This window comes from Nothobranchius furzeri, chromosome 12 (genome assembly GCF_043380555.1).
Source record: "Nothobranchius furzeri strain GRZ-AD chromosome 12, NfurGRZ-RIMD1, whole genome shotgun sequence".
NCBI lineage: Eukaryota > Metazoa > Chordata > Actinopteri > Cyprinodontiformes > Nothobranchiidae > Nothobranchius > Nothobranchius furzeri.
Window position 1 is genome coordinate 30,596,696 of NC_091752.1, and position 144,179 is coordinate 30,740,874.

A 144,179-nucleotide genomic window follows, 5' to 3' on the forward strand; every position below is an offset into this window, starting at 1 on the left:
AGTAGAGAGGGGGACGGGTGCAGGGAGGGTGCTAGTTCAGAAGATGCTCTCTGAAGAGCAGGGTCTTCAGGAGTTTCTTGAAAAAAACGAAGCCCCTCTTCTGGTAGTGCTTGGAAGGTCATTCCACATTTGTGGAACGATGCATGAGAAGAGTCTGGATTGTCCTGAGCATGGTGTAGGCACTGCTAGCCGACAATCCTATGATGACCGGAGCGGCCGGGCCGAGACGTAACCCTTTGCAAGAGGATTCAGGTAGATGGGAGCCATACCATCTTGGACTTTGTATGCTAGTGTTAGCAATTTGAATTTGATGCGTGCTGCTAGCGGTAGCCAGTGGAGCTCAATGAACAGAGGGGTGACGTGTGCTCTTTTTGGCTGATTGAAGACCAGACATGCCGCTGCATTCTGGACCATTTGAAGAGGTCTCACAGTACAGGCTGGAAGATCAGTTAGAAGGGCTTTGCAGTAATTGAGGCGGGAGATGACAGTAGATTGCACCAGGAGCTGGGTGGCATGTTGTGTCAGGTATGGTCTGATCTTTCGTATGTTATACAGCGCAAAGCGGCATGACGAGCAACAGAGGCAACATGATCTTTAAAGGTCAGGTGTTCATCAATCACAACACCCAGATTTCGAACTGCCTTAAGAGCCAGAGATAGGAAGTCATTTTGGATTGAGATATTGTGCTGTATGGATGGTTTTGCTGGGATGACAAGTAGTTCAGTTTTACTCAATTCAATAAAATTTAATAGAAACTCAGCTGTAATAAAATTTCTGCTTTAAAATAAAAAATCTTTAGCTGAAGGGTTATGAGTCCTGACTCTGATTGAGTTCCTCCTCCTGAGAAATGCAGGAGGCATGGTGATTGTGAAGAAAAAGGAAAAAGACCTCCAGCACAACCAGACCCAGAAAAGTCGGCCATCTGCCTCGAGTGGCTGGGGGTGTGTGGTGGTGGTGGTGGGGTGGGGGTGGGGGGTGGGGGGTGGGGGGGGGGGGTTGCAGGAAGAGACAAAAGTGACACAAACTCAAGCAGTTTTGCACCAGCACACAGTGAAATTCAAGGTTTGTTCAGTCTATAATTCTACAGATATATGAAGATATTGATGCAGTTTATTAAAATTAAAAGATAATATTTTTTTTCTTTATCACATTTAAAAACCTCAATTAGGCAAGAATGAATTCACCCTATAGACAGCAGATAATTAACAGAGGGAATCAGAGCTGAAATCAGCAAAGTTAAACTAACCAAAATGAAACGAGTCATCAGGTGTTGAGGTAGACTCCTCCCTCAGACTAACAGTACACTTTCTTCCTCTTCTTCTCTTCTTCTTCTGCAGTTCTCTGATCTCAGGATCATCAGCTGGTCCATCCGGTCGGATGTGGATCTTTGGTTAAAATGGTGAAAATCACTGGAGAGGGTGATGATGAAGACCAGTTCTTACGAACGGTGAGTCGTGTTTCTCAAAAAGTCAGTCTGACTGTTTTGATTGTTCTCAAGGCGGGACACAAATTTCTGCTGCTGCTTGAAGCTAAATTAAGGAATTCATTTACTTTTTGGAGATGGGAGCTGCTTTAGCTGTTTTATTTAGAAATTATTGCTGATACAATGTCTTCCACAATTTATCCATATTTATATTTTTCATGCTTTCTTTACATATATAAAAGCCAAGTCAATTTTTTATGTAAAACTTCCAGACTTAAATGAAGTATGATGAGTTCAATCTAATAACAAAGTATTTGTATTCAATTTCACGAAAGAACAAAACCCCAAGGTATTTCTTATCCTGTTATTTTGGACATCTTTGATTACATTTTTATATATTTTTTTCACCCAAAACAGACCATTTTCTGCCAGCCTGTAATCTTTACTTCCTGATAAGGGTGTGTCCAAACTGGAAAAGAGACACAAAAACAGATAGGTAGAATAATGTAGTTAATTAAATAAAATTACTAAGTTGTAGTTGGAATTTTGGTTAATAATCATTTTAGTTGGTTGATGATTAATTAAACAGAATTTATTGCCCCAAATATTTAAAATTTTGCCTTTAATGAGATTGAAAAATAATTCCAATTAAAAAGGATATATTTAATAAAGTATGCAAATTATTCTGTATTTAATGCAAGGTGGCTAATTTCATTTATTTAAAAAATTAGTGACGCAGGCAACTTAGATATTTAGCAGGATAAGTGTTTTAGAGACAAAATTCCTTATTTTTGAAAGACTTCCTCCTTTTTATCATAATAAAGTTTCACATGCCAGATAAACTGTTGACGTGCTGATTCCTGGAGCCATCGGCCTCATATCTCAGCATCAGGCCTCGTGTTTGAGTGATTGCAGAGTCCTGCTGATATGCAGAGTGGAAAGTATGGAGAATCAGGGGTCAGATAATGTAGCTCCTTCCCAAAATGGAGGTTCGGATCGTGGGGACAGAGAGGTGTTGGTATTCCTGGTCATCTGTTGTCTTTTCTGCAGTTCTTTAAATAGATAGAGATGTGTAATTGGTTTGACGTGGTGCATGTGGCATTTGAGTGGAGATAAGATTAACTTTAAGTGGTGGAGATCTTCTTACAGTACACACAGTTTTAATGAGACACCGTTTCTGTGTAAATCACAGATGCATTCCCCAAATGGTTCTACTAAAATTAGATGATGATAGAATAATAACGTGTTGCTGTCTGACATACTTTTTGTGCCTTTTTCTCAGGGAGATGAGGTGGTTTTGCAGAGCACCTTCACCTCCCAAGAGGAAAATCTGAAGCTGTGTCTTGCTGCTGAAGGATTTGGCAGCAGGCTTTGCAGGCTTGAGCCCACTTCAAACTGCCAGGTAAAGAGCTGCACCTCCGTGACTGTTCCTCATCACTGCTCCATTGTCAGCTTTTCTAACATAAAGATGGCTGAAATTTAAAAAAATAAAGCTATAGAAATGCCATGAGATTATGTAACAGTATAAATTCATATTATAACTTAGATTTTGAAATATGTTTTAGAAAATATTCAAATTTACATGATTGTTTGGTGTAGTTTATATGTTTTTATTTCCTATTCAAGAACTTGTTTGAAATATTTTTAGAGTGAATATTAATTGTATACCAGACTGAATTTTATTGTCTAATTCTGTTGCTGCACCACTGGTCTGCAAGGAAGCAAACAGATAACAAACCAAGTTTTTTTTATTGTCTGCCAGAATGTTCCACCAGACTTGTCTGTATGCAGCTTCGTCTTGGCCCAGTGCCTCTCGGTTCGAGCCCTGCAGGAAATGCTGGCTCACAGCGAACAACTGGCATCAGAGGTGATGGTCTGGTCCATTCATGTCTATGTTTGTTCTATAATACATTGGGACTTTTTAATAACAAGTCCTACATTTTAAGGTGTGATACAATGGATGAGCATTACATAAAAATGCTGTTAATGTCTACATTACAAAGGAGGCTTTTTAACTGAATAATTTGTGCTAATTCACCCTAAATCAGGGGCAGATCTAGGATTTTTCCAAGTATGGGGCCATTAAGAGGCCCACAATATTTATAGAGGGGGCAAGTATTAGTCTAACATCCTTTCACAAAGTTTCACACTGGAAAACCTTTGACTCATTAGCATCACTAGTGTCCTTACTTAAAATTGCATCCACCTATAATCTGATCATGGAGCAAAGAATAGACAAGAGACAGAAAAGTGGCCTTTCAGGGGGCCAATCAGATTTCAGCAAGGGCCAATGCCCTTCTGGGCCCCCCCATAGAACCACCAATGCTCAACACAAACGGGCCGTTTCTCAATACCCAAGTACGCTAGTGTGTTCTTGTGTGCTTGACAAGTACATTCTTGGCAAGGACAGCAGGAAGTCCGTTCTACTGAATATGGGAGGACGAGAACGGCATTTGGAACAGAATCTTCCTCTGTTGCGTCATGGAAATAAGCGCTGCTTTATGCGACAGTTAAAAAAATGACCTGTCATAAAAATACAAGTCCAATTTGACCCTTGAATAACAAAATAACAATGAATTAATATTATTTGTATAATATTTGGTCCAATTTTGATTGATAAAATTTTAGCGTTTTCCACTGTTAAATGAATGTTACTTTTTCATCCAAACAGAGCTACTTAAGGCAATACTGCTTTTATTTTGGTAGTGGATTAGCTAATTAGCATTTTGAGAGATGTGAAAAGTCTGAAAAAATCATAGAAATACACACAGCACATTTTACAGGTTACACATAGTTATTTACAATAACAAACAACTTTATATTTATTTATGTGTGTGTGTGTTTATATATATATATCAGGGTATCTGCAGGTTCAAGGGAGCCACATTTAAGACTTTTTAAGACCTTTTTTAAGGCCACTTTGACCAAATTTAAGCTATTTTTAAAAATAAATTTAAGCTATAATTTCCAGCTATTGCCTGGAACCGGTGCTAACCATGTCGCGAACGTGGGATTAGCCATCCAGTTACCATTAAACTTGCCCTTCCCCCATGGCGCAAGCTCCCACTAGCTTAAACAGCTAATGTGCTCATCTAAAAATAGCCGTCGTCATCGTCTTCCTCCGCTTATACGGGTCCAGGTTGCAGGGGCAGCATCCCAACTAAGGCGCTCCAGACCGTCCTCTCCCCAGCCACCTCCACCAGCTCCTCCGGCAGGACCCCAAGGTGTTCCCGGACCAGATTGGAGATGTAACCTCTCCAACGTGTCCTGGATCGACCCGGGGGCCTCCTGCCGGCAGGACATGCCTGAAACACCTCCCCAGGGAGGCGTCCAGGAGGCATCCTGACCAGATGTTTATGTTTATGTATTTAGCAGACGCTTTTGTCCAAAGCGACTTACAAGTGATAATCGGCATATTGCCCTTGAGGCTAACAACAACAATAACAACAACTTGACATCAATCATGGAGAGGAGGGAACAAAGGAGTGGACAGTAGAGAGGGGGGATGGGTGCAGGGAGGATGGTAGTTAAGAAGATGCTCTCTGAAGAGCAGGGTCTTCAGGAGTTTCTTGAAAATTGAAAAGGAAGCCGCTGTTCTAGTAGTGCTTGGAAGGTCATTCCACATTTGTGGAACGATGCATGAGAAAAGTCTGGATTGTCCTGAGCGTGGTGTAGGCACTGCTAGCCGATGATCCTGTGATGACCGGAGCGGCCGGGCCGAGACGTAAGCCTTTGCAAGAGGATTCAGGTAGATGGGAGCCGTACCATCTCGGACTTTGTATGCTAGTGTTAGCAATTTGAATTTGATGCGTGCTGCTAGCGGTAGTGGAGCTCATTGAACAGAGGGGCGACGTGTGCTCTTTTTGGCTGATTGAAGACCAGACGCCCAAATGCCAGATGCCAGATACCAGATGCCCAACCCACCTCAACGGACTCCTTTCGATCCGGAGGAGCAGTGGTTCTACTCCGAGTCCCTCCCGAATGTCCGAGCTCCTCATCCCATGTCTAAGGCTGAGCCCGGCCACCCTACAGAGGAAACTCATTTTGGCCGCTTGTATCCGCGATCTCGTTCTTTCGGTCATTACCCAAAGCTCATGACCATAGGTGAGGATTGGGATGTAGATCGACCGGTAAATCGAGAGCCTGGCTTTCTGGCTCAGCTCCCTCTTCACCATGACAGATCGGCTCAACGTCTGCATCACTGCAGACGCCGAACCAATCCGCCTGTCGATCTCCCGATCCCTCCTACCCTCACTCGTGAATAAGACCCTGAGATACTTAAACTCCTCCACTTGAGGTAGGACCTCTCTCCCGACCCGGAGTTGGCAAGCCACCCTTTTCTGGTCGAGAATCATGGTCTCAGATTTAGAGGTGCTGATCCTCATCCCAGCCGCTTCACACCCACACTAAAAATAGCCTCCTTTTACAACCAACTGCATGTGTACGGTTCCGCTTTTGCCAATATCATACACAAAAAACGCTGAACACTAACTAGAAATTTACAAAAATTTTATAGAAATAAAAGAATCTGGTTTATTGGGTCTTTGGTCATTTAAGACATTTGGAAGCTGTATTTAAGGGTTATTTGTCATTTTTAAGGATTCTTAAGGCCTTAAATTTGGAAAAGCCAATTTAAGACTTTTAAGACTTTTTAAGGACCTGTGTGTGTGTGTGTGTGTGTGTGTGTGTGTGTATATATATATATATATATATATATATATATATATAATTTTTTTTCTATTTTCTTCTTATTTTGAACTGAAACAATTCTGTATTAGAAATACATGTAATTTCCTAATATATTTATAACATTTATACATTTCTTATATAAAATACTAGTTTCTTCTTTTCTGATATTAAAAAAATAAATAAGTGATAATAACAAACTTTAGGACATGAAATGGTCAAATTTTACAAGAATATTTATTCAAATGTTCCTGCTTAAGCAGGTTTTGTGGCTCTTAGTGTGTTGTAATTAGTGAGAGAGAGAGAGATAAAACACTTCTATCACAGTTGTAAAGGTTTTAGGCCTTTCAGCTAGAACCACCTTAAAGGATCAGTGGTGGTAAAACCAGTTCAGCTGTAAAAATGTTGCTTTTTCTTAAAGAAAGTTCTTCTTTGATTAGATTTCTAGGGTTTTATGTCACATTCTTCTCCAAATATGGTGACTTCCTGCTCCATAAATGACTAAAATAGCCATGGATTTAAACACTTCTGACCTTTGTCAGGTTTAATATACAAGACAGTTGAGCGATCTTTGATAAAAATGTGTTTAAATAAGATTTTCGGGGGGAAATGAAGGGATTTAGTTGTTTTTATAATTTAAAAGAGTTTAATGAAATGCTTTTCAGTTTATTCACGCTGATCTCTTGAGCTCTACAGGTGGGAGCTGGTGTAAGTCATCGTACTCTCCTCTACGGCCAGGCGGTGTTGTTCTTACACTCATACAGCAGCATGGTGAATTCTTATTAATACTCTTGTAAACAAATCAGTGCATTATCATCCAAAATCAAAACAATATATACAGCATTTGAAAAACAAAATATTTGTCCTTCAGTATCTCAGCTGCTTGTCTTCTTCTGAGTCTTCACCGGACAAACTGTCTTTTGATGTTGGTCTCCAAGAAGACAGAGAAGGTTTGTATATTTTTACCTCAGTTTCCTCTTTCCAGATTAAATCTACCTTTCATTAATAATTGTGTGTGCTCTTCAGAGTGTGAGTGGGTTTTGGGCTTAGATGTTTCTCTTCATTGAAATTCTGCTTGTGACTCAGGAGAGGCATGTTGGTGGACAGTCCATCCAGCATCCAGGCAAAGGTCAGAGGGTGAGAAGGTGCGTGTGGGGGATGACCTCATCCTGGTTAGCGTGTCCTCCGAGAGATACCTGGTGAGTCTCTGAAAACAGATTCATAAAAATTATTTAACCAGTATTAATATAAAATATACAAATATTTAATAATAAAAGTAATTCACTTATCTCCACTGACATTCTTTCTCCATCAGAAAGCTCTAGCTGCTTAACTTTCCACTCATTTCATGCAGAACTGTCAGTATTCTCGCTCCCCCAGATCAGTTGTTTTGCATAATTGTTTGTGATAACAGTTATTGTGGTGGAAAAATCAGAAGCCGTGTTTCTTTCTTCTTTTTTTCTTTTTTGTTTTTTTGCTCCTGATGAGCCCATTTCTCTTACTCTCATTCTCTTTCTTCCCAGCATCTGTCCTTTGGCTGCGTTTCTGACAACAAACACTTGAGCGACAGTCTGACTGTCGATGCAGCCTTCCAGCAGACTCTGTGGAGTGTTGCTCCCATCTGCTCTGGAAGTGCCGTTGCTCAAGGCAAGTCACTTTTTCTGTTTTTGCTTTTTTAAACGTGGCGATAAGCAGATTATTTTTAAAGTGATGTAACTTATATGACATGTTGGAATAAAAAATATAAATATAACTATTTCAAACATCTGTTTTTACCACAGCTTAACAGATGTTTTTGAACTTTGACCTGTCAGAGACAGGCTTGGATTTATGCGTTAAGCTACTGTTGTTGTGTTGAAAGCTGAACTGTGACTTCGCTTTCTGTTTTCATCCTTCCCCATGAGCTCGAACTGGGATTTATCTTTTTCTTTATTTTTTTAGCCCCTTTACCCCCTATTCAGAAACCAGGGACAACATAAAAAACAATGTATATGTTATATATACTTTATAGGGTTGTTGAAAATTGAAGTGAAATCAAAAGGTGCTATAGCGAATCTACAGATCAAGCTAGCTTTTGAATGCAAACACGATTACGCAACAATCACCCCTCCCCTCAGGTATCTTCCCTGAGATGCTTCTGTGAGAACCTGGAAACCCACATTACCAGAGGAAAGGAGATAGTGCTTAACACCAGTCGCTGTTTTCTAGATCCAAGCTTCTTTTGTTGCTCATGACTTTAATTGGTGTTTTTCTTTTTGGGACTTTGGTAGTTTTTTCTAAAGTTGAAGTGGTAGCAACCAGGTGTTTATTCTTCTCTGATATTATTGAGTGGAGAACCTTTCACACCAGTGGTGTTCTGTTGCTCACTACACGAGCGTGTAATTAATGGAGGACGGTTCGGTGAGAATGACAACCGGATGGTCCAATAGTTGCTTTTAGTGTTGGCAAATTTTAGACAAACGCAAGAGAACCACGATCTACAATTTTTTAATTTTTTTAATGTCCACAATATATTTATAGTGGTACTATGTTAGAACGTTGGTAAAAGGTATGCAAGAATGTTTTAAGCTAATTTGTTTTCCAAATTTTGCCATTTTGAAGTTTTTACTGAACAACAACTTGCTTCCATCAAATATGAAAACAGAGTTATTTTAGGCACTTGAAATCCTTGAAAATGCTTGATTAATTCTGGTGGCTGCCTGGTGTCCCCCCCTGGGTCCCGGGTCGCTGGGTTCCGGGCTCAGCTGACTTGGGGGTGGGAGGCTGCGGGCGAGCCTGTGAGCTTGCTGCTGATATCCCCAGGGACTCTGCCGGCTGCTGGTTGTGGCCCCCCAGGGCGATCCTCTGCGCCGCTCGAGGGGGGCAGGGGCCTTTCTGATTGCAGTCTCCCTGGGGTCCCTGCGCTCTGGGGCAGCTCCTGGATCTCTGAGACTTGGAGCTCCCTCCATCTCCTACACATCTTTGGGGGGCAGATCTGTGACCTCTCACACTCTCTATTGGACACTCCTATAGAGAAACCTTACATAAACAAGCGCGTGTACGCACACAGGTGCTCACATGGTGCTCTCATAAGTATGGACTCGGGCACGTTCAACACATGTCTTAAGGCTGTGGTTGGCACTTAATGCACTGTGATTTATTATCGTGATTGTTCAGTTAAACAATGTTGATTTTGTATTTCCTCATCTGGTTGACGCAGTGATAGTTTGCACCTGTTGTGTTGTTGTGTGTCCCTTTTCTTTTTTTCTCCTTCTGCAGGTCTAGAAGCAGACTCTTGTTCATCATTGATTGTTTATTTTTGTGGACCCCCCCCCCTTCCTTTTGTCTCTTCCTTTCTCTTACACCTCTGTCTCCGTGTCTGGTCGGAATTACAAGCATTCAAAAACAATAACAATAGTTTTAAGTATCAGGCGTGACATTAATAGCAGATGCTTTGATGCTCCACCTGAGAGTAAATCTGTGAGGCTTGTCACCAGCATTCAGACATTAATTTTGTTTGCTTCAACGCCAGACAGGACACACACAAAAAAAAAGAAAATGCTTTATTAAAAAACAAAACAAACGTAAAGTAGCTTTCCGGAGTTTTCCCCTTTTAGAAATTATGTATGATTTTTCAGAAATCCATAAAAGTGATCTTATCATGTACTGTGATATAATGTAAGCAATACATCATTTAATTTTTTAGCTAAGCATGCCCCCTGCCCCGCAAAGCTCCGTGAAATAGGAAACTGAGCACTGACCAGAACTAACCAATAGCGTTAAACTACTGCTTAAATTCTTCAAATTTAAGGAATACCTTGGTTGATGAACTTTTCACAAACAAGTAAGTCTCTAAAATATAAATATATGAGAACACATGATATGAGAATAGTACTTGTAAAACAACATGTTTTAGCTCTGCTTGTCAGCTACAAACGGACATAAATAAACTAGAAACATGAAGTTACCATCTTAAAAAAGCTGAATAAGAAAGTATTTGTGTGATATGCTTGTCAGCCACTAGATGGTGGTATCAGATAAGAAAAATACTCCGGAAAGAGACTTTGAGTCAAATTTTGGACTTTTATACCTCACTGGAGTAATTTTCTATTAGCTGACCTTTAACTTCTGATCCTGACATTTTTTTGGCTAGTCATTGTTCTAAATAGCACAAAGGAAAAAACTTATCTGGATAAATTGCACCATCCAGATAGTGTATTTGACTGCAGTTTGATGATAATTTTAATCATTTACCATGCTGACTTTGTTTGTACCATCTAATGTGGTTCTTTAATGTATTTGCATTGCACTAAATTACGTTCATTTTCTTTAAGCATATATGAGAATAGAACAGGTTGCCTATTGTTTTCCAAATTTTAATGTTTTTTTGTTATGGTCCCTGCCATTTAAAGAAATAAAGCACCCAGCAGAAAAACAAATGTTGCTGTGCCAGTCTGACTGACTGGATGCTTGTACGTCCCGGCCTATGCCCCTGTGCCTTTACATTGGCCTGGCTGTGTGCAGCTTTTAATTGTGTTAAGTGGCAGCGCCTGTGGGTGCAGCATAAAAACCTGCTTGGTGCAACTTTAGGGGTAGTACAGTGGTGCAGCTTAAACATTTGGCTGTAATGTTACATGACTTGAACAAATGTAAAAGTACTTTATTACTTTATTTGGGTAAATTCACTTAAGTATAACTTCAACCTCAACAGAAATCTTTTAAAATCCTGGTATCATTACTTTTATGTGAGTGCTGAATGTGAATACTGGTTTTCATGTACTTGACAGTTGAAACATTGACTGAAACTAGTTAGGTAACATTATCTAAAAACTTTGACCAGGGTAGAAAGTAACATATGTCATGTAAAACATCACAAATGTCAAAACATTTCCTGGAAAGTGCATAATTTAAATTTGGAACAAGTATAAGATGCCTAAACATGCTCAGGATGTTTGTTGAATGAGGTTTGCATTAGAGCAGCTTTAAATTTGACTACATTTTAATCTTGAACAAAATAAGGGAATTTTAAACAATTTAATTCAGTTGAGGTTTTCACTGTCGGTAAGAATAAAAAAAGCTTAAAATAAAACAATCTTCCAGTCTGCATAAGCTGATAGCTACTGAAGAAAATCTGCTTTCCAGATGCAAATTGCAGATTTTCTCATAAAATTTGATATTTAGAAAAAGCTAAAGCTACTTTGGTTTTAGCGAATTTTTGCTTAACCGGTTAAGTAAGAATTTATTTGAATACAACGTTTGTGTTTATTGTTTTTGTTCCAGGATATCTGAAGGGAGGTGAAACCTTAAGGCTGCTCCACCAGCACAGTGCTGCATGTCTGACTGTTCTTTCTGCAGATCATGAAGTGGAGCTCCACAGGTCAGTAAAAAACTAGAGGTGGGACTCAAGTAAAAAATTAATCTAATTAATCAGAGGCTTTGTAATTAGTCTTGATTAATCACATTTTAATCGTTCAAGACAAATTTTACAAATTACAAAGTAATTTATTTAATTAAAAATCATTTTAGTGTGGCACGAATGACTAATGAGTATATTTTTGTAACCGCACATTACTTTTTTCTTATTAATTAATTGTAACTAATGTGTTAAATTCCCACCCCTACAAAAACACAAACCTCTCTAAAGTCTGCAATGTAAAATTTTATTTACAAGCCCAACTATTGTTGTTTTCTTGACCTAGAGTCGTGCATTATGAGGCTGGATCAGTCTCAAGCTATGCCCGCTCCCTCTGGAGGCTGGAAATCCATCGTGTTGTGTGAGTGCTCCAAAAATCAGATGATCCACTCATTTTTGGGTTAAACAATACTATTAAACAGAAAAAGGATCTTTCTGTGACTGTTATAAGATTCTAAACAACCTTCTTGATGCTTTATAGCTGGAGTGGTAGACACACAAGCTGGGGCGAGCCCTTTAGACTGTGCCATGTAACCACTGGGAGGTTTCTGGGTCTTACAGAAGAAAAAGGCCTCCATCTGGTTGATCGGGAAAAGGCGGACATCAACACAACCTCTTTTTGCTTCAGATCTTCAAAAGTCAGGAACATCCTGAGTTTTTAATTAGCCATGAGACTTGTGTGCCATTTGGACATAATGTAGTATATTTAACTTCACACTTTCCCCGCAGGAGAGGCTTGACACCGATAAGAGGACCAACACTGATGGAATGGGAACCCCAGAGATCAAGTATGGAGACTCGGTTTGCTACATTCAGCATGTGAACTCTGGGCTGTGGCTAACCTACCAAGCAGCTGATGCCAAGTGTCGTCTGGGAGGAGTTCAGCGGAAGGCAAATCATGCAAATTTAAATCACTTTGATTTTGCTATTTTCATATAAAATCAACAAATGATCAGAAAAAACGTGTTTTCAGGCCATTTTGCACAGCGAGGGCCACATGGACGATGGACTGACCCTGTCTCGATCACAAAGAGAAGAGTCGCACACCGCTAGACTCATCTGGAGCGCCGTCTCTTTGTTCACTTGCTTTCTCAGGTACTCACTACAGTTTCACTGTGTCACTGGTTTGAAGCTGAGTGCTTGTTATAAAAGCACACGACTCAAAAAGAAGTTGTTTCTCATGACATGATCAACTGACTAATTATTAAAAAATAAAAATATCAGACTTGTATAATTTCTATATTAGATAATGGATTTAAAACAGAAATATCACAGAGCAATTCTTATTGGGAAGTGAACTCTGACTTCAAATTAAGCAATGAAATTCAAAGACTAAATTAACAACCATCTCTCTGTTTTCCTCCTAGGAATCTGGACAGTTTGACTCATGAAGCCAACTTGCCCATGGAGATCATTACTCACAGTCTTCAGGATCTAATCAACTATTTCCAACCTCCGATGGAGGAGATCGGACATGAAGCCAAACAGAAAAAGATGACAGCATTAAAGAAACGACAGAACATGTTTCAAGAAGAGGTAAACACACCCAAATTCAAAATGTTACTGCACATTTTTAGTGTTTATTATCCTGGCTTTCCACTGGATGTGGAACCATTGCATAAGGTTTGGAAAGCATATAGTAAACAGCTAGCCGTGGTTGGCGTCTATGTTTTTTTTTTTTCCCAATGGTCACAATGTGGCACATTTTGGACAAGTCCAAAAAGCGTAGTGTTGCATTGCATTAATTTGCTCCCCTAAATTTACGCTTTGGCCTATGCACGACGCTTCCAGAGAACATACAGCTCAGCAAATCAGAAAGAGCCAGACAGGAAATCAAAACGGAAGCAAGACTCGTGCAACAGCACTAAAGAGTTTTAAACCTTTTCAGCTGCTGCTTTCAAACTGGATTCAGTGGTTCTTGAGCCATGAACTTGACCAGTTTCTCATTGGATAATGCTCTGCAGCCCTCTGCTGACCAGAAACTGCACTTAATAGTTTTTTGGTTCAGGTAAGAACTTTAGTGGGAGGTCTTTACCTGTTTTACAGGAAATGCAGCCATGTGTAAGCAGTGTTTTATAGTTTGGAAAATTAGTTTGCGTAAGAATTTCTTTTCTGTGCTTCAGTAGGGTTTTAGTAATGATTCTTCGCAGCTTTTTAAATGAGGCCCCAGAACAGCAGATAGATAAGTAGATACTGCCGATTTTCTGGCAGAACGACAAATGATCTTGCAATACTCCGGTTATTTTGACCACATAGAACCAAGTGTGTGGAACACTTTCCCTGCTTAATTGCGTCTGAAATGCCCCCGTTGGAAAGAGATGCACTATTGAGCTCATGATTGCATTATGTGCCATTTGCGCATCTGGTGGAGAGCTGTGATTTGACGTACTAAACATCCTTTTGTTCCCAGGGTGTGATAGATTTGGTTTTAGAGTGCATCGATCATCTACATCAACATAGAAGCGCCTCTCATTTTGGTGAAGCTGCTCAGAGTAACACAGGAGAAGAGTGGGAAGTCCTTCTCAGCTGCTTCTATGAACTTCTGGGTAAGAAAAATTAAAACATTATCGTTCTTTTTAAACGGGGATCACAATTTTCCATATTTCTTTCTTTCTTTCTTTAAAAAAATCTCCCTCAGCTGCTCTGATTCGAGGAAATCGCATCAACTGTGCATATTTCTCTAGTTCTGTGGACTGGCTAATCAGCAGGCTAGACCGACTGGAAGCGTCCTCTGGTTGGTTGCATTTGCGAGCATTTCCTTTTCAGTTTTGCTAACCAAGTTATTCTGACTGATTAAACAACAAGAATTAAATGGATAAATACTCCATGCGCAGGTTTTTTTCTGTGCTTCTGCCATAAAACATCTTTGCATTTACAGGAGTCTTGGAAGTTCTTCACTGTGCCCTGGTAGAAAGCCCAGAAGCACTGAATGTAGTCAAAGACGGACATATTCAGTCTATTATCTCATTTTTGCAGAAGCATGGACATGGAAACCACAAGGTAAAAAAAATAAATATGTCTCTGAGAGTTAGCCCCTGAGCTGGCTCCTGGTAACATGCAGTCGCTGCAACGCCTTCGGTAGCCATCGGCCATCTGTGGCCTGAAATGAATCACTTCCACTTATTGAGCTCTTGCTGCGTGAAGTACTGACAGCTTTTGTTCCAGGTGCTGGAGGTGCTGCGCTCCCTGTGTGTGTGCCACGGTGTAGCGGTGCGCTCCAATCAGAACCTCATCTGTAACAGCCTGCTACCAGACAGAGATCTGCTACTTCAGACACGTCTGACTAATCAGGTCACCAGGTACTTCCAGGTGTTTTCTCCCAAATCAGACACGATGATTTATTTATGTGTGTCACCCACCCAGCCTCATATGCTGTCATTCTTATGAAGTTATTTTGTAAATTCATCTCTGCTTTGTGTCATTTTGTGTCAACATGCAACAAAAAGACACAAGTAGGAGTTGACCTATATTACTATTGTTGTTGTCACAAATGGTGTCTTTTTGCGGGACCTCCTCAGATTTCTTTACATCTTTTGTCCTTTTCCACCTGAACTCGTGAGTTATGTTCCCATTTAGAAATACTTTGTGGGTCTTCTTTTTGTTTGAAGACATCTCATCCACAAATTTGATGTCAGAGCAAAAAAAAGTGTTCAATTCAGCCATTTTTCCAGTGAATAAAGGTACCTCCTAACCTGAGGTAGAATGAATCAACCGAGTCAATCTATGAACGGTTTTTAATCAGTTTCATCACTCCTCACATCTTTCTTCTCAGTATTTTTGCACGCTATAGCGCTCTGATCTAGAAGGCACTTTCCACTTCTCTTCTGAGCTTGGGTGGTATTTCATTTATCTTTTTTGATTTGCCCTTTCTCTATAAGCAGCTGGGTCCTTTTATCATGCTGTTCTCTGTCTGCAGGCCTTTTAGTCTCTCCGAGCTTCTGTCTGACTTGGTTTATTAATGTTCGCACCTGATCAATCTACTCCCCAGCTTTATTCCTCCTGCAGACATTTCTCGCTTTATCGCTTTCACTTCCTCATCAACTCATTTATTATAAAATCTGCTTTCAGTCATGTTATTAATCTCATTAGCTTTTGTTTATTCCCTCCATTCTTATGAACTTGCTGATAACACTTTGACCGTTCAGTCTTTTATTATTTTACGTAATTGTGTTCTAGTTGATCTTGTGAGATGTTTTGTTGTGTTCAATTGAAGTTTTATTATATTCAGCATTTATTAACAAAGTGTTGTGCTGTGGATTAGGAAAAACAAAAACAAAAACAGGAAAGTCAACTTGCAGACTCACAGAGAAATAGAGAAGACTCGTCAGTTTGAGGTTTTGAAACAAAAAAAAAAGGCTTCTTCCACTCTGACAGTGAAGTGGTGTTAAAAAATAGACTTTGTTCCTTCCTAAGAGATCTCGGGATGAAAGCAGTTGTACTCCTGTTTGAACCCCCTACAGCATTCTGGGCACATCAACTTGTCAGTAACAAAGTTTTCCTTTCAGCTTTTATTGAAGATCCATTTTATGCTATTTTATATCAAAATATAGCAACGTTTTCTTTCAAAATGACATGTTTTGTGATCCGATCCATTTGTTGTTTCTTTAATTACCTTCGCCTAAACTTTTTCGAGATGTTGCCTTTTCTGTGCACGATTTTCTCCTTTGCAGGTCTTTGTTTTTAATCAGAAAGACTCACAAAATTATGGCTTACATCAGAGTTCATGTTGCCATTTCCCCAAACATTTTGAGATTTATGAGGAGTTTTCATGACTCACATAAGTTGTCAAAGGATTCAATTCTGATTGAATGTGTAGTTGCATTAATTAAAGCAGAAATCTGGATTCTTCTCTCAGATGGCACCACCTAAAGGTGAAAAATGTATTGCACCTCTTAGGCTCCTTTCCCTGCTTTTTTGGTACTGCCAGAAGCACTGCCTCTCATTCTTGAGCTCTAATCTCCACAATTACAATTATTACTCTCATGTAATATTTACATAATTATTACACTCACGTCAAGGAATTCAAGAATAAGTGGTGATGCTTCTGGCAGTATCACAAAAGCAGGGAGAGGAGCGTAGACGTGTAATAAAGTTTTCCACCTTTAGATCGTGTCCTCTGAGAAAATACTCCAGATTTTTGCTTTAATTACTGCAACTCTTGGAGTGTTTCTCAATGTCAAGGCGCCTGACCTCGCAAGGCGATGTCTTGCAAGGCCAGACGCCTTGCTGATGAGGACACTGTCCTTCATTGGTCAAAGAAAACGGTTAAATGGAACAGACTTGCGCCACATGACACGGGAGATAGCCTTTTACTTTTAAAATTGTGTATATATTGGTTAAATTACATATATGAGCGAGTTACTAACCACTAGCCACCGAAACAGCAACTAACCAACCATGGATAACTGCTTGGGTATAAAAAATCTTTTAGATATTAGCTTGATAGATACAATTAGCTGACTTACATTTAAACTTGAAATTTGCCCCCAAAGTAGCTGCCGGCTCCTGATCCACCATCCTTTTGAAAATACTGCAGTGTATTCTGGGAAATTTTTGACCAAGGCCAGACTACAAGGCACCTCCCATGTATCCTTGCTCAGCTAGCTAAACAGCTAACAAACAGAGAACAGATGCCTCGGTAGAACATGAACATTGGAACACACCTTGGCGGCTCCCAATGACGTATCATAGGCAACCGGGGCGGGTCCAAGACATCAAGGCAAGGTTCCTTGGCATTGAGAAACACCCTTGATGCCACTTTTGTGCTGTTTTATCAGCGGTCATTGACAAAGAGGGTGTGGGCATAGACATGTATAGAAAACTAGATGCCTCGTCCCCGCTGTTCGCCAATGGGATGCAACGTAGGAACGTGGCAGCCATCTTACCTCAGACAGCTGCCCCCTTTCTTGACATTGGGGTGTATGGTGCATGTACTATTTAAATAACTCTTAACTTGCTCAATTTTCAACCGATTTTCAAAATGTTTGATTTGTTATAAATGCCACAGATGTGTCTGTGAAATAGGATGGGTTTGGCCCAGAAATTCCTAGTATTTAACTCCACAAAGCATTTAATCTTTCATAGATATCACATTTACTGTAAGCTACAGTAACTTAAAGTATACATAGTGTAACGTTGTACATATAATAAGTAGGGGGTGAATAATGTGTTTTAAGCTGAATATATTACCGTTACTTATGACCAGGAAGATGTGATATTCCGTGAAAATATAGAATATCAACATACATGTAAACTCCTGTCTCCATGTAGACCAGATACTGAAGGGGTCAAACTCTGCGTGAAAACGGACCATTTGTGGACATTACAATAGCCTATTATATTGAATAGATCTATCTATATCTATATTCCTGGTTTGTGAAATAAGATTTGTGTAGAGATGAGATTTCAAGGTTCTTTTGAGGTAAAGCCCACATTAACAGAACACAAATACAAAATGTGCACCCCAACAAATAAGACAACCAACACCCAAATCACATTTGTCAGCCAGAACCGGCCCGCCAGCAGTAAAATTTAATCCAGCAAATTATTTTGTATTTTCACTATTTCTTAATTTTTTTTTCTTATTTATTGACTTTAATTTAATTATAAGCTCTTTGGAAATGCTTTCTGAAAAAGTTAGAAAATAATCAAAAAATAGATTAGGTTAGTATAACAGATGGATAATGGATTGATCTTGTGAAGGAGATTTTCAACATTCATAAAACCAGATAGAAAATGTATAGAAGAAGGTGGCAGCAGCAATGGAACAACAGTTTCAAATAATTTTATTGACATAAAAACAATTAACAGACTAAATGTACAAGTCTATGTTTTCTTTGCAACAGTTGCAGATAAAAGGTGATCCCACGTTGTCTCAGTTTATGACAGAGGCAATTCGAGCATCTGTAGGCTGCACGACAGTCAGGCATGTTGACCCTCAAGCTTCACAATTAATAAAGGTGTATTTCTGCGAACAAAATGCGAGAAATGTCCTGTTTTAATATATCTCAATATAAGTTTTGTGTAACAAACCAAGACGCTTAAAAATCACGGGCAATTTAGCATTCATTTATTTAAAATAAAACGAGCGACATCCACTGAGGTATAGTCAACTTTGTTTTGCTAAGCAGTGCACTCACCGTAGCCTCGTCATCTCTAAGCCAAGTTAGACAGCTAATAAACACAAAAACATCCACAAACACAGTCATTTAGACAACAATTGGGCTGTCGTAAAAGCTTTGTTGGTTTTGTAGAACCAGATAAAATATCGATTATGGTCTCAACCTGAATAACATGCAGATAGCCTAGGCGGGACACATGGTTCACAATTAAGTCACTTTCAAAAGCAAAAGCGTTACTTTCAACATGTGCAAGTATGTTGTCTCAAGCCCATGTGTTCTAAGGGTTGTAATAAGGCAAACCGCTTGTAAATCCGTTAATATTTCATTGAGTTAAGAGTGTTTTTGTTCAAGCTGATCACTCACCTTTCAGCTGCTACCATTGAGAGCGGAGGGGTCTGTTGTCTGAGGTAAGATGGCCGCCTTTTAGCTACGCCCTCGACTCCCGCTTTCGCCATCTAGTGTTTATATACATATATATATAATAGTGGGCAGTAGAGGGCGACATCATCGTCCTCTACTGCCCGCTGATAAAACAGCAAAGAAGTTACATCACCACCACTCTGAGGAAGGCACCAGTGAGAGATGAAACTGTCAGTGAAAGACGTAAACCAACAAATTTTGCTAATCTGTATATTATTAAGAACTCAAAAACAATGGCTATAAAGCAGCACAGAAAGAATGAAACAAAGATAAATAACAATAATTAAACAATATAGTGTATTTTTATAAAAACAGATTACTGTAAAATATTTTAGAAAAGTTATTGAAAAAACAGATATAATTTCTAATTAAATATAGATTATTACATTATTTAAGAATTTATTATATGTGAGGATCTGCCTCTGTGTCTTCTTCCTCCTCTTCATCATCATCACCGATGGTGAGATTGGCTGACACAATAACTGTCTTGCTGTTTTTCATAGAAATCTTAGTTTAAAACAGCAAAATATATTCAATAATGGAATTATTGTTACTGTTACCACGATTATGATAGTCGAGCCTTAAAAGAACAATAGAATTTTTTCTAATAATATACATAATTTGTTTTACATGTTCAAGGCGTATGTTCAGACATGGCTGCTTTGGTTGTCACGCTATGATTTCACCATCTTCATTGTGTTTAACCCTAACCCTAACTAGTCAACCGTGTGACCTAGCATCGTTAGTTTTAGAGATCTGACTGTAAACACGAGAAGAGACCGAGTTTTTTTCTGGCTCTGTAGACACACCAATATTTGGCGTCTTATAGCCCTGCGCTGATTGGTCGAACGGCGCCATGGCGTGAACTGTGTGTAGCTTGATCTCTGTTGATAGCTTCGGTGAAAAGACACACCAACATAATTTATAATGTGAGTGACTAAATATAGACGTTGGCCCTATCTCTCTGCATCCTGAAGGCACCGGTCTTGTGAGTAAGGCAACATTCGCTGAACTTGGACTTTATCGAATCTAAAAACAATAAATACTCTGAATTGTTCTAATCATACCAAGTGAATAAAGAAATGATCCTCTGTTCTCTCTGTTCTTTTGTTGCCCCTGATCCTCCTAAAACCATTCCACCCTAGCGTGAGACCAAACATCTTTCTGGATGTGGGGGACGCCTCAGCCCAGCATCGGAGATGGTACTACGAGCTGGTAGTGGATCATGTTGACCCCTTCCTGACACCAGAACCGACTCACCTGCGTGTTGGCTGGGCCTTCACTAAAGGCTACAGACCAAGGCCTACAGGAGGGGAGGGCTGGGGGGGGTACGGAGTGGGAGATGACCTCTGTTCTTATGGCTTTGATGGACTTAGCCTCTGGTCAGGTCAGTGCAACGTTTTTATAAAGTACATATTCTGCTTATTTATTTGTCATTGGCTTGCAAAAAACAGTCAGCGTTTTCACTTGTGATCAGACTTCAAATGAATTCTGTATCCGATTACATCCAAAAGAAACAGCAAAAACAGTCACAGCAAAAAAATCCATTAGCGTGTTATTTTCTTTTAATGAAGGCATCCGCAGAGAGAAAATACATGAGACTATCATGAATTATAATTCTGAGTGCAGCCCTCTCACTGAGGGATTTAGCGGAAATGAGATGTATTTATTACAATTAGGAACCGTGGTGTGGTGGCACTGATTGTAAATTCCAATGAATGTAAATGCTGCAATTAAATTTAGCCAGAATAACATGTTGGCATTTGGCACAGAGGTATGTTTCTGAAATGTAAACCCTAGTCTTTATTACACGTTTTATGCTTTTTTATTGTTCAGAGGAAATGCAAAACCTGGAAAAAAATCCATAAAAACAAAAGAAAAGAAAAAAAAAACACTGATTTTGATCTTCTGAATTTCAGGCTGTGTGGGCCGTAGAGTCAGCTCTCCCTTCCCACACCTGCTGAAAGATAATGATGTGGTTAGTTGCTGTCTTGACCTGGCCGTTCCCTGCATCTCTTTCCGAGTCAACGGTCTGCCGGTGCAAGGCATGATGGAGAACTTCAGCTCTAATGGACTTCTGTATCCCGTGGTCAGCTTCTCTGCTGGAGTCAGGTCAGTAACTCTTCTCCATACCAGTGCTTTGGTTCTTATTCTTTCTAAAATGTTCTGATTGTGCTTTAATTTTACTATCATGTCTTTTTATTTTTAGAAATAAAAAAATCCAATATCCCTAAATTTGAGAACGCAGAAACAGTGACTGCATTTCCTGTTCTCTTGCAAATCAGGGTTCATTTTCTGTTTGGTGGACGACATGGAGAGTTTCGCTTTCTGCCCCCGCCTGGCTATGCTTCATGTTCTGAAGCTCTGCTTCCAAAAACCAACCTGAAGGTGGAGCCCTGTCAGAACTACAGCCTGGACTGTGGAGAAGGGAAAAAGCAGCTGATTGGCCCCTTCGTGCCAGTCGCTTCAGTTGTCTTCACTCCCACACCAATAGACATTAGCAAGGTATAATCAGTTCCCTAGGAGAACAAAAAAATAAAAAGAATATTTTGGGCATATTTTTCCAGGGAAAAATACATTTGCATCCAGTTTGAAGCAGCAATTCTGTGCTATGAATCATACTTTTGTAAAAACTGTACTTTTAGGTCGCATTGCCTCCACAGCTTGAGGACATCAGCATGAAAATGGCAGAAAATATCCATGAGCTCTGGGTGAAGGACAAGATTGACCATGGATGGACAACTGGATCAGTGAGAAAAGTCTTTATAAATGATTTGTTTTATTTTTTCCCACATCAATTGTAAAAAACTAGTTTTATTCGTAAGTGCTTCAGATCCACTTGTATCATAAAAATACAAACATTATTTTCAAACAGGTTAAAGATGAAATTAAACTACACGATCCTTGTCTGGTGGAGTTCTTCAAGCTGCCAGAGCAGGAGAGGAACCAGAACTTTCAAACGGCTCAGGACACCCTCAAGTGAGCCCCACCGCACTCATCTTAACTTAAATATTTAAACAAACTTGCTTTATTGTGAGAAAACTGTCATTCTGGTCTTGTACTGAAAATTCCTGTTTCTGTCGAAGGACGGTCCTTGCTCTCGGCTTCAGCGTTGGTCTGGGAGATGACCGAGCTGAGGAACATGTCAAATACCTAAGACTTCCTGCAAAGTAACTTTTATTTCTTGTTGTCTAAATGGAAAAGGTTACTAGTAATTTATTTGCATGTGTCTATTTGTGTGTTTGCTGATCTGTAACAACATGCCTCATGAACCACTGGCAGGATTTTAATTAAACTCTTTAATTAAACTAATCAATAGATGCGCATCTACAAGTGATTAAAAAGGCTATTGGAGCAAGTCATTGTTTAAGGGCACATATTATGTAGAACTGACCTTTTTGCCGCCATGTGGGTCTCTACTGCCTCTATAAACGCTCCAAACATGAATAAAAAACATCCATCCACTTTCTGTCAGTGTTTGGTTTCAGGAATTACGTGCCTAACACAAGTTGTTTCACAAAATCCCTGTTTGTGACATCACAAATGGGAACGTTTGCATAAACCCACCTCTCTCCTGGATGAGAGCAGCTACTGCTAAAGAAGCAGTGGCTCAACTCCAAGCCCCTCCTGCATATCAGAGCTTCTCAGCTTATAACAACCTGAGTGGGGGATGGGTGAGGGTGGCCAGCTTCAGCTTGTTTGCTTAGTGACAGAACCCTGAAACGGTTCATTCGGGAAGGAAATGAATGTCAAGAGTAAAAGTGTTGAAATATCTTTAGGTGAGAGGGATTTTTTTGCCGTGTTTTACATGGACCATAGAACTTTTTTAACTTAAAGGTGTGATTGAAAAACCTTCTTTTAATGATTTTTTCTGATTATAATCAGTCACTCTAAGTTTTTCATGCAGGCTGACATTAAAATAGTCCTCCACACCTATCTCCTGCATTAGCATCTGATAGAAGATGGTGAAATTCTAGGATTTGAAAAGCCTCACACTGTGATGTCATACTGGGAATTCGCATTCATGACCTCGCCCATCTAGGCTCTCGCGTGCCCACAGGATGGCTATTTTTTTTTTATTTTGTTGCAGCGAGGAGATGGAGAGTGGAAAGTGGAGAGTGTGTTGGTGATGGTGACTTTGCAATATGGCCGAATGCGTTCAGCCAATCATAAGAGAGGTGTGTGCATATAATAATGAGCAATCCTGCTGTTTTCAGCCAACCTCTGCACCAGCAAACTTCAGCATCTCAGAACAGGAGCATCATAGATATTTTAATGACTCATAGGTCATTGGTTTACACTGGAGAACACTGCGAATGTAGTGAATAAATGAGTAAACCCCACCTTTAAGAAAGTCAAAATATGTCTCCTTTAACCAAAGCAAAATGGGCTACAACACTGTCTGTTTTGCAGATACTAAGTACAACTTTCTTGTGATGGTAACTAAAAGTCGTTCAGGACACAAACTCTGGGTGCAATGAGTGAAATCTTGCAAGACTGTGTAGGATTGTGCAAAAACAAAAGCTAACTGCAAGTTATATATCTTTAGCTGTTGTCTAACTTTTTCTGATTAGGTTTCTGGTTTTCACCGTCTGTCTCAGGTATGAGCTACCCTGTGGACATAGGCCTGCACCTATAGACCTAAGTCAAGTTCGTCTCAGTTTAGCGGATGAGGAGGTGGTGGAGATGCTGGCAGAGAATGAACACAATGAATGGGCTAGAAAGCAAATCAAACAGGGATGGACTTATGGAGCCCAGCAGGTATCTGTTTTAAGTCATCGATCCACATCACTGAGGGGGTTAATTCTCTATGCTGAGGGTTTGTTTACAAATGCAGCTAATTATTTAGTTCTGTGCATCTGTGTTTTTAGGATGTGAAATCAAAGAGGTGTCCTCACCTCGTGCCTTACTATCTACTTGATGAAAAGATGAGGAAAGCAGGGATGGAGAGTGCAAGAGAGGCCGTCTGCACCCTGCGGGTGTTCGGCTACACTTTGGAGCCCCTCAGCCAAGAACAGAGTATACAACAAAGCCTGTTAATTCCCCTTACTTATCACAAGTGTTTGAAGTTTATTTAAAGCATCTATTTTTATCGCTTATCAAACTAAATCAATCCTAACAATTAGTGCTACCATTTAAATGAACAGTGTGACCTTTGTCAGCGATGCTAATGCCATTTAAGAAGACCTGAGTGCAGGTAGATTTGAATTTTACTGCATATTTGTTCTGTTTTTGACTGACAGCCACATTATCAAAGACATCCCCATTCCCAGCAGAGAAGAGCAGAGTGTTCAGACCAGATAAATCCTACGCTGTGACCAGGGGGAAGTGGTATTTTGAATTTGAACTACTGACAGGGGGGGATATGAGAGTGGGCTGGGCCCGACCGGGCTGTACTCCTGATAAAGAGCTCGGCTCAGACGACCAGGCATATGTCTTTGATGGATTTGAGGTGAGGCACTCATATCTACATTTCTGATGTTTCTATTAGTCTGTTGTTGGAACTACATTCCCAGCTCTAACCACAGCTTGAATTAGGAAAACCTAGCAGAGGACACTGCTGAGCTCTTTTTAGTTTGGCTTGTTATGTTTAAAGAAGGTGTAAAAGGTGATTCTGAATCATTTAACAGGATTGGACTTGTTTTAAACTTATATCATCCTGGATGCTGTATCAGTACCTTCAGGTCTTCGCCAGACATAATCAGTTAAATGTAAGGGTTGTTCCAGACGCATAAACAGTGTTAAGTTTTATTTTTCCATGCTAAGACATTACTAATCTACACTAAAGGAGAGCTGTGATTATGATGATTGGTGGTAATGTCTCTGCTGGTCCTGCACTTAAAAAGGTCCTTAATCGGCCTCCTCAGTAAGTCATAATTGCTCTTGAAATCAGTTTCAGCCCCCTTGAACTTTTATTTTCTGTTGCACTGTTTTAGCATCACATGCTATACCTCCTCAGTGGCCTAGCGGTATGAGTATCTGCGCTGGGACTGGGAGGTTTAGGTTAAAATCCACAGCTGGGTCATACCAAAGACTTTAAAACTGGGACCCAATGCCTCCCTGCATGACACTCAGCTAAAACTGGGGGGCGAAACCACCAAGTAGTTCCTGAGCGCAGCCACTGCTGCAGCTACCCCCCCCCCCCCACACACACACACACACAGCGATGGGTCAAATGCAGAGATGAAATTTCTCTAGTGTGTGATGATGACCAATGGGACTTTAACTTTAATGAATTAAGGCAAATGGAACAGTACAGGGACACGTATCTCTTCGGTTTTGTTTCACATAATTGACCTGAACAGATAATAGAAAATAAACTTGCATAGGCTAATAAATAAACCATATGACCCATTAAAGGTTTCTTTCAGTTATTTATGGGTTTATAAAAATTTCCTTTTGGTTTAATGTAAGTCATCAGTTACTTAAGTTAATTTACTTGTAGCAATTAATAATAAACACACATTCCATGTTTGAGAACATTTAGAGGAAAAAGTTATATTTCCTTTGTTACAACATGTTGGTGAAAACTTGAAGGATGTCGTAACATAACAGAGACGTGTGCTTAAGGTGGTAAAAGTGAAACGTTATTTATTGAACAAGGGCAAAAACCAAAAGGAGGGAGCACCTATAAGGGTGGATACCAATCTAAAGAAAGGTTCTAAACTGGAATATACATAAACAAGGCTTAATGTCACTAAGTAACTACAGGACTGGAACAAAACTATGTTGAGCACACCAAGTAATCACACTCTGAGTCCTTCAAAATACAGCACAAAGCTCCTGAGAGCATAATATTAAACGCTAAATGCTAAGAACATCAATGCACCTCTGAGCATCCGAAGTGATTACGTAAGTTCCAGAGAACACACGGAAACAGAGCTCCTGTGAGCGAACGTAAAACAGGGTTCATAAGACAAACTAAAAGCAAAGCTTCTGTTGAGCACATGAAGTAACCACAACAAGTTCTTAATGAACAATCTCTAACCCTAACCCTAAATCCCAAGCTGCTCTGATCACTCTAAGTAGTTACACACCAGATTCCTAAGAATAATCACTAAACAAGTCTACTTAGATCTTTCTAAACATATCTAGAACACAAAGCTCTAGCACAAGTCATGTTAAGGGAGAGAAGAGACCAACAGCACTGATCTGTGATTATCCTAACTCTCCTTGAGCAGCCAATCGCTCCTGGTTTATCGGCTCTCCTGGTGTTGACTGGAATAGAGAGCAGCTGGGAGGGAGGAGGGGCAGGGCTGCTGCTGGGAGCTGGATCAGGTTGAAAAAATACAGAAAGCTCTCGTCCTCTGGATCAAATCAGGCGGTGGCCAAAAAACCTGAGTGATCGTTTTAACTATTTAAGAGCTTCAGTCATTTCTTACCTTATAAGTTGAAGATTTTATAATCTTAAATTAGAGCTGCTAATAAAACTTTTTTCCCTCATTTTGTTTAAAAAAATGTTTAGTCAGGGTTTAGTTTATGGGTTTGTCTTTCAGACTTGGCATCATTTCAGTATAATCCAATGTGTCAGAGAAAAAAAAACGAAATTGAGAATTTATTTCATTTCACAACTTTTCTGTTCTTAGAGAAATCATCAAACATCTCTTAAAAAAGGATTAACGATTTATTTATTAGAATAAAAAATCAACAAAGATGTATCAGGTGCAACATCATGCTTGTTGTTTACTTATTATTAATGGTCTCAAAAAAGCATAATGTATCACACAGAAGCCAGTTTGTACTTTTTTAAACTACTACACCTATTTCATTTCACACAAGAAGGATTTTTCATGCATTGCCATTTTAAACATTACTTGAATAAAAAAAATGTCAAAATTTCCTCCATCGCTGCTTCATTCAGGCCCAGTGGTACCATCAGGGAGGTGAACCTCTGGGACGTCCATGGCTCAGGGGAGATGTGGTGGGCTGCTTGGTGGACATGGTTGAAAGCACCATAATGGTCACGCTCAATGGGGAGCTGCTGTTTAATGACAGAGGATCAGAGCTGGCTGCCAAGGACTTTGATATAAGAGATGGTATGGAGAACATTTTACCACATTTTCTGTACATTAACACCAGTACGTCCATTGAGCTGAAGCATTGTTCATGCTTCAACATGGCCTGGGTTTCTAAATGTTCTCTCTTCCTGACGTTTCGAGGCTTGTTGCCTGTGGTCAGTGTTGGGATAAACCAGGTGGGGAGGCTGAACCTGGGCCACCAGGTGGACACTCTACGGTACTTTGATGTTTGTGGTCTTCAAGAGGGCTATACACCTTTTGCCTTCAACATGATGAGACACCCCGCACTGTGGATGAGTTGGAAACAGTCCCAGTTTACCACAATCCTACGTGATGATCAGAATTTGCAGGTTAGTCTGGCAAAAGCCTGTCCTTTGATTTTAGAAAGATTATGAAACCGTCCTTGGAACTTGACTGGAATAAAGCCCCTTTGATGCTCAACTATGATCTGGAAAACGATGTGCATATATTCTCCAAGGTTACCAGAGTCAGGAGCTCAGCCGATTCCTTATCCAGCCTGAGGGTGTCTCAGCGGTGGTTTGCTCGCCACTCTGGAGGGAGTGAGATGGGCTTTTACCGGCTCAGCATGCCCATTGAATGTGCTGCGATTCTTAGAAGTCCTGCAGAGGCAGTACATTCAGTTGCCCCCAACTCTTTACCTCAAGGTTTGAGTTAAGAGTTATTTTTTACATTATATAATTCATCATAAGTTAATTTAGTTTTGGATCTAATGCAACACATAAAAATGAATGAGCCATTGGGTAAAATCTCTAGAAGTGGTCTAGTTGCAATTATTCAGATTTATTCCCTGTCTAGATTGCTGATATCTGCCATTGTGACCTTGGTGAATTGTCCTGGTTAAGCTCCCCGGGGGGCATGCTGTAATTAATGCCTGTTGTGTTTTAGTGAGGAAAGAGCCCGAGGACACGGACTCTGACTTTGAAGTTCTGATGAAGTCAGCACACAGTTTTGCTGGCTCAAAAGACGAGCTTAACCACAAGGACCACGGTCACGAAAAAACATCCAAACTGAAACAACGGTAGGTTGTGAAGAGAATAAAACTAAAAGAACATGTTATGTATGTATGTAGACATTCAGAGTCAGTATTTTACTTTTCTTATTCACCAGATTTCATTCATTCAACTCAACGTCTTTTCCTGATGGAAGCAGAAAATAAAATAAAACCTGTATTCCAATTGCATTTTTGTGTGTGGTAGAAGTATCTGTATCGGTATCACTATCAGCTAGTACTCAGATCCAAGTATCGGTATCACATCGGTTTGGAAAAAAGTGGTATCGGTGCATCCCAACTCACAAGGTATCCATTCATACTAGTCAGCACTGCAGATGTGTTAAAAATGAGAGAAGTTGGTTTTTAAACTTTTTATATTTGTCAAAATAAATTGTGAAACAAAGAGCACCAAGAAAGTTCACAACGTTTGCAGAACTAAATATCAAACAACAGTATAATTCTTTGACATGTCAATCCCTATGGAGAAATAGACCTGCCAAACCTTTTGTGGCTTAACAGAATAAATGAAGGACTTAAAATAAAAGGCGTACTAAGTCCAGTGTGCGCTCTGAAATGTCGGTGTCATCTTAATAAATGCTTTATAGGGATGATGGCGGCAGAGAGTTAAATGCCTGTCTCCTAACTGGAAGGTTGAGGGATCGAGTCTTGCTCTGTCTGTTGCGGTTGTTGTGTCTTTGGCAAGACACGTAACCCGCATTGTTTGCTGGTGGTGGTCGGAGGGACCGGTGGCACCAGTGTTTGGCAGCCTCGCTTCTGTCAGTGCGCCCCAGGACAGCTAGCTCACCAGCATGTGAATGTGTGGGTGGGTGAGTGAATGACTGACTGTGTTTTTAAGCACCTTGAGGGATTGTAGAACCCTAAAAAGTGCTATACAAACACACGCTATTTATCATTTTTGGAATTATGCAACTTGGGATTTCCGAGATGATAGCTGCTACATCTTTTTTGAAGGGTATTCTAGAAAGACAGGTCCACAGATCAGAGCACAGCAGCTTTCCACAATCCCGCTGGAAAAACAGCCAAGCCCGTCTGTTTAGACTTTAATTTGAGAGAAATTACCAAAACAAATCGTGTTTTCTCGACAAAAATCTCTTCAGCTCTGACAGTTGTTGGAGCTTATAAGCATTCACTGTCAGTAATTTAAACACAAAACAAGACAATTACTGTTCCATGAGCTGTAAGCACATTCAGACATCTTCTAACTATCCCCGTACCTGTCTGCTGTCTGGTTGCAGTGACAGCTGTGTGGTCATTTTGTAAGTTTGCAGCTAGAATGAGGCAGAAAAATTGAAGAAGTAAATTCAATAAATTCAAAGGTTTGACTTTGCTGTTAATGTGAAAAGTAATTGCTTTGTTAGAGCTGACGGACGCTTCTATTTGTAAGGTTCTTGATGAAGAAGACTAAACCCGGCTTAGTCAGCAGCAACTCATCTGCACGGCTTCTAGAAGACGTCATTGTTGAAAAAGACAACTACGACCACCTCATCCGGAGCTCCAGAGTAAGAGTCTGATTTATTTGTTCTCCCATAACGTCACATGACCTCAATAATTGTAGAAGGTTAATAGAATTTTCTGTACAGTAATCCATTTCATCATTTTGTTTTCTCAAAATTAAGCAGTTTAAAAATACGTCCTAATGCAACGCTTATGTGCCTGCAGTATGTGACCAATTACCTGAAATGGAATGATGTAAATGCCAAACGGTGACACTAAGTGACATCTTTGTTTTAGTATTACTATTCAGTGAGGGTTCTTCCAGGCCAGGAGCCATTCAGCGTGTGGGTAGGCTGGGTGACCTCTGACTTCCAACGGTGCGACGTGACATTTGACACCAACAGTGTCGACACCGTGACTGTCACCCTCGGAGATGATGGTGGCAAAGTTCAGGAGAGGTTAGTGTGCACCGAGGCCATTCCATTTTCCTCATACATAAAATATACAACCTGAGTGGTCGTCGATTACTGTCATCAAAACGTCTCCTTCACCAGAGCCACTCTCCTATGGTAAGTCTATTTATTGTGTTGCTGAATAGCTTCAGTTTGACATAAATGAGTATTTTTGCACAGTGTGAAGCGGTGCAGCTGTTACATGGTGTGTGCTGGAGAAGGAACAGGTCTGTCTCAGAGTCGAAGGAGTGCAGGGCTGGAAATTGGCTGTTTGATTGACACAACAACTGGATTGCTTACCTTCACTTCAAACGGTGTGGAGATGTTGACTTTCCACCAAGTGAGCATAAGAAATTTCTATGATTTAGATGCAATGTCTGATATATTTCAATAAATCCTGTAATGATATAATTTAGAGTGAGTAGCTTGGAAAATCAATTTAACGAGGTAATCTGAATCAGGGTTCCACTTTAAAGGGCAAGTCACCCCCACCAGAGTCTTTCTCCACTCCCACTTCCTGTTTGAAAAATGCATCAAATGCTGTTGCCTGGCAGACAGAGAGGGCCGAGCCACTAACACACACACACACACACACACACACACACACACACACACACACACACACACACACACACACACACACACTCACACACACACACACACACGAACACACACACTCACGAACACACAGGCCCACAACAACATTGTGACATCATAATGTACCAGCTAACATCATAGAGTACCTCTTAGCCAATAGCGACGGCAGATTTAAATTAAAAAGTAGTGCAGAGTTTTTACCTGAAGATGGCACAACACTGACCGTTTTAAGCAGAATATTTAAATTTTAACGAAGGTGCACTAAAGTGCGAAAGTATTGACTACATGTGTCTACAGCACGATTGGACACTCATTTAAATAGTTTAACAGTAAAAAAAAGTTGTTTTTGTTTTGGGGTGACTTGCACTTTAAACGATTTGGAAGGGGGGGGGGGGGGGGGGGAGTTGGAACACTAAGGAGACACTATACAAATCCAGGCCATTTACAAGGAATCCTTTATCCACACCCTAGGTTGAAGCCGGTACCAAGTTATTTCCTGCAGTTTTTGTCAAACCCAGCACCAGCGACATGTTTCAGTTTGAGTTTGAACCTATCAAGGTAAAATGCTTAAAGCAATTTTTGACTTCTATGACTCTCATTTGAGAATTAGTTATTTTTTCTTCTAACAATTAATTTGCACTTATTTTATGAATTAAAAAAATGTGGAACTATTTGATTAATAGCTGAAAAAAACATTAAACTTGAACATGAAATTTGCAATCCTACCATAGACATTTTTTTCTTGTTAACTATTATTTATATAAAAATGGACTAATATTAGTAAATTATTTTTGGTAGGTGATACATTAATCGATTTTTGTTCCTTCCAGAATGTGATGCCTCTATCATCAGGATTAATTCGCAGTCAAAGAAGAGATCCCAGTCCCCAGTGTCCTCCGAGGGTCAAGGTCCAGCATCTTAGACCCGTCTCATGGACCAGAGTACCAGACACTCAATTACAGGTGTTGATAGACCACCCAGATGAACACCATGGCTGGAGAGTCCAATGCTACGAACCTCATCAGATTTTGACCCTTCAGATTCCTGATGAAAGCAGGTGAAGAAAAAAAGACTAATAAACATGCCTGATTCCTGTTAGACTGGGAACTGTTCTTCCATTAACAAAATTCAGAAAATGTTGCAAATTCATTTCAGTTTTCCTTTACTTTATTCCAATTTGAGTAAACAGTGACACTGAAACTGTCTTTCTGATGATGTCCACGTAGGAGCGTTGACATTTTGGAGCTGTCAGAGCTTGATGACCTTCGTACCTTTCATCACAATACCCTTCTTCTCTACTGCTCTTTGTGTGCCCTTGGCAACACCAGTGTTTGCCATGCCCTCTGCAGTCACGTGGACCAATCGCAGGTCCTTTATGCCATTCAGAATCCTCACCTCCCTGGCCCAATCCGCTCAGCGTATTACCAGCTGCTTATTCAGGTATCTGCTAGTCAAAGTTTATGAAACCTGGCAATTCACAGGCAGCAAGATAAAGAATTAACAATCATTGTTTGTTTTAGGTGTATCTAAGTAGTCATACCACAGCATGTCTCATGATGAATCAGGAATACATCGTTCCGATGATGGACCAGACCAGAGAAATCTCCCTTCATCCCTGTCCTGTTGGGGGTCTTGATGGAGAGCATGGTTTTCTTCCAGAAGGCTTCCCCAGCACTGGCAGTAGCACATCTCTTAAACCAAAAATGCATTTTTCATCTCCTTGTTTTGTCAGGAGTAATGGGATGGGAGTGGATGGTGTAGCTGAAGTGGCTTGCACTGACAGCCCTGAAATCCCTCTGGACATTTTAAAGAACCTGACAGTGGAGATGTTGGACGCTGGAGTAACAGCCGTGGCTAAACTTGTGAGGGATCCTGCAGGAGGCAGCGCTGAACATTTGCTTGTTCCTCTTTTAAAACTGTTGAACTGTCTTCTAGTCATGGGGGTGCTTGGGGATGAAGATCTCGGGAAGGTTCTAAGGCTGATTGAGCCAAATGTATTCTCCTTAATCAAGGAGGACAGAGAAGAAATTAAGGATGATGAGGAAGTGGGAAAAGGGAAGGATGCAAGTAAACAAGGACTTCTTCAAATGAAACTTCCAGAATCTGTCAAACTTGAGGTGAATGAATCACTAGATCTTGTTTTCATGTGTTCTTGGTAACTTTTAGCCTAGCAACAATAACAACAATCCAACATTTCCACATTTATGTTTGTAGCTCTGCCACTTGCTGTCCTACCTGTGTGACTGCCAGGTGCGCCACAGGGTTGAAGCTACAGTCGCATTCTCTGATAACTTTGTGCATCAGCTGCAGGAGAACCAACGTTCCCGTTACACTCAGGTCATGCAGGCACTCAACATGTCTGCAGCACTCACGGCTCGCAGGACCAAGGAGTTCCGCCTACCACCGCAGGAGCAGGTGGAACCCACTTGAACAACATATTGGATGTTAGATAATTGGATTAAAGTGTATAAATTCTAGGTTTTTGTATGTGCACCAAACAAGTCCATCTCAGTCACTATGGTGTGCATAATGTTTTTCATACTATTATCAATTCTTTTGTAATTTCTAACATGTCAAGATCAACATGCTGCTGAGCTTCAAAGATGAGGAGGAGAAGGAGAAATGTCCTTGTTCCATCAACATCCAACAGCTCTTGCAGGACTTCCATTGCCTCCTCAGGACACACTGTGGTGGGAGAAGTGCTGATCATTTACTGTTGCATTACTGATTTTTGTTAAGTTAAGAAACTATAATAAACCCTGACAGAAGTGATGTGACTTCTGATTAAGTGTGTTTTATTTTGCGGCTGCTGCTCAGGCATTGAACAAGACTTGGACCTAGTGGATGAAGAGACGGCTAAGATCTCCCTGAAAGATCAACTTTCAAGACTTCTAATGGGACTCATTGGTCTTAAAAAAACACCAAATTTACTGGAGGAGAGTAAATCTCGCAGTCCTAGTAAGAATGTGCTGCAGTGTCTCACTTTGAAGAAAGTGGCACTCTGAAACTTCAATCATGTCTCTTCTGTTACCTGCTCCTAATCATAGAAAATGCTAATCATGGGTTTCTCTAGCAAAAAAAGCAATTATCTCACAAAGTATTTAATCATATTGTAAAGTGAGTACCCTTGGATTCCACTTCTTTACTTTAATCACCTCTTCTCCTTTCAGAATCCCTCAAAAGGCTGATTTCTGAGACGATGGTGTGCTGGGCTCAAGAGAGTGAGATTGAAGACCCAAAGCTGGTTCGGGTTATCTTCTCATTGCTTTACCGTCAGTACCAAGGCCTCAGGGAGCAAATGGAAGGGCCGCTCTCAAAGGCATACACTATCAGCCAGTTTTCTGTGGAGGACACGGTGGCACTCCTGTCCTCCCTGGGTCAAATCCGTTCTCTCCTGAGTGTCCGCATGGGGAAAGAAGAAGAGAAGCTGATGATCCGAAGGCTAGGGTAGAAAGAGGCTGTTTGCATCACTGTGTGTTCTGTAGACCATCTCTAATGTTTTTGTGTATACAGGGACATCATGAACAATAAAGTTTTCTACCAACACCCAAACTTAATGAGGGCATTGGGGATGCATGAGACAGTGATGGAGGTGATGGTCAATGTCCTGGGAGAAGGAGAGTCAAAGGTGTGTGAAGCACATCATTCTTGCACATCATTCATGCCATGTTTCTTAAATGTGCACAGTATCACAGATGTCCTTTGATGTTTGATGATTTATTTTTGCATACGTGACTGACTGGATGTTAGGAGATCACCTTTCCCAGGATGGTGGCCAGCTGCTGTCGATTTCTGTGTTACTTTTGCCGCATCAGTTGCCACAATCAGGGAGCTCTTTTTGACCACCTAAGCTACTTATTAGAAAACAGCAGTGTGGGATTAGGTAAACACTTCCACTTTGCATTGCAGATCTTTGCTGTGTGACATCATACAGAGTAATTAGATATTTGTATTGTTTTATGCCCATCTCTTAGCTTCACCATCCATGCGTGGCTCAACTCCGCTTGATGTGGCTGCAGCTTCTGTTATGGATAATAATGAACTGGCCTTAGCTCTGAGAGAACCTGATCTTGAGAAGGTCTGAAACTCCATGTTAACTGTCATCTTTGAGAAACGATATATTGCATTTTCTTACATGAGTCAGGATGCAATATTAAATGATGGAACAAACTAGCTCACTAAAATAGACGAGCTTGTCTAATGTCATAAGATGTCTCATCCAGGTGGTTCAGTACCTTGCCAGATGTGGTCTCAGAAGCTGTTCCATGCTGGTGGCCAAAGGCTACACCGACATAGGATGGAACCCTGTGGAGGGAGAGCGTTACCTGAATTTCCTACGCTTCGCTGTTTTCTGCAACGGTACATTTAGCATCACTATTTGAAACATGAGAACAAAAGGCTGTTTCAAACTCTGATTGCATAACTTAGTTTGTCTCAATTTAAATTACTGTATTTCCCTAACCATCATAACTAATTCAAATTAATTAGTAAAGTATTTATTTACTAGGCGTATATTTGTTTGACCTACATTTCATTTATAATTTTATCATAAAATGGTACATAGTAAATGGCCTGTATTTGAAATAGCCCCTCCTAGAGTCCTAGAACCCCCCAAGGCACTTTACAACACAGTCATTCACCCATTCACACACACATTCACACACTGGTGGGGATGAGCTACAATGTAGCCGTAGCTGCCGAGCACTGGCGCCGGCAGACACTTCGACCACCAGCAGCAGGCAAAGTGGGTTAAGTGTCTTGCCCAAGAACACAACAGCAGCATTCTCTGGTCGAGCCTGGGATTGAACCTGCAACCTTCCGATTACTGGACAACCTGCTCTACATCCTGAGCTACCACTGACCCATTGTAAAAGACAGTCATTACCCGCAGGACCTCAAGAGTAACTGTCACAGAGTAGGTAGTAAAATCTACAAAGGCACAGGCTGCTGTACCATGTCATGTTCTTCGATATTTTAGCTATTTTAACAGAGAAGATTCACTCAGCTTGTCCATCGGTTTCCATTCTGAAAGGAGCATCTAAAAGTCATCAGTACAAATAGCTCTTGAGGCAGTTCAGATAAATACATTAGACAAATGTATGCATCTCAAAAGTTAAAAGCTGCATTTCTTTAAATTATGTTTTGTAAATCGAGTTTATACAGTGGCCCACAAGGGTCAACAAACTGCAAAAGCCAAAATAGAACTACAAAATATGCAACACAATGACATAACCTACAATGAAAGTTTTAATGAAACGGAAGTTAAAAAAGTTAACATATATATATATTTGCATGAAATGGAAATTGAGGTTGTTACTCTCCAGGCTGTCCAGGGGGCCTAGGGTAACAAGGAGGACACATGCTCGGGTGTTTAAAAGTTAACTTAAACAAATTTGTTTCCACCAAGGAAAATTAATAAACACAACTGTACTAATCGGTGGCAACTAAAATGGTAAAACAAAAATAAACCCTACTTAGCCAATATAACTACAACCACGCCGAGGAGCCAACAGGACAGAGACCACATGTCCAGCCTGGTGCTCCCTGATGATTGCAACACACTTCATATATTGTATTGCTCCTTAGTTCTCCCTTATTTTACTTATGGCGCTGTGGTATGGGGGAATAATTATCAATGCTCCTTGCAGCCTCTTTATATATTGCAAAAAGGAGCGGTCCATATCATAAATAAGGTTGGATTCTTAGAACACACAAATCAACTTTTTTGACAATCAAAATGATTAAAATTACAGGATATAATTAAATATCAAACAGTTCAAATTCTTTTCAAAGCATTTAATACATTTCTACCAAATTATTTACAAAAGCTATTTATAATTAAAGAGCTGTCACATAGCCTAAGGAGAGATAAAATATTTAAATTACTACTGGTGCGAACAACACGTAAAAGCTTTTGTGTGTCTGTGTGTGGGATAAAAATATGGAATAACTTAAAGACTGATCACAAACAATGTCAAAATATAAAAATTTTTTAAAGCACATTACAGAAGAACAGTTTGATTAAAATACATTACAAATGAGAATGGGCAATGATGTGAGTAAAGGTGTAAAGGAATATAATTAATGATATTGACAAGAATTGTTAAATTGTCTAGACTACCATTATTATTAATGTTATGATTTTCTTTGGTCGTAAGGTTATTGAATTTGAGTTTTTTCTACATATTGAAAGTTAAACTATTAGTGAAAAATAGGGGTGGGCTTGAATAAGCTTGGCTTACGCCCACTCCCTTTCGAACATGCCTACAACAATGTCAACTTGTCTTGTGATGTTTATTATTTATTTATATCCTTTTGTTAACTGTGATGTTACTGGCATGTTGGAAATACATAAATGATGATGATGAGGGCTGGGTGGCTTTTATGCAGTGAGTCCTCATTCAGCTGCTAATTGTCATTGCCACCAGCTGGAACTTTATTATGGAGCTTGACAGGTGTGGGAGAAGCCAGGTGCTGCAAAAGAGCTTCTCACACACAAGAGGGATAAAAACAATGGAGTAAGAAATGAAATAAAACATAAATGGCACCAGCTATCACAGAGGTCCACCAAATAATAGGCTAAAATGGAAGTTTTGCTAGTTACTCGAAATAACTAAAAATGTAAGTAAGTGAGAGACAAAAGCATTTGGGACCTGAGGCCTCATTTATAAAACTTGAGTGGAGTCCTTACCGAAAATAACAAATTTTCCAATGAATAAAACACAGCTTACGAACAGCTGCACATAATTCCAGTTTTATAAATCACACCTAGAAATATGCTCAGGTTTTTGTGGATCATATTCCACTTCCTACACACCTACTTTCTCTCACAAATGGTCACTACAAAGAACTTTAAGAAGACTCTGCATCCAAATAGTCCGGTTGATTGGTGGAATTTTGCGGGTAACTATGGGAAGTGACACTGAGTGATGTAGAGGCACAGAATAATGTTTGCTTGCCTTCCAGTGGCAACATGTTTTTAAAGCAGGGGGCTGTGTTGTGGAGCTGCAGAGTGATCACGGCGGACATAAAAAAAAAAGAAAATTGGTCAGATGGAGGCAAAGAGGAAGATGGCAATAATCACTCATACCATCCAGAACGGCTACAACATGGTGCTCAAAGATTATTAAGATATGCCAGATTTAAAGGGAACAGGGAGCTTTAGGCAGGAAATGTCATTTAGTGTTCATCAAATCAAACAAATATCAGCCCACCAGTTGGTAATTCCTGCTGGAACAAACTGGTTTAAGGCCTAAGACCTACACACACACACACACACACACACACACACACACTATAAAGGCTTAAGGTGCAGCCTTTTTAAATGACACAGTTTACATGGAAAATTATTTACACAATTTTCAGAACCACTTTTGTGCATAAGCAAGCTTTAAAAAATGAGGGTCCTGGTCGTTAGACTCAAAATACCGCTGTTAACCCCACAGTTATAGCCCCTTTCTTATTCGTGAACAACACTTCACTCACATACAATTCATTTTTTTTATCCCTTCAATTCAATATTACTTAAGCTGTAGGCTTGCAAGAGATTAGTAGTTTACTCTGTCATCAGTGAGTTGCTGGTTCAAACCCAGGCTCTACCCATATTTAGTCATTGTGTCCTTGGAACAGACACTTCACCCTCCATGCCTGCTGGTGATGGTCGGAGGGACCAGAGGCACAAATTGTGTGGCAGCCTCACAACTGTCAGTGTGCCCCGGGGCAGCTATGGCCTGAATGTAACTTATCACCATCAGCGTGTGAATATGACGGAATATACTGTAAAGTTCTTTGGAGTCCATGACAGTCAGGAAACCTCTATAAGAAAATGTAGTTTATTAAACTTTATGGGCATCTGTGAATTTATTATAAGTTAGATTTTTTCCAAAGTTAAAACTTATGAATTTACTTCATACAAATTCCAAATAGGATGAATACAATATATATATCATCAGCTTCAACAGATTGTGATCTTCAGCTGTCGCTGGAGTGGTTCGCAGCTGTGTGAAGCAGCTGATGAGAATCAGCTCCTTTAAATCTGAGACCATGGTCTTGATTCGGAAAAGGGTAGAATGCCTTCTCCGGGTCAGGGATGAGGTCCTGCCCCAAGTGGAGGAGTTTAAGTATCTCTGGGTCTTGTTCATGAGTGAGGGTAAGATGGAGCGTGAGATCGATAGGCGGATTGGTGCTGCATCTGCAGTGATGCGGGCGTTGTACCGGTCTGTCATGGTGAAGAGAGAGCTGAGTCAGAAGGCGAAGCTCTCGATTTACCGGTTGATCTACGTTCCTACCCTCACCTATGGTCCTGAGCTTTGGGTAGAGACCGAAAGAACAAGATCATGGATACAAGCGGCCGAAATGAGTTTTCTCCGAAGAGTGGCTGGGCTCTCCCTTAGAGATAAGTTGAGAAGCTCGGTCATTCAGGAGGGGCTCAGAGTAGACCCGCTGCTCCTCCACATCGAGAGGAGCCAGTTTAGGTGGCTCGGGCATCTGGTCAGGATACCTCCTGGACGCCTCCCTGGTGAGGTTTTCCGGGCACGTCCAACCGGGAGGAGACCTAAAGGTAGACCCAGGACACGGTGGAGGGACTATGTCTCTCACCTGGTCAGGGAACGTCTTGGGATTCCCCCAGAGGAGCTGGCCCAAGTGGCTGGGGAGCGGGAAGTCTGGGCCTCTCGCCTTAGGCTACTGCCCCCGCGACCCGACTCCGGATAAGCGGATGATAATGGATGGATTGATGGATGGACAATATATATCATTGATCCATGCTTTCGTTCTTTTTAAACACAGAAACAGTTTTGTTTACCTGTTTTGTAGCTACAGTTTCGCCGACAGCTGCAGGCTTCTTCAGGCTGACGCTGATGGTGGCGCGTCACTTCCTTCTCCGTTTATCTGCGGGCAGCAGAGGACGTTGTCGCCCTCTACTGCCCGCTCTCCGACGGAGTTTACACGCTGGACCACGCATGGGACTGCATCGTCGGAGAGGGGAGAGCGGGCAGTAGAGGGCGACAACGTCCTCTGCTGCCCGCAGATAAACGGAGAAGGAAGTGACGCACCACCATCAGCGTCAGCCTGAAGAAGCCGGCAGCTGTCGGCGAAACTGTAGCTACAAAACAGGTAAGCAAAACTGTTTCTGTGTTTAAAAAGAACGAAAGCATGGATTTAGAAAGACACAGCAAGAACACACCTAAGATATATCATTGATTCAATTGTTTTACTTTCTGTGATTTCCCTATCTGCAGGTGAGAGTGTAGAGGAGAATTCTTATGTAGTGTTGAGGTTATTGATTCGTCGACCCGAGTGTTTTGGTCCTGCCCTGAGAGGAGATGGGGGAGATGGACTCTTAGCAGCCATGAAGGAAGCCATCAAAATCTCGGAAGACCCTTCAGTGGATGGACCGTTCCCCACTCATCCACCTAACAGAACATCGTAAGTGTTAGTTGCATGTAATGTAGGGTCTGGAACTACTTTAAAATTTGTTTTTAATAGTGATGTGACGTTCACGTACGAATCAAATCTTTTGAACGAGTTTTCAAAGTGAATGATGAGAGCCGAGTCCCTGCAGAGAGCCGTTCATCTTAACAAACCTCTCCGGAAGTCGGTCAAACTCACCTGCTCAAACTCCAGCCACTGCTGTGACGGACGTAGGAGGAACCATAGATATGTATATAAACACGTGTTTATATACATATCTATGGGAGGAACGCTAGCCCCCACAATGCGGGTGAAAAATTGAGGCCAACGCGGAAGTGACAAAAATTGCAGTTCCACCCTCATCCACTAGGGGCTGGTGTCAGAAGCGAGCAAATCCTCATTGACTCCCATGTTAAAAATACCAATTTCACAGCAGAAATAAACATGTTTACAGCCTGGTACCAAAACATCTTTTTTGTTTAAATGATCTAGTTTACACTCATGACAACTCTGAGGGAGGTGAATATTTTTTCTCACTCCCCTGTTTAAGTGTATTAAAAGCCTAAAATTCTGTATAATTAATGAGCATCAGACCCACATGACCACAGAGCTAGCTCCGTGGAAAGGCCTCAGTAGAGCCTCGGTCTGGCTTGGAAACTGTTCCGGGATTTTGAGTCTCTGTGTTTGTGTATTCTTTTTTTGGATATTTTTTGTGCAATTGTTGGACAAAATGACTTGCTGTGGCATTAATTGCACTAATAGAGTGTCCAAAGAGTCCCCACTTCATATTTTTTGGTAAGTAAAATTATATTTATGTATTTTAGGTCACTGCTGAGCTGTGCTTAGATTTTAACATGTACTGTTTAACCATGAAATTTAAATGTAACAGGGTAAAGCCCAGTGCATTTAACATAATGCTGCACTTTAGAAAATGGGTTGAAACAACATGTTGGTGGAGCTGGGTTCCGACTATCGGCTTGTGGAGCTCTTGGGAGAATGATGTTTTCCACCCATCCCCTCTTGCAGCTCGGCGCATCTCTGTCTGATCGCGGCTTCTGTCTGCTGCATGGGCTGCCGGCTTGTGGAGCTCTGGGATGGAAACCTTTCCACCCGGTTCTCCCCAGCGGCAGCTCTGCGCATCTCAGATTGCAGCGGCGCCTGCCTGCTGTGCGGCTGCCGGCTTGTGGAGCTCTCGAGAGACCTCTGTGTTGCACCTGGTTTTACCCAGCGCTCAGCCCGGTGTATCTCTGACTCAGAAGCTCTGGTGTTGTGCACAGTTGACTCCGGTTGTAGCTAGGTTGCTACCTCTGTTAGCTTAGCTCCCACCTCCGCGTTAGCTTTGGTTTAGCTTCAGGTTAGCTTGTAGCTAGTTCGACCGGGTGTCGTCAGTTGATCCCAGCCTTAGCCCCATCCTCAGCTCCACCTCTCTTCCCTTTTGTGGAATTGTCTGGGCTTGACAGAACCTGTGACACGGTCAAAATGGCTGTGGTGGCCACCTCCCATTTATCTTCAAAAACGTGATATTGGAGCCTATGGAAACTCATTGTCCAATATTTATATGTCGATGGAGGAATGCTAACCAACCCCGTGCGCCCTCACGGACACTGCAGGAAGACGTTGCTCTTTGAGGTAAATGACCGACTAATGAACGGCTCCCATGAAAGAGCCATAAATCCCATCACTAGTTTTTAAATACTACGCAGACACGTTCCTTAAAATCCTACTAGATTGTTCTAAAACAAGCTGAAAAAAAAACTTTTGGATCTTCTGGCAGGAATGTTGTCCAAGAAAATGACGATGACCTCGTTCACATGGGACATGCCATCATGACCTTCTACTCCGCTCTGATTGACTTGCTGGGGTGCTGTGCTCCAGAGATGCATGTAAGTGGTTTTACATCCCACACTGCTAGGAACACTAATACCATACCAGAACACAGCTGATGTACATAGTAAAACTTTAGTAAAAAATTATTACAAAGGATTTATTTCACATTAAACCTTTTATTGAATAAAATATGTAAATGCTTGGTAATTTCAAAATAACCATTTTCTGAATTTTTAAGTTAATTCAAGCAGGCAAAGGAGAAGCCATCCGTGTCAGGGCCATCCTCAGATCCCTCATCCCTATTCAGGACCTTGAAGGAGTCATCAACATCTCCTTTCACCTCCCATCTGTGTCTGAAGGTTAAACGGACTAAACCAACCCATCTCACTGTACATCTCCAGTTTTATATGACCTGCAGTTACTTTTTGTCATCATTAAACATTAAAGACTCCATTCACACTTATTTTAACCACATGAAATATGTTGCAGTCAAGATGAGTCACATAAAACAGAGACAAGAGAAGCCTAAAACTGGTGTACAAGTATTTTATAAATGAATAGGATCTTAGTCGCATGTATAATTTCTGCTTCTCTCTGTGTAGATGGTTTGTTGGTTGAGCCTGACCTTTCCACAGTCTTCTGCCCGCACCACAAGGCAGCTATGGTTTTGTTCCTGGATCGTGTTTATGGCGTTGAAGATCAGAGTCTTCTTCGCCGCCTGCTGGAAGTTGGCTTCCTGCCTGACCTTCAGGCAGCTGTGTCTCTTGACGCTGTAAGCAATTTTTCTTCTTATTGTCATTCTCATCTGCTTGAGGAATTAATGTAAGGTTGAGAAAATCATGCACTAGATCAACATTCAATTAAAAAATGCACTTGATGTTTAACCCTCTGGAGGCAGGCATTGCAGATTTGCAACGTTAAAACCTACCTACCTGGTTACTCCACATACGTATTTCATGAGCATTTTTTAACTCATAAGTAGCCCTGAAGGACTTAGTTGTTCGTCCTTTTTTCAAAACTTATTTTGAGCCTGAGAGGGTTAAAGGGGTTGTTAACTGAGACATTGTGTAAATCTTATATTTGAAATATGATGGGTCAATGTGAGTTTTAAAATAGTTAGGGTAACTCTCGGATTAGAAAAGCCTGATAATTACCAATACCAATTTTATTTATATAGCACATTTAAACACGGCATGAGAGCCGACCAAAGTGCTGAACAAAACACACAATAAAAACAATCAAAAATAAAAACTAAATCCATTAAAATCAAGTAATCCAACCCTAAAAGGAAAGGTAGGAAGGGAATAAGTTAGACAGAATTAAAAGCCAGAGAATAAAAGTGAGTTTTTAAACGAGACTTAAAAAGGGAAAGAGAGGAAGAGAGTCTGATCGGGAGGGGCAAGTGGTTCCAGAGCTTCGGTGCACAAACTGAAAAGGCGCGCTCCCCGCGGGACTTACAGCGAGAGCTAGGGACATGTAGGAGGTGTTGGTCAGCTGATCGGAGGGATCTTGTAGGGACATATGGGTGAATGAGCTCAGACAAGTAGCCAGGTGCTAAGTTATTTAGGGATTTAAACACAAAAACCAGGATCTTAAACTCTATCCGGAGATGGATGGGGAGCCAATGAAGATTTGCTAAAACCGGTGTGATGTGTTCCCGCTGCCTGGTGCCAGTCAAGAAGCGAGCTGCTGCGTTCTGCACTAGCTGAAGTCGAGCGAGAGTGGAGGAGGAGATACCGTATAGCACTGAGTTAGAGTAGTCGAGACGGGAAGTAATAAATGCATGGACAACTGAATGAAGATGATGCCTTTTTAAAATGGGCTTAACTTTAGAGAGACGCCTCAGGTGGTAATAACAGGTCTTAACTACCTGGTTGACATGAATGTCCATTTTTAGTTTAGCGTCCATCACAACCCCTAAGTTTGTGACACGGTTTTTCAACCCACTTGTGATAAATGGAAGGGTCAGTTGGGGACTTTGAGAAGTACCAGGGCTGAAAATGATGGCCTCTGTCTTAGCGTCGTTCAGCAAAAGAAAGTTTTCTGACAGCCAGCTCTTCACATCATTACAGCATTCAACAAGGGGCAGTAAGGAGTCATTAGGCTTCACAGAGGCATATAATTGGCAATCGTCTGCATAAAAATGGTAATCAATGTGGTGTTTTTTAAAAATGTCACCCAGGGGCAAAATATATAAATTAAATAAAAGGGGTCCAAGAATAGAGCCCTGAGGAACACCACAAGTCAAAGCCGCAGAGGGGGAGGCAGCACTACCCATCATAACATTAAAGGTGCGGTCACAGAAGTAGGACCTAAACCAGTCTAAGGCAGTCCCCTGGATGCCGACCAGCTGGTTCAGCCGAGTCAGCAGAATAGCATTATCAACCGTATCGAAAGCAGCCGACAGATCCAATAAAACCAGCAATACATTAGAACCAGAGTCAAGGGTTAATAAAATGTCATTAAAAACACGAAGATGAGCTGACTCGGTGCTATGGAGGGATCGGAAGCCTGACTGGAAGGGATCCATTAAACCATGATCATCTAGATGAGACATAATTTGGTTAATTGCGTCATAATGTCAAACTAACATTCATGGACTCACCCATTTTGGCTCATGACAGGGAAGACTTGTTGATTTAGCATCCAGGAAAGAGCCTCTCAGCTAGCAGAAGGTAACCGTTAGCCTTAGCAACTTCACAACCAGAACTCCTTCAGGCTTGTGTTTTTTTTGGAGATAAAACATCAAAGTTGCAAAACAAATGGAGTCAGTAGTAGAGCTGCGTTGCTGTTAGCCAGTCAGGGGCAATATGTCAGAATGTCAAAAAATAAGACATCAAAACCTGCTGTCTTTTGCTCACCTCTGATTTGGCTCACTTTTAGTTCCTGAAACAGAAGCACACAGCTTTGCCCCACAGAGATCGACTCACAAGGTATTCGTTTACAGAGACTTCTGCAAATTTCCAGTATGCCCACCTCCTGGATTAACCTCTAGGGTCCGAAAAAGCCTCACAGATCTACATCAAACTGTAAAATTAGCTTTCATTGACTAACCCACATTCTAAGGCTGTGCAGCATTTTTAAAAACACATCGGACATTACTGACACGTTTTAATATTTTCCCACGAAAAAGTTTAAATCGTTGGACAATATGACCTCTTCTCTGATCTTGCCAAAATAAAATAAACCTCCTGAATTTGATTTGATTCAGCGACAGACATTTTTTATTTTTTCAGTAGTCCATCAGAGATCATCTCTAGTCGGGATGAGCCGAGTATCCGGTACAGATAAAGCATTTTTGATGAATACGAGCATGAAACGAGTAAAACTCGTAAATATCTATAATCGTGCTGAAGGAAAATTCTCATTGGGTAACTGACTGTCTTCACGCTCTGTGATTGGCCAATCACATAGAGCGCCCTCCCCTCCCTACACACAAAACTCTGCAGCCGGAGCTCAGTCCGGCCCATCCACGCACACAGACAGACAGTAATGGATCTCTCTGTGCTTGCTTCACTCTTGCTCACGTTTCTTCAGTACTCCCTAGGTTTTCTTCAGCTCGCCTCTTTTTCGGTTTAATATTTAAAGTTACTTTTTTCATAACGTACGTGGTGCATTTGACAAGACGGAGCTTAAAACGGCTCGTGCTGCATCGGTCACTGCCTCCGCTCCACTCTGGGTTCTCTCTCTCTCTCTCTCTCTCTCTCTCTCTCACACACACACACACACACACACAACATTGTTTTGTTTAACTTTGTGTAGGAAAAATGCCAAGAACGTTAGAAAAAAATCAGTTTCATCAAATGATAAAAATAATAATTAAAGTTGTATCTGGTTCTAGCATTTCATATTTACTAGTTCCTACAGCGTGAGTTCAGATGTATTAATCCATGCACTTAAATATTAATGTTCTGATTTTATTGAAACATTTGTTCTGTAACAGTTCCTTTACTATTATGATCAAAATATTTAATCTAAATTCTGAGGCTGCTCTGTAAATAGTTTTCAAATAAACAATACACATATCAACTTCTGATCATTCCATATCAATTTCATACTTCAAATAATGTATTGATGTAAACCACACCCACTTCCGGTTAAACTACATCCACTTCCGGGCCAGGTCACGCCCACTCGGAGTACAGCTACAGATACCGATAGGAGTCTACTCGCTCACCCCTAATCTCTAGTCTCTGCAGCAGCTGCCCGCAGGACCACTTCTTCTGAGCATTTTATTAGATTTGTGCACGGTGCGCACCAGAAGCTTTAAGCAGCTGTATTACAATTGCGAGATTTCTTATTATTGGGATATTTGTGCTGAACTAAAACGCCAGACAGAGTGACATTTTGTCGTCAACTAGAGTAGTTTAGCAAATAGCTGAGATAAACCCGATATATATATATATATATATATATATATATATATATATATATATATATATATATATATATATATATATATATATACACACATACATATAGTTTATCCCTTGAGGTCCATGTGGCGGGGTGAGGTGGTGCTCACTAAATAATAAACATAAACCATCAACCCTGCTCAATGGTCAACTTTCCTCGCGGGGTCACCCATGAGGACAGTAGGAGGGTTACATTGAATTAAAGAAAGAAATACAAGTTTATTTTTCATGGTTTTAATTTCTTCCTGCTGCTTTCATTCATTCGTATCTTAAGTTGAAGTTTTCCATCGGTATCAGCTAAGTTATTCTTTTTTCTTTAATTGCAGGCTGACCTAGGATCCACTGATATGGCCCTGGCCCTCAATAGATACTTATGTGCTGCTGTTCTTCCCCTGCTCACAAAATGTTCAGCTCTCTTCCACAGTTTAGAGGACCATGTTTCCCTGGTTGATTCTCTTATCCAGGCAATCTACCAGCTCTCAAGAGCTCTCAGCTTGACCAGCGTGCAGAGAGCCACTACAGAGGACTGTTTACTCTCTTTGTGCAGGTACTCTCCTCACTGGATTGACAGCAAATCTGTTTGCATGGCATCAAGTTACAAAATACACAGCAGAGCAAATTCATTTTTTTCTTAAAGCCACAATGTGTAATATTTTTACTTGTTTATAATCAAACTCTGTGTATCACATTCACAAACTTGTCCTTTTTCATTAATAATTCTCACCAAAGTCTATTCTAAATATTCCTATTAGCTTGAAATTTTATACGGTGGGTCTGGAATTTATTAAGACTCCCAGTCAGTTTTTCACTCTTTGTTATACGTATTGCAGCCATTTGCTAAAATCCATTTAATTAATTATATCTTCTTCCGGCTCTTGGAGGGTGCAGACGCTTTTTTCCTCCTCTCCTCCATATCTTATCCTCAAGGCCCTTTGTCTGTTTCTGTGTGCTGGGTGCACGGCTGCTTCTGCATTTTCCTGGAAACTGGAAACTGAAATTCACTAAAATGGATCTCGTCAGTTGGTCACTCAACGCGATTGATAAAATTTTTTCAACGATGAGAATGGGAGAAGGGGCTTCCGGATGCCCCTCCGCGACAGACCCAGTTGGACACATCATGGACTCCTGGAAACAGTGGAACTTGATTTGTTTATCTCAGCTGTCTGTGGAGGACTCTGAAGACGTGGGGATAATCGTGGTGTTGGTGTCAGGTTTCCTGCTGATCGGCATTGGAAGCTACCTGGCTTACCGGAAAATTAACGAGCTGTCGAGGAATATTGGCCGGATCCCGGAGCTCAGAGATGGTTTGCACCGTGCTGTGAATTCATAGACTCACATAATTGTCGAAATGAATCTTAAGCTTGGAACTTTGGCTGAGATTCATGCGTTGGCACAAAAGATGGATGCCATCAAGGAGAGAGTGGACGAATCAGCACGGATTGGGATAGATTAATGTCCATTATTGGGATTTTGAGAGGCTGAGGACCAACAAACTGTGAGACAGAGAGGAAATTATCTCTGTCTGGCCCCAAAACAATTTCTTGTCGAAATCTGGCGTCCTTGAGCCTGCAAGCCTCCAACGAAAACTCCCCCCTCAGAAGATATGTGGAATGTGCCGTCGCTATGGCAACCCAACTCTGTCTCCTTTCCCAGCCTGGGCGGGACTGCGGGAAGGCCGCTGAAACGTTCCAGGGTCACTGCAACCCTCCAACCCTCAATGCTCCTCCCCCTATCCACACTGAGGTGACATGCACTGCTTCTATTGTGGCTGCAGGAACTGAAGTGGGGATAGTCCCAACCCATCACCCCTCCTAGTGGACACTTATGTTGTGATGTCTGAAGCCTGTTGCATATCTGTCTGAGGTGTTTTTTTGCAGAGCAAAGCTGCCCTCCCGGTGGAGAGTAACTCTGAAGTGCCTTTTTTTTCCCCTCCACCTGAAACAAACCTCATGTAACCCTCTTATCTCTATTAAGGTAGCGCGACTCAGGGTTGCAAATGACCACAGTCACCAATTCTTGTCATGTGTCTTGCCCATGTTGGTCTGATCTCTGAATTGTGTGTACTGAAACTCTAATTTCCCTCTGGGATTAATAAAGTATATTTGATTTGATTTGATTAATGTACACACAGCACCCCATATGGACAAAAAAACAGAATTTTAGAAATTTCTCCAGATTTATTAAAAAGTAAAACTGAAATACCACATGGTCCTAAGTATTCTGACCCTTTGCTCAGTGTTTAGTAGAAGCACCCTTTTGAGCTAATACAGCCATGAGTCTTCTTGGTGAAGATGCAACAAGTTTCCTACACCTGGATTTGGGGATCCTCTGCCATTCCTCCTTGCAGATCCTCTCTAGTTCTGTCAGGTTGGACGATGAACGTTGGTGGACAGCCATTTTTAGGTCTCTCCAGATATGCTCAGTTGGGTTTAAGTCAGGGCTCTGACTGGGCCATTCAAGAGCAGTAATAGAGTTGCCCTGAACACCCCCACAGCATGATGCTGCCACTGCCATGCTTCACTGTGGGGACTGTATTGGACAAGTGATGAGCAGTGCCTGGTTTTCACCACACATACTGCTTAGAATTAAGGCCAAACATTTATATTTTGGTCTCATCAGACCAGAGAATCGTAATTCTCACCATCTTGGGTCCTTCAGGTGTCTTTCATCAAACTTCACGTGGGGGTTCATGTGTCTTGCACTGAGGAGAGGCTTCTGATGGGCCACTCTGCCATAAAGTCCTGACCGGTGGAGGGCTGCAGTGATGGTTGACTTTCAACAACTTTCTGCCTTCTCCTGAACCTGCTCTTAGGAATTTTAAGTGCAGCAGAGATTTTTTGTAACCTTGTCCAGATCTGTTCCTTGCCACCATTCTGCCTTTGAGCTCTTCAGGTAGTTCTTTTGACCTCATGATTCTCATTTGCTCTGACATGCATTGTGAGCTGTAAGGTCATGTAGAGACAGGTGTGTGGCTTTCCTAATCAAGTCCAATCAAAATATTCAAACACAGCTGGAGGTGTAGGACCATCTCAAGGATGATCAGAAGAAATGGAAAATCCCTGAGTTAAATACGTGAGTGTCACAGCAAAGGGTCTGAATTCTTCAGACCATAATATATTTCAGTTTGTCTATTTCTAAAATTCTGTGTTATTCTGTCAATATGGGGTGCTGTGTTTAGATTAATGCTAAATGCTTGCTTAGTATTAGGATTGCTGTAAAGTCACTTACACTAGTCAGTGACTTGATGCAATTTGCTGGGCTCCTTATATAGGGAACTTTTATCTGATTGGCTTAATGAACTGACCTGTATTGGAATGTTTATTATGTGAAGTGCCTTGAGACGGCTCTTGTCGTGATTTGGCGCTATATAAATAAACTTGAATTTAACTGAAACAAATGAATTCATTGATTTTAGCAAATGGCTGCAATATAACAAAGAGTGAAACATTGACAGGGGTGTGAATACTTTACAGACCCACTGTATATTCACAAGACACGATCAGAGGGCTCTCTAATCCCTGAGAGACACTGAGTGTAGGAAGCAACAGAAACAGTAAATCAAACTTGCAGATGGTTGAAAGTTGGTGTGTGGTGTTTTCACATTGCCTTTTTGATGAGTGTAGGCTACTGTAGCTGCAATCTCCACTCTGACCTGCGTGGCACTAAGGAGTTGAATATTTTTGCACGCTGGAGCTTTAAAGTACTTCTACGGTTTTTAAAATACATTTATCACATTCGTTTAGTCTTTCCCTTTCCTTCATTTCTCAACGACCCACCCATAAAACCTTTCATTACATTTAATTAATCAATGTGAAGCCAGTTTTTCACATTTCAGCTGTAATTTACTAAATGTAATCAACATGTTATATTAATAAAATTTTTGCTCATTTGAATTATATGTGGCACTCTTCTGAGACAAGGGTAATCAGTCAAGACTTAGTTCTTGAGCCTGCGCGCACGTGTGTGTGTGTGTGTGTGTGTACGTGTGTGCGTGTGTGTGTGTGTGTGTGTGTGTGTGTGTGTGTGTGTGTGTGTGTGTGTGTGTGTGTGTGTGTGTGTGTGTATGTGTGCGTGCGTGCGTGCGTGTGGTTATAATGTTCATGGAGCATTTTTTGGGCTGATTCTTCCTCCTGTGGTGTCTTCAGTAAACTCCAGCCATCTACGATGCAGCCTCTCATTGGACGGCTCATCCTTGACGTCCTCCACCTCACAGATCAAAGCAAAATGCCACTAAAGGTTATAAATAAATTCAAAATGTACACAATCATTGTGAAAAATATATTTGTAGCCCAATTTTCTTTATTTCTTTTAATGTCATCCAGCTCTTGACCAGTCATTATGAGCAGAGGTGGAAGTATTACTCCGGCTCGGGCAGGCAGAACGACCAGGCTTCTGCCTCTGAAGAAGAAATCCACCTTCCCAGAAAGTTATTCTGGGGTGTGTTTAAGGCCTTGACAAAGGAGGTAACATAAAGTGAAGGGGTGTTTAAATGTTTTAGTTCATTTGAATAATTTATACTGAGAAAAAAAATGTTGAAAAAACCTGTTAAAACTTTTTAAAGTTCTCCCTTTATTGATTACTTTACTTTTCTTATTGTAACGTCTTATTTTAGGCAGAAGAGTAAAAAGACATTCAAATAGTTTTTTTTAAATGATGTTTTAGGAGAACATGAAGAAAAAGGAACACAATGGAGAGTAATTATTAATAATTTACATCCTTATGTCAAATCTACTAAATCTTGAGTTATGGGACACTTAAATAAATCATAATCAATAAATAAAATAAATATATTGGTTCATTTTAAGAAAAAAAATATTTCTATGACAGAAATTTGTCTCACCAATGCAGCTGCTCTGTTTTATTCTCCCATTGTAAAGGTGAATCATCTGAATGTATATGGTTGAGGTGATTTTAGAGTCATTTTGTTCAATAATATCCAGAGGTGTGGAGTCATTATTTAATGACTTCGGACTTGACAAAACCTATAAAGACTTACGACTTGACTCGGACTTGAACGACAATTACTTGCGACTTGAATTGACTTGCATCTGTTGACTTGATGATGACTTGAGCATATTCAATATTTTAGCACAAAAGTGACACGACATGGACAAAAATCATAAATTATTCTTCGTTCTGGGTTTGAGCTTGTACTGCTAACTGCAGCAGCACTTTCTTTATATTTTCATTAAATTGAAGTTTCACAGATGACTTGATTATGACTTGAAAATTCAAAGTTAAAGACTTGACTTGACTTGGACTTCCAAATCATTGACTTTGGACTTGACTTGGACTTTGCTGTCTTTGACTTGGACTGGAATTGAGGCTTGACTGGAAAGACTTGTGACTTACTTGTGACTTGCAAAGCAGTGACTTGGTCACTTTTCTGTAAATTTCCTAAGAAAAGGCAAGAAACAACAAAATTAATATAAGGTAAGGAATTTATAAACCGGTTTAATTGAGAGAGAAATGATTTGTGACCAAAGGTCGCCCTTTTGATGTGTTTGACATTTTCAATCAAGGAAGGTATTTGTGTAAGACTTGTTGACCTGAACACGTTATTAAATATGATTTAAAGGAATTTGTTTCTTCGAAAAACTAAAGTGACTCAGATTGATAAATGCAACTCAGGAGAAAAATATGTATATTTGATCTAGTGGAAACATTTCTGCTTGATTGTGTTTAGCATGAACGTGCCAGGTCTGCCATGTGATCCCAGACTGGGATCAAAGAGTTAATGGATGGAAGAAATCTGATGAGTTCTTAGACGTGTTTATTTTTGTGCAACTAGGTTACCAAAGACAAAATAGTATAAAGTCTAAAATGCTTTAAATTCATCTCCTGATTATATGTAGTTGCTTTCTGTAAAATGAGCCATCTTTTTTCGGTTTCACATAACCTTAACAGAGACTTGTGAAGAGAATGTTGTTCTAATAATTTTACTTCCTGTCTTGTTCATTTTCCCCTCTTTTCTTCTCGAATCCTGAAGCCCCACAATCCTCAGCTGTTCAGATTGTGTGTGCAATGCCTTGTTGAAGTGGTCAAAGCTTTGCCTCCCAACTACGTGGAGCGAGCCTGTTTATCTCAAACGGAGAGAAAAACCTTGGTGGACACAGAGGGGAACTTTGACCCCCAACCTGTAGATACATCCAAGTAAGACATAAAACATCAAACTGCTGTCTACTAGGGCTGCACAACACATCGCAAATGTATCGTCATCACGATATCAGTGTGCACAGTACGCATATCGCAAGAACAGATAAAAATGCAATGAATGGTCAACTCAAATGTTTGCTACACTTAATGCATTTAGTCAATCAAACATAAGCATGATGTTTTTGACTAATCAGATAGAGTCCTTCACCCATTTAGCCAATCGGGTGGGTTCTTATAAGCTAGAAGCAACTTTTCTGTGTGGAGTTGCATGGTCTCCCCATGCATGAGTGGGTTTCCCCCACAGATCACAACATGCCCTATAGGTTAAAAATTGTACGTGGCTTTGGATAAAATCGTCTGCCAAATAAATAAACATAAACATAGATGCCCACCCCCAAGGTGGATGGCAATTAATTTGGATGGCTAGCAAACACCTGAGTTAGCCTCGTTCAGCTCTTTCTGCCGATTTTGCTTTTCCCAGGATGCCCTGATTGCCCTTTCAGATTCATTTATTTCCCCTTTCCACACATCTTTTGATCACAACTTTTGCTTTTCCCATTTTTTATGGTATTTTTTAGTCATTTAAAAATGTTTAAATTTTTTTTTGTTTTTGATTTTTATCTTCTTGAGTTGAGTATTTGTTTATTTATTGCAAGGCGTATCGTCACCGCAATGTTAAACACTGTTATCGCGCATCGCAGGTTTTCCTAATTTCGTGCAACCCTACAACTGTAAACATACAACTGTTAAATAGTGCTAATTCTTTCAATATTTCTAATTCATTTTTAGTGTTTCCCTGCCTGAGAGACTTGAATTTGTGGTGAACAAGTATGCAGAGCACACTCATGAGAAGTGGTCTCTTGACAAGGTAATATCTGTGAAGTCTTGTGAACAGCTTGTTAAAAATAAATTGAGTTTAAAAAACCTTTTACTGTTTCCGTGTCACATTGATCTGTGCTATGGAGGGTTTGAGGTGAACCCGTGTGTGTTTTAACCCTGACAGTTTGCCAATGGCTGGGTTCATGGGGAACAGCTATGTGAGAACACCAAGGTTCACCCGCTCCTGAAGCCATACAGAGCTCTGGCTGAGAAGGTAACTGAGTTTAGCATTTAGTGTGTGTGTGTGTGTGTGTGTGTGTGTGTGTGTGTGTGTGTGTGTGTGTGTGTGTGTGTGTGTGTGTGTGTGTGTACAGAAATGAGCTCAGGTAATGAAAGTGGTGAACTGACATATCCATAAGGAAATTGCATACCAAATGTGGTGTGTTTAAAATTTTAAAACGATGTGCTTCATGGCTTTCGAATTATAAAACTCATTTTGTAACTCCATTAAAAAACATGTCTAGTGGGCAACACAGCTGGTTCTAAAACGTATTTGAATATCAAAACAATTAGTGTGTTCTGTACTTTTGCTGTTTTTTTGGTACTGTCTTTGTTACCACTATGTTGTGGTTCAAACAGGAGAAGGAGGCTTATCGCTGGGCCATCAAAGAGACAATCAGGAGTATGTTGGCCTTTGGCTGGACCATAGAGCAGACCAAAGAAGGAGATGTGTTTGGTTTACACACCTGTGCTCGTAGGGTCTCTCAGTCTGGTCAGGTGCGTCCACTCACTGCCCGTGTTAACTCACATAAGCAAAAATCAGACTTTAAGGATCCAGATGTTTTATCTGTTTTAGCTGTCGTTTGAAGGAGCATCAACTTTTAGCCCCAAACCTTTTGACATGAGCAGCATCACGTTATCATGGGACCAGTGTGTAAGTCTGAATATTATCATTTACCCCCAAATGTAATTTGGTGCTTCTGTAGTTTTAGGTCAGACTTGTATCCATTTAGACTGTAAAAAAATAATATTTTATATTTTTGTTTTTAGGATATGGCTGAACACTTGGCTGAGAACTACCACAACATTAGTGCTCAAACTAAGAAGCTAGAACATGAAAGTAAAGGTAACGTGATGGGTCTAACTCCTCCTAATCTCTTTAATTTCAGGAATTACAAAGGTGCTTTCATCGATTCGCTTTTGTTTAAAACACTTCTATTGTCAGGAGAAGGACACCAGCTGGTTCTTGTACCTTATAATGCCCTGACTTCCAAAGAGAAGGCCAAGTTTAGAGAAAAAGCCCAGGATGTCCTCAAGTTTCTGCTCCTTAATGGTTACACTGTATGGAGGTAAGTTTAAAGCTGCATTGGGAAATCTGCAAAACAAGCTAGCTTTTAAACACAAACATGGTCACAGAACTCTCCCCCCTCCCATTGGCAATCATTCCTATGCCATGTCCGGGTGATACCGGAACCCGCGTTGCCAGAATAAACGAGAATGCGATGAATTCCAGTCGCTGTTTTTGGTCATTTTGTGTGCAAATGCTTTTGCGAATCCAATATGTTTCCACCCTTTAATGAAATATCTACTTTACAAGTATTGCAAGTTGCCTTCTCGTCATCCTTTCTCATAAAGTATTATTAAACTATCAAGCGTTTGTGCCTTTTAGGCACCATGTTTCCTGCTGAGTAAATGTGTAAGCTATGCAGCGTAGCTTGCATAAGCTACGCAAGCTACGTAACGTGGTGACATCATTCGCAACAACTGGAATTGATATGGGAATTGTTAGCAAAAAAAGCATACAATTTCAAGGAATTGAAACAAAGGGAACTGGTTCCCAACAAGAATGGATTTTCGATTGCTATGTTGGAACAGTGTTAAGAGGCATCAACAAAAATGTTTCAAGCTAGTCTGTTTTGCAGAATTTGCCACTGTAGCTTTAAGACTGATGTTAAAGGTTAAACATGGAACACAAACACCACAGCAACATCTGGTAGTTGCAACAGTAGAACAAGGTTTCTAGCCGTTGGGATGCCAGGTTCGCTACCAACTAGCCAGCATCATGTCTAGTGACGACTCGTACAGGTTAACGACTAACTTCTACTAATATGTTTATTTTACAACAATATCTAATGTTAGAACATTTTCTGGGATCAAAAACAGCTGCTTGAGTTGCAGAGTCCGCCATTTTCCAAAGTGCCAAACTCAGTGTGCAGAGTGGACTGTTTACCATATTTGGCATCCCACAATGGCGCCCCCATTGGCTGGTGGAGGTACACATAAACCCAATGTCTTGCCTGTCAAAATAAATGTTTGACTATTTCTTAATTAAAATATATCCTTTAAAGGAAATACTGCACCTTCATTCTGCACACATCTAAATGCCCAGTGGAGGTATCATGTTTTAAAAAAATACAGCTTTTTATTCATTTGTTCCATATTCACCCTTTAAAGCCATGAGGTACACTTTTCTCATTTAGCAGATGCCTTATTAGCTATCAGACTCCCATCTCTCTCTTCCTCTTCCTAACTCCCTCTTGCACAGGTCACAACTCTAGCAAATCACTGCCCTGACATCAGATCAGTGCATGGTTTCTTCATTCTCCCAGTGCAACACTGCAATAAAACTGTTGTTAGACTTTTTTTTTTTTTACAATAAAACATTTAATCCAGTTTAAGACACATTAAACACATCAGCTTACTTGTAACACAGTTTAATTGCACGTCCACTGCAGGGATCGGAAAGCAGTTGAAGTGGACTTCCCAGCCATGGCCAACTGCTTTGGATATGTTTTCCTTCAGCGAATGTTGTGTCACACTGAGGAGGCCCAAGAAAACATGCTGAAGCTTGGTAACAGTATAAGTATGAAACAGATTAGAAAAGTTAACCCTCTGGAGGCAGGCATTGCAGATTTGCAACAGTTAAAACCTAACTACCCGGTTACTCCACATATGTATTTCATGAGCATTTTTAAACTCAGAATACCCCTGAAGGATTTAATTGTTCGTCCTTTTGTCAAAACTGATTTGGAGCCTGAGAGGGTTAAGCTACAAATGTAAAGACTTGTATGTGATCCCTGAATCATTAATTGAATACTCAGAAACAGACTCTTGAGTTCATGGGGAGCTTGCAACCCTAACCCTACGACCTACTACAGTTTCATGTTTGCTTCACGTGTGGTACATACTTTTAGTCTGATTTGTTCGAATTTATTTGTCCTGTTTGTTTCCAGAGGTGATTCAAGCCAGAGGACAGACATCTAAAGGAACCAGACCTCCAGAACAGGAACCAATCATTCTTCTCCAGAAGGTTTGCCTCATCTCAAATTCACATCAAAACTCAATCAGTCTTTTATGTGATAAGAAATCTCTGGCACTGATTCAGCCCACTTCCAATTTAATTTTTTCCAATGGCCTTTTGTTTCTTCCTAATATCCATTTTTTTCCTCGTGTCATTTATGACATCTAATTAGTTAGATGGTTGCCACGGGCAACCCCCATAAGCCCAATCCTTTGTGGCTGTGTAATTTATTTAACCGTTTCGGAAATCCATGTGGGTGTTTCGATTGCCATCAAGACATAGATTAAAGCCTCCCACACTGCCCTTTCTCCAAGGAGGCAGCAAAGAAATGGGTTTATTTTTCATTGATGGACCCCCTGAGTCAGACCCAGTCAGGCAAGACTGTGAACAGTCATGTCTCTCATCTCAACACCCCACACCTCCCACTCAACCACATTTCCCATGCAGGCAAAGCGAGTTTAATACTCAGTCTGCCTGTTTATTTATCCGGTGCTTCATATTTGTTGGGTGTAACATTGGAATCTTGTTAAACAGGCAGCAGTTGCTGCTCAGTTCTTGAGAAATTGTTTGAGAAAAAAAGAAAAATCTTGTCATGATCTGTGCATATTTACTCTCTGAGGCTGAATCGGGTGCATGAGTGCTATGGAGGTTTATTTAATGATCTCTTAAACTACAACAGCAAGTGTACTTATTACAGCAGTGGGACAAACAAGCACAATTATTCACACGTGAAGCTGCTCAGTTGAATTACAAAGTAACCGCTGGTTCTATTCCATGACTCTTCAGGCTGCCCTTCCTCTTTTGGAGCAATACGTCAAAAGCCATCGTTTGTACTTCTTGTCCTCGTCTCTTGGCTCAAGTGATAGTAGAAGCCAAGCGTCAAAAAAGGAAAAGGAGATGATTGTTTGGTAAGTAAACCTCTTAATATTAGGGGTTACAGAAAAAGCCTTCTGGCATACTTTGCGTTTAAAGAGCAAGTTCACTGAGAAACTTATTCTAAAAATATAATCGGTCACTGAGTTTCGCATGCAGGCTGATGGTGGAAAATGGTCTCATGCACTTTTCTCCTGGTTTAACTTCTGATAGAAAATAAACAGTGAAACGCTCGGTACAGTAAAAGCCTGAAAGTTCTATGTCCCACTGAAAATTAGCATTCATAGGCTCACCCATCTTGACTCACTGTGTTCATTTTTATAGCCAGGAGAGAGCAGAGTACATCCCTACTAGTAGAAGCTAAATGTTAGCGTTAGCAACTTCACAACATGGCAGAAGCAGAACTCCTTCAGATTTGTGTTATTTGTTGGGATAAAACATCATTAAGTGTGTTTAGAAAACGAACCTTTTGCCTTAAATCGACTGACACAAACACGTTAGTCTGGCTGAAGGTGAACTGGTTCTAATGGAGCTGAAGAACTAGTAAATGCGATAGGAACCCGTCTTCCTGTGTGTAAACAGTCGAGCTGTGACCTGCTGGATGTGCTTCTTCCAGAAGTGACAAGACCGTGGAAGTGGTCCTTAGATAACACCATCGCCACAAAGTAATACATGTAACAACATCAAACAGTACATTATGCACCAAATAAGTTGTGCTGCAGCGTTGTTGTTGTCCATGACTTCAGCCATTGTGCAAATCCTGTTGCTTTAAGCTAAACGGAGGAACACCAACACGGTATGGTGCATGACGCACAGTGGGTATGGAAAATATTCAGATCCCAGTCCGTTTTCACTCTTTGTTATTTTGCAGCCATTTGCTAAAATAATTTTTTCCTCATAAATGTACACACAGCACCCCATATGGACAGAAAAACACAAAAGATTTAGAAATTTCTGCAGATTTATTCAAAAAGACTAACTGAAATGAAATATCACATGGTTTTAAGTATTCAGACCCTTTGCTGTGGCACTCATATATTTACCTCAGGTGCTTTCCATTTCTACTGTTCATCCTTGAGCTGGTCCAAGAGCTTCGTTTGAGTCCAGCTGTGTTTGATTATACTGATTGGTCTTAATTATGAAAACCCCACACCTGTCTATATAAGACCTTACAGCTCACAATGCATGTCAGAGCAAATGAGTCATTCAGGAACTGTCTGAAGAGCTCAGAGGCAGAATTGTGGCAAGGCACAGATCTGGCCATGGTTAGAAAAAAAATCTCTGCTGCACTTAAGGTTCCTGAGAGCATAGAAGCCTTTCCTATAGATGGTGAGAAACAAGATTCTTTGGTCTGACGAGACCAAGATAGAACTTTTCGGCCCTAATTCTAAGCGGTATGTGTGGAGAAAACCAGGCACTTCTCATCACTTGTCCAATACAGGCCCCACAGTGAAGCATGGCAATGGCAGCATCATGCTGTGGGGGTGTTTTTGAGCTGCAGGGACAGGGCGACTGGTTTTAAACAAGGGAACGATGAATGCGGCCAAGTACAGGGATATCCTGGACAAGAACCTTCTCCAGAGTGCTCAGGACTTTAGACTTGGGCTGAAGGTTTACCTTCCAACATGACAATGACCCTAAGCACACAGCTAAAATAACAAAGGAGTGGCTTAATTGCAACTCTCTTCTTGAAATGCCCAGCCAGAGCCATGACCCAACTGAGCACCTCTGGAGAGACCTAAAAATGGCTGTTCACCAACGTTCACCATCCAACCTGACAGAACTGGAGAGGATCTGCATGGAGGAATGACATAGGATCTCCAAATCCAGGAGTAGGAAAATTGTTGCATCTTCTCCAAGAAGACTCATGGCTGTATTAGCTCAAAAGGGTGCTTCTACTAACTACTGAGCAAAGGGTCAGAATACTTAGTACCATGTGATATTTCAGTTTTACTTTTTAACAAATCTGCAGAAATGTCTAAAATTCTATGTTTTTCAGTCCTTATGGGGTGCTGTGTGTACATTATTGAGGAAAAAAAATTAATTTAATACATTTTTGCAAATGGCTGCAATATAACAAGTGAAAATTGGCGGGGTCTGAATACTCTCCGTACCCACTGTACATGTGAACATAGGATAAAGGCCTCCAGTTTATGGCTGTGGATCGACCTAGATGCACATGTAAACCCCCCCCCCCAACCCCCCCCCCCCCCCCACACACACACACACACACCGGAGCTTGTTTTCCCCACAGAGAACTCACAAGGCATTAGTTTTTATTAGAGATCGCAGCTAATGTATTAAAAATAAAAACTAGTGAACTTGGTCTTTAATACATGTTCCATCCTTTAATTGAATTGATTGCTCTATTTTTTTTATAACTCTCATTACTTTGTTTATGTCTAGCCTCTTTTGTAAGCTTGCGGCTTTGGTAAGACACAGGACCTCCCAGTTTGGTAAGGACGGTGTTGAAATTGTATATTCAGATGACATTTTGTTTGATTGTTTCTGTCAATTTATTACATGCTTGGTTTGTTTTTGATTGGACATCCATGTTTTCATTTTGTGTGAGCTTCTTCCACAATGCACATTTTATTTCCTTTTTGCATCATGTACATGATCTGATTCAGACTCATGTTTTCTCAGGAAACGAAGCCTCAGCATTTACCAGCTGCCTCCAAGTCCTGACTCAGGCGCTTGATGTCAGGTAGATGGCACTACTGTCACACCACCTAAATCGATCTTCTTGCTCTGTCTTCTGCTTTATTAGTGTTTCACCCACCATGTAGGGATGAGATGTCTGGTTTAACTGAGCCTCCGATGCACTGATGCCATCTAATTGTGGTAGAGACACCCTGAAGACAATGACTCTGAAGCATGACGCTTGAACAATTTTGGCTCAGCTGAGCTCGATGCCATCATGATCTGTCTGATGAATAGATTGGCAACTGTTTCAGTTTGTTTTCTTGGTTTTATTACAAGCCCCACAAAGTGTTTTTGATTAAACTTCTAACATTTTGGTTTACCAGCATCTTTTTTGTTCACGTAGCTCACTACATCTAGAAATGTCTTTGTTCTAGGATGTTGACATCAGGCCGATTGTCTGTCCGGACATCTATGGATTCGTTTTTTGAGGCAGCTGCAGCTGATTTGGAGATGACTGTGGAAAAGGTTTCTGAGGTTCAGAGTCGAGGCCAGTTGGCTAAAGGAGTGGTCACGATTCTCGACTACACAACCTCCATTCTGCTTCCAACGCTCACATCCCTCTTCCACCATCTCATTAAACAGAAAGATGGTCCTGACCTTCTGGGTAGGTGTTAACTTTGTGTTGTTCTGTTCTCTCAGTCATAGCAAACCTGTAGCCTCAATGTGTTTCTGGTTGACTCATATGCTTTTCCATGCAAACCAAGAACTTGGATGAGCAGCTGATTTCTGCATGTTGGAAGTGATTTAGGGACATTCCACCTGTTTCAAATACTTCAACAGCAAGTCCTGGCCACTGAGCAGCAGGAGCTTGACACTCCCAGGAACATCATGACTCTCCACACATCATTCATTCCTTGATTTACCAGATATTCAGCATGTTTCTGAGAATGAGCATTTCAGCTTCACGCGTCATTATCTCCTTCCAGTCGGTGGCGTGCAGGTGTCCTGTTACAAGATGTTGAACAGCCTTTACGCTCTTGGAATCAGCAACAGCATCCACATGGAGGGGTATTGTTATCAGTCACCCATTTTTTAATCTTTTATTCTTCAGTAGTGGTAGTGGATGAACTAATCTTTATCCAGGCAGAGGTCAGCAGCAGGAGCATGTCTGGCAGCCCTGACTGGGGCGTTTCCTGTCTGCTTCCTCGAGCCAACTCTAAACCAAAACAATCCCTGGTCCATCTACAACACCATGACTGCTGCCCAGTTAAAAGGTACTGCGCTGATGCTGTAAGGGGTTTGCTCTTTTGATCTTCAGCACCATCAGTAAACTGTCACCTTTTTTAGATCAGGGATTGCCACAACTGGTGGAGGACACGTGCCACCTCCTGCCCTCCTTTGAGCAGGCTTTGGAGGAAGTGGAGGAGCTGGCTGGTGCTGGTGCAGGAGCTCACCTGGCCCACTACATCCATGTTGCAGAGGTCACCTTGCCCATGTTGTGCAGCTATGTTTCCCACTGGTGGTGTTGGGGCCCCGAGGTCCAGCCAGAGGCCACGGTCATCACCTCCGTCACTCCTCACCATGCTAATGACCTGCTAAGCCACATCCTCCGCATCATCCACAACCATGCGGGTGCTAGCCAGGGTGACTGGATGAAACGGCTTGCAGGTATTCTGATCATAAATGATGTGCTGGTTTTATTGTGCTCGAAGCTCCTGAAATTAACAGCTGACATATTTTTTTTAGCTTTTTGCCAGCCGATCATGTGCAAAGCCCACACTGAGCTGCTGAAGAGCCGCTTCCTGCCACTGATGGAGAAGATGAGGAAGAGGACAGAATACGTACTGCTCGAGGAGGAGCGTTTAAAACAAGCAGGCAGCTTTACCTCCGAAGCAGAGCTGCAGTTAGAGGAGAAGCACAAAGTCCTGGTCCAAGACCTCTACGCCTTCTATCCTCTCCTCATTCAGTTTGTTGATTTTAATCGGTAAGACTCCAACAGAAGCACTTTGGGTTAAAACAGCAAATCTTTAAGGAGGATCCTCAAGGTTTTACACAGTTAATTCAAAATAAAATAATTATTTTTCTACTTTTTATATTCCCTTTGTCCTAATTAGTTGGCATCTGAAGTCCTTGAGAAACATTTAGTTAACAGCATATTATGAATGTTGTTTTTATCTTTGTACTTTTGAGAAAAAAAATAAAACCATGGAGACTCAGATCAGCAGCCACTGGGTAGGGTTTAAAGACTTAAAAGGGCTTCAGCTGGGCATTTAGGTTTTTATTTGTTGTTGGATTCGGTTTGAATAAATTCAGTGATGTTTCAGAGCCAGATGGCTGAAAGAGCCGGTCCCCGAGGCAGAGCAGCTGTTCAGCATGGTGGCAGAGGTCTTTACATTCTGGGCCGGATCTCATGTAAGGACACACAATGCTTATTTTTTTTAGATTTTTGTTTCTTATTCAAGCTTCTAGTGTATACAGTATCTCCATGAATCATACACACTCTTCTCATTTTCCCATAACAGCGTTTCAGATGGGAGGAGCAGAATTATGTGGTCCAAAACGAAATCAACAACTTGGCCTTCTTGGTCTCCGATGACAAAATGTTAGAGGTGGTTATAACGCACAAACTCATATCCAAGAGTGCAACTTTGATCTGCTGTTTGAGCATAAAAGACAAAACCTTCATGGCTCCTTTACATTCAGTTTGACCATGAAAGGAGGAAGATGAAGAGGAAGGGAGATCGTTATTCTGCACACACCTCTCTCATCGTGGCTGCCACGAAGAGACTGGTTCCTTTGGGACTCAGGGTTTGTTTTCCCGGCGACCAGAATCTTATCGTGTTGGCTAAAAACGGCTTCTCCCAGGTTGGTAGGAAACATAAACATATAAGATCCCTCTCTTTAAAACGTCCTTTGTTAAGTTATGATTCTCTTGGAAGGCTGGGCTGAATAATGCATGGCCACATTTGACACCAGAAGGCTGATCATTGTTGACAATTCTTTGCTCTTCACAGAAAAACACAGAAGATGGGATTAGAGAGCAGATTTACAGCTCCCTTATAGACCTTAAGCGTCATGTAGGTACTATACACTTCATCACACGTTTGTTATGAAAATTATTCAAGAATAACTTCAGATCACATTTTCATCGACCAAATTCACAGAAAAATGTTTTCTACTTGTTTGTTTTTTTCGTACAATCGGTCGCTCTGAGTTGCACATGCAGGCTAAAAGTGAAAACCTTCTTCTTCTCGGGTCAAAAAAAAAAGCCGCAGAGATCTATGTCACACTGAAAATTAACATTCATGGACTCACCCATGTTGGCTCACGACCAGGGAAGGCTGTTGTTGGTTTAACGTCCAGGAGAGAGCAGAGCATCCCAGCTAGCAGAAGCTAACTGTTAGCATTAGCAACTCCACAACAAAAGGGCACAACCCCTTCAGGCTTGTTTTAGCTGTAGAAATAAAACATCAACGTTGCAAAGCAAACAGAGTGAGTGGTAGAGTTGTGTTACTGTTAGCCAATCAGATGCGAGATGTCCAAATATCAGGAAATAAGACTCCAAATCCTGCCATGTTCTGCTTTCCTTACCTCCTGCTCATGCCTACTCCCTGAACAGGAGCACCAGAGCTTGTTTTCCCACAGACACTGGCTCACAATGCATTGATTTATACCAGAGACAACTGGAAATGTATGGAAATAAAACAAGTGACCTTGTACTTTAACCCTCCCACTGTCCTAATGGGTGACCCCACAAGGAAAGTTGACCATTGAGCAGGGTTGATGGTTTATCCCTTGAGGTCCACGTGGCAGGGGTGAGATGGTGCTCACTGCCACATGGACCCAAGGGATAAACCATCAACCCTGCAGAATGGTCAACTTTCCTTGCAGGGTCACACCCATTAGGACGGGGGGGGGGGGGGGGGGGGGGGAGATAAACTAGATCTGACATATTTAAACACATTAGCTGTATGAATCATTTCAGATCCTCATTGAAAATGTGTGTTTTGAATTTTTCAATCTAACTTTTCTCTGCGCTTTGAGGCCCTTCTGCATATTTATGCACAGCAGAGTACATTTACCATTTAATTTCTGCAGCAAGTGTCTGGTATATTAAACTGGGAAATGCTCTCGCAGCCTGTAAAACCCAAAGCTGTCGTTTTATTTAATTTGTCAAGGTCTCATTGTTCACCAGAGACACATATGTGACAAACCCCAAGCACAGTGTGCAAGCCTCATTTTCACATCTGTAATCAAGAGATAAAATGTTGTATCACAATGCTCATTTTACTTAAAATGTTCTTGTTTTTTTCTCTGTTTATTGGTGTTTGTAAATTTTTTTTTCTTTTCTTTTCTAATTTGAAATCTATAAACCAGAGTGATCCAGTTGCCTTCCATTTGGAACAAAAGAAACTAATGCAGCATTTCTGTTGTTCTGTTTGAAGGCATCAAGCAGCGTCAAGCAGGAGATTGCTAATGCACAGCGTCAAACACAGCTTGGGGCTCTTGCCGACACACAAAGAACCGTGGACAGGATTCTAGAAATAGCTCGAGTCCTTTATTACCTGGATCAGGTGGGCTTTACGACTATAAAAAAGAAAAATGATTAAGACTCTGAGCGCCTCCTTGGCCTCTGTAAATACAGTGACATTGAGTGCATCCGTCCTGCTCCGTGATTGGACGGAGCACAGAGAATTGTGTTTGTTCAGTGAAGAGAAGAGAAGTGAACTAAAGATAGTGGTAAGTGTTGTTGAGCGGTCTCCCTCATCATTCAGCTCCACCGAGGTAATTATCTTTCTCTGACGTTTGTTGCGATGTTTTTCTGTTTACCTGCCTGATCACTGTTTCGCTTCACTCCTGATTGACTTCAAGAGCTGGAGGCCCGATTTGATCTCAGACGTCTCCTGTCTGTTCTTTTGTTGGGCTCAAAGTTCAAAAGTCAGTAAATGATTTTATGTAACTCCAGAAAAACTCCACATGGGTTTTCAGGCAAACAGACTCTAAAGCAAGCTCGTGGCTAATTAAATTATCACAATCTTCATCAATAAGCTCAACCCAAAGAAGGAGAAAAAGAAGGAGCAGTGTCTCGTATAGTGAGAACCTTTCTTGCTATATATAAATCTCCTTTTAATGAGAACTTTTCTCATAATAACACATAATTGCAGTGAGATCATTTCTAGAAATAACATGTTTAATATTAATGGTGGCATAGCGTATAACGGTAAAACACCGTGTGATGTTTGAATCTCGTCTTAAGGAAGGAGATGGAGTCAGAGAGAGCCTCTAAGAGGAATATATTCCTCCAGACTTCAGGCAAGTCATCCTCCACTTTAAAATCAATGGGGAAAACAGCCCTCACATGGATTCTTGTCCCTGCAAGTTCAACTTTACAGCTGAGGTACAGCTGTCCAAGTAAAGTTGACTTCCTCTTTTCACACTTAAAATTTTTTCCATAATAAATGAGAAGCATAAAAGATTTGTCCTGATATTACATTAGACATGCGGGCCTATCAGTCAGGGTACACCCTGGACAGAGAGCCAGTCCAACGCAGGGCAACACAGAGACACACAGGTCAAACAATCACACACACTCACACCTAAGGACAATCTGGACAGACCAATCAACCCAACAGTCATGTTTTTGGACTGTGGGAGGAAGCCGGAGTGCCCAGAGAGAACCCACGCATGCACAGGGAGAACATGCAAACTCCATGCAGAAAGATCCCAGGCCGGGAAGCGAACCCAGGACCTTCTTGCTGCAAGGCAACAGCTCAAACCACTGCGCCACTGCACAGCCACAGCTCTGACATTCATTTAACAATACATCCAAATTACAGACATTTTCTCTCTCTTGAGCTACCAACTATGCTATGTGTTAGCTAAATCCTACATGTGATGGTGTATTGTCTGTGAAACAAAGAGTATTTATGTAGAAGAACTTGTCGAATTTAAAACCAAGCCATTGTTTTTCCGTTTGAAAATCTTTCAGGATGAATATAAATAGTAATGTTTGTTTTATATGATTAAATCCGATATTTCCACTCGATTCCAATTTTATGAAAATCGTGTGGTCTGACCCAACTTTCGATCACGTGATCGGATCGGAGCATCCCTAGTTGTTACCACAAGAAAGTTTCTCATGGAAAAAGATATCATATTGTAACAAGCAATGTTCTTGTTATAACGAGACACTGCTCCCATATTTTTTCCTCGCACTGACACCAATATGCTTCCATACATTATATATTGTAAGTTTTTAGGAATCCGGAAGCTCACGTGGATCTCAAATGTCTTCTGATTTGTAGATAGAGCATCCACAGAGAAGTAAACACCCTCTACGGCACACCGTGTTATCTAAACAGAGGAAACGGGCAGTGGTGGCCTGTCTGAAAATGACACCCCTTTACAACCTACCTCGGTAAAAAGACCCTGATTTCATCACAACACCCGCCCTCCTGCCCTCACATTTCTTCAGCATTTCTTCTCCCCCCTTCAGGCACAGAGCTGTCAACCTGTTCCTCCAAGGCTACAGCAAGTCCTGGATTTCCACAGAAAATCACAACTTTGAGGAGGTGCTTGTGGAGGATTTAGCTGTAAGTGTAAAAGGAGGCTATGTATGTGAATGCTAAATAGACTCGTATTTGTTATTTGTTGCTACTTGTTTTGCTCTCCAGGTATAGTCTTGGGGATGATATTTACAACAACATGCTACTTTTGCTTTTATGTTCATGCAGTTGCTATTTGATAAGGAGTGTTTGGTTTAACATGGATGTCTTTAAGCTGCATTTACTCATAAAACGATGTTGCTGCCTCCTGTATATTATTGAATGAGCACTCACATTGTTTCGCCCTCTGTCTTTGGTCTGCAGAAAGGTGGAGTGATAAAGCTGTGTGGGGGTAACAAAGGGGAGGTGAAGGATGTGGGAGAAGGTGCAAAGCCCATCGATCCACTCCTACAGCTCATTAGACTCTTTAGTCGAAGCGCCCTGACCGAAAGCAGGTGAGTGTTTGCCAGAAGAGATCACATACAATACAAACAGCAGTCTGATTTTATTACTGGTCAGGTTCAACCCACAGAACATTAAAACCAAATAAAAAAAATCTTTTCATTCTATGTTTTTGACCATTTTTATCTTTTAAAGCCTGAAATTTTATGCTGTGTGTTGTGTTTTTCCCCAGTAAGCATGACGATTACATACTCTATCAGTCCTACGCTGCTGTTATGGCTAAGGTAAGCTTGTCCAAAGACGATCTAATTAAACTTTTTAATATTTTCACATCATTTACAGAATCAAAATGTATATGTTACAGTTTTAGTAGCCATAGCACTCTTTGGTTTGACACATAAGGCATCAGATGTACATATATTTGTTGGGGTTATTAGGAGCGAACAATTAGTAAGCTTCAACTTACTTTTGGATTCTTCAATAAATTCTGTAAATATGTAAATATTTACTGATTTATTAATTAATTAAGATATTCTTAGATATACGGGGCACCATTCCCCTTTAACCGGGGAAAAATTGAATCCAAAACTCTTATCAGTCTTTCTTGAAGTTCGTAGAATCCTTGGAGCAGAGACTTCTCTTCGACACAACAAAGCTACTGGAGACGAAAATCTGAATTGTATAACGTTTAATTAACAATTTGTCAAATGAATAGACAGTGGCATAAATGAATAATAACCATGTGATATGATCGAAGATGGATGTGTTTGTGTGTGATGGAGGATGTATGAATGGGGTCCTTTGTTCTCGCAAAGGAGTAGTGTGTGTGTGCGTGTGTATGGATTCAAAATGGAGTCTTGAATACAAGATGGCTGACCCCTTTGTCTGGCTAAAGTGTGGGTGGCAACTTGCACTTTAACTTCCAAGGCACTTAGAATCATCAGTAACTTAACCTTAAATCACTCAAAACATTTCAAAGGATCATGAAACAACACAAAAGATTAATCACGAATAATATCTTTTAGTTTAACCACGTGGCCAAGCAGAAAACATTTAAAGATACCAAACAATGATCAATAAGCAGTTTATTCTTTCACAATGACCCGACGGACGAATTGGGAGCGAAAGAGGAAGACACGAAGCTACTTTTAAGCAATAGCGCGGTTTTATTGCTTATTCTGGACTATAGAGGAAACGGGAGAAGAAAAGGAGAGAGAGAAATGAGTTTTCTGATCACCAGAGCAGCAAGGCGTCCCCAGCTGTTTGATTTGACGGTTCTCCGTGTTTCCCTGCAGTTTTCAGCGTCATCCGTCGGTTTGATGCTTTCTCCGTTGTTTGGCGTTCTCCGGGAGTGTTTCTCCACGGGCTGGACACAAAGAGAACGAAGTTTCTTTTGTGCTGAGTTTGACAACTTACAGCGTCTCTGAGAGCTGGATGGAGCTCCGCTCGTTCCCAGTCAGGTCCCGATGGAGTTGGAGTGTAGTTTCCAGCAGTACCGTGGGCTCAACTTGGGCACTTAGAGCTTCCGCGTGCTCAAGTTGTCGGAGCGTTCGACAAGCGTGTCCTTACCGCCAGGTATCCTGGGCAAAAGAACGAGGTTTCTTTGTCTCATTCATGATTTATAGTCTTTGAAGTCGCGGGAAAGCTATCCAAGCTCCCGCCTCCTGCAGATCGTGTTTCTGGTATTAGGCGGTGACGTCATCACAATGCTTCCGTGTGCAAAGCATCATGGGAAATGAAGTTTCTTGGCGCTGATGTGATTATTTGCTTTTCAGAGCAATTTAAGCACAGTCATTTTGGAGAAAATCACTGCATAGTAATTTCCTCATGAGGTTAGACCCTCAACATTCCCCCTTTTGGTTTCGGGGATCGCGCCCAAAGCTCGATCGTCGGAAGCACAGATGGGTTTGTTCCTCATGAACGTAGGTCGACTTGATTGTCGGAAGCACAGGTGGGTTTGTCCCTTAGGACGTTGGTCTCCTTGGACGCCTTTGTCTTTGGTCTTTGTCTTAGATCCTGGCGCCTTTGGTCTTTGATCCTGGTCAGGCACAAAGAGGATAGGAAACGGGATAGTCCCCAACGCGCATAACGAGAAGAAGCCACTCACGCAGGTGGTACGCAATGATGATGTCGTCCATGCGAGAGGTAGTAGTGTAGAAGGAGGAAGGTCAGTGGGCGGTTAACTCCACGAGGGGACACAAAGGCATCTCACCGCCGGCCATACAGTTCAGTTTATGGAGCACGCGGTGATGTACGAGGTCCATAGTTCGCAAACGCGCATTGACCTATGTGGTCCCAAGATTCCCCCCTTTTTGGTCCAAAGGGTGGATCAGGACAGTCTTTGGGCTAAAACAAGGACCATAAAACTAAGAGGTACTACAATGTGCTGGTGCGTCAGACAGAGTCATTGACAGACTGAGTTGGGCCGGCACATAACCACTAGTTAATATGTGACCAAGTAAGAAACAAAAATACAGAAAACCCCAAAAAAAAAAACATATAACATTCAAGAAAATTCATAACAACCTTGAGGTCTCATAAAATACATTCTTAGGTCATACATTCAGTGTGTAGCTTATAAAGAATGTGACATACTGCAACACTCAGATAAATATGTGAGGTAGACTAAAATGAGAACTACTGTTAGGGTTACAGAATAACAAAGAAAATGTTGCTCACCCCCTTTAGACAGGTGTGGTACATTCGCGCTTGGAGTCTCCCCGAACGCAGTTACGAGGCACACCGTAGGTGAGCAAGTGCATCTTATCTTGGAGTTTCTTAACACGCCTGTAGGCGGAATAAGCAATCACGGCCGTGATGAGCCATCCCATCCCCAGGGCGACCAATGTGCAGATTAAGGTGGTATAATCTGTGTCAATGTAGCGTCTTGGGCGTCAAAGTAAGTTCACGCGGGGTTTGTGTGAACTTAACAAATTTGGTTCCTTCAATCAGTAATTGTTGGTCAATTTCTAAATCGAAGGCAAAGTTATAACCCTGGAAAGCGTCCATGATCTCAATCTCCGAATCATGCTGTTCGAGGTTGAGGTGATGGAGTGCCAGGTTTCTAGTTCAAAGTGGAAATGCCTACCGTCCTTTCAAATACCAATGTTAAGCATCGACTTAAAGAGCAAGTAACGTCTAAATTAACTTTTTTTTGCTGATGAACTGTATAAATGAGTGTCTAATAGTGTTTTAAATGTGTGTATTCATTATTTTAGCATTTTGGTGCATTTTCTTAAAAAATTAAAAATTCTGCCTAAATACCACAGTATAGCTCCACCTTCAGCTTAAAACATAGAATTTGACTCATTTTGAATAAATTTTAGCCAATGGCTAAAGAGTAAGATACTACGTAATCCAGTAGAGTACTACGTAGCAGCTCTGTGTCAACGTTATAAAAGCATCGGGAGTCTCGGCCACGCCTTGTGGCGAGTTGGGAGTTGGATTTGCATGAGAGTGTAGGAGGCTAGCCGTAGTTCAGCATTAGCATATAGCATTAGCATATCCTAGTCTTTAGCATAGCTTTTAGTGTTATACATACTTATTTAGTGTTAGCTTGGCTGTTGGATATTGTAGTTTAGTTACTGTTTGGCTGTTAGTGTAATTAGGAAAGTAGTTCGGGTTTAGTGCTCCATATCGTGTTAGCATGGTGAGATGGTGTAGTGTAGTATGGTTGCGGAGCTCTGTCGGGTTGCACTCCTTTCCGCTGGACTTAGAAATTAGGCGCCAGTGGTTGCGTGTCTGGAAAAGATTCAGCTCCCGCCTGGTGCTGTAGTTTGCAACCAGCATTTTACCCGCGATTCTGCACGTCTCCGTTCCAAGAGGGAGGCTGTGCCCACCGTGGCTCTTCCTCGATTTAGATGCAGCCCACCGACTCTGCTCCCCCACCATGACGGGCTACAGTCTGAGGTGAGTAAGCTAAATGAAAGTTTTAACATCTTCTAAAGACAATTTCCTACCTAAATGCAAAGTTTGAGAGACGTGGTTCACTCCATTTAGCTAATATCAGTCTGCACTGCCTTCGGGCTATTTTGTCAAGTTCACAAAATGTGGAACGGGATGTAAGGGTAGAATCAGCGGCAAATCGGAACATATCTCGAAGCCCTGGCCGACAAAACGGTCCACATGACTGTCAGGCTCAGAGAAAATTCGGGTTGTTTTTGTGTCAGTCGGTAATTCAGCAACAGTGACTCTAAACTGACGCAGCACTAGTTGACAGACAGCATTACAGCGTGAAATCCAGCACAGCACGACCCGGTTCCGTGAGGAATTCTGTTCAGGAGGTCGCATTTCAGGGTCTCCACATCATATGTGACTGACTTTTACTTTATAATAACATCACACACTAGGAATGTTATAAAGCGCCTATATGGGACAGTTTCTTTTGTATTTTATCTGACTTTATAAACATCAATGTGCTTCTATTTTTTTTCAGGCTAAATCTACCCAAGACACTGGCTGTAAGACTGATTTAGTAATCTGCAAGAATGCACTTGTCCAGGCTGACGTGGTGTTACCCGTAGCAAAGGTGAATTATTTTTAATAATCTTCTATGTAAACATTTTATTACCTTCTAGTTTTAATTTGTTTTACAGATTGTTACAAGTGATTTTATGCTCTTTTAAACATTTATAAATGTGCTGCTTCTTTGTTTTTATAGAGCTCACAGCCTCAGTGTCTTGTGACACAGGGACCATGACAGAAATTCATCTTCCAGAAGGTCCCAGAGCATCCACACCTCCTGAAAAGACCACGGTGTGAGGTGTCTGCTGTTGATTCCAGCTTCCACCTCAGTGACAGTGCAAGCTCAGTGAACTGTTCAAGGTAAAAAAAAATTAAAACATTTCTGAATTTTTAAGATATTAACAATTAAATAAGTATGTGATTACATCATGAAGGAGGCTACTGATTCTGGCCCTGTGACACTTGGTGGTCACCACCAGGTGGTGACGTGTGAGCTGATTCACCTGGTAAATAACTTTTAAATTAAATATTTTGTTTTTGCTATCAAAAGTAAATTAACTAATAACCTGCATTACTGCAGGACACTCAGCAAAATATGGACTCTACACCATGAGGCAGGCACACGTTAATACTCAATAAGAGCACATAAGGTAAGCAACACCACATATTATTTTTATTACTGTACACTGTCCTGGATTTGTTTTCTTTCTGCATGATTTGTTTTCTTTCTGCATCTCATCATTAGCCTGGCTGATCACCTGATAACTCCTGTCATCTGGTTATGACAGCATGAGGATGTCCTCACACACCTGTAACCTACCAGCTCATCTGGCAGAATAGAGAGAGAAGAGACAACACCACATCTCCTGTTCCTGGAAAGCCTTCAGCCATCCTTTGATGACTGAGAACCTCCATCAGCTCTGTCTCCTGTCTGCCTACAATTCTTATAATAAATATTGTGTTTGACAAGTTTTTTGTGCTGCCAAATATCTCATTTTGATTCCAGTTTTGATATTTTAATGGATATTTATAAATTACATTAATTGAATTATCACATTGTCGCATGTTTAACTAGCTCTATTGTGATGAATTAAACTAGCACCTCACTGTTAAAAGCTCGTTTTAATTTCAAGCATGTTTAAGTATTTATGGACATGAACAAAAACAGGAAATATATAAATTGAGATTTATTTAATTAATATAACAAATAAGGGGGAAAGAGTCATTGAAAGGCACATTCTTCTGGAAGCTCCTGATCCCGACGACATCAGCAGGAGACCAGCTGCAGACACCAGAGGATCACCTGCAACCAAGAGCAGCTAGTATCAGTAAATAAATAATGAAATCAGGGCAGTTTTAATGGGCTGAACACATTACAGAATAATTTTCTCATGGGATATTTTCATAACTTTATGCAGCAGACTAGCTTGAGCCCAGATCTCATGGAGAGCTGCTATCCAGCACGTTTCAGTGGATTTTCCTGCTTTAACAGGTTAGATAAGCTGTTAAGCAGCTCAGCTGTTTGTTGCTGATTAAAACCAGGTGTGTTGATGCAGATAAATCTCTAAAACATGCTGAATACTAGCTTTTTAGGGCCATGGAGACAAACCCTGCAGCTAATCCAATGCTATGGCTAACGGCTACTTACGTTCAGAGATGGGTCTGTTGGGTCGGTTCCAGTAATTTCAGGCAACTCACAAGCTCAAAACAATAAGGCTCATGTCCGCTTGTCTCCTCCAAATAGACTTGGTCCCTTTCTTCTCGAGTGTCTGGGTAAGGAGGGGGAGAAACGTCCTCCACTTCTAATGACTGCTCAGAGTGAAGGGAGCTAGCATCGTCTAGTTAGCCGTCTCTTCGTCACTGCCACGGCTCCGCCCTCTCGGTCCTCCAGGCAACGCCTACTAATGTTGCAGTTTTCAAAATTGATACGTGGGTGGGGTAAGACTCTGAGGCACACTTGACATGCACTTTAAACCTATAGATGTGAGATGTCACAATTATGGGAACATGTAACAGGAAACCGAGTTCTAATTTTTCTGCATCAACGTGAATGGGAATTGCACTACCTAGGCTGTACGCTAGGTGGATTTGTGAAAGGTGCACAGTAGAGGGGTAGCAGCTGTCAAGCTAACTTTGAGCAGGTCCAGTGGTACCAAGTACGGGGAAATACGACTTTCAACCAAGCTGTCCAGCGTGGAACTTACTTCCCTGAGCAGGTCCTACATCAAATCTCTCACCACTCGTGTGTACACAATATCCTGAGGTATGGTTTCAGACAAAGTCTTGATTGCACGTAGAGATTCATTAATCAGAGCCTAGTGTAGGTACCAGAGTACCCTGTAAGGTTTTAGTAGGTACATCCTGTTAGCGGTCTAGGAAGGAGTTTCTCTTGGTTAGTGAAAGTGACGGCGGGGGGGGGGGGGGGGGGCTTGTTCTTTGTCGGTTAGTACATGTTAGTGGGTTAAACGTGCACTTTCCTCCCTTTTCCATTTCCATACATAGAACTATGTAGAGACTACGTCTACCTCCTGCGGGGAGTCTGGTCTCTGTACCCGCGGGGATGGTTTGACGTAGGGTTTGATTTGGTTTGCATGCACCCATTTGTAGACAGGCTCCTGTCTTGCTTTGGTGATGCGTAACCTGTATGCAACTGGAGAGAGTTTTGCCACGATCTCAAATGGTCCTGACCAGCAGGGCAGGAACTTCTTAGCTCTGCCTGCTGGTTGGGCGAACCGAAAGTAGAATACTTTGTCACCCACCTCGTATTCGCGGCTGGTTGTCTTTTGGTCGTAGTAGGCTTTAGCGCCTTCTACGTTGGTCTCCAGTTTCTTCTGAGCGTGCGCGAACGTAGCTCTGAGGTGTGTTTTCAAGTCTGCCACATACTGATGAGCGGTATAGGCAGTGGCAACACTGACATCCTCTGGGTGATACAGGAGGTGCAGTGGTAGAGTCATCAGTCTGCCGGTCATCATCTCAAAGGGCGTAACCCCCGTGGATCGCTGGGGAGTGGACCGTATGGCCATCAGGACCAGAGGGAGCTTAACGTCCCAGTCCTTCCCAGTGGAGCAGACGTACTTTTTGAGCATAGAGACGACCGTGCGGTTCATCCGTTCGACCTGTCCGGATGACTGTGGGTGATAGGGGAGGTGGAATCTCACTTCCACTCCCAGAAGTTCAAACAGGGACGTCATTACACTGGATGTGAAATGAGTTCCTCGGTCAGAGTCAATGCAGAGTGGAAGTCCCCATCGACTGAAAACGTGGTTAATCAGCAGTACAGCGGTTGTGACGGCTGTATCGTTTGGTGCTGGAAGGCACTCAACCCACTTTGTGAAACTGCAAGTTACAGTTAGCATATATTTGTTTCCTCTTGCCGCTTTGGGAACCGGTCCAACCCAGTCGATCTGCAGGTGGGACCAAGGGAAGGTTATTCCCCTGCGTTGCAGTGGTGCTCTAGCAAGCGGCTGGGAGGGTTGAAACTGGGAACAGATGAGGCAGCCTTGGACATAGCTGTGTACGTCCTTGGACATCGATGGCCAATATGCTACTTCTGTCAGTGACGCGAGGGTAGCGTTTGCGCCGCGGTGACCTCCAACCGGAGTGTCGTGGGCGTAGGCAAGCATCACTCCTCTGTGGTCGAGTGGAACAACCCAGCGCGGCAGGCTGTGATCGTCACGCATGTAAACTAACAAATCGTTTTGTAGTTTCAGGTGCGCGAGTTGACGATGCAGGGTTACCAAATCTCGGCTTGCGCCAGTAGGTGGTGACGGTTGTTCAGGCATCGGGCCCTTTTGGAGAAGATCACGGATGAGCTTCAGGTCAGGATCTTGTTCCTGCATGGTGACTAGGTCCGCGTCCTGTGGTTTTCTGCCTAGAAACACGGGTACCCCAACGGTCCGAGGTTCGTCTGCTTGTTTAGCATGGCGACGAGTAATCGCGCAGACCTTGTGAACGGCCTTGGGTGGAAGCCACTCGTCTTTGAATTCCCAGCAGGTTCCCTGGTCAGCACCGAGCTTAGCAAGGCGGTCTGCTTCGTCATTACCATCTTTCTCCGGACCTAGGGTCCTGGAGTGACCTTTGACCTTTTTCCAGTAGACCATTATGCCTTTCTCAGTGGTGAGCAGATCACACGCTAGGAATAACTCCGATTGTTTCACATCTCTGTTCCTGGCGTTTTTCATGTGGTTCTCCTTCCACATGGGGAAGTGAGAAATGAAGCTGTGTCTAGCGTAGTTTGAATCTGAGCAAAGGACGATTTGAGTGATGTCCAAGGCTGCCGCCTGCTGGAGGGTTATCAACACTGCAGCAATTTCGGCGTACTGACTAGACTTTTGGCCCAACCGGTAGTGATTTGGTTGCTTAGTGTCACAGTCCACCCAAACGACTCCAACCCCGGCACGGAGCTGGCCTTCGTGAAGGTAGGCACATCCGTCAGTGTAAACTTTCGGAAGCCCTTGGCAAACATTCTCATCAAAGTAGCGATGATTGTATGCGGTTGGGTAGACTGCGGCAGGTGTGTCCAGGGGGCCCATGACGGAGTCAGAGTCACAGTGCTGGCAGCCTGCTAGCCCTTGTCCTAGCGCTAGCTTGGTGTTCTGACCATACTTGACCTCAATGTTGTATCCTTGGAGCACCATCATCCACGTCGCAATGCGGCTGTTTGACACTCTTCCTTCGTGCAGACGCTGGCTGTTTAGGAAGGTGACAGGCTGATGACACGTTTCAATGATCACTTTCTGTCCACCGATGTAACTACGAAAGTGTTCGACGGCCCAGACTGTAGAGAGGAGAGCTCTCTCGCAGTCTGAGAACTGGAGTTCCACCTTGCTCAGAGGCTTGCTGGCGTATGCCACAACTCTCATGTCCTGATCGTGTTTCTGCTTCAAAGCAGCGCTCAGGCAGTGAGAGGAGAAAGTAGCCTCTATGTAGAACTCTTTATCCTTGTCTGGGTAAGCCAGACAGGGTGCGGACGCCAACTTCTGTTTTAGGAACTGGAAGGAGAGTTCTTGGGGTCTGTCCCACACGAAAGGTGTGTCGTTCCGAAGCAGCTCAGTGAGGGGCCTCGCTGTTTCAGCGTACTCCTCAATGAACTGTCTGGAGTAGTTGCAGACTCCGAGGAACCTCCTGAGTTCAGTCAGATTAGCTGGGGCTTTGATGTCCTGAATGGCTCTAATGCGTCCCGCTTGGGGCTCGACTCCATTAGGGCCAACCAGCAGTCCAACATACTCCACTTTGGTTCGACACCACTGTCCCTTGAGAATCGCCAATTTAGCTCCGGCGTCAGCGAGCTGTTGCAGCACATGACGGAGCTCAACCAGGTGCTCCTCGAAGGTTCGACTCCTCATCAAGATGTCATCGACATATATGAGGTTCCCTCTGGAAGCAGCATCTGACATGGCTTTGTGGAGGAAGATGTTGAACTCGGCAGGTGAGTTAGAGTAGCCAAAGGGGCAGCGGTTCCAAGTATATTGGCAATTTCCAAAGGAGAAAGCCAGTTTATACTGGTCCGCCGGCTCAACCTTCATGGTCCAGAAGCCGTTGGCTACGTCAACCGTAGAGAAGAAACGAGCATCTCTGACTCTGGCTAGCTCCTGATCTAAATGGATCATAGGCCACCTGGAGAGAGGCACTTGTTTGTTCAGTGCACGATAGTCTATGGTGAGACGCCATTTCCCAGTCGGTTTCAGAACCGGCCAGATGGGAGAGTTGTAAGTGGAGTTACACTCTCTGATGATGTTTTTCTCCTTCAGCTGATCGAGGATCTCCTGGATCGACTCATAAGCAGCGAGGGGAATCTTGTACTGACGTACAAAAGTAGGAGGGGCATTCGGGTTCGTTGGAACGCGAACCGTATGCAGGTTTGTGAGTCCACAGTCCAGGGAGTCCCTGGATAAGATGGACTGAAACTCATAGAACAGGCTCTTAAGCGCTGCTCTCTGCTCCTCCGACTCCAGCGCATCCGCTTTGTCAAGCTGCTGGCCGACTTCGGCCTCGAAGCAGTCATAAGGTTCAGAGGAGGAGGGTCTCTGGTGTTCCGGGCTTTCAACCGGTGACTCAGAGGGTTGAGTATTTATTGCAAAAACCGTTAGACACTGACCGCCGTCAGTATCTAAGGTTGCACTGCAAATGGGTTCCTCAGGAAGGGCTTCATGCCGCTTGATGGTAATCATTTGTGAAGGGAAAGTACTGAATGTGTCCACACCAACCTGTCGGTCGTTCAAGAACAACGGAAGTTGTCCGATCACGGGGACTGAAAGTTCGAAGTCATGGAATGAGCTATCTATCAGCATGCCCAAGGGCTTTCCTGCCGGCATGTGGATAGGACTCTGGGTCGGATTTTCGACCAACAAGTACGCAGAACGATTGTTCAGCTCCAAGAGTGGCGTGCCACAGACGGCTAAGTTGAGCTCCAAGAAGTGTGGTGATGGCTGGAAGAAGGCCTGTGTGCCTGGCAGCTTCTGATGCTTCATCAGAGTCAGACGAACAGGCACTCCTTTGACCAGTGGGGGCAGAACCGTGCTGGCCTCAACCACTGCACGGCAGGCCTGTGGAATGGTCTGACCGGACAGCAAGTGTTCAGGGCCTTCTGAGCCAGGCTCAGAGGATGGTGTGGCCCGGGCCCAAAGGACTTGATTGAAAGTGTCCAGCTGGGCACCGAGTCGAACCAGCAGATCTGCTCCAATGAGTGCAGGTGGATCAAGCTGTGGTATGATGCTGAATGTATGTGTGAGCTGTCTTGCTCCAAGCTGGATAGTCAGGGAGCAGACCTCTGGCGCTTTCAGGAGCCTCTGCGGCCAAGTAGCTGACAAGAGCCGGTGGCTACGTGTCACGCTGACCAGCAGGGGGTCCTTCTGACGCAGGTGTTCAAACGTCTGCTGGCTGATGGCTGACTTTTCTGACCAAAGAGCAAGGCGAGCATCTGAGATGTGGGTGCAGTTGATGGTAAGACCACCAACTATGTGTGGTGCATATGGCTGCAGGCTGACGTTCTTCAGCGAGCAGAGAAAAGATGAATGTGTGCGGAGAGGAGTTCCAGGAGCGGTTTCGTGCCTTTGCAGACGGGCATCGTCTGTGGGAGCCGTAGGGAGGGGCATGACCTTGGAACAAGGGTTTTGCGGCTCACTTATGCTGACTTCAAGAATGGAGGATGGTCGGCTTCTATCCGGGTTCCAGGGCTTAGGTGTGTCCACCTGGGCCCACAGTTGACCCTTCTGGCAGTCGATGAGGGGAGCTAGACGTTCAAGCAGGTCCTGACCAATGAGAAGTGGTTCAGTGTCTAGCTGGCAGACATAAAACGGGTGAACCAGAGTCATGTCTTGGAAGGTGATGTCCAGCCACGCCCGGTGAGTGATACAGTTCTGTGTCTGGGTGTAGCTGGTGATTTTCAGGTCACAAGGTTCAACCTGGACTGGTTTCCCGAGCGACTGCATGGTGTCAGACACGCGACGGAACAGTGTGGAGCACATCAGGGTGATTTCTGAGCCGGTATCCAGCAGAGCATCAACTTGTATGCATCCACCTACGTTGGTGCTACAGTACAAACGGCGAGCATGATCATGGTTTGTTAAGTCACCAAGGAACTTCAGAAATTTAGTATCAGGTTTCTCTGGGGGGTAGATTTCAGGAGACTCCTGTGATCTACCAGTAGTGTTCCCCCAGCTGATCAGGTAGGTCCTGGCCACGCTGGGGGGGTTGAGCCACGCCTAGTCATGCGGACGTTGGCTCTGGGTCTGGCTTCTTAGAAGAAGACTTTGGTGCAGGGGTCTCATCTGCAGATCTCAGCTGTTCCTTCTGTTTAGCTAGGAACTGCTGAAACATCTCCTGGAGGTCGGCTTTGGTCAAGTACTCACCTGCGGACTTGCGTTCAGGACCTACCTGTAGGCGGCGCTCCTTAAACCTTCCACTGTTCCGACCTGCTTGCCGTTGGTTTTGGTTGGGCCACTTCCTGTCTGATTGTCAAGACCTAGGCGGCCACTCAGCACCCCCCTTCCCCTGTTGAGGAGATTGGGACTGCTCTCGCGGTTTAACAGGTCTAGGTTTAGCAGATTTTGGCTTAGTGGGTGGAGCTTCTGTGCCTTCGAGCTCCAAACGCGGCTCGGCGTCGGGAGCAAGGTGCATGACGCGGTGATGTGCGTCAGCCTTTTGGGGCTTTCCGCCGGCTTCCCAAGCCTGTTGAACGTATCTCCTAATCTCCTGAGTTGTCAGTTTCTTCATCCGACAATACATTGAGACTTCGGAGCGAACACACTCGTGCAGGTTGTGAATGAACAGGGATCTGAAGGCAGGGTCTTCCTCGAGCCCAGGGCCATTTCGACCTTGGAAATAAGCACTTTTGAGTCTGCGATAATACTCTCTGGGGGGTTCGTTCCTCCCGTGTTTGATGGAGAAGGCCCCCATTGTAGCTGACGCAGAGTCTGCATACGTGGCGTATTCATCTCTCAACGCTCGGCAGAGCGAGGAGTACCGATCACGAATGTCAGGTGGTAGAGTTTCCATGAAACCGTGCACCGTTCTAGATGTGGTTTTCCAAATTAGCTTGAGCTTTTCCCTTGAAGAGGGTGCTGGAAGATCAAGCAGACAACGTTCTATCTCCCTGAGATAATCGTCAACATTGGATTCATTGGTGTTAGGATCAAAGCGTTCTATGTCTTTAGTTAGCGATTCAATTTGACGTACACGGAGCCCTGACTCACGGTACGGCGCGTCATCCTCTGACTCTGACCCACGGTCTGTCTCAGAAGGCGCTGGATATCGCTGGTGTGCTCTGGGCTCCCAATGTTGACTCCTGGGGCCCAAATCGGGGTTCGGCATGCTGTGGCGGGCTGCTGGCACGTCACGTGGGTGTCTTGGGAGGTCCTCCTCCCGGGGCACGTCTGCGTAGTGCAGCCTGCGTCTTTCAACTGGGGCTTCTGCGTAATACACTTTGTCCGGGTACGGACTGGCGTATGATGCTTTGTCCTGCAGCTGGTTATCGGCATGCCGAGTACTGGAGTAGCTAGGATGGGTAGATGGTGGAGGTGCAGGTTGGGCTTGTGCATAACCCCAGCCGGCACCTTGCACCCTTCGTGGACTGGGGGAGCGGTCTAAATAGAGGTGCCGCTCAGCTGGTTGACTTCTCACTGATTGAGAAGGCCGTGAAGATGAGGGTGGTTGTCCAATCTGGGGTTCGAGGGCGAATTGCCCTCGGCCCCTAGATGGTCCTGAATGCCCTAGAGTGTGTGTAGGGAACGGGGCCGCAGGTTGGGACAGATAAGCTTCATCTCTCCCCTGCGGCGTGCGTCCGTCTAGAGAGTCCTGGTGTTTCCCCCCTTCCCACTGTCTGTTGTCATCAGCAGAGGGGGGCGGGGTCTCCTCCCCATCTTCCCCAGAATCGGTGCGGGTGTCGTCTTCCTCCTCGTCATCCTTCTGCCATCCATTTTGCTGCCTTTCAGCTAGCATGCTCTGGAGCTTCATGATCTCTTGATCATGTTGGAGTTCTCTCTGATAGAGGATCAAGGCTAACTTAGCTAAGTGAACCTGGATTGGTTTTGTACCATCCGGGTTTTCTATTTGATCAATTACAGCTTCTAGCTCGACGCTACGCTGTTCTTCAGTGAAATCCCTAGAAGGGTAGTCGGGTTCTCGAGCAACCGCGACCAGTTTGGACAATATTTGTCCAGAAAGTAGGCCAGGTTCATAGTCGTGGGCCGCAGCGCCACCTGGTTGCTGGGAGTTGGTCAGTTCACTACTCTGTCCCTCCATTTAACAACCGAACCAAAAATAGCCTAGTAGAGCTTCTGCAGATAGCTCAAGCTGCACCTTTTGGGCAGCAACTGCTAGCTTTGTAGCAGAAAAACACTAAATTAACCTTTGTGCGCACAGGTTTTAGCGTTTTAAATTGCACGGAATGCCGTGACTGACACTTAAAATACTATTCCTTTCAGTATTTTAGCAAAAGCTGGTGCGTTGCCATAGCAACGTCTTACAACACTTGCAGTGTTAAATGTGCTATTATTCCTTCAGAATATTAGCAAACAGGGTGTTATCAGTCTTTGAGTGAAGGTTTCAGTTAGTTATAATAGCCACTGTGAGTTAAAGTCTCTAAATTAGCAGTTAATTTTAGCCTAAAAGGGTTAGTCAGAATTACTTACACGCTGCACCTTTAATGAGTAACTGAATTTTAACCTAAAAGGTTAGCCAGAATTAATTACACGTTGCACCTTTAAGGAAAACTGAATTTTAACCTAAAAGGTTAGCCAGAATTAATTACACATTGCACCTTTAAGGAAAAGCTGAATTTTAACCTAAAAGGTCAACCAGAATTAATTTACACGTTGCACCTTTAAAGAAGCACTGAGTTACTGGTGAGAGTTCGATGCAGCTTCCTGCTCAGCGAAATCAGCACCACTCTGTTGCTGGTTCAAGGCTGAACAACTGATTATTTTTAATTCAAGCTCTTTGGATTTATTTGTTTGTTTGTGCCGGATAGAAATCTCTGTGTATCCAAGCCTCACACGGGCTGCACCAATTAATGTTGGGGTTATTAGGAGCGAACAATTAGTAAGCTTCAACTTACTTTTGGATTCTTCAATAAATTCTGTAAATATGTAAATATTTACTGATTTATTAATTAATTAAGATATTCTTAGATATACGGGGCACCATTCCCCTTTAACCGGGGAAAAATTGAATCCAAAACTCTTATCAGTCTTTCTTGAAGTTCGTAGAATCCTTGGAGCAGAGACTTCTCTTCGACACAACAAAGCTACTGGAGACGAAAATCTGAATTTTATAACGTTTAATTAACAATTTGTCAAATGAATAGACAGTGGCATAAATGAATAATAACCATGTGATATGATCGAAGATGGATGTGTTTGCGTGTGATGGAGGATGTATGAATGGGGTCCTTTGTTCTCGCAAAGGAGTAGTGTGTGTGTGCGTGTGTATGGATTCAAAATGGAGTCTTGAATACAAGATGGCTGACCCCTTTGTCTGGCTAAAGTGTGGGTGGCAACTTGCACTTTAACTTCCAAGGCACTTAGAATCATCAGTAACTTAACCTTAAATCACTCAAAACATTTCAAAGGATCATGAAACAACACAAAAGATTAATCACGAATAATATCTTTTAGTTTAACCACGTGGCCAAGCAGAAAACATTTAAAGATACCAAACAATGATCAATAAGCAGTTTATTCTTTCACAATGACCCGACGGACGAATTGGGAGCGAAAGAGGAAGACACGAAGCTACTTTTAAGCAATAGCGCGGTTTTATTGCTTATTCTGGACTATAGAGGAAACGGGAGAAGAAAAGGAGAGAGAGAAATGAGTTTTCTGATCACCAGAGCAGCAAGGCGTCCCCAGCTGTTTGATTTGACGGTTCTCCGTGTTTCCCTGCAGTTTTCAGCGTCATCCGTCGGTTTGATGCTTTCTCCGTTGTTTGGCGTTCTCCGGGAGTGTTTCTCCACGGGCTGGACACAAAGAGAACGAAGTTTCTTTTGTGCTGAGTTTGACAACTTACAGCGTCTCTGAGAGCTGGATGGAGCTCCGCTCGTTCCCAGTCAGGTCCCGATGGAGTTGGAGTGTAGTTTCCAGCAGTACCGTGGGCTCAACTTGGGCACTTAGAGCTTCCGCGTGCTCAAGTTGTCGGAGCGTTCGACAAGCGTGTCCTTACCGCCAGGTATCCTGGGCAAAAGAACGAGGTTTCTTTGTCTCATTCATGATTTATAGTCTTTGAAGTCGCGGGAAAGCTATCCAAGCTCCCGCCTCCCGCAGATCGTGTTTCTGGTATTAGGCGGTGACGTCATCACAATGCTTCCGTGTGCAAAGCATCATGGGAAATGAAGTTTCTTGGCGCTGATGTGATTATTTGCTTTTCAGAGCAATTTAAGCACAGTCATTTTGGAGAAAATCACTGCATAGTAATTTCCTCATGAGGTTAGACCCTCAACATATTTAATTAAAGTCCTGCAGTTACAGTAATAAATTACATTACAGAGACACAAACCATACTGTGTTGTTTCCTTTAATGCATTCAGACTTGAGGGCTCAACTAAGCATAGACACAGATACACTCAAATGTTACATCAGGTTCTAATGGGCTTTTAGTTTGGCTTTGATGTCTCAGTGCGTGTCCCATACTGTAAGTTACCAAAGCCACCACTAACTAATATTTTATCTATTTCTTTTTGACTTCATGAATTTTCGGCCCTGTTTTACGTCGCTGCTTCTCTTTGTAATGTTTGGTTGCCCAGAGCTGCAGCAGAGATGGCGATGATGAGGACGAGCAGGAGGTGGAGAGCTTCGAAGTGAGTAAACTGACTCTCATTCTCTAAATAAATGTTTCGTATTCAAGACTGTTTGTAACCTTAGGAACTTGTTATTTCGTAGTTTTAGATTCTTTGATGATGATTTTTAATACTTACTCGATAACATTTTTAAACCCACTTGAGTACGTCTGTGTAATGTGGTTTAGGAGAAGGAGATGGAGAAACAGAAGCTGCTGTACCAGCAGGCCAGGCTGCATTGTCGTGGAGCTTCTGAGATGGTCCTGCAAACTATTAGTGCCAGCAAAGGTAGGAAAGTATAGTAGCAACTCAAATAAAGATGCTGATCTCATAGCACACCTTTTGATTTGAGGGAATGAGGTGCGCCCATTTCTCTTAGTAAGGGCTGCATTCCATTTAGAAGAAGTTCTTCTAGTAGAGTTAAAATGCACAGAAATGCACTGTTTGTTGATGTAAAATTTAAAGAGCAGGTTCACAGAGAAACCATTTTTCACTTTGAAAATGATCACCCACTCTAAGTTTAACATTCAGGGTGGACGTGAAAATCTCCTACACCTACTCCTGCATTAGCTTCTGATAGAATGGACAGAAAAAAAATGCTCAGTTGAGAAAAGCCTGACAGATCTACTTGACACTTCATAGACTCACCCATCTTGACTGGTGACGGGGAAGGCTGTTGTTGGTTTAGCGTCCAGGAAACGGCAGAGAACATCTCAGCTTGTAGAAGCTAACCGTTAGCATTAGCAACTCCACCACACAGCAGAGTCCTTCAGGCTTGTGTTATTAGTGGAGATAAAACATCCATGTTGTAAATCAAACTGAATCAGTGGTAGAGTCATGTTGCTGTTAGCCAATCAGAAGCGAGATGTCCAAATATCAGGAAAAAGACTCCAAATCTGTCGTCCTCCAACAGGGGCATCTGAGCTTTCTGCCCCAGAGAATGGCTTTAAAGGCACTATTTCCTACTAGAGACGGCAAAGTATTAAAATATCATTAAATTCGGTCTTTAATAGAAATAGTGTTCCTTTTTTTAATAGACTGTTGTATGGTCAATGGAGATCTGTGTTTTTTCTTGTTGTTGTGGTTTATTTTATATTCCGTTTTCTAAAACTGGTCTAATTCTTTTTTTAAAATGTGAATAGTAAGTTATTATTGATGTTGTAATACATCTGTTTTGGACTGATTTTAGGCACCATAGGCTCCATGGTTGCTCCAACTCTAAAGCTAGGCATTTCTGTTCTTAATGGAGGAAATGCAACAGTTCAACAGGTAATACCAGGTGTTTCCTGCCTGTTCTGTTATCTTCAATAATCGTATAAGTAGTCATAATGATTTTCGTTGTCTTGACTGTGTTTACAGAACAGAGTTCACTATTTATGATTACATTCTGTAACGTTCCTGCAACCAACATGTTGTTTTTCTCACAACCTTGACATGCCGCTGCAGCAGAATTGCACAAATGATATCTGCTTCACATCATTTGTCTCTTGTGCTTGTGCTTGACAGAAAATGCTGGATTATCTAAGAACAAAGCGTGACGTTGGATTTTTTCAGAGCCTGGCTGGACTCATGCAGTCATGCAGGTGAGTCTCTGAAGGAAATAAAACATAAATAAAAACAGCAATGAGTTGAGTATTAAAAGAGGAGGTGGGGTTTATATATTGATTATTTGATAGAGATGTTTAATGTGAAAAGGCTTGCCTAACCATTTTTGTGTGATATATATATATTTTTTTGACATCCAGCGTTCTGGATCTTAACGCATTTGAGAGGCAGAACAAAGCAGAGGGATTAGGCATGGCCACGGATGAAAGCTCAGGTATTGGATTCAAATGGACATTATAGACAAAAGAAAAATCCATCACAGTTTTCATGTCAGCAGAGAAAGCAGCTCAAAGTTTCCTGATTCACCTTCAATATTACCCACATCAAGCTCTCCTGACTCCTTGCTCACCTGATTTTTGTTTTATTACCTTGTTCTTCTCACAATCCTTTCATTTGTCCCGTTTTGCCTTTCTGGTAGCATTTCTAAAATGCTTTCATTTCCTTATTATCTTTCTTATCCTTCTCTGCTCATCATTTTCCAAGGAGACGAGGTGATGCCAGACAAAGACCTAACATGTGACCTATTCCGCTTCCTGCAGCTGCTCTGTGAAGGGCACAACTCAGGTTTTCATTGTTAATCTCAACTCCAAACCACTTTCACACCATTTATAGGAGTGTGTGTGTGTGTGTGTGTGTGTGTGTGTGTGTGTGAGTGCATGGGGTGATAAAGAAAAACACAAGGACCGTGTATGGTCAGACATGTGGGAGAAGCAGCTTTGGTTTTCTTCTGGTTGAAGTCAGCTTTTCTGTTTTTATTATCAGTAAAGAACATTGTCACTGACAACGACCTATTTTTTCTAACTTTGTTTATGTTACAGATTTTCAGAACTATTTACGAACACAAACTGGAAACAACACAACTGTCAACATAATTATATCAACTGTTGATTACTTACTAAGGGTACAGGTAAGCTTGAAGCTTAAAGAGTAACTAAACCCCAAAATAATGTTTTTTTTCTTAAAAACTGTATAATTAGGTCTTTACAAATACAATCTTTTGGTTTCTGTGCATTTTTTGACATGTTTGTGTAAACTTGATTAAATCTAAAATGTCTTAGTGCTGCCCCCTGTGGGTGAAACAGCAGCTACTGCATTTTAAACTTGTGATTGACTGTGGCTGGTACAATCTCACGTCATCGGTACAGTCTCCCTCTACTCCCCCTCCCTCCTGGGATGGAAATTCCTGGCAATGCCCGCTTTCATAGCATTTTTCAAATCTTGATGGATTTACAATTTCTGATGGTGTGCAGTCCCTCTTTAAAGAAAAAAAAAAGTCTTCTTTAACAATACTTCCAATAATCCAGAAACAAATGCATACTAGATGTTTTGGACTTTTGTACTTTTATTTTTTCTACAAACGTTTTGGTGGTATACATAAACATAAAAAAGTAATTGTATTAGACTGTGATTCAGTGCAAGTATGAATAGGATTATATTAAAACCTACATGTTTATCTACATAATTGTTCCGTGTGCCACACAGGAGTCAATCAGTGACTTCTACTGGTACTACTCAGGGAAGGATGTGATTGATCCACTGGGTCAACGTAACTTCTCCAAGGCCATCGCGGTAGCCAAGCAGGCTTTCAACACCCTCACTGAGTACATACAGGTCAGTTAGTCTTCATTACGGGTCATTGTGTTAAAATGGTTATAATTAGTAGGCTTTTAGCTAATCATGAATATTTAATATGATCTAGAAGTTTAAATATGAAAATGACCAAAGTGTTCATCACGGCAGTTGGGGTTTTTGGAGCGGGAGCGTGATAGAGAGAATAAGAGAGAGAGCTATTATTTCTATTAATAGGAATTAATGTAAAATGTCAAAATTATAAACATTTTAAAGTGACAATGTTTTTGCATAGTTCTTTACAGCTTTACTCTTCAGATTACCAGCATAGCTGCTTACATTATGACATGTTCATCTAGGGTCCGTGCGTTGGGAATCAGCAGGGTCTGGCTCACAGTCGTCTTTGGGATGCTGTAGTGGGATTCCTCCATGTTTTTGCTCACATGCAGATGAAGCTCTCTCAGGTATGATACAATGATCCTGTGCAATTCAAATGTGTTACTTTACCCTATAGCACATGTACTGTGGAGCTTCCAGCTCAACACTTCTCATTTTGTCTTGGCGACAGTTTTACAGAAAAAACTGCTTAGTTGACAGTTTCCAATGAGTTGAAACTAATCCTACACTTTTGTAGATATATCTGTAATTATGTTATTTTTTAAATCCAGGATTCAAAGCAAATTAAACTCCTCAAAGAGCTCATGGATTTACAGAAAGACATGGTGGTGTTTCTGCTTTCCATGTTAGAAGGTAAATAAACACTTTTGTTTTGAAGGTTCACTGATTAACTTTTTATTTATTATTTTTGAAAATGATCAGTCACTTTGAGTTTAACACACAGTTCTTCTACCCATGTTTCCTACATTAGCTTCTGATAGTAAATAGACAAAAAAGCATGGCTGCCAACTCTCACTCATTGGCCGTGAGACACACGCATTTGACCCTCTTCACACGCTCTCACGCCACATCTCCGATATCTCAAGCTGAACAATGAATAGCTTGACAGATCCGTGTCAGCATTCATGGACTCACCCATCTTGACTCACAACGGGGAAAGCTGTTGTTGGTTTAGCGTCCAGGAAGATGCAGAAAACTTTTCATCTAAAAGAAGCTAACCTTTAGCATTAGCAACTCCACCACACAGCAGCACTCTTTCAGGCTTGTGTTATTTGTGGAGATTGAACATCAACATTGCAAAGCAAATTCAATCAGTGGTAGAGTCATGTTGCTGTTAGCCAATCAGGTGAGATGTCTGAATATCAGGAAATAGGTCTCCGAACCTGCCGTCTGCTGACACTTTCTACTCTGGCTTACTTCTACATCATCAAACAGACAAGCTATTCGTTCCCTACTAGAGACCACTGCAAAGGTATTAAAATATGAGCAAACTTGATCTTTAAGTCATGTATACTGTGTGTAACATAAAGGTTGGCTAGGTCAACCATTGGTGCTGGTGCATGCTAGAGGTGGGGACTTGAGTATGAGGAATGGACTCCGGTCACACTTAATTCTTACTGAGACTCATAACTTGAATTGGACTTGCTCCTCAAAGACTTGAGACTTCACTCGGACACGATTCCCTCCAAACGCCATATTTATGCAAGTTCACTTTCATTTATAATTCATAGCATTCATTCCATCTGCTACTTGGATTTAACGGGCCTGTGAACTGCACTATAATTGTGAATTACAGAAAAAAGCAGATTTTTTTTCTTGATTTATGAAAAGACCACAAACACAATGTCACAAAAAGCAACGTTTGAGTCAACTGTATTGAATTTTTATCCTTCAAATGAGAACTAAAACTAAGTCACAAATCAAATTTTTTTAAACAGTTCAGTCACACTAATTTCTATCTACTTGTAGAAATTAATTTCAAAGGGACAACAGGATTTTTAATAAAAAATGAAGAAGTGATGCTGTGATGAACTATCATAAAACAAAATTATTGACTTCCCAAGAGAAATTCATCATTTATGAACAGGACTCTGTTGGAGCCGCTTCCCAGCAGTGATAATTGGTATTTCACTTATCAATGGTTCTGTTTTTGCATCACTTTTACAATCAGATGAATGTGATTTTTCTTTCATTACAGTCTATCTTCAATTATGTTTTGTTATAATTTGTTTATTTTTTGCAGGTAATGTAATTAATGGAACAATTGGAAAGCAGATGGTGGATATGTTGGTGGAATCATCTGGAAATGTCGAGATGATTCTGAAGTTTTTCAACATGTTCCTTAAACTCAAAGACCTCACCTCCTCAGAAGGCTTTGGAGAGTATGACCATGAATGCAAAGGCACCATCTGCAGGAAGGACTTCCAGAAGGCCATGGAAAACTCCAAACGATTCTCCAATGATGAGATTAATTTCTTGTCATCTTGCATGGAGACAAATGAGAGTGAAATCGTAGAGTACGAGGCTTTCGTGAACCGCTTCCATGAACCAGCAAAAGACATCGGCTTCAGCATAACCGTGCTTCTCACCAATCTGTCTGAACATATGCCCAAAGATTTGAGGCTGAAGACCTTCATGAAGATGGCTGACAGTGTCTTGACCTACTTTCAGCCCTGTCTCGGACGCATTGAGATCCTTGGCAGCGGGAAACGCTTTGAGCGTGTCTACTTTGAGATCAGTGAATACAGCCACACACAGTGGGAGAAACCCCAGGTCAAAGAGTCCAAGAGGCAGTTCATTTTCGATGTGGTCAATAAGGACGGAGAAAAGGAAAAGATGGAGATGTTTGTTAATTTTTGTGAAGACACCATCTTTGAGATGCAGCTTGCGGCCCAGATATCTGGCTCTAATGCCGGAGAGAGGTCTCCTGGAAAAGAAATGGAGAAGAAGGGAAAGGGTGGAGATGAAGCTATGGACAACAAGAGGACGAGTTTCATTTATAACTGGTGGACTTTGCTAACATGTGTTCTGTCTCTGAAAAACGTGATGAAGATGACTTTAAGGGATGTTGTCACAACTTTTTTACTGTTCCTCAGACTCATTTGCACGCTTCAGGTTTGGTTCATTTGCCTCGTCATTCGCAGCATCATGTATGTGCTGTATGTAACCTTTGTTAATGGTGGGCTTGTGGAGGGAGCTAAAAGTATGAGAATTTTGGACTTGCTTGGTGGTATTCCTGAACCTACTCTTGATGAGGTCACGGAGGTGCCTATAGGATATCAAATGAGAAGGTGCTCCGCCGGTTTACCCTACCAGACAGAACTGAGGGACATTGGAAAGATAGCATCCGTGACCTTTCCGAGGGAGGTGGATGTACTGGCAGACATATTTGGTCTGAAACTGAAGAAAGAAGGAGATCAGTACAGACTTGTGACGCAGGATCTCACCGACAGTCTGACTGATGTGTTCAACACAACCTCCAAAACATCCGTCAGCACAGATGCATCTGAGCAGCACCATAAAGAGGTATAAATGAGATGTTTGCTTAGAATTGATTGCTTGGGCCTCTTTGATGTTGTGCTGATTTATAGAGGTGTTTTATTACTCTGACAGGAGTTTAAGGAGCAAGTGTGCACAGAGGAGAAAGAGGATCACAAATCATCAGAAACTGAAAATGCAGAGTGAGTCTTTTACGGCTTTAAGAACAATTTTTGAAACGTTTGTAACATTGTAACCTTCCAACTCTGAGACAAAAAAAACATGACGGCACATTAATAAAACCACTAATTCAGCTGTTAATAATTTAACATCTGATTTCATCTGATCTTCATACTTAAGCCTTTTGACCCCCCCTGTTTGTGCTTGGATTGTTTGCAGAAAAAGGAAATCTGAAAGGAAAACTGGGAATATGACAGAAGAGGCTTGGTGGAGAGCCAATAGATGTCCTATCAAGCCAAAGCAGGCACAGAGTCAGCGGTCTGCTTTTTGGAACACACAACAAAACCAAAGTCTTCTGGTATTAGACACTGAAACATTCCAACACATGAGTGCACATACTCAACAATGATGTGATGATTAAAGGCATAAAAATGTACTATGAAATGCATCTAATCTTTTTGTCCTCCTTCTTGCATCTAGAACTACTTTGCGAGGAACTTTTACAACATGCGTTTGCTGGCTCTCTTTGTTGCCTTTGCGGTCAACTTCATTCTTCTCTTCTTTAAGGTTAGACCATCCTTCTTCTTATAGAATGCTACAAGAGTTTTCAGTTTAGACATTGCATTGCATTGATAAATTTCCCCTTTCTAGCTACCCAACACCTGAACAAATATGAGTATTTTTGACTTCAAAAATATGGAATAGTCCTGTTTGTTTTATTATGACCGTTTGTTGGAATCAACCAGAGTAATGCCGAATGAAGCAGTGATTACAGAAGACTTTCATTCTGCTTAACCTCTTCTGTTCAGTACAGTTAAAATGACCTGGAATGTTTGTCTGCACCAAATTCCACCTGATTCCATCTTATTGATATCCAGTTAGATCAAAATGTAACATGAAAACCAACACGATCAAAAAAAAATATAATCGGAAAACGTCTAACACATTCAATTTGTCTTTTAATCGCTCACTGTTTCAGGTTGCATCCTTGCCTTTATCCAAAGAAGAGGAAAAAGTGATGTCATTTGCATACAAAGAAGAAGACAGAGTTCATTTTGTGCTGGAAGAAAACAGTGGCTACATGGAACCATGCCTCCATTTCCTTGCTGTTGCTCATACAATTATCTCCTTCTGTTGCATTATTGGCTACTACTGCCTGAAGGTACAAACCTTTGATTAATTACTTCAACAAATGCAACAGTCAGTTTATGTCAGTTTATTTATTTATTTTTTGTTTTTTTTGAGAGAGCAGTGCATTACCATGACTATGAGCATGCTTGAATGCATTGTCTTTAGTTCAGTTTTTTCCAACGGAATAGTTATAATGTATTAATTGCAGCGGGTTTGATTGAAAGGTACCATTGGTGATCTTCAAACGTGAGAAGGAGGTGGCACGGAGATTGGAATTTGATGGGTTGTATGTGACACGGCAGCCTCCTGAGGAAGATATCAAAGGGCAATGGGACAGACTGGTCATTAATACACCGTACGCTCATGGCTTTGCAATTTAATGTCTTATAAATATCTGATCAAATAGTACAATCAAATGAATACATTGATATGAGAGAGACCTGCCGTATAATCTGGTTCTAGTTAATCAATCCACAAATATAAATGAGTTCCTGTGATACGTTTTCTTTATCTTTTCAGATCATTTCCAAGTAATTACTGGGACAAATTTGTGAAGCGAAAGGTAAGGTCGTCATTATAGTTGACAATTTCTGTGAGTCTGTGTGTGTGTGTGTGTGTGTGTGTGTGTGTGTGTGTGTGTGTGTGTGTGTGTGTGTGTGTGTGTGTGTGAGAGAGAGAGAGAGAGAGAGAGAGGGAGACACACACACACACACACACACACACACACACACACAGATCCTTTTAATTTTATTATTTCAAACAAGAGGTGCACATTTCTGTTATTGAAAGGCTGGGGCAGACTGACAATAATTCAGATTGGGATTTTAGTACCAACCAGAGCATACTAGTAGCTTACCATTGTCTTTCCTTGTTGGGGTGGGGTGTTGCTGGATGCGGCTTGATTAACGGACACGTAATGTCTGATGGGGGTTGGAGGGTTGCTGACAGTAATACCGAGCGGGCTACTTCAGTTATCAGGCCTTAAGAATCTGTCCAGTGTTCTTGATGCATCATTGTTAAAAGGTGTCTTGGAGCTCAAAACCACTCTTACCTTGTTGGCAAGTACAAGCTACTTTGGGTTATTTTATCTAGAATACCAAGGATTCTGTGCCATCTCCGACCTGTTTTCCTTAGTAAATTATTGTTGTAGTGGCCAAGGTGAAACTTCTGGGAAAAGCTGTAGAGGCACCACCTTAACTCATTCACTGCCAATGACAACTAAAGTTGTCATTAGAATTTTTTTCTCTGTGGGCGTCGGAACGGGCCCCCGCACCATGAGAACCAACATCCCAGCTCTAAAGCCGATCTTCATTTGCGTACGTCACACGTCACGTGATCAGGAAGCAGAAAATCCATGTGTTAGGAGATCGTTTTGGGCCGCTACTGTAAAAAAAGTGAGGCGCGGACCGGAAAAGCTTCTGCCGGTCACAATTCGACAACGGATTATGAACAAATGGATAATGCTCAAAACATGCGGATTCTTCCTGATGTAAGTCTTCCTGAGTCTACTCTTTGTTTTGGCATTGACATCATCCTAGTGCACAACGTTCTGTGACTCTTAAAAAAACAATAAAAACGCTGAAAAACACTGGCAACAAATGGCTTTTCTGATCAGGAAACGGCTGGCAGTGAATGAGTTAAAATGTATTTCAAATTTTATTTGCACATTAAACACTTCCACTAACAACATCCCACGCAAACACACACTTAGGGCCATGGGAGTGAGCACACTCAATGACATTTGGCAAGGGGGTCTTTCAGCCTCATCCCGAGTGGCGGTGCCCACTTCCAATTTTAAACTGCACTTAGACACAGAGGGCGGTGGGGGGAAGTGGGGTTGTGTGGTTGCATCAGCTGGCATAGGCCAGAGGATGCCTGCACTGCCCACTCACCACAGCCATAGAATACACCTCATCAACAGACACAAACACTGTATTGGAGCAGGCGGAGGGGGACTAGGGGTCTTAGCACACCTTGTGTTGCCTGTTGTCGCTCGGTTTCCCAGGGCTGGAGACTAGGAGTGGGAGCTGGCCATCTGGCTGAGGTCTGGGGTGGTGGGTTGCTTTGCTCAGCGTTGGGCGGGGGAGCCTGCTCATCATCACCCCAGCAGAAAGGGGCAAACTCTGGGAACCGGTGACGGTTGTACCCCTTGTGCAGCAGTAGCGGGACCAGAGTGAATAGGGTGTGTATGGGGAGCGTCAGTGCGTGTCTAGCATTTATTTTGTAAGTCTTAGGTTGTATGTGTATGTGTGAGCATGATGGAGGGAATGTGTGACTGTGTTTGTGTATGGCTGTATATGTCAGGTGGGGTCTTGGACTTCTCCCCTGTCCTGGGACCTCTTGTGGTGCTATACATCTTCGCTTACCCTCCTCCTGCCACATTTGGTGTGGAGTGTGGTTCCTTGGTCTTCCTGAGTGTTTGTGGCTCCCGGGTCACGGGGTTTAAGATTTTTGGCATCTGCCTGATTGATCCCAGTGGCTGCCTGGTGGGATCTGAGTACCTGGGCTCTGTTGGGTTCCCGGCGGGGCTGGTCGTCCTTGGGTCCCGGGTTGCTGGGTTCCAGGCTCGGCCGGCTTGGGGGTGAGAGGCTACGGGTGAGCCTGTGAGCTTGCCGCTGGTATTTTCCGGGACTCTGCCGGCTGCTAGTTGTGGGCCCCCAGGGCAATCCTCTGTGCCTCTCAAGAGGGGGGGCCGGGGCTTTCCTGGTTACCGTCTCCCTGGGTGCTCTGGGACAGCTCCTGGATCTCTGGGGCTTGGAGCTCCCTCCTACACATCTTTGGGGGACCGATCTGTGGCCCCTCACACTCTCTATTGGATGCTCCTATAGAGAAACCTTACATATACAAGCGTGTGTATGCACACAGGTGCTCACATGGTGCTCTCATAAGTATGGACATGGGCATTTTTAACACGTCTTAAGGCTGTGGTTGGCTCTAAATGCGTCGTCGTCATCATCGTCGTCGCCTTCCTCCGCTCATCCAAGTCCGGGTCCCGGTGGCAGCATCCCAAATAGGGAGCTCCAGACCGTCCTCTCCCCAGCCATCTCCACCAGTTCCTCCAGCAGGACCCCAAGGTGTTCCCGGACCAGATTGGAGATGTAACCTCTCCAACGTGTCATGGGTTGACCCGGGGGCCTCCTGTCGGCAGGACATGCCCGAAACACCTTCCCAGGGAGGAGTCCAGGAGGAATCCTGACCAGATGCCCAAACCGCCTCAACTGACTCCTTTCGATCCAGAGGAACAGCGGTTTTACTCCGAGTCCCTCCCGAATGTCCGCGCACCTCACCCTATCTCTAAGGCTGAGCCCGGCCACCCTACGGCGGAAACTCATTTCGGCCGCTTGTATTTGCGATCTTGTTCTTTCAGTCATTACCCCAAGCTCATGACCATCGGTGAGGATTGGGACGTAGATCGACCGGTAAATCAAGAGCCTGGCTTTCTGGCTCAGCTTCCTCTTCACCACGACAGATCGGCTCAGCGTCTGTCGATCTCCCGATCCCTCCTACCGTCACGCGTGAACAAGACCCAGAGATACTTAAACTCCACTTCAGGTAGGACCTCCCTCCTGACCCGGAGTTGGCAAGCCACCCTTTCCCGGTCGAGAACCATGGTCTCAGATTTGGCTCTAAATGCACTGTGATTTATTATCGCGTGATTGTTCAGTAAAACTATATTAATTTTATATTTTCCCATTAGGTTGACGCAGTGATAGCTTGCTCTAGTTGTATTGCTATGTGTCCCTTTTCTGCAGGTCTAGAAGCAGACTCTTGTTCATCATTGATTGTTCATTTTTGTGGACCCCCCCCCCCCCCCTTTCTCTTTCACCTCTGTCTCCCTGTCTGGTCGGAATCATAAAGCATTCAAAAACAATAACAATAAAGTTTTAAGTATCAGGCGGGACATTAAAGCAGATTAAAGCAGAACCTTTGACGCTTGAGAGTAATTCTGTAAGGCTTGTCACCAGCATTCAGACATCAATTCTTTTTACTTCACAGCCAGACAGGACACGGGGAAAAAAAGAAAAAAGAATGAGTTAAATTAGCAATCCCAGCCAGTAATATACTGTATACACGTTGGTTTGCGGTAGTGCTAACCCCAGTACAATGCTAACTTTAGCTATTGCTAGCGCTTGCTCAAGCTCCTACTAATGCTAGCCTGAGCTACTGCTAACGATAGCCCGACCTACTGCAAACTTACATGTTCAATGAGAGGAAAGCAACATAGAAGAATGTTGGAGCTCCACTCACCTCACTGGACTTACAGAGTTAGAATGAATGCCAGATTTACCGCTTGTGTTCAGTCACACACACACACACACACACACACACACACACACACACACACACACACACACACACACACACACACACACGCACGTACACACACACACACACGCACGCACGCACGCATGCACACACACACACACACACGCACGCACGCACGCACACACACACACACACACAATAGAACATGACTTTAAAATGTCTCTGCAGCATATGTACACAGCAAAGCCTGGAAAACACTAAGTGTAGAAATTATGTCTGTAATATACATTTACTGTTTGTTGTTACACTTTGTTTAGTGGATGTAACACTGCACTATAAATACATTTCATATACAGTTTAAATGTAAGCTGAAATTGCTCAAATTATGGCTAAGAAAGTCATGGTTTGTACCTGAGCTTGCAGATCCACTGAGCATTGTGTATAATGCTCAGTTGGATGCATTGATGTTTCTTAGTAGCACAAATTAAGACAAAAGGCAGTTGACCTTTTTGGTACTGATGTCAGAAATATGCTAACAATTGCTGAAAAAGAATGCTCGGAGCAACGGCCATAAGGCATAAAGTATTTTAGGTGAATTACTTTGTGAATACATAAACACCCACATTAAATTGAGTGAAAGTAATCACTTGGCCCATAATGTCTTCTGGAAGAAGAGCTCTGAGTTTTAATTTAGTTGACTTATAAAAGCACTTTAACTTTGGCTTTTTGCCTTCAGCAAGAACAACCGACTTGTATAAAATACGCGTGTCACTCGCCTCTCATTTCATACTTTGCATTGCATCACTATAAGAGCCTGCAGTAAATTAGAAGGTATAATAGTTTATGTCCCTATAATAATTCCCATTTGAATTAAGTTTGCCGTTCTTGAGTGATTTTGTATGAGATAACCAACTAGACTATATAATAAAGTCAGACTCTGGTTCTATCTCAATTTATTTTGATTATTCAAGTCACATTCAATTCCATTAAACCATCTCGTCTCGTGAAAATCCCTACACCTGTCAGGAGATGTATCATGTAAGTAAATCATGGATAAAACAGAAACCTGGACTGATACAGGGTCACAATTAACTTGATAGATTTACTTACAAAACTCTGCCTTCACCTGCTTCTAGTGGATACGTCTTCAACATGGGAATCAGAAAATCTGTTATGTTCAGGAGGCGTCCCTGCATAAGCAGTACCATCATCTTGTCAGCAGAACTAAGCTGCCGTCTCATTATGACTCAGACTTTGCAGACAATGCAGCTAATTGCATTCCACTTCCTCTTGTCCTCCTTTGTTCAAACTAAACTACACTGAATGTGTTATTGTCTAAATCTGTCTCTTTCCTCTTTCCTTTTTTGTGCTACTGTAACAGGTGATGGATAAGTATGGTGACTTTTACGGCTGCGAGAAGATCAGTGAGCTGTTAGGTCTGGACCGGGCTGCTTTGGATTTCAGCTCGGAGAGAAAAATCAGGAAGAGGCTGCGAACAGAGACAGCCTGGAGTTCCATGTAAGTAGGAAAAACATTCCAAATATTCAGGTCTTAGTCTGCATTCTTAAAAAGTTCAAGTCAAACCAAAGAGATCCAGTTTGGCTTTTGCTTTGTTTCACTTCAGTCAAAAGTGATGATGGACTATTTAATAAAGTGTAAAATGTAGTTTATCTTGTATAATAAGGCAGAAATGAGTATAATAGTGAACCGTTCTTTAATTTCAGAATGTATCATGATTTTTTCTGTTATGTACAAGAGTTTACACTGATTTGAACATTTACATCTGCATTTTGTCTCCATCCTGGTTATTGACAGGAGACACCCAAACAATGAAATCAATTAAAGACTTCATGCAACACATTGAAAGCAGGGGACCTTGTGACTCATGTAGTACCAACTCCAATTGACATTTGACATCAGACAGTTAATTAAGAAAACTTTTAATTTTCTAACCTACATTATTTGCTCCGCTCCGAGGACGTGTGTGTGTGTCTGTTAGCTAACATGTGGCCTGACAAAAACAGGAACATAATCTTGTACTTGAAGAAGAACAGGACATTCTGAGACGAAGTCACATAACAGACACTTTCTTTCAGAGAACACACTGTAGCTCAAAGGGTCTCATCTAATTCATGGACATTCTGACCCCATTTTGTGTATGTTATGTACTCTCACAGTAACGTGTACTTATTTCAGGCTTAACTCCGTCGACGCAAAGTACCAGGTCTGGAAACTCGGAGTCGTGTTCACTGACAACGTAAGTATTGCTGTGGTTTTTGTTCACTTGTTTAGAAAAGATAAAGGTGCCATTTGTTTATTTGTCATAGCTAATAACACACTGTGTATTCAACATTAATGAGTAAATCTTCAGAGCTGAGATTTACTTTGATACAAGTGGACGTGTTACAGAAGTGAAAGCTTTAATATCCTGTGATTTAATCTTATCTAAAACGCACATTTGTCTCTGTTCTTGTAGTCTAATAGTTTTTATTTTTGGATGTCTCTCTGTGCACGTGTGTGTTATCAGTCCTTCTTGTACTTGGCCTGGTACATGATCCTGTCAGTTCTGGGTCACTATAACAACTTCTTCTTTGCTGCTCACCTTTTGGACATCGCCATGGGCTTTAAAACGCTTCGAACCATCCTTTCTTCTGTCACACACAATGGGAAACAGGTGTGTGTGTGTGTGTGTGTGTGTGTGTGTGTTTTCCTACCAAAATAACCATGTAACATAAATGAGAAGTTTTGTAAAAGTAAATAAAATGTCATTTTGAATGAGATGCTGTGGAATTTAGGAATGTTAAGCTATTTTGGGAAGACTGCAAACTGCTTTGAAGATGGTCATTTTTAGGGATATCCAATATTATGGCCTGATCTTGGCATTAAAATGTATAATTGGGAATTATCTGTACTCATCAAACACTTCAGCTACTTCTCCTCCCACTCAGCATGACATATCCGAGGTTTAGTTTTGATATGTTTTTGTTTGTTTGGCACCACTGACCTTACATTAACTGAAGTACACTGTAAAATCTGTACAGTTCTGTTTACTTGAAAAAAGCATGCAAACTGATTGCATGTAAAATTATAAGTACACAGGACTGATAATTATGAGTTATAGCTACAAATGCATACAGAGTCAAATTAACCTATTTAAAAATTAACTAAGACAAACTAGTACAACGTGCTTAGAAATTAGTTCACTAAACTTGTTTTTTGGGAGGTTGTATTTACTTAAGCATTAGTGAACTGAAAGCACAATTTTAAGTATGTTGTATTAATTTGTCTTACTAATAGTAACTTACATTTAAGTGTATTTTACTTTTAATGCATTAGTTGCACGTTTTACCTAGTCCTTTATACTTATTGTTTTAAGTGTAGATGTCATATTTTGCACAATTAATGTTTAAAGATTTTTTTAAAAGTATTATTATTTTTTTTCTAAATCTGTAAAGCTTGTCTCCAGCATTCAGACATGAATTCTGTTTGCTCCACAGCCGAACAGGACAAGAGAAAACTAAGAAAAGGGAAAAAAACAGAAAAAATATATATATTTAAAGTTTACATATGAATGATAGGAGATATCTTATATTATTTACCAAAAATTGAGATTATTCTTTCATTTTGACGGGTTTATATCAGCATCGGACGTTAAGATTTAGATTAAATTGGTATATTGATATCAGTAAAAAAGGCAGCTGAGATGCTTCAAAGTGTCTGAAATGTATTTTTTTTTTCTGAACTGATGCTATATCTTTTTGCTCTTCACTGTGCGTTTCTGTCAGTTGGTGCTAACTGTGGGTCTGTTGGCTGTGGTCGTGTATCTCTACACTGTCGTGGCCTTCAATTTCTTCCGGAAGTTTTACAAAAGTAACAACAAGGAAACTGAGGATATGAAGTGCAACGACATGCTTACGGTGAGCTAAATGTGCAAACTGACACATGCTCTCACACTTCTGTCCACCTCCATTTCTCACCAACTATGTTTATCTTTCCAACACAACCTATCGTTCTATTATCTGGCACCCGACTGAGAATGGTAACGCTGGTGATCCCCATTTCTAGAGCAAAAGCATCTCTCTTTGTCCTCCTCATACTTTTCCCTAAAATGATGGACACATGGATAAAACAGCCCTTGAAGTCTCAGAATACATCCTTTGTTTGCCCGTTCACGACGCTAACACCCAACCGCCCGCTCCATTCTGATGCAGACTCCACTGTCAATCAAATATGCAGGCGGATGTGCAGCGATGGCATTTGAATAAACCCTATTATTATTATTGGAGGCAGGAGATATTACATTGAATCATCAGCCACATCCACCGTGTTGCTGTTTATCAGGCACAAATGACTGTAATTTAAAGTCTCGATCTGCTTATTAGAACACGACAACATTTTAGGCGCTGGGAAAATAACTGTCTGCTGTTTTGAACAGATGCAGTCCTGATTTTGTTTTAGCTGTGAAATATAACATCAATGTTTCTCAAAAGCTCGGTACATTCTGTGCCACATGAATAGTTATCCTTCTCACCTTAAGCTTTCACACAGGTTATTTGTAGAGAAACACTTTGAGGAGAAAGTTATTGATTTAAATGAACCTGCTATTGTATAAAAATTATGCCTCCAAGTAATCCCTAAAAGCAGCCAGTGTGGCTTCAAACGTGGAAATGTCTTGAATCCATTTTTGCTGTTTGTTTATCTTCCTGAACATAACCTGCTTTCACTTGACACCTTATTTATCAGCAAGCTGAGAATAATGTTTTTATTTACTGTATAAAACCTGCTCTTTTTTAGTGTTACATGTTCCACATGTATGTTGGAGTGCGTGCGGGCGGCGGTATCGGTGATGAGATTGAAGATCCTGCTGGAGACGAGTTTGAAGTGGAACGAATCCTCTTTGACATCACGTTTTTCTTTTTTGTCATTGTAATCCTCCTGGCCATCATCCAAGGTGAGTCACACATGGACGTTTGACCGTATGCACACGGGCATTAGCATGAATGCTGTCAGCAAAATACTCAAGAATATTTTGTACACATGGATCATTAACTTTTTAAATTAAAGCTGGGGTCTGTAGCGTGACATCATCAAAGAACAGAGGAAAAAACAACAAACAAGTTTGAATGCTGTACTCATCACTCAGCTCCAATACACTAAAGCAGGGGTCAGCAGCCTTTTTTCCATCAAAGAGCCATTATTACCTGTTTCCTACAGTAAAGAAAACTCTGGGATCCACAGCAGCTGCAGTGTTGTGGGTGGGCCTACCGGGCCTGGGCCCACCCTAAGACAGCCGAGAGCTGCTTTAACCATCATGACAGGAGACAGCAACCAATACCGGTCGCTCATATACGTCAGTTATCTTTTTACAGAAGATAATTAATAAAACAACTTGTATAAAATTGATCCAGAAGTTGTAGCCCGTCTGTGCCAACAATATTTTCACCCTGTTGGTGGTTTTAATAGTTGAGCAGGCGCCGCTTTTTGATGCGTCACACACGTCTCCTCTTAAAACATGTTTAAACTATTCAGAATGCAAATCCAGGCTCTGTCTCGTTGGACTTAAACTTTGTACTGAATGCAACTTAACATTAAACAATGTTGAAAAGATAAGAAAATTATCCAGTCAAAACATTTTTTGGAGCTCGTCGGTCAAAGGCAGCAGCAGAACCAGAGCGCATGCGGGAAGATTCCTCTCACTGGAGCGAGTGCTTTCCAAACCCCGTCTCACAGAGAGTCTTGTCACTTAGAAAATGTTCCTTGATTATGAAACTTTGGCTGAATAGCTCTTGTTCCTGTCTCCAATGTGGCGACGCTTCCATGAGCCTATCTGAGGAAAAAGTCCAGAATCTCACATCCTCTTCAGCTGAGAAAACACCTATAGGGACATTTGATTACGCACAAGCAGGTGACCTGTCATTTTAGGTCTCTCATTTTTGTTCAGATTTTAAAAGATAACATTTCCATTTAGAATTGGCATACAGATAAAAAATAAATGCAGTAAAATAAAATACATTTTAGCACACAGAGCCGCATCAGATGGATGAAAGAGCCGCGGGTTGCCGAACCCTGCACTAAAGATAAATCCCTTTTTGTTCTCCTCTGTCTTCTACAGTTAGCTTGAAGTCTACAGCTTCTAATAGAAAACAGACGGTGAAACTCTAGGATTTGAAAAGTCTCACAGATCGACGTCACACTGTCACTAAACATTCACACCCATCTTGACTTGTGACGAGGGAGGCTGTTGTTTGTTTAGCATCCAGGAAAATGCAGAGAATGGATAGACCACTAGAAGCTAACTGTTAGCATTAGCAACTCCATCACACAGCAGAACTCCATCTGGCTTGGGTTGTTTGTGGAAATAAAACATTAATGTTGCAGAGCAAGGTAAGTTGTCCAAATATCAGAAAATAAAACTCCAAATCCTGCCATGTTCTGCCACTTTCTCTTCTACCTGACTCGTCCTTGCTGACACAGGTGCTTCTGGGCTTTTGTTTCCAAGAGTACGACTTGCATGGCATTCATATTACTATTCCAGACCACTGCAAATGTATTGATTAAACCAGCGTTTCCCAAACCTGGTCCCCAAGGCACACTGTCCTGCATGTGTTGCCCTTTAAACATCGGTGCTTCCCTGCTGCCACACACCTGACTTAAATGAATGAGTCATTAACGGGCATCTGCAGCGCATGATGTCCTCTTGCAGAGGCAATGTAGATCAGGTGTGCTGAAGCAGAGACATGGAAAATATGCAGGTCTTTGTGCTCTGAGGACCAGGGTTGGGAAACACTGGATTAAACAAGTATTCAACACCTTAAAAAACGATAAACTACGTACCCCAGCCTTAAATTAGTAAATGAGCCCTGATTCTCTTAAATGCTCAATTCCACTTACGGTTCACATGAAACAACACCAGATGTATTTGATGCACACACACTCACTATTTTGTCCCTCATTCAGGTTTAATAATAGATGCCTTCGGAGAGCTTCGAGATCAGCAGGAACAGGTGAAAGAGGACATGGAGGTGAGAGCTGACGTTTTATTTTGTTTCCCTGTGTGCACATCTCTGACCCAAACCAAGCATAGGTAGAACTACTAACATACTTTTAGTTTACTATTTCAAATGTTGTAAAAAGAAAAAGCAAACGGCTTGTTTTTCAAGAATGAATCTTTGATTGCCTGCCTGAGAAAAAAAGCTAAACACAGCAGAGATGGTCGCACAAACTTAGCATGAGATTTGTTTTATAATGTCACTAAATGTATAATACTTATGGTCACTGACATTCAGACATCTAATCACAGTCAGCATCTGCCATTCCACATTCACAGAGCAAACAATAATAAATGAAAAATGGCAGAGTTATGGTTCAGCGAACAGCAAAACAGATTCAGGAGGAATTCAAGCAAAAGCAAAATGCTTTATGGACTGCTGAGGGCTAAAGAGAACAGAAGCAAGCTGCGGCTTTGAAATGTTTATGAGAAACACTATTTTATATCAACATGTGGTTTAGTTTGAGGATGGTTTTCATGACACTGGTAGTTAATATTGGCTCTCATGTAGTTTACATCTAGTCTGGTTCTCACTGTGTGTCCCAACAGTCCCACTGACTCTACACCTTCTCCCAGATGTTACATTTCAGCAGCATGCTGCACTCAGCTATGATAAATGTGTTTCAGCTACAGCTTTCAACTCCCAATCATTTGCTGCTCTAAATGCAGTCGACCTGACACATATGCTGCATTTCGAGCAAAGAAACATTTTACCGTTTGTTTTTGACCGTTCTACCTGCAAAAATAAATAATAAATAAATAAGAACAAATGAAAACCTAGTTAGGTTATAAATTAAGAAGAAGAAGAAGAAAATATTATTTCTATAGCGCCTCTCAAGATAAAAATCACGAGGCGCTTCTCAAAAACAAAAAATGTAAAAATATGAAAAAGAATTTAGAAAATGATTAAAAATATATTTTAAATGAGCAAAAAATAGACAATTGTGATTAAAAAATGTAAATAAAGAGAGAGAGTGAATAGGTAAGAGGGAAATCAGTGGATCCTGAGGAAGGTGGAACAAGTGGGGAGAGCAGAGTAGAGAGTGGTGATGAAGATCATACAAAAGCCAGTTTGAACAAGTGAGTCTTCAGCTGCTTTTTAACTCTCCCACTGTCCTAATGGGTGACCCCGTGAGGAAAGTTGACCATTGAGCAGGACTGATGTCCCTTGAGGTCCATGTGGCAGGGGTGAGGTGGTGCTCACTCCTCACCCCTGCCACATGGACCCAAGGGATAAACCATCAACCCTGCTCAATGGTCAACTTTCCTCACAGGGTCACACCCATTAGGACAGTGGGAGGGTTAAAGGAGACCACTGAGTCCGCTGATCTCAGGCTCAGGGGGAGAGAGTTCCAGAGTCTGGGGGCCACAGCAGCAAATGATCTGTCACCTTTGGTCTTTAGCCTGGTGCTGCACAACCAGTAGGCTTTGATCACTGGACCTCAGGGACCTGCTGGGGGTGTAGGGACTACGAAGATCACCAATGTATGATGGTGCTTGTCCATGTAAGGCCCTATAGACCAGAACCAGGATCTTGAAATGAACCCTGAAGTTGACTGGCAGCCAGTGAAGCTGGAGGAGAAGCGGGGTGATGTGGGTGTGTTTGGAGGACTTGGTCAGAAGCCGAGCACAGGCATTCTGAAACACCTGTAGACGATTCAGGGAGGTTCTGCTCAGACACGTGAAAAGAGAGTTACAGTAGTCTAAGCGTGAGGAGATGAAGGTGTGGACAACTGTCTCAAGTTCAGAGGGAGACAGAATGGGACTCAGCTTAGCAATGTTCCTGAGATGGAAGAAATTAAATGTGGAAGTGCAAAAATTAAATTATGTAAATAAGGTGTTATACTATATGTTACATTTGAACACTAAAACCATGTTTTGTGTTCTTTCTGATGTGCTGACTTCTTCTGTGCCTGTTGAATGAATTATGAGGTCATACTTCTCTCTCTGCAGACCAAATGTTTCATATGTGGGATAGGAAGTGAGTACTTTGACAACATCCCTCATGGTTTTGAGACCCATACTCTGCAGGAGCACAACTTGGCCAACTACCTGTGAGTGGTTCTATGTGCTCTTCATATGTTTTTGTCTTAAACACAACTACTAAAACAAAATGTCAAAAATGTCACTTGGACAGTGATAAATTACCATGCAGACCTGTGTAAATACTGTGCATGTGGCATTTGAATTTCACCTTTAAAAACAAACGAAAAGCCCTCTTTTGTTTTTATTTTTCTATTATTTAGTACTTTTATGTGATGTTAATCTCTAGTAAAAAGATGAAAAAACAGCCAATCAGTGGCATTTAAATAAATTTACTCTGTTCATATTAAAGGAAGCCAAAGATATAACCCGTTTTCACACAAAAGATTAGCATTTTACATCATAGACGACTGGTTAACTTTTCTTTTAAAGGCATGAGACTTTTTTGATTCCTATACTTTCTGATCCTTTAGGGGCATTTTTGGTAACACTTGACAATAAGGTATTCAAAATTGTGCTTTAGGGCTGAAACGATTCCTCGAGTACCTCGAATAATTCGAGTACAAAAAATCCTGGAGTCAAATTCTCTGCCTCGAAGCTTTGTTTAATTCATGTTTAATTAATTCATGGCTTTGCAATCACCCGGGGTCATGTTTCACCCGTACCAAAATAAGTGACGCACATACATACTGCACTAAATGCACACGCGAGTGGCGAATGTAACTTAACTTTCTCAAAAAAACAAAAGAAAAACAACCTTAACTTTCTCTTAAGCCATGGCGGACAACGTGGACCCCGGTGGAGTGCGAAAAATACAGAAAATGTCAAAGGTGTGGGACCATTTTTCCTGTTGTAAGGCGGAAAACGTACTCCAGTGTAAATACTGTAAAATGGATTTAGCCTACAACACCACATCCTCCAAGCTGCAGCACCTGACCAGGAAACATCCACATGTAAATGTCTCTTCTGCAGGCGGACTCGGAGCCTCTACAAGATAATGCATTTTAGCCTGTATTTCTATATATTCTGCGGACACTGTGCGACTTTTTCATTTGTAGCACTTGGTTTCAGCTCACACCGTACGTCTGGTAGCAACACGTCGGTCTTAGAATGTGCTAAAAATAGCAGTTTTTACAACACGTCGGACTTTTTACTGTGTTGTTATTGATGTCCGTTGTCCCTCGGGATTGCTGCAGAAGGACACAGGTATTTATGAGAGTGATGGAGGAAAACGAAAGAAAGTAAATAAATGTTGTGTGATCAGTATAATTTGACATAACCACGGCAAACATGCTTTCTCGACAATCCTTGTTAGTGTGAGGGAAAAAAAGTGTAGAAATTAAAACGGACGTGTGTTAATAGGGAAACAGCTGGCGAGCCATGTTTGCGCATGCGCCGTGAGCGGTTCTGGTGCTGTTTGGGCCGCAGTCGCTCGCATTTGTTTACTGTGAAGTAAAGTTGAAGTGCTGAAGTTTTGAAAACTAATTTTGAATAAAACTTGAAGAATAACTGGCAATTGCTCATTTTAAGAGGTCTTTCATATTTTATAACATGCTGTTTGATATAATGGTTTACAAACGCAAAAGGGTAATTTATTAGAGTACTCGGTTAATTGATAGAATATTCGATAGAGTACTCGATTACAAAAATATTCGATAGCTGCAGCCCTATTGTGCTTCGTTACTAGAGAACGACTTGGGGTAATATGTAATGAAGCAGGAAAGAATAGGTAGTTTTAGAGTGTTTTTACATGTTGATTTCAAAGTTTATAAATGTAAAAGTTAATGTATGTGTACTTTTCTGATTATTTAAAAAAAAGTACCCTAAACATTGAACATTTTGTTAGTGATTGATTTGAACCAGATAACACTGTAACCTGCAGGATTTTAGTCACCCATCTCTGGAATATTACCACACGCAAGATGAAAGAAAATGATGTGTGGATGAGCTCAATGTCTTTATAGTAAATGGCCATGTAACAACATATAAGTAATGGTTAAGTATTAAGTACAGATTTGTTCCTCAGTAGGTACTTGGGAGGAGGCTTCACTTTCCATCATCTCGACACGGATGGATGCTGACGATGGACGACAAAGTGACAGACGAGTGAAATGAAGATGAAACAGTGATATTAAATCACTGTGATGTTGCAAATTATCTGCGTCCTTCCTGAAGTTTAAAAAAGAGAGTCCACAGGCACTGCGTTCATTTGGGATTCCTTCCTTATTGCTTTCATAGATAATTACCTATTAGTCCCCGAAAAAGACTAATGAGCATTTTCACCAGTAACTACTGGTTAGCTATCTTTCCTGCTTCATTACTCATTACTCATTACCCCCTAAGTCGTTCCCTAGTAACGAAGCACCATTTTGTGTACCTTATTTCAAAGTGTTACCACATTTTTTTCTCTGCATTAGACCCTAATGGTTGCAATTTGTATCCCACCTGGGAGGCAACTTTGGGGTTCAGCATCTTGCCCAACGATGTTTCGGCACTAGCCTGCCAGGACTGGGGATCGATCTCACGACCTTTGGATTATAGGACAGCCGCTCTCCCCATTCAGCCTTGGCCGTGTTACCATGACATGTTAAAGATTTAAGAAAAAAAATAACTACTACTTATTACTACTACATATATCCAGAATAAAATATTAATATAAGTAGAGAGAAATATGCTATTTTGAGAAAAAAACATCTTTTTTTGATGATGATGGGAAATCACTATACAGAAAAAACAACAAAAATAGATATTTTCACACTTGCTTGTGAATATCTGAATGAAGTTGGCTTCTTACAGGCTTTTCCTGAAGAGTCCGCTTTTTGATATTTTTCTGGAGAGAGTTAATTTTATATTGAAAATAATATTCTGACTTTTTTCCTGATATTTAAGCTTCAATCCTTTAAACATTCAAACACTTTTTATGTCTTTTTTCTTTTCTTTATTGTGGCACTGATGCTTCTTAGTATATTGGTCAGAGTGACAGGTGGCAGCCTCGCTTCTGTCAGTGCGTCCCAGGGCTGCTGAGGCTACATCGTAACACATCACCACCAGGGTTGTGAACGTGCATGCATGGGTGAATTGTAGGACTCTAGAAGGTGCAATATAACCACAGGCCAGTAACCACCTCACATATATTTGCATATTTGCCATTATTTTTCACATTGTACCTAATGTTTGTAATTGACACCACAGAGAATATCTGTTAGCTGATCTGTCGGATCAGAACTTTCTCTAACCAGAAGCCATCAAAAAAAAAAAAAACAGGTGAGATATTCAGCGATCATAGGATTTCCACACAAACCCACTTCAAAAGAGAACTGTCCCTTTAAGAAGATAAAGAAGGAGGAACAATCTTTTATATAGCTCCTCTCGAGATAAAAATCACAAGCTTCACAAGAACAATAAAAGTAGTAATTGTGATAAAAAAAAGTAATCAGTGGATCCCAGGAAAGGCAGGATTGGTGGAAAGATCAGAATGAGGAGAAGGTAGCGATGAAAAATCAACCAAAGCTCATGCAAAAGCCTGATTTAGGATGGGAAATGGACGATTGTTAAAAGACCTCTGATGATTTTGGAACGATAAACAAAGTTCTATCATCTTTTTTTCACCCTTTGTGCTCCCGCTGAAACACAAACATTTAGTGTTTCTTTTGCATGTTGCACAGTTGCTTTATTTCACTAATTGCCCTGAGTTAGAGCTTGCTGAGCCTAATTACTGTGGATCCTGCAAATTGTTTGCAGCCTTTGACTGATTGACTTTCCCCTCATTACCGTATGCATGATGGTGGTTAATGTGATGCATTTAGTGCACCTGAAAAAATAAAAGTTTACATGCTCAAACACATATTTATATTTTAATGAACAAAATTATCAGTAATCTTTAAAATGACTCTCTCCTGTCAGTCATCTAACACCGTTCCACATCAGTTTGAATATTTACGCTGATTTTCAAAAGAGAGCTGTGCTCTCTGATGGCATCTCATCTGGAAATACACAACTGTACTCATTACAATCAACCTACTTGAGTTAATTCTGGAAATGTCTGTAGAGATCTTCTCTAGCTGAGGAGGGGGTCTGAAAAATGATTCTCTTCTCTGTGTCCTTTCAGATTTTTTCTGATGTATCTTATTAACAAGGATGAAACTGAGCACACAGGGCAGGTAGGGTGATGATCATTTCTTTTTTCACATTACACGACTCAGCTGGGGAGAGAGGGCACTTTAAAAAGGTTCCTGGACAATTTAGCAGTCGCAGAGAGATCACATCTTCTAATGTATTCATCCACAACACTTCCTCCATGTCTCAGTGACCTATTAATTCTAGCATTTGCTATAATGATGACAAAGCTGCAGTGCAACCTTTTCGAGTGAGACAGAATTTGCATTCACACTATATCTCAAAAGCTGTACGGAGTCACCCGAAGCATGCACAGTTAATGATAATAATCCATGCAGACAGGCCCGGTATGATTACTGCTCCTGTTTTTACTTGTGAACCGCTCGTGCATTTAAGCCAGATGGGGCTTTTGTTGTGAAATCTGCAGGCGCCTAATGGCCATTATCCTTTTTTTTTCATTGTAATATTTTATATGTGACCTTGTTGCACAGGTTAAAGCTAAGTGATTTAATGCAACAAGCGTTTTCCGTTTCAGTTCCTTTAATTTAGGCGTATTTGCTCATTCCTGGATGCTTGTCCATAAACGGGATGCCCATAGACCCTAAATAGTCTGCAGACTAAGAGACAGAAAACTGTTTTCTCATTTTTCTTATCTAAGAATGTTGATTTTGACTCTCAAATGTGTTTTAGTACAACTGATCAGAGGAAAGGAATTCTGAAAAAGTTCATATTCAGATGGTTTTCCAGAGTGAACTGGGAATTGTTTTATTTTGCTGGTTTCTTCACATGAAATGAAAACGGCATCTTTATTGGTGTGAACTTTGGCTTTGTTCCCTTTCGACTGTCATGAACTTTTATTTTCAGTGATCTGCTGAGATCATTGTCAATAGATGTACACATTCGATGGGACCAAAGATTAATCACTACCTTGTTGACTTTGCAGGAATCGTACGTGTGGAAAATGTACCAGGAGCGTTGCTGGGAATTCTTTCCTGTGGGAGACTGTTTCCGTAAGCAATATGAGGATCAACTGGGATGAAAAGAAATCTTATGAGGTCAAAAGCTCCCAAGACCGTGTTGTTACACAGAAGCCACAATGATTATTGTTTTTAGACTCTCTAAATTACCTTAAATTTGTGTGTTTACTTTGATCTGATGTTGGGTTTTGGAGTGTTTTATTGTTACTTTTTTTTTCCTAGCATGATACGCTGTGTGTGTGTGTGTGTGTGTGTGTGTGTGTGTGTGTGTGTGTGTGTGTGTGTGTGTGTGTGTGTGTGTGTGTGTGTGTGTGTTGGGTTTTGGAGTGTTTTATTGTTACTTTTTTTTTCCTAGCATGATACGCTGTGTGTGTGTGTGTGTGTGTGTGTGTGTGTGTGTGTGTGTGTGTTAGCGCTTTATGTTTTTGAATAAACTGTTTTTGTCTTCCTTGTCACAGTTTTCCATCCCATCCCTCTGTGTGACATCCAGATAAACATTCTCCCTCTGGCATTTACTCTTTTTACCCTCCTGTGTTTCATAAGTGTCCCTCCTCCTCCGCGTTGCCGCCATCTCGCCAGCATCCCTCTCCTCCGACTGTGATCACTTCTCCTCCTTTCACCTCCTTCCTTCCTTCTTCGCTCTTCTTGTTATCAGCTACGGCTCAGCACGTCAGCAGATGTCTCCGGTCAAAGCACCGTCATGGAAATAGATCATCGGGCTTAATGATGGTTTTGACAGCTTTCTGCAGTGAACAAGAGAAGCTTTGGATATTTCTTGGGTGTAGCTGATTGCCTGAAATAGTGAAGCAGGTTTTGTTGTGGAGATATATGGGACAACAGATGTGGGAGGACCACCAACAGACGAGGTTCTCGTTATGAAAATAACAAAAACTGAGCCCAGAAATTTAAAATTGTTGTGACACTTTTTGAGTTTTGACTTGAAGCAAAAACCCAGGTTAGGACCATAAACAGGAGACTTGAAATACAGGATAACGAATTCCAGTCTGCATCAAAACACATAAAGATTAAAGGTGCAAAATGTAGGATTGATATCATGTGGTCAAATTTGGGTACTGCAGCCCATTTTTAAAACAAAATGTCACCATCTCACTGTTCTGAGTTTCATGGCTGTTACAGATCAACAAGAATATTTTAGATGAAAAGGAAAGACGAGGCACATACAGTACTTTGATAAGTAGATACATACATTTTCATATCTGGTGTTAGCACTCTTGGGTGTTTTACAGTAGGGAGCACTTGAACTTACTACGGTAATTTGTCTCCAGCTTTCCAGGAAGTGCGGTTGTTTACCATTTTGCTGTTAGCTTGGACTTATAGTTATGAACGACTCAATACCACAAATTACTCATTATTCACTTCAAACATTTGAGATATTTTCATAGCCGACTATTTACTTCTAATTCACAGTTAGCGTTGTTAGCTCAACGTTAGCCTCTTGCCTGCTTCACCGGCTTTTATGGGGTAGAAAAAATAACTTCTGGGTAGCTAATGTTTTCTGGCTTCGGTTCTTTAAACAATTCTGAAGCTTGCCTTCACTGCAGCTTTAGCTCGGCACATAACTGGCAACCTCACGAGGTCACAGATTTTCACAAAGAAAAATCTGCATTTTTGTATACCAACCCAGTGTCAGCCGCTGTCAATTGTTTGCAGTCATGTGCTGGAATGGCTGCTACTTCAAATAAATAATTTTATAAGGTTAATTAATAATTATGAAACTCTTGTTGCTATGTTGCACAGCGAAAAGTGAAATGAAATTGTCACACCCTGTCCTGTCTCCCCATTCTGTTCAGTCAAGTGTCTCTGTTAATTGCTCCCACCTGCCTCTCGTTTTCCAATCACCCAAGCTCCCAGCCCTCATGTATTTAAACCCTCTCAGTTCTGTCTTTTGTCGGTTCATTGTTTCAGTGTCAGCGTGTTCCTTGTTAAAAGCCTTTAATCATTCGTGTCTGCCTGCCTGCCTACCTACTTCACCCGCGTGTGGATCGTCACATCCGCTTCACTCACCAGCACGCGTGACAGAAATACAGTATTTAGGAGATTTTTGCAGAGTGAAAGGATTCCTGATGAACAAAGGCTTTGGTCAAGTCCAGGCATTTTGCAAGCTTTTCAAAAATGTGGGGGATGTTGTCTGTGGATGTCATCAACTGTAAATTGAAACCGAATCTCAATCCAATAGCGGGTCCACACATAATGTGAATTATACAACAGCTAGTTCCGACATAGTGATTTGATTGGTCAAGAGACTTTCCAAGAGTGCTGATATTGGACTATAACAGCACTGGGACTGTTTACAAACAGTATCACTTCGCTGTGCACAGGCGTTCTAACCATTATTGTAGAAAATGTTTGTGTTGCCTAGCAACAGCCTTGTCTGAGTCTGCGTTTCGTGTTGGGGTCATTTGTGTTGGCGGAGCCTGATAAATGATTAAATAAATGAACAAGTTATAATATGTTGTTGCTTATTGTTGTTATAAAAATAAAATGAGCAGGTAGAACCGTTGTGTAAAAGCAATATCACACTTGAGGTCATGCGTTGTTGCTAAATATCAGCACTGGTGTGATTATCTACGGCACTCGGCCTGCGGCCTCGTGCCTACGACCGAATCACAGCAGTGCTGATATTCAGCAACAACACACTCCCTCTCATGTGATATTGCTAAAGTAACAAAGTCCTTCCAAAAACATGCTTAATACAGGTGCTGGCCAGTAAATTAGAATATCATCAAAAGGTTGAAAATATTTCAGTAATTCCATTCAAAACGTGAAACTTGTACATTATATTCATGCAATGCACACAGACCAATGTATTTCCGATGTTTATTACGTTTAATTTTGATATTTATAGGTGACAACCAATGAAAACATCAAATCTGGTATCTCAGAAAATTAGAATATTCTAAAGGCCAATGAAAAAATGTTTGTTTCTCTAATGTTGGCCAACTGAAAAGAATGAACATGAAAAGAATGTGCATGTATAGCACTCAATACTTAGTCGGGGCTCCTTTTGCCTCAATAACTGCAGTAATGCGGCGTGGCATGGACTCGATCAGTCTGTGGCACTGCTCAGGTGTTATGAGAGCCCAGGTTGCTCTGATAGTCGTCTTCAGCTCCTCTGCATTGTTGGGTCTAGCGTATTGCATCCTCCGCTTCACAATACCCCATAGATTTTCTATGGGGTTAAGGTCAGGCGAGTTTGCTGGCCAATCAAGGACAGGGATACCATGGTCCTTGAACCAGGTGCTGGTGGTTTTGGCACTGTGTGCAGGTGCCAAGTCCTGTTGAAAGGTGAAGTCTGCATCCCCATAAAGTTGGTCAGCAGCAGGAAGCATGAAGTGCTCTAAAACTTCCTGGTAGACGGCTGCATTGACCCTGGACCTCAGGAAACAGAGTGGGCCAACACCGGCAGATGACATGGCACCCCACACCATCACTGACGGTGGAAACTTTACACTGGACCTCATGCAACGTGGATTCTGTGCTTCTCCGCTCTTCCTCCAGACTCTGGGTCCTTGATTTCCAAAGGAAATGCAGAACTTGCTTTCATCAGAAAACATAACTTTGGACCACTCAGCATCAGTCCAGTCCTTTTTGTCCTTGGCCCAGGCGAGACGCTTCTTGCGCTGTTTCATGTTCAAGAGTGGCTTGACACACGGAATGCGACACCTGAATCCCATGTCTTTCATGAGTCTCCTCGTGGTGGTTCTTGAAGCGCTGACTCCAGCTGCAGTCCACTCTTTGTGGATCTCCCCCACATTTTTGAATGGGTTTGTCGTCACAATTCTCTGCAGGGTGCGGTTATCCCTAGAGCTTGTACACTTTTTTCTACCACATTTTTTCCGTCCCTTCGCCTGTCTGTTAATGTGCTTGGACACAGAGCTCTGCGAACAGCCAGCTTCTTTAGCAATCACCTTTTGTGTCTTGCCCTCCTTGTGCAAGGTGTCAATGATTGTCTTTTGGACAGCTGTTAAGTCAGAAGTCTTCCCCATGATTGTGGTGCCTTCAAAACAAGACTGAGGGACCTTTTAAAGGCCTTTGCAGGTGTTTTGAGTAAATCAGCTGATTAGAGTGGCAGCAGGTGTCTTCTATATTCAGCCTTTTCAGAATATTCTAATTTTTTGAGATACCAAATTTGGAGTTTTCATTAGTTGTCACTTATGAATATCAAATTTAAATGTAATGAACATTGGAAATACATTGGTCTGTGTGCATTGCATGAATATAATGTACAAGTTTCACGTTTTGAATGGAATTACTGAAATATTTTCAACCTTTTGATGATATTCTAATTTACTGGCCAGCACCTGTATTCATCAATGTATAAACTGCACACATGCAGAACGGGAAGAACTAATCTTCCAAACAACAGAACCTAAGTTTTCTCCATCAACACCCAATTTCAACTTTAAGCTGTTAAATCAAAAGGACACAGAAAGACACTAAATACGCATTTAGAGAAAAACGCACAGTAGCGACAATCCAATATCCTGTCCACAGAATCCGCCGTTGAAATTAAAGCCCAGGTTCTCCTCTTTCCAACAATGTTTCTGCATTCTACGTGCAAAATTCAGAGCTAGCACAGCTAACGAACCACAGCTCATTTCATGATGTGAAAAGCGTAAATTTAGTCTTACCTTCGTTAATTCATGGTCATAATCCATGTTATAGTAAAAACAATCCAGTTCCTTTGTGTAATCCATCTTCACAACATCACACAAAGCTGATTCGTGGCTGTTTTAGCTTGCATCCATCCGACGCCAAATCCCAAAATACTAGCTGAAAAAAAAATCAAAATCAAGCGATTCTATTGGCTCAGAGGTTTCCTAACTAACCTGAATGGCTTCAATAATCCAACGGCGAGGTCCGGAGAAACTCCCGAATAAACTGTAGTTCCAGCCCAGTCCACCAGCACACAGGTGTACTCGGGTAGAGGCAGGGCAGTTTCAACAAACTTTATTTGTCACTGAATGTTAACAAGCCAGCTTTAAAGTTGGACAACAAAAACTTTTCTGTTGAAGGAGTGTTCAATTATTCCTTTTGCAAAACGGCTGGAAAAATGTGGCTGTTGAACGATCTCAATAAGAAAAATGTGGGTGTTGAACGATCTCAATAAGAAAAATGTGGGTGTTGAAACCCCCCACATCCCCCACGGGCAGTGTTGGGAGTAATGCGGTACAAAAATAATTAACTACTGTAATGCATTGTTTTTTGCTGTAATGTGGTAATGTAAGGCATTACAGGGAAAGAAAATGGTATTATTTACTCGGTACAATTGTCAGTAATGCGGTAATTGCAATGCATTTTAAAACCCAGAATCAAGATAAGGGTTTCCTAAAAATTCTAATTGCGGGAAGCCTGAAAAAAGATCCAGTATCCACATATATTACGTCATTTATGGACTCAGCTTTGTGGGCATTCTATGAGCAGAGAGGATGCAGCGGTAACGGCTCAAATACTCCAGCTGCGTCCTGCGCGCGGCCGCTGTTATATCCACAAAATCGCTCCACCAAAACAAAGTAATTCATTTGTGATCGTTTATATCAGCCCATATTCTCTGGTACTTCATGTACTTTTCAGCTGAGTTCATAATCTGTGCCCCGGTGATTTCAACTCATTGCTGCTGGAGCGCAGCGCATATTAAGCTTTTTTTTTTTTTTTTTTGCATTCGGTAGATCCCTTTGGCTGATTAGTTAGAACGTAGGAAATTTAGTTTACAGTTTTTCTGGAAGACAGAGAAAACATGCACCATGCAGGAAGGTTAGAGAGAGAAAAGGCAGGAAATTATTCACATAAAATCAAGAAAACAAAACAGTGGTTGAAAAGAAAAAAAGTTGGTCGATTTTCCCCCAATACACATTTTTACCATCCATCTTCTGAACCCGCTTTGTCCACGCAGGGTCGCGGGGGGTGGATTGTGTGTGTGTGTGTGTGTGTGTGGGGGGGGGGGGGGGGGGGGGGGGGGGGGGCTTTCTCCAGCAGTCAACGGGCAATCAGGCGGGGTACACCCTGGACAGAGAGCCAGTCCATTGCAGGGCAACACAGAGACACACAGGACAAATAATCATGCACACACACACACACACACACACACACCTAAGGACAATTTGGACAGACCAATCAACCTAACAGTCATGTTTTTGGACTGTGGGAGGAAGCCGGAGAACCCGGAGAGAACCCACGCATGCACAGGGAGAACATGCAAACTCCATGCAGAAAGATCCCAGGCCGGGAATTGAACCCAGGACCTTCTCGCTGCAAGGCAATAGCTCTAACCACTGTGCCACTGCGCAGCCCACAGTGAAAAGCAATAATACATAAGCATGTAGTATTTATACATGTGATAGAATCAGATCACCCCAGAAGTCAGTCCCACATCCAGGGCCGTATCAAGGCATTTGGGGACCAAGGCAAATATAGGCTTGGAGCCCCCACCACCTCACTCCCTGCTCAGTTAATATGAGATGGCAGCGTGCTGAGAGTACAGATTGTGGTTGCTTTTATTTAATAAACAATCATTTTAAAGCACTGCTATTATATCTGACTGTTTTTAACAGCAATCCTAGCTCAGACACCACATCACTTTCCACATAAATGTCATGAGCTCACTGAGCGTCACATTACCAGATTCATATTTAAGTTGTTTTGGTGAAAGTAACTTAAAGTAATGCAAAAGTAGTGTAATGCCTTACATTTTAAAATCAGTAATATTGTAATGTAATGAATTACTTTAAAATGAGGGTAACAAGTAATAAATAATGCATTACAGTTTTGAAGTTACTTGCCCAACACTGCCCACGGGTGTGACGCCCATGGTCAAGTCTTACCCTCTAGACAGCACTCAACTGGGACCTTTTCAATCTAAAGAATATGAAATCCAAAAAAGTACCTCCTTTGGTTTTCTTGGAAAACAAGAACATTTCCCAAACTTTTGATTTGTAACATATTTTATGATTAATGTTTTACATATTTTAAGTAGGTATTTTATTTTTTCCCTTTTGTATTTTATAGGTTTTGTAAAAACGAAATAAATAAATAAAATAAAACAATTTTTCTGTTACAAAGACATACAGTAAGTTTGTTGAAAAACGGCTTTTTCCCTTCTCAAAAACTTTGTAGTTGTTTCTTTCCTTTCTGTACTTAAAACCATCATTCTGGAACACAGTGGCTCGTTGGACACAATTACAAAATAATCAGCAAATTGTACTGAATCATGTATAATATTAAAGAGTAAGTTCACTGATAACACATTTTTCAGTAGTTAATTTTGAATTCTGATCGGTCACTCAGTTTCACGTACAGGCTGAATGTGAAAAAAAGTGTTCTAGTCCCTTTTCCTGCATTAGCCGCAGATAGAAAATAGACGGAGAAAGGCTTGGGTCGATAAAAGCCACACAAATCTACGTCATTGAAATTTACCAGTCACCCACCTTGGCTCGTAATGGTGAAGGTTGTGCTAATTTTTGCAACCAGGTAAGAACAAAGCGTTGCTCTGTTCAAAGCTAACCGTTAGCGTTAGCAACTCCAAAACACAGCCGAACTCCTTCAGGCATGTGTTATTTGTGGAGATAAAACATCAGCGTCGCAGAGCAAACTGAGTGAATGGAGTTGCGTTGCTGTTTGCAAATCAGAGGTGCAATATCTGAATAAAGCCTTATTTATACTTCTCCTTCTGCGTCGGTGCAGAGACACACAACGCCATTATGTGTCGGGGAAAAGGGCTCTCCAACGGGCTCCCAGTGGGTGAAGGAGACGTGCCCAAAATTTTAAACATCCGTCAAAAGTGACGGAGACTGTAAGTTAAGTTTGTGATTGGTCAGGATGCCGCTTCCTGTATATTTGTATTTAAAAGTAAAAAGACCTTGGCGACAGACCCAGAACAGATTGAAGAATGCATCACAGAAAAAGTAAGAAAAGATGAGCGTTTATTCACCAGTGACTGAAGGAGTACAAAATATGGAGGAATTGTGGACAGAAATGACAAGAAACATGGGTTTAGACGTGGCGACCGCATGAAGAAGTGGAGGAGAATGAGGGACAAATTTGTCCGTGTTATAAAGTTTCTGAAATAAATAAACACATTAGTAAATACACTATTGTGGACGGATACATGCGTGTCATGGTGGCAGGATACCACAGAAAAACGCTACGCCCTCTGTTGTCCTGGCAGAGAATTGTTTTGCAATGCACCGCTGCCTGTGCAGAAGTCTGCATGCAATAATAATAACAATAATAATAATAATAATAATAATACATCGAACTTATATAGCGCTTTTTAGGACACTCAAAGACGCTTCCGTGCACTCTCACATACACACACTGCCAGTGATGGTAAGCTACTATGTAGCCACAGCCGCCCTGGGGAGGTCTGACAGAGGCAAGGCTTCCATTTGGCGCCGTCGGCCCCTCTGACCACCACCAACACAGACAAGTTGGGTGAAATGTCTTGCCCAAGGACACAACAGCAGAATACCCCTGGCAGGAGTTGGAATCGAGCCCATGGAGCACCAGAGCTTTTTTTTCCCCACAGAAATGATTCAAAAGGCGTTAATTTCCAGATACCATGCAGTTTTATTGAAATTGTCTTTGAATGTGAGCTTTAAGTAAACCAATCAAAAACTTCCAAGAAGGGTCTTAAAGAGGCAGATGGCAATAAGAACTTATTCAGAGTTTGTCGGTCAGGAGGTGCTGCTTGACCACAAGAGACATTTTACATATTTAAATGATCTGACTCAGAGTTAAAATCTTATATTATTTTGTTTCATAAGCACCTTTAAAAGAGCTATGAGGGATGACTGAGGAATCTTAATTACCGGGTTCTGTTGCAAAAGCGGCATAACAGATGACCTGCCTCATGAGTCACAGACCATAGAACAAAAGAAGGAAACCTCTAATCAAAAATCGATTTTATTTAGAAACCAATCACGAGAATCAATTACGCCACCATAAAATAAAAGACATCCTACTCTACTGTGTTGTTCTGCCACACCACTACACTGCCGGAGAGACAAGTCTGAAAATATTGAAAATATTGACTTCCACCTGTGATCAGCTGTAATCAATGTGATTAGTGGAGCATAAAAACATCTGTTTCTGGAGCCTTCTCCTGCTTGGTAGGTAACTGACAGCCAACAACTGACCATGGGTGGCAAGCCACTGCCAAAAGATCTCAGGTACAGAGCTGTGGACAGACATAAGGCAAGAAATGGATACAAAAACAATCTCAAAGGCTCCGTCAATAAGGAGCACATTAGAGTCTCTGATAAACAAGTGGCATGTGTTTGGTACTACCAGGACTCTCCCTGGATCCGCTCATCCCTCCAAACGGGATGGAGGAGCAAGGAGTAGAGTGGTAAGGGACGCTACCAAGAGGCTGACGGCCTAAGAATAGAAGGATGATTCTAACCTTAAAAGGGAATACACTTCCTGCGTTTATTTCTCCCAGAGCTACCGCTCCATTAAGCATAACAAAAATTATTATTCGGTACGTGCCTTCGGTTTGGGTCGGGGTTAATTAATTCAAGTGAAGCAGAAAAAGTAAAACAAATGGTTTAAAAAAGGATTTTTCTTAAGCTGTGTGTTAATAATAAAAACTGAATCAGTGGTTCGTTATCAACTTTGAAATGAATAAATTATAAAATATTGCAAGTTCTGATTATTTGGGTTAATTAATACATTATTCCAGTTGTCTTCATTTATAAACAGACAGCCTCCTTTACATACTATCAAATTATCCTTAATCCTTTTCTCATTTATTTATTATATTGTGGGATAAACACAGCAGCACTGTCGTGCACAGTCTGAATCGTTTCCTGCTCACTGCTTTATAAATAACCTTTACACATAAACCAACTAATCTGCTTCATCTGCTGCTTCTCCTTCCGTTCCTTTTGTATGAAGACTTCTGCTGTGCAGCAGTGCTGCATACAGTATATTCTTACTTGCACCTTCCTTACATTGCCAGTTTTGCTGCAACTTGCACTTTTTTCTTGTGCATTTTTTATTTCTAGTTTGTTTATATATTTTTTTTGTGGCTGAACTCAGAGTCACACAACTTTATAGTTAAAGCGACAGACTGAGGAGGGCTCGAACCTGCAACCTTCCGATTACGGGGCGAGCACTTAGCCCCTGTGCCACCGTCGCCCACAAAAATATAACGTTGACTTGAAGTCCAGTCCTGAAAAACAGTAAACATATGTAAATTGTTTTTTAGCTTTTGAAATAATTTTGACAAAGTTAAATTACTGCAAGAAAGGTGATCAAAGTGAAAAGTTCAAGTGTTTCCACAAAAAATTTGCCTGGCAAGCCATTCTGTATATGTCAATGTAAAGTCTGGCCCCGACCCATAGACAGATCTCAGTCGTGGGGTGGGATCTACGGTTGTCTTTCAAACTGCTATTGGACAACAAACTACATGACATACTCACTACTATGGATGTCTGTCACCAGGGTGGTCTACCATACCCTGTTGAAGAAGACACAGTTGCATCCTTTTTCCAAATAAACTTAAGAACATCAATTGGCTCTTGATTCAAAGAAAAGCCCAAGTCTATATAGTCCATAGTTTAGGGATGTTCAATATTATCGGTCTAGCAGCCGATGTCTGCATTGAATTTAATATTGGGATATACTGGTATTGGTTTTCAGTCTTTTAATGACCCAACCTTTGCAAATCCATGCTTATATAATACATCAAACTCTTCAGCTACTTCTTTCGCTCTCAAAATGTCAAAATACGACAGATCTGGGGTTTAGTTTTTGAGATATTTAGTTTATTTGTCACAGCTTGTCAAGTAGAAATTTGCCCTGTGTACTGATTTTCCTCACAGCGCGTAGCTATGTATGTGTAGCTAGACAGGTAACAAATGACTAAAATGAAAACACGAATCTACACTCAAGGCTTGGTTTTCTCACCTGGAAAGCTGTATAAGGATTAAGAAATAAACACAGTAAAATGATGATATAGGGAATCAATAATTAGATCTGCTGGGCCGTTTTTATGATGGAGGTGATGGCGGGCTCCCACTTGAGGTCCTAGGTGATGGGGATTTCTCGTTTTATTACAATAGCTGCAATTTAGGATGGTCAGCTATGCCAATGCTTCCTTATGGGAAGCAAAGGGCCTGGTAACGCCCCCATTCAAATAACCCCACCCCCTGAGAATTCTAACCAAGCCAATCAGCACTGAGCGGCGTCCATCACACACTGCAATGCTCAGTTTCTCATAAACAACGAAGAAGGCGTCTGAAGCGGAATTTGCTGCAACTTCTTCCTCTGTTCTAAATGACTTGGACATGTCTTTAAAATCACAAGAAGAAGTGCGAAAAAACCTTTCTTCGGAAGAAAAATGTGTTGTCGCCAGACGCCATCTTTGACTACAGCTAAAAAAATTACAGCGGGAGACATCAGCATATAACAGCGTTGGTTTGTATCGGTATAAGAAATTAAGAGTCAGACAATATCAGAAAATCGAATATCGGTAAAATATCGAGCACCAAACCAAAGCCATTTGAAACGAGCTGCTGCCATCTTAGTTGTTTTGCTCAGTCGCATCATCCCACCCACCAAACAGAGTGCTGTGACTGGCAGAACACAAGACTGTCCAGGCCAATGGCAGGCCTGCTGACAGCACTTATCACTTTACTTTGGCTCCGGTCTGTCTACATTTCTGGGCTAGCATAAAGCAGCAGTGATCATGTGTTGGAGACCTTGCCAAATATTTTGAACGTGTTAATGGATTGTTTTATGCTTCATTTGTGTCACCAAAGTTCGACTGAACCCTGCATTTTCTTTGTATTTTCATCAAGATGTTTTTCATTGTTTATTTCTGAAAATGTAATCATAAATATCACATTAAAATATGTTGGAAAAACAAAACACAATCAATTACTTATACAGTATTTCAATGACGATACAAAAACAAACACCAAGTGAAACATCCTGCCATTTTAATCATTTTGTGTACTTCAATAAAATATTTCATCGGTACCCTGCTGACCTGTCTTCAAACTGTTATTTCACTTGATTCTGAACATGTAATTTCTGCATCAGTATCCGTTTCTGGAGAAAAGTTTGGGAAAGATCTGAACTCGGATCAACTTTAAGTCCAACTTACCTGATGCAATATTTGGGAACGTCATATAGGGAGGTCAAAAGTTAGGATTTTTTTAGGAGGTCTGAATCAAACGCTGCATACCCAGAGCATTGCACATATCAATAGTAATGGTGCAACTTTGCTTTAGCAGCTTTCAAGGCCAACCTGTCAGAAATCCTTTAAACTGCAGAATTTAAAACATTTTGGATTTCACTTTTTCTCCATTCATGCATGACTGCACTTCTAACAGCAGTTTGTGACTCGTCTCTTACAAGAAAACCATCTCTGAACAAAAATAGTTTTGCTACCTTTCCCCTAAAGCTCAATAACTAAAAGTTTATAGATGAGCTGCATTTACAGATGTGTGTTTAGATAATAAAAACATCAAATCTAAATTCTGTATCATTAGAGGACATGAAACTTGACGGCCAGTTGCTAAACTAAAACACACCATCTTTCTATGACATCTTGACCTTTAATTACCAAAATGCATGTAATGTATTTTCCATTGTGCTCAGTCTTAAATGAGAAATCAATGACATGGTTACATCATGCATGTCCCTCATGCTTAATGGGATGCACTCTGATAATGCAGTGTGTAACCACCAATAAGTCTTCTTTGAATTATGCGCATCACACTATGCATGCATGGGAGAGCGAAAGGACTGGATGCCTGTGGCTGACAGATCGTTTGGATTGTTGCTGCAGAGACTTCCTTGGAGGGTAATGCTTCTGTATCCAAATACAGATGAAATCTGAGTCATAAATCAATGATAATGACAAGAGAAACGCAAGTGGGAGAGGACACAAACCAAGAAATCTGCTTCAAACTGTGACCTGCTTTGCACACAGAACTCTTGTGTTGTTTGCTGTTCTCTGTTTTAACCTTTCTTGCTTTGTTGATGAATAAAACCATAAAAATAGCAAAAATCTGGTTGTTTTGTTTTAAACACTCGGTGAGGAAAACATCTTATCAAGCATTTGTGCACATTTTGTGTTTCCGTAGCATTTCTCATGCTCTATCCTGTTAAAGCTTTATTTCCAAAGTCATTTTCTTTTTCAGTTCCATTTTTACTAACCTGCCAAGAAACCCTTTTATGCTTGTCTGCCAGCCGCTGTGGTATCTGAGCTTAACAAAAGTTAAAGTCTTATCCATGCATTTACAATGAGGCAAGTTCTTTCATTTCGAAGTCAGAAAGTTGTTTTATGGATGAGATTCTTCAGAGGCTCCATCCTGGTACATACATCTGGTATCAAATAAGAACACAAACCTCCATTTCTTCCATTTTCCCTGACACCAGTGAACCGTCTAGCTTGAATGTGTTACAGCTACAACCACCAGCCAGTCACACTGGAGCAGAAAAATCAGTTTCAATGATTTTTTTTTTAAAGTATGCATTGGTGCTGCATCTGCAACGATGCGGTCGTTGTAGCGGTCTGTCGTGGTGAAGAAAGAGCTGAGCCAGAAGGCAAAGCTCTCTACTTACCGGTCAATCTATGTTCCTACCTTCACCTATGGGCTCTGGGTAGTGACTGAAAGAACGAGATTGCGGATACAAGTGGCCAAAATGAGTCTTCTCAGCTGGGTATCTGCGCTTTCCTTTAGAGATAAGGTGAGAATCTCGGTCATCCGGTAGGGGCTTGCAGTAGATCTGCTGCTCCTCCACATCAAGATGAGCCAGTTGAGGTGGCCCGGACATTTAGTTACCTGGTGAGGTTTTCTGGGCATGTCTGACCAGGTGAAGATCCAAAGCAAGACCTAGGGAACGCCCTAGGATTCTCCCAGAAGAGCTGTCCCAAGTTGCTGGGGAGAGGGATGTCTGAGCCCTCTTAGGCTGCGACCCGACCCCGGATAAGCAGGCAAAGTGGCTAAATGGTTGGATGGATATGTAACGTCACGGCAAATCGGACTGGTTCTTGAATCCTAAACGAAGTGATGACAGTCCCTGAATAAACAAAGAGTCTTAGAATCTTCTGCCTAATCATCTCAAAGACCAAGCAGTTGATATTCTATAATTAATAGATTAGCACAGCTAGGGGTCACAAGTAATGACAATAAAAAGAAATAACTCTTAAGCAATTTATTTAATCCAATTTTCCCTCTATTGACTCATTACAGATAAAATATGTTGATCCTCTGCAGGTTTGTGGGCTAAATCAACAGGAAAACTCAGGAATCTCACTTTTGACAGCCAAAACTGTATTTTTATGATGACCAAAAAAGGCTTAAACAGTTTTAATTAAACTTCATTAATCATTTGATTTAAACCAAGTAAAAACAACAAGCTAGCTGTCCTTTTTAGCACCTAAAGCCTGTTGTGATTAGAGCAGATTAAGTACTTGCAGCAACCTTTTTTCCTGTGAATATTTTCCCCCTCGGTGCTCAAAAGTGACTCCATTAATCCCTACCTTAACACTTTGAGGCATTACTAAACGACCATTTACATACTGACTTAGTTCCTAAATTGACCAGGAAAGAAAAAAAAGCTAAATACTCTTTCTTAAAAGATGACATCTTATAAATAGATCCTGAAATCACGTTCCTTCGATTTACAGCCTTCGTCCAGTGATGCCATCAAATTTAATGAATAAAGAATGGTGCTGGATGACCTGGCAAGGTCAGAAATGGAGAAATAATGAAGCAGGTGAAGCTTATACCTTTGACATCAGCGCACCATATTCAAATTTCTGTTACACAGCCTTCAAACATAAACCATGAATGTATTCAGATGAGACCATTTAACTAGAACAGGAGAAAAGGAAATGCATCAGATGGAAAATCCTTTTGTTTCTTTACTTTATCTTTGTTTTATTAAATTCTGGGTGGGTATAGTGGAGGGCAGCCAGGCACCTTGGACAGGTCACATCCATCAGACTTAACACAAGGAGAATGAAAATGTATACCTGCAGACACCTTGGAGATTTCAACCCACCTGCTTTGCATGTGTTTGGAGTGCAGCATGAAAGCAAAGCACTTGGGCAAAAGCCGTGGGAACAGGGAAAAACAGACACATCCTACACAGCAATTAAATAATAAAAAACATGTATAAATGCATGTAGATTCATACTCTTCTTAATTTGAGCTGTGTAGCGTGTTGTTTGTCACATGAAGAGCCCTAGACCAGATTTCTACTCGTATTGTCTCATGACACATTGACAGGCTCCTCCCTTATTTTTGCAACTCATATTTTCATTTTGAGAAACAGTCCTCCAGTAAACACGCATTACCACTGAGCGTTCCAAATTACCATTTAGATTGGACAACTCCAAGCCAAGAGAAAGCCAATTACTCATGGACATTTTCGGTAGTGAAAACGGGTGGAGGAGGGCCGGAGATGAGCGTGCATCCCAGCGGAGGTCCGCTTGCATCACTCGCCTTTGAAAGCCGTATCTCACCAGCCTCTTGTTTCATATCGCTTTGCTTTCAGATCTGCAGACGGAGGAGATTTCATCTCTGCAGGTCTGTTCGCGCAGCAATCTGAGCCACTAAAATTTGAAAGAAGACAGGTGCTGCCTTTAATAATTGAAACAGGCAAATTGGCCCACTCAAAGGTAAGCTGAAGCAGTTTAGAGAGATGACCCATTTTCCAGCCAAGTAGAGTCAGGAGTCTTTCAAACACTCGAGTTTCAGCTGTGACAGCTTATCAACGGGGATCGTTTTGATATTTGTGGTTGCTCTGCACAAACAGGACAGTGAAGCCAAGTGAAAGTATTATTAGTATCATTTGAGATATCTACATCATGATCATTTCCATTCTTAATCTTGAGTTGAAATAAATGAAAGAAATGTCAAAACATTTGTGCATCCACAGATGTTCTGGACTCCTGCCTGCTCAGCTGTAATCCAGCTTGAGTTTATTGTGGGTGTGGAGGTTGGGTTAAATATGAGGTTTGGGAGTTCTGTGAATTTTCCCTGCAATGGGCTCAATTAAGAGACATTTCACCGTTTTGGCAAGAATAATCTCCAGGAAATTAATTCAAATCCATGTCATGACCTCTGATGTCACAGATGCCTTTCATGATTCTGTTACCTTGTGTGTGTGTGTGTGTGTGTGTGTGTGTGTGTGTGTGTGTGTGTGTGTGTGTGTGTGTGTGTGTGTGTGTGTGTGTGTGTGTGTGTGTGTGTTCTCCTGGTAAGATGCACCAACAAACCAGAGCTCCTGGCTGCCAAAACAAGTTTCTATATGATTTAATTTGAACAAACACACCATTTTACGCAGGATTCGTCCGTTTCTATCTCACACCCAACTCTAAGGCCTAGTCCACACGTAGCCGGGTTTTTTTTAAAACAAATTTCCGCCCCTCCTAAAACTTGCATCCACACCACCGCGTTTAAAAACAAACTCTGTCCACACGTACCCGGATAAATACGTTGTTAAGGACATGCCAGGCCTGTAGGCGGCAGTACTTCCCCCAAATTGTATCCAGTCAGCGTCATCTGTGGTCTTCCTCAAGGAGCAGTAATTCGGCTCGCAAAAACAAACAAGCAAAAAGCGCTTGGACAATTGATAACGTGAACGCGGCTCTGAGGGCATCCATGCTGTCGGCTAGTGTAAACACAGGCCGCACACGTGATGTCAGCATTTTTTTTGTCGCGGAAAGTGATGTTGCGGATCTTAAAACTGCAGTTTTGTCTGTCCACACTCAGACACCCAAAACGGAGAAAACGCAGATCTTCACTTTGGCCGGAGTTTTTAAAAAGATCCGTTTTCATGTGAAAAAACTCCGTTTTTGTGTGGATGACAGGCCAAAACGTAGAAAAATAGATCCCCGGCTACGTGTGGACAGTGCCTAAGATGCTGTAATTTGCACCTGTTTCACACATAATGCATGTAGATTTGCAGCATGAATAATTGATAAGCTACATCTAAAGCTGCTGTTGTTTTCATAAAACACCAGGTAGGAAACACACATCTAACAGTCTGTGGGCCGAATGCAGTGAGTGTGTTTTTGCAGGTTTTGAATCTTTCAAACGTCTCTACAGCCTCTTTTGGATCAGCCATTGTTCATTCTCTACCCTAGGCTTATTTGTTCTTCTTCAATGGTTTTAATTTTCTTTTGAGTTCAAGATCATCCATCCCTGCCTTCCTATGAAAGCCAGTCATAAAAGTCTTCACTCTTTTCAAAGTTTAGAATGTGTTGGATTGTGAATACAATTATTCTTATGACAGAAAAACAAGAACACTTAAGTAAGAGGGTAAGATGTGGCCCATTAGACAGTTTACATGTTTTTAAAACAGCAATAGGGAGCCCAAGTCTCCTCCCCATCCTGTCGACTCATGGATCCCCAGAACAAAGAAAAAATGAATATAAGTGAACGGGGCTATAAAATCTTTTTTCTAATCCGCTTTGCCTTACCCTCTGAATCACACATTTGTTGTACTTCAAATTAAGTAAAAACAATTAGAGTACGATATAAAGGCTAAGTTAAGGGCTGAGCAGCTACAGTGCAGATGGTGCAGCATAAGAGACATTCATTCAAAGGCATTCAGAGTTCAAATTAGTGGTTTCTTGGCAATAAAATGTGTCTTTAAAATTCACGGACATCAAATGTGAAATTCCTGGCACACATACAATGGGATCAGGAAATAACGTTTATCAGTCCATTGACTCCCATTCGTTTTTTGGCAGCAAGGACCCATTCTCCAAAAGGAGATGGACATGACTTAGGCTCCTATAAATAGTAAATTTTATGTCATTATTTCAAAATGTCACTAAATATCTAAAACTCATCGATAAAAGATGTTAAAAGTGTTTTGATAACCACTAAAGCTGTAGTGACTGGTGTTTGGTTTACAGAATGTTGGGTAATATTAAACCAACCCTAAAAGGAGTCAAAACGTGGATCAAAAATACATAAAAAATTTATGTTTTTTTTCTAAAAAGCATTTATAATCAGGCTGGAGACATAAACAGGGTTTCATATGTTTGCTTTGATAACAGAAAAACCTCATATTACCTGGATTTATTTGGGTTTTTCTAGTTTTGTGGGTTTTAAAACATTTATTGTTCTGAATCAAAAACGAAGACTGGAAAAAGAAATTTAATAAAGCCACACTTGGTCCAGTTTAATGAATTGTTGTGCAGATCTACTTTTTTGTAAAATGTCAATGAGAACATGTAGATCTAATTAATTAAATAAGACCATGGCTAATAAGAGATTTGGCCAAAAGAAGAAATGTTTTATTTTCTTTTTGGCAAAAGTTCCTAAATTGCAGTCAATACATTTTTCTAAATCTCTCAGAGGTTTGAAAATGGCCCACGCCCCACAGCTTGGACCCTAGTGGGGCAACGGTGGCACAGGAGTTTAGTGCTCACCCCATAATTGGAAGGTTGCAGGTTTGAGCCCCGCTCAGTTTGTCGCTGTCATTGTGTCCTTGAGAAGACACTTACCCCCCCCTCCTTGCTTGATGGTGACTGTCAGAGGGACCGGTGGCGCCAGTGCTCGGCAGCCCTGTCAGTGTGCCCCCAGGGCAGCTGTGGCTACATCGTAGCTCATCCACACCAGTGTGTGAATGTGTGTGTGAATGGGTAAATGACTGATTGTGTTGTAAAGCACCTTGGGGGGTTCCAGAACTCTAGAAGGCGCTATATCAAATACAGGCCATTTACTGTTTTGTGTTAAAATGACATCCACAATGGAGCTTGTGTTTCCAGAAAAGTTGCTTGGTAACAAAATGCTTACCCGTTCGAAGTTATAATATTATGGTACATTTTTCATACACACATTTAAAAGGCTCTACAAATCATCATCAAAGACTGCTTCTGATTTTTATTTTTTCTGAAAAAAAATTGAAATTTCTCTAAAAACATGGAATAAAATAATCCTAGCCCACTTATAATCTAGTTTATAAAATATTTTCTCCAAGACCATAAACTAGGTGGAGAAACGAGTGAGAATGGTATTGGGCTTTAAATTACACACTTTCACCACAAGCATGTATATTAGAGTGAAAACTGCCTGTGGTCCTGCTGCTTTAGGCAGCCAGTTCAATGGTAGAAGTCCTTTAAATGCAAGGCAGAAGCTGCTCCCTGATAACACACATGAATGCCGAAGTCATCCTGTTCATTATGTCCAGACCTACAGTTTTGCATAGTAATGTGAGTCCACACATCCAACCTTCACTTGTACTGTCACACCACAACGAATAAGCCAAAGTGTCATTGTAAATAACCAAAATATTGCATATTATATTCAACAAGCTGCACAAAAATGGAAGCAGGAAAATAAATAGAAAATAGAGGTTTCTTTCTAGCCTGGGAATAAAAGATAAGCTTGCACCCTTATACCTGGCCATGACACCGAGCTGGGTGGCAGATGGCTCTGGCAGTCTTTGATGGCAACACAGTTAAACGAGAGCAAGTGTGCTGAGTGTGAATGGCCTCACAGCTGGCAAAGGACCTCATTTCTCGTCTTGTAAAATGACCCAGATATTGCCAAGGGGGAGCCGCATGTGCACACGGTCATAATTAAGCCGAGCGCTACAACAACATCCACTCATGCAGGTGCCACCATTTAAATACTCTGTTGGAAAATGGTTACGATTTGATAAAACAAAACTGTACAAATAAAAAAAGTGCAAACTTTTTTTTCTCTAATAAAAGCAAAGCAGCGTGTAAGCCAGAGTAATTCACAAATGCTCCCCTCTCAGCTGTGCAAGTATCAGTCAGTACTGACTTGTACAAGCCGACGTGGTTGCTCTGTTCGGGTTTCTTTCATCATGTAGCTATTGGCTCTGAACTCCAGCCACGGTTTAATGCTGCAAATAAGAAAAGCAACAGTCCTAAAGTCTCTCGCATGCAGCCGCAGAGGGAAATGTGCTGCATCGCTGGCGAGATCGTAGATCTGCCTGGAGGTCATCACAAGGTCATTTTCACTCATCGACAGACCTTATCACTGACTCACATTGATATCCAGTGATTTCCGCAACGGTCACAGTTCAGGCTGGCTCACCACAGCCCCCAAAAATGAAAATAGTTTTTGGTTTCCTTTTTTTCTCAGTGATCCACCTTTGTAGATAAAAGATAAAATGAATGAAAATGTTCACTTTATGAGATCGGCCAGACAAAACATCTGCGTCCACTTGTGTAGCTCGAGAATGAAGTCTCTTAAGATTCGCACATCATCACGGTCAGCCTCAATTTGTTCCTCTGCCCTTCCTTCCATTGTTCCGCAATCAAACAGGCTTTTCGATTAAGCTCCGTGTGTGATTTACTGGCCTGGGATGATTTATGAACACAAATATGACCTTGTTGTTTAGCCTTTGCTTGAATTACTACCTTGTCCTTGTCATGCATCTGTGCTGCTAAATTAAAATAATTAAGCTACCCTCTTGTTTGACGATGTAAAACTTGTTGCTAGTTGTTGTCGCTGGCAGATTAACTCTGTGCATTTATTTTTTATTTAATTGTTTCATTCCCTGTCATCCTGGCTGCTTTAATTATAGAATATATTTGTCTTTCGAAGAAGAATATTGAAGATACTGCCAAGGTGGGGAGCTCACTGTGTGATGTAATACGTAACTAAAGACAAGTTCACTGAGAAACAAGTTTTTACTACTGTTTATTTGAGATTAATCTGTTGGTTGAATGTGAAAATAGTTTTATTTATTTATTTATTTTCATGTGAAAATAGTCTTCCACCACCTGCTTACTGTATTAGCTTCTGAAAGAAAATAGATCGAAAAACACTTGGTTCAGAAAAGCCTGACAGATCCACGTCAACTGCCAAACGTTCATGGATTCGCCCATTTTGACTCGTGATGGGTTGTTTTAGCATCCAGGAAACAGCAGAGAATGTCTCAGCTAGCAGAAGCTAACCGTTACCTTTAGCAACTCCACCACAGAGAATGGAGTCAGTGGTAGAGTTGTGTTGCTGTTAGCCAATCAGACGAAATGGTAGGAAATTCAGGTGTTGCATGTTCATGAGTACCCATCCTCATTGGTCTCAGGAGAACGCCTTCCTCCATGACCGGATGTTACCAGCTGTGAATGTGATTTGAACTTAAGCTAGCTTCATGACATGAGTAATTAGGTGTACTAAAAAACATGAAAACACTATATTTCATATTCATCTGTGTGATATGCCGCAGTACATCTTGGGATTTATACATGTGAGGAGATTATACCGCATCTGTTCTTAAAATGGGGAAAAGAAGAACGAATTTCAAGACCGCATTCCGAGCACTTTCTGAATCTGGACAGTCTCTGTCACGGCACTCTGACATCACTGATCTTAAAATCCAACCTCATGAGCAACCCCTGAATTTGGATACAGCCTATAAATCCTGCCTTTCTCCTCTAGCTGACTACATCCTAAAGCAGGAGCTTCTGAGCCCAACCCCCCGAGAACAATTTACAACGCATTCATTCCCACTAGAGCCCACTGCAAATGTATTAAAAATATGAGTAAAGCTTATCTTTAAAGAGAGTGAAATCAATTTCAACTCAAACATTACATCAGTTTACTGATGATATTTTTAAAGCAGCTTCTCCTGACCCGAATTTAGATTAGTTTTTTTTTTGATTAGTTTAGTTTATTTCAAACAAAGAAAACATACATAAAAGTACCACAAACAGAAAAAATACATATCATCCCATCTGTGTTTGAAAAGGAGTAGGCTGAAGTGGAAACTTATATATATCCCTACCCCTTTATACAAGTAATTTTTACTTGTTTACTTAAATCTAACACAAAACCTACAATAAAACAAACAAAATGGTACAAGTCACCAAAAAAACACCAAATTATATGGAAAAAAACAAAAAAAGAAAAAAAAACATCTTTTTACAATTGATACAATTTACTTTTCCTCGGAAAAAAGGACACCCACATAAATCATCTATTTTCCACTATATACTTGTTCAGAATATGTTTTTTATAATTCATTTTAAACACATTTATATTTGTACTTACTTTGATTTCTTCTTCTAAATTGTTCCATAATTTAACCCCTATTATTGTGATACACATCTGTTTTAATGTTGTTCTAAACTTATGTATCTTTAAGTTTAGTGTCCCTCTCAGATGATATCCTCCTTCTCTCTCTGTGAACAGTTTCTGTATTTTATCAGGCATTAATTTATTTCTTACTTCATACATTATTTGTGCTGTTTTGTATTTAACCAAGTCCTGGAACTTCATTGTCCGTGTTTTAATAAAAAGTTCATTTGTGTGATCCAAATATCCTGCATTTGTTATTAATCCAATAGCCCTTTTCTGCATTGTCGTTATTGTTTGTAAATTACTTTTGTACGTGTTTCCCCAGACCTCTACACAATAGCTCAAATATGGCAGTAGCATCGTATTGTATAATATATAAAGTGCTTTCTGATTAAAAATATACTTAGCTTTGCCCAATATAGCAATGCCCCGTGCAAGCTTCCCCCTAACATATTTGATGTGTGGCTTCCAACAGATCCTGCTGTCTATGACCACCCCAAGAAATTTTATTTCATATACTCTCTCAATTTTTACATTATTAATTACTATATCTAATTCATTGTATCTACTTTCATTACCAAACAACATAAATTTTGTTTTCTCTAAATTTAGTGACAGTTTATTTACATCAAACAATTTTTTTAATTAATTTATTTCCTGTGTGACCACATCCAGGACCTGTTGCAAATCCACACCCGAGCAAAAAACATTTGTGTCATCTGCAAACAATACAAACTTCAATATTGTGAAACCCTATAAATGTCATTTATGTACATTATGAATAGTTTAGGTCCTAAGACTGATCCTTGAGGTACCCCACATTGTATCTCTCTTAGTCCTGATTTATGTTGATTTATTTGCACATATTGTTGTCTATTTGATAAATAACTTTTTATCCAGTCCAAAACTATACCCCTGAAACCACATTTTTCCATTTTTCTCATCAATACGTCATGGTTTACTGTATCGAAAGCTTTCTTCAGATCTAAAAACAACCCTATTGCATGCTTCTTTTTGTCAATGCATTCTGTTATTTCCTCATTAAGATCAATCAGTGCCTGGACTGTCGACCTGTTATTCCTGAAGCCATACTGGCATTCCGTCAGCAACTCACATTGATCAACAAAATTATCGAATCTTTTAACAAACAGCTTTTCTAATATTTTGGAAAATTGTGATAGTATTGACACAGGTCTATAATTTGTAAAATGATGCTTATCTCCTGTCTTGTAAATAGGAATTACCCTTGCTACTTTCATGTGATTCGGAAAAACCCCCTTTTGAAAAGAAAGATTACAAATGTGTGTTAATGGTTTTTACAATGCCCTCAATCACACATTTCAGTGTTTTCATATCAATATCGTTCCAGTCTGTACTGGTTTTATTCTTCATATTTCTAACTATTTCATAAATCTCCTTCTCATCAACTGCTCTTAAAAAAAACAGAATTTTTATTTCTTTCAACATACTCTGTGGCATCCGTTTGTATCTCATCAACTATTATTTTTTCCTCCAATTTAGATCCTGTGCTTACAAAATATTTGTTGAATTCATCCACTGCTTCATTCATGTTTGTAATATTATTTTTTTCTCTCTATAAAATGTTGTGGATAGTTATTATTCCCTGTCTCTTTCCTAATTACGCCATTTAATACTTTCCAGATGCCTTTTATGTTGTTTCTATTGTGCTCTAACTTTTTAATAAAATATTCACGTTTACACCTTCTCACTATATTTATGAGTTTGTTTTTATATCTTTTGTACTTTTGTTCTGCTTCTGTAGTTCTGTTTTTTATAAATTCTCGGTAAAGTGTGTTTTTTTTATTTCATGCCTTTTGTAGTCCTTTTGTCATCCACGGTTTTTCTTTATACTTATTCCTCTGAATATTTTTGATAACTGGACAGTTTCTGTCAAATTGACTTTTAAATATATTTAAAAAGGTATCGTATGCTTGGTCTACTTCATTTTTTTCATAAACAATATTCCAATCTTGTTCTAATAAATCATTTTTAAGACTATTTAACCTCTGGTCTGTTTTCATTCTTTTATACATATAGTTAGTTTCTTCTGTTTCATTTTTATAATGACAGTCATAAGAAGCAAAAACCGGTAGATGGTCACTCATATCGCTTATTAATAACCCACTTTCCACCTTTTCTTCCGTTATATTAGTGAATATATTATCTATTAAAGTAGTGCAGTGTAATGTTATTCTAGTCGGTCTGGTTATCAATGGAAATAAACCTAGACTGTACATTATATCAGTAAATTCCTCTGTACTTTTGTTTTTATTTGGATTTAGCAAGTCTATATTGAAATCTCCACAAATAAACACTCCCTTCTGGTACAAATTTGTAAACATCTCCTCCATTTTATTCTTAAATGTTTCAATCTTAGAGCCTGGTGTTCTATATATACAGCTTACTAATATGTTCTTCTTCTTTTTCATGCTTATTTCTACTGTTACACATTCCATCACTCCCTCAATAGTAGTAGTCATCATTTCTGCTTTTTTGTAATTAAGATTTTTGTCAATGTAAAGTGCCACCCCTCCTCCTTTTTTTCTTATTCTGTCTTGGTGGATAAAGTCATATCCATGCAATTCAAAATTTCCTTCCTTTTTATGTGTTATCCATGTCTCTGATATGGCAATGATAGTAAATGGCTTCTTGAATTGTGCTATATATTCCTTGATGGTGTCAAAATTTGCATATAAGCTTCTGCTATTGAAATGAGCTATTGTCAAACTATTTTCTGACTTCATCTTTATATTGAATTGTTCTTCATTGTAATAATTACATTCATGTATTTCATTATTAAAGAAATTGTAATCAGGATCAATATTGCTGTCAAAATCCCAAAACCTATCTTTACAGCCTATATTTGTGTCAATATGTAGTTCATTTGTCATCCTGTTCATTATAAATTTCTAATCTCCCTCACACTAATCACGTTTCAAAATCCAAATATCATTGAAAGACTAAGTCCTAAATGAAATTTCATTTTCCTCATATTTTAATCTACACATTCCATTCCTCTATCTCATCATCTCTTTTACTGAAATTGATCCAAATCTTCTAAACATTTAATCACCAGTATATTTGCTTCTTCTGGAGTTCCATTCAATTTAACAAAAATTTTACAATTTGCAGTCCAGGTACCCTGGATCTTTTTCTGCTTCCTCAGAAAACGGGCTTTCTTTGCAATTTCTGCATTATACTTTGTCAGATGCTCATTTACATAGACCTCAGTTCCTTTCAACTTTTTTGCCTGCTTCAGGAGTGAATTTTTCATCTTTCTGCTCACAAATCTCATTAACACAGACACTTTACCCTTCGTATTCCTACTTGACAAAACATGACATGCTTCAATGTTGTTCTCACTGATTTCAATACCCTTTGAGTGAAAGAAAGTTGTTACCTGCCTTTCCACATGATTCATATCTGTATCAGTTGGTTCCTCCCCATTATTATTTGCTACAGCTCGAGCATATGATCTAGGTTTTATTTCAACTCCTGTAATGACAACATCATTTATTCTTGAATATTGCTCTAGTTCATCCACTCGTTTTTGCAAAATATAGATTTGTTTGTCCTTCTCAACATTTTGTTGTTTCAGTTTTTTTACTTCTTGTACCAAATCCATAATACTTTTCTGTTGTTGCCTGACTGTTGTAAGTTCTTCAGCCAGAAAGTCAAGTGATTTTTTAATTTCATCCACTTCGTCATTATTAATCCTCTTTGGTCCCATCTTGAAAAACTGTTACTATCAGCAGTGGTGGTGGTGGCTTGTAGGCTGCTGCTGGCCTGGTGGTGGCTTGTAGGCTGCTGCTGGCCTGGTGGTGGCTTGGTAGCTGCTGCTGGTCTGGTGGTGGCTTGGTAGCTGCTGCTGGCCTGGTGGTGGCTTGGTAGCTGCTGCTGGCCTGGTGGTGGCTTGGTAGCTGCTGCTGGCCTGGTGGTGGCTTGTAGGCTGCTGCTGGCCTGGTGGTGGCTTGGTAGCTGCTGCTGGTCTGGTGGTGGCTTGGTAGCTGCTGCTGGCCTGGTGGTGGCTTGGTAGCTGCTGCTGGCCTGGTGGTGGCTTGTAGGCTGCTGCTGGCCTGGTGGTGGCTTGGTAGCTGCTGCTGGCCTGGTGGTGGCTTGGTAGCTGCTGCTGGCCTGGTGGTGGCTTGGTAGCTGCTGCTGGCCTGGTGGTGGCTTGGTAGCTGCTGCTGGCCTGGTGGTGGCTTGTAGGCTGCTGCTGGCCTGGTGGTGGCTTGGTAGCTGCTGCTGGCCTGGTGGTGGCTTGGTAGCTGCTGCTGGCCTGGTGGTGTCTTGGTAGCTGCTGCTGGCCTGGTGGTGGCTTGTAGGCTGCTGCTGGCCTGGTGGTGGCTTGTAGGCTGCTGCTGGCCTGGTGGTGGCTTGGTAGCTGCTGCTGGCCTGGTGGTGGCTTGGTAGCTGCTGCTGGCCTGGTGGTGGCTTGGTAGCTGCTGCTGGCCTGGTGGTGGCTTGGTAGCTGCTGCTGGCCTGGTGGTGGCTTGTAGGCTGCTGCTGGCCTGGTGGTGGCTTGGTAGCTGCTGCTAGCCTGGTGGTGGCTTGGTAGCTGCTGCTGGCCTGGTGGTGGCTTGTAGGCTGCTGCTGGCCTGGTGGTGGCTTGGTAGCTGCTGCTGGCCTGGTGGTGGCTTGGTAGCTGCTGCTGGCCTGGTGGTGGCTTGTAGGCTGCTGCTGGCCTGGTGGTGGCTTGGTAGCTGCTGCTGGCCTGGTGGTGGCTTGTAGGCTGCTGCTGGCCTGGTGGTGGCTTGGTAGCTGCTGCTGGCCTGGTGGTGGCTTGTAGGCTGCTGCTGGCCTGGTGGTGGCTTGGTAGCTGCTGCTGGCCTGGTGGTGGCTTGTAGGCTGCTGCTGGCCTGGTGGTGGCTTGGTAGCTGCTGCTGGCCTGGTGGTGGCTTGGTAGCTGCTGCTGGCCTGGTGGTGGCTTGTAGGCTGCTGCTGGCCTGGTGGTGGCTTGTAGGCTGCTGCTGGCCTGGTGGTGGCTTGGTAGCTGCTGCTGGCCTGGTGGTGGCTTGTAGGCTGCTGCTGGCCTGGTGGTGGCTTGGTAGCTGCTGCTGGCCTTTAAATTCTTTTATGTGATTATTGTTGTGGTTTTTTTTTTTACATCTATGCAATGCTTCTTGTTTCTTTTCAGCAGAGGGGGAGAGATCTTCCAGTGATATTATGATTAAAATCAAGCATGCTTTGAAATCGTCTCACCTGGACTCTTGGGTGCGTGCTGAAAGAAAAAAAAAATCATCAGTATTCCTTCAATTATGATGTTTTATAGAGCAAGCGCTGAGTCATCCCTTATTATAGCAAACTCATTAGTGTATTTTTTTTATCTCATTAGTGCATTTGAGTATTTGTCTAACTTATTTTAGAGATCTGTCAGTAGGATAATTTTCTGTAATATTTGTATCACCATAAAGAGAAAAATAAACCTCCATAAACAAATACAAATATATGTCATGCATAATCAGCAATTGTTTTTAGTTTTATTTATGTACAATAACACATATTTTGATACAACGATTCCATGTTTTAGTAATCCTAAAATGCCTTCCTTATTGCATAAGCATGACCCCATTTAACCTTTTTCTAACTGTCATGCAAGTGCTCATGAAAAGACTAAGAGAACTATTTGAAGATTATGCTGATCCACATTTTATCCTCTCTCCCTTTTCATTTATGTTTTTTCTTTTGCTTAAGAAAATGCAGACGTGACACTTTTTTGCACACATGTAGTTCATCAGCCAATCAAGGCACAGCAGTTTTTTTCATCCCCAGTCCGTTTTCCAGTCTCACCTTAGGCAGCAGGTGAGTTTTATTACATTTGTTGATGAATGTCCCTAACCCACTTGTCCCTTGAGCCCTGTGTCCTGTATGCTGTTTTTTAATGTGTCCCTGCTGAAACACACTTGTTATCCATCCGTCCGTCGTCTGAACCCGCTTGTCCATGTAGGGTCGCGGGGGGGCTGGTGCAATCAGGCGGGGTACACCCTGGACAGAGAGCCAGTCCATCGCAGTGCAACACAGAGGCTGTGTCTCAATTCAGGGTCTGCATCCTTCGAAGGACCCAGCCTACTCGGCCGACGTGGGCTGGGTCCTCCGTCGGCCGGGTAGACCGGATGTTAACGGCTGTGAATTTGGACAGGCCTAGCCTTCATGAATTCCCGCCTCTCCCTCGGCGAACGTTCCGTCGCCTAGCAACCGTGGAACCGCTGAGCAGAAGGGAGAAGGAACTTTAAATGATGGAGCTCAAAGTTTTATTTAGATCTTTAATCATTTCCTTGACTGTTGGAGAGCTAATTCGGAGAAAATACTTTCGACTAGCTGAGCCTGAGCAAGGATGTGATAATAGTTTTTAATACTTTCTAAGGGTCTTAATTTGACCAAAACCGATTTATCACCTTTTAAGACTTTAAGACCCAGCGGATACACTCTAGTAAAAAATTCTCATTTGTAAACAAAAACAAAATTCAAGAGTTTAATGCAGAACTGATTTTATTTAGATATTTCTTTTATATGTACATGTTTAATCTTTCTTAACCATTTTTTTCTAGCAAAGTAAAAAGCTGTCAAAGTTCTCCCTTCTCTCCTGAGCCCTCTGCTGCTCTGCCTCCCTCTGCAGCCTCATGTCCTCCCTGATCAGATCCAGAAGCTGGTCATCGCTGGCACCTTCCCCTGGATGCCCATTTTCTCCAGAATAGTCGTAACAAACATGTAAGAAAAGAAACAGGAAGAGAAAAGAGGACAACGGGTTATTCCTTTCATGTTTTTGCGGAAAAAAATAAACTGAAACCAGTTTTTAAAACATGAGATGTTATTGTACCTCCATGCCACAGCCGCCGAATACTTTGCTCCGGTGATCATGTGGTCCATCTTCGCCCTAAGCTTAATAAATTCCCTGGTTTTCTCTTTTGTCCCTAAAATACAAACTCCTATTAAACTCTGGGGAGAAACGTAGCGGGAGAAGTGCGACACCGAGCGGCCGGACATACGAGCCGAGACCGCAATACAAGCACTTTTACTGTTACATTTCTAACTAAAATAACGTTCATGTATCACAAAAAGTCCTTAACCTAACAGTTTTCAAGTTTATACTGACATTTATATGCGCAATCCTCTCTGACAGCTCCCGCTTCACTGTCCGCCTTTGTTTTTAAGTTTTTCTGCCGGCCGGCCCGCAAGGCATCTTGGGAAATGCTACCTATTGAAGGATACACCGGACCCATCCTTCATTCAGGCGAAAAGAAGGCCGCATTCGTCGACCGCATTTGAAGGAGTCTTCGAATTGGGACAGGCCTAGTCGCAGCGCTGTGACGTAACCGGCCGACGAATCCGGCCGACGTAGGATGCAGACCCTGAATTGAGACACAGCCAGAGACACACAGGACAATCAATCATGCACACACACTTACACACACACACACACCTCAGGACAATTTAGACAGACCAATCAACCTAACAGCCATGTTTTTGGACTGTGGGAGGAAGCAGGAGCACCCAGAGAGAACCCACGCATGCACAGGGAGAACATGCAAACTAAATTCAGAAGGATTCCAGGCCGGGAAGCGAACCCAGGACCTTCTTGCCTTAAGGCAACAGCTCTAATCACTGCCCCACTGTGCAGCCACACACACTGTTTATGTTTATATATGTAGCAGAGGCTTTTGTCAAAAGTGACTTACAAGTTATAATCGGCATATCGCCCTTGAGGCTAACAACAACAATAACAACAACAACAACAACAAACAATTTTCAGTCAGTCGTAGGTGGCAGCGAGGCAGCATGATGAATCATGGAGAGGAGGGAAACAAGGAGTGGACAGTAGAGAGGGGGACGGGTGCAGGGAGCGTGCTAGTTTAGAAGATGCTCTCTGAAGAGCAGGGTCTTCAGGAGTTGCTTGAAAATTGAAAAGGAAGCCGCAGTTAGGTCATTCCACATTTGTGGAACGATGCATGGGAAGAGCCTGGATTGTCCTGAGCGTGGTGTAGGCACTGCTAGCCGACGATCCAGTGATGACCAGAGCAGCCAAGTCAAGACGTAAGCCTTTGCAAGAGGATTCAGGTAGATGGGAGTCGTACATCTCGGACTTTGTATGCTAGTGTTAGTATTTGAATGTGATGCGTGCAGCCAGCGGTAGCCAGTGGAGCTCAATGAACAGAGGGTTGACATGTGCTCTTTTTGGTTGATTGAAGACCAGACGCGCCGCTGCATTCTGGACCATTTGAAGAGGTCTCACAGTACTGCCTGGAAGACCAGTTAGAAGGGCATCGCAGTAATCAAGGCGGGAGATGACAGTAGATTGCACCAGGAGCTGGGTGGCATGTTGTGTTAGGTATGGTCTGATGTTTCGTATGTTATACAGCGCAAAGCGGCATGAACGGGCAATAGAGGCAACATGATCTTTAAAGGTAAGGTGTTCAATCACAACACCCAGATTTCGAACTGCCTTTGAAGGAGCCAGACATAGGAAGTCATTTTGGATTGAGATATTGTGCTCTATGGATGGTTTTGCTGGGATAACAATTAGTTCAGTTTTAGAGAGGTTGAGTTGGAGATGGTGGGATTTCATCCATTTTGACATGTCAGAGAGACAGTTTGATATTCATGCAGAGACAGTGTGGTCGTCCGGTGGAAATGACAGATAGAGCTGGGTGTCGTCTGCATAGCCGTGGTAGGAGAAGCCATGTGATCGAATGATCTCACCCAGTGAGGTGGTGTATATGGCAAAGAGAATAGATCCTACTACAGAGCCCTGGGGGACCCCTGTGGCAAGATTGTTCACGGTAGAGGACTGTCCAAGCCAAGACACACTGAATGATCGTCCTGTGAAGTACGATTCAAACCAGGCGTGCGCTTTCTCTGTGATGCCCATGCTAGAGAGTGTGGACAAAAGGAAGCCATGGTTGACAGTGTCAAATGCAGCCGATAAGTCGAGCAGGATAAGCACTGAGGATTTGCCTGTCGATCTAGCTTCTTTTAAGGATTCCTTCACTGTTATCAGAGCAGTCTCAGTGGAGTGGCCCTTTTTAAACCCAGATTGGTAAGGATCAAGCAGACAGTTTTGTGAGAGGTATTCTGTGATCTGCTGGATTTAAACTGATGTCAAAAGCAGCGTGCTTATCACCTCTTAATTAAATAAGGTGTGCTGAAACAGAGGGGGGACAGTAGGAACAGAAGACTGGTGTTTGGGAACACTCCCCTAAACACATACAGGCTTATGTTTTATTACATATTGTTACGTCCCCAACAGGTGTTGTAAAAATGTGAAGGATGGGGGTAACATAAGAACTACCGGAGGAGTTTAAAATGGGTTTATTTGTAACAAAAAGGTATTAAAACACAAGCAAACAGATCTCTCTTAAAAAGGTTAACATCACAAATTATGAACTATAAAACACCTGGTTAAAATTTATATTAATAACCGAGCAGAAGGTGTTTTAAAATCCCAAAGTTGATAAAGTCCCAAACAATTTACGGATTAAAACACTTGGTAAAAGCTTATTTTAAAAGCTTTACCACACAAAGGTGTTTATAAACCAAAGTCAGTAAAATTGCACCAAATACAGTTCACCTTTAAAAACTTATCACCAAGAGTTAAAAACTACCACAGTTTAAAACTCCAACGAATCCAAACGAATGCAACCAAAAAAGGGGTTAAAACCAAACAAAACCCAGGAGGACAACAGAAGCCCTGCACTGCTGCCTCCCAGACTGCTGAAGGCACAGTCCTTTTATGCAGGTGTTTGCTCATCACGATGATTCCTCGCAGCTGTGCTCCTCAGCAGCCCGGGAGAGAGGGGGAGGAGGGGCGGTGTCAGGCTGTTTCACCAGAGCTGGGTGATCCTGGCTCCTTCTCTCCACAGGCCAGCCTGGCATCCGTAACACATATTGGATTTAATTTTGAGATCATGAAATAATCGCCAAACCTGGTAGTTACATAACAGCACTTGTATGCTCCTCCTTGAACCGTCACCTTATCGTGGTGGAGGAGTTTGAGTGCCCTAATGATCCTAGGAGCTATGTTGTCTGGGGCACTTAGTGCCCCTGGTAGGGTCTCCCATGACAAATTGGTCTTAGGTGAAGGGTGAGACAAAGAACGGTTCGAAGGATCTTTCATGGCGGTTAAAACGACGAGTCGGAGTACCCGGCCCGGAGGGTTACCGGGGTCCCACCCTGGAGCCAGGCCTGGGGTTGGGGCCCGTGAGCGAGCGCCTGGTGGCCGGGCTTTTGCCCATGGGGCCCGGCCGGGCCCAGCCCGAACCGGATACATGGGCTCGTCCAACTGTGGGTCCACCACCCGCAGGAGGAACATGAAGGGTCCGGTGCAATGCGAATCGGGTGGCAGACCAAGGCGGGAGCCTTGGCGGTCCAATCCCCGGACAAGAAAACTAGTTTTTGGGACATGGAATGTCACCTCGCTGGCGGGGAAGGAGCCGGAGCTTGTGGCAGAGGTTGAGCGGTACCGGCTAGATATAGTCGGACTCACCTCGACACATTGCATTGGCTCTGGAACCCGAGACCTGGAGAGGGGTTGGACACTCTACTTTGCTGGAGTTGCTCCGGGTGAGAGGCGGAGGGCTGGGGTTGGCTTTTTGTTAGCCCGGAGACTCTCTGCCTGTGTGTTGGGGTTTACCCCGGGGGACAAGAGGGTAGCTTCCTTGCGCCTTCGGGTCGGGGAACGGGTCCTGACTGTTGTTTGTGCTTATGGGCCAAATATCAGTTCAGAGTACCCACCCTTTTTGGAGTCCCTGGGATGAGTGCTAGATAGTGCTCCATCAGGGGACTCCATTGTCCTGCTGGGGGACTTCAATGCTCACGTGGGCAATGACAGCTTGACCTGGAGGGGTGTGATTGGGAGGAACGGCCCACCTAATCTGAACTCGAGCGGTGTTTTGTTATTGGACTTCTGTGCAAGCCGCAGTTTGGCCATAACGAACACCATGTTCGATCATAAGGATGCCCACCGGTACACTTGGTACCAGGGCAGCCTAGGTCACAGGTCGATGATAGATTTTGTAGTCGTATCATCTGACCTGCGGCCGTATGTTTTGGACACCCGAGTGAAGAGAGGGGCGGAGCTGTCAACTGATCACCACCTGGTGGTGAGTTGGATCAGATGGCAAGGGAACATGCCGCGTAGACCTGGCAGACCCAAACGCATAGTGAGGGTCTGCTGGGAACGCCTGGCAGAAGAACCTGTCCAGACGGTCTTCAACTCCCACCTCCGGCAGAGCTTTGACCACGTCCCGAGAGCAGTGGGGGACATTGAGTCCGAGTGGGCCTTGTTCCACTCTGCGATTGTCGAGGCGGCTGTTGCTAGCTGTGGTCGTAAGGTGGCTGGTGCCAGTCGTGGTGGAAACCCCGGTACCCGCTGGTGGACACCAGAGGTTCGGGGAGCCGTCAGGCTGAAGAAGGAGGCCTACAGGGCGTGGCTGGTCTGTGGGTCTCCGGAGGCAGCAGACAGGTACCGGATAGCCAAGCGGAGTGCAGCAGTGGCAGTTGCCGAGGCAAAATCTCGGGCGTGGGAGGAGTTTGGTGAGGCCATGGAGAAAGACTATCGATCGGCTCCAAAGAGGTTCTGGCAAACTGTCCGGCACCTCAGGAGAGGAAGGCAGCAACTCGCTCACACTGTTTACAGTGGGGATGGGGAGCTGCTGACGTCAACTGAGGCTATAGTCGGACGGTGGAAGGAATACTTTGAGGAGCTCCTCAATCCCACCAATGCGCATTCCGAGGAGGAACCAGAGCTGGGAGGCCTGGGGATGGACTGTCCGATCTCGGGGGCAGAAGTTGCTGAGGTAGTCAAACAACTACACAGCGGCGGAGCCCCGGGGGCGGATGAGGTTCATCCTGGGTATCTCAAGGCTATGGATGTTGTAGGGCTGTCATGGTTGACACGTCTCTACAACATTGCGTGGTCATCGGGGGCAGTTCCTAGGGAGTGGCAGACCGGGGTGGTGGTCCCCATCTTTAAGAAGGGTGACCTGAGGGTGTGTTCCAACTATAGGGGGATCACACTCCTCAGCCTCCCTGGAAAGGTCTACTCCAAGGTACTGGAGAGGAGGGTCCGATCGATAGTTGAATCTCAGATAGAGGAGGAGCAATGTGGTTTTCGTCCTGGCCGTGGAACTGTGGACCAGCTCTATACCCTGGCAA

General features: G+C 41.8%; 1 protein-coding gene and 2 long non-coding RNA genes across 5 annotated transcripts; 2 read left to right on the top strand and 1 right to left on the bottom strand.

Moving 5' to 3' along the window:
- The first annotated feature begins 1,038 nt into the window (after positions 1-1,038).
- ryr2b (ryanodine receptor 2b (cardiac)) lies at positions 1,039-110,142 on the top strand. 2 transcript variants are annotated; one of them, XM_070542008.1, is made up of 105 exons: positions 1,039-1,062; positions 1,338-1,447; positions 2,706-2,825; positions 3,186-3,290; positions 6,806-6,880; positions 6,981-7,059; positions 7,196-7,308; positions 7,633-7,756; positions 11,369-11,465; positions 11,788-11,862; positions 11,983-12,139; positions 12,231-12,392; positions 12,475-12,596; positions 12,869-13,037; positions 13,912-14,047; positions 14,140-14,235; positions 14,380-14,501; positions 14,667-14,800; positions 20,188-20,429; positions 20,962-21,154; positions 21,328-21,547; positions 21,688-21,792; positions 21,918-22,021; positions 22,129-22,212; positions 23,644-23,803; positions 23,914-24,061; positions 24,286-24,494; positions 26,904-27,078; positions 27,202-27,410; positions 27,539-27,731; positions 27,967-28,099; positions 29,478-29,592; positions 29,825-29,985; positions 30,160-30,319; positions 31,048-31,134; positions 31,407-31,633; positions 31,803-32,016; positions 32,097-32,693; positions 32,791-32,991; positions 33,155-33,266; positions 33,394-33,534; positions 33,747-34,023; positions 34,090-34,204; positions 34,327-34,459; positions 34,551-34,654; positions 34,800-34,935; positions 39,816-40,002; positions 41,762-41,870; positions 42,053-42,173; positions 42,417-42,586; positions 46,556-46,776; positions 50,375-50,465; positions 50,552-50,692; positions 52,219-52,382; positions 53,175-53,253; positions 53,389-53,478; positions 53,844-53,981; positions 54,061-54,138; positions 54,255-54,330; positions 54,430-54,553; positions 55,940-56,055; positions 56,438-56,514; positions 57,292-57,413; positions 59,785-59,834; positions 60,025-60,085; positions 60,459-60,688; positions 61,011-61,092; positions 61,168-61,298; positions 61,372-61,692; positions 61,771-62,008; positions 62,349-62,436; positions 62,547-62,633; positions 62,728-62,889; positions 63,039-63,101; positions 64,470-64,598; positions 66,330-66,442; positions 66,521-66,617; positions 66,894-67,024; positions 67,204-67,255; positions 83,674-83,727; positions 83,895-83,994; positions 84,896-84,975; positions 85,213-85,289; positions 85,452-85,525; positions 85,795-85,875; positions 86,130-86,218; positions 86,794-86,922; positions 87,240-87,344; positions 87,549-87,630; positions 89,021-90,303; positions 90,391-90,458; positions 90,655-90,793; positions 90,916-91,002; positions 91,415-91,597; positions 91,791-91,921; positions 92,086-92,128; positions 97,214-97,350; positions 98,029-98,089; positions 98,360-98,506; positions 99,618-99,749; positions 100,627-100,783; positions 102,790-102,854; positions 104,834-104,934; positions 108,972-109,023; positions 109,923-110,142. In XM_070542008.1, the coding sequence occupies exons 2-105, from the start codon at positions 1,397-1,399 to the stop codon at positions 110,016-110,018; spliced, it is 14,784 nt and encodes a 4,927-aa protein (XP_070398109.1). In that variant the 5' UTR covers positions 1,039-1,062; positions 1,338-1,396; the 3' UTR covers positions 110,019-110,142. The 2 variants fall into 2 exon arrangements, with proteins under 2 accessions (XP_070398109.1, XP_070398110.1); XM_070542009.1 differs by having other exon boundaries at positions 27,539-27,725.
- LOC139061981 (uncharacterized) lies at positions 71,061-72,408 on the top strand. 2 transcript variants are annotated; one of them, XR_011515593.1, is made up of 3 exons: positions 71,061-71,499; positions 71,632-72,085; positions 72,181-72,408. It is a non-coding gene; the product is annotated as an uncharacterized lncRNA (long non-coding RNA). The 2 variants fall into 2 exon arrangements; XR_011515592.1 differs by lacking the exon at positions 71,061-71,499 and having other exon boundaries at positions 71,513-72,085.
- Positions 72,545-73,847, bottom strand: LOC139061982 (uncharacterized). Its single transcript, XR_011515594.1, has 2 exons — positions 73,084-73,847; positions 72,545-72,738 (listed from the first exon to the last, which is right to left on the bottom strand). It is a non-coding gene; the product is annotated as an uncharacterized lncRNA (long non-coding RNA).
- Positions 110,143-144,179: the final 34,037 nt, after the last annotated feature.

Excerpts from the sequence above, each read along its gene's own strand:
- ryr2b (XM_070542008.1), top strand. The coding sequence starts at position 1,397 with ATGGTGAAAATCACTGGAGAGGGTGATGATGAAGACCAGTTCTTACGA. Across the intron at positions 6,881-6,980 it reads TACACTCATACAGCAGCATG|TATCTCAGCTGCTTGTCTTC; the intron begins GTGAATTCTTAT and ends TTTGTCCTTCAG. Across the intron at positions 20,430-20,961 it reads TGGACTTAGCCTCTGGTCAG|GCTGTGTGGGCCGTAGAGTC; the intron begins GTCAGTGCAACG and ends TCTGAATTTCAG.